Below are 144,179 nucleotides of genomic sequence, written 5' to 3'. Positions count from 1 at the left end.
ACATACTGGCCCTATATCATCACATACTGCCCCTATACCATCACATACTGACCTATACCATCACATACTGCCCCATACCATCACATACTGCCCCTATATCATCACATACTGGCACTACACCATCACATACTGCCCTATACCATCACATACTGTCCCTATATCATCACATACTGCCCCTATATCATCACATACTGGCCCTATATCATCACATACTGGCCCTAAAGCATCACATACTGGCCAGAAACCATCACATACTGCCCCATACCATCACATACTGTCCCTATATCATCCAATACTGGCCGTATACCATCACATACGGCCCTATACCATCACATACTGCCCCTATACCATCACATACTGCCCCTATATCACCACATACTGCCCCATACCATCACATACTGCCCCTATACCATCACTTACTGCCCCTATATCATCACATACTGCCCCATACCATCACATACTGCCCCGATACCATCACATACTGCCCCATACCATCACATACTGCCCCATACCATCACATACTGCCACTATATCATCACATACTGTCCCTATATCATCACATACTGCCCCATACCATCACATACTGCCCCTATACCATCACATACTGCCCCTATACCATCACATACTGCCCCTATACCATCACATACTGCCCTATACCATCACAAACTGCCCTATATCATCACATACTGCCCCTATACCATCACATACTGCCCCTATACCATCACAAACTGCCCTATACCATCACATACTGCCCCTATATCATTATATACTGCCCCTATACCAGCACATACTGCCCCTATACCATCACATACTGCCCCTATACCATCACATACTGCCCCTATACCATCACATACTACCCCTATACCATGACATACTGACCTATACCATCACATACTGCCCCAATACCATCACATACTGCCCGTATACCATCACATACTGCCCCTATACCATCACATACTGCCCCTATACCATCACATACTACCCCTATACCATGACATACTGACCTATACCATCACATACTGCCCCAATACCATCACATACTGCCCCAATACCATCACATACTGCCCCTATACCATCACATACTGCCCGTATACCATCACATACTGCCCCATACCATCACATACTGACCCTATACCATCACATACTGACCTATACCATCACATACTGCCCCTATACCATCACATACTGCCCTATACCATCACATACTGCCCCGATATCATCACATACTGCCCTATATCATCACATACTGCCCCATACCATCACATACTGCCCTATACCATCACACACTGCCCCTATACCATCACATACTGACCTATACCATCACATACTGCCCCGATATCATCACATACTGCCCTATATCATCACATACTGCCCCTATATCATCACATACTGCCCCATACTATCACATACTGCCCTATACCATCACATACTGCCCCTATACCATCACATACTGACCTATACCATCACATACTGCCCCAATATCATCACATACTGCCCGATATCATCACATACTGCCCCGATACCATCACATACTGCCCCTATATCATCACATACTGCCCCGATACCATCACATACTGTCCCTATACCATCACATACTGCCCCATACCATCACATACTGCCCCATACCATCACATACTGCCACTATACCATCACATACTTCCCCATACCATCACATACTGCCCTATACCATCACATACTGCCCCTATACCATCACATACTGCCCCTATATCATCACATACTGCCACTATACCATCACATACTGCCACTATACCATCACATACTGCCCTATACCATCACATACTGCCCCTATACCATCACATACTGCCCCATACCATCACATACTGCCCCATACCATCACATACTGCCCTATACCATCACATACTGCCCCTATACCATCACATACTGCCCCTATATCATCACATACTGCCCCATACTATCACTTACTGCCCTATACCATCACATACTGCCCCTATATCATCACATACTGCCCCCATACCATCACATACTGCCCCTATACCATCACATACTGCCCCTATATCATCACATACTGCCCCATACCATCACTTACTGCCCTATACCATCACATACTGCCCCTATACCATCACACCCTGACCTATACCATCACATACTGCCCCTATACCATCACATACTGCCCTATATCATCACATACTGCCACTATATCATCACATACTGCCCCATACCATCACATACTGCCCCTATACCATCACATACTGCCCCATACCATCACATACTGCCCCTATACCATCACATACTGCCCCTATATCATCACATACTGCCCCTATACCATCACATACTGCCCCGATACCATCACATACTGCCCCTATATCATCACATACTGCCCCGATACCATCACATACTGTCCCTATACCATCACATACTGCCCCATACCATCACATACTGCCACTATACCATCACATACTTCCCCATACCATCACATACTGCCCTATACCATCACATACTGCCCCTATACCATCACATACCGCCACTATACCATCACATCCTGCCCGTATACCATCACATACTGCCCCATACCATCACATACTGACCCTATACCATCACATACTGACCTATACCATCACATACTGCCCCTATACCATCACATACTGCCCTATACCATCACATACTGCCCCGATATCATCACATACTGCCCTATATCATCACATACTGCCCCATACCATCACATACTGCCCTATACCATCACACACTGCCCCTATACCATCACATACTGACCTATACCATCACATACTGCCCCGATATCATCACATACTGCCCTATATCATCACATACTGCCCCTATATCATCACATACTGCCCCATACTATCACATACTGCCCTATACCATCACATACTGCCCCTATACCATCACATACTGACCTATACCATCACATACTGCCCCAATATCATCACATACTGCCCGATATCATCACATACTGCCCCGATACCATCAAATACTGCCCCTATATCATCACATACTGCCCCGATACCATCACATACTGTCCCTATACCATCACATACTGCCCCATACCATCACATACTGCCCCATACCATCACATACTGCCACTATACCATCACATACTTCCCCATACCATCACATACTGCCCTATACCATCACATACTGCCCCTATACCATCACATACTGCCCCTATATCATCACATACTGCCACAATACCATCACATACTGCCACTATACCATCACATACTGCCCTATACCATCACATACTGCCCCTATACCATCACATACTGCCCCATACCATCACATACTGCCCCATACCATCACATACTGCCCTATACCATCACATACTGCCCCTATACCATCACATACTGCCCCGATATCATCACATACTGCCCTATATCATCACATACTGCCCCTATATCATCACATACTGCCCCATACTATCACATACTGCCCTATACCATCACATACTGCCCCTATACCATCACATACTGACCTATACCATCACATACTGCCCCAATATCATCACATACTGCCCGATATCATCACATACTGCCCCGATACCATCACATACTGCCCCTATATCATCACATACTGCCCCGATACCATCACATACTGTCCCTATACCATCACATACTGCCCCATACCATCACATACTGCCCCATACCATCACATACTGCCACTATACCATCACATACTTCCCCATACCATCACATACTGCCCTATACCATCACATACTGCCCCTATACCATCACATACTGCCCCTATATCATCACATACTGCCACTATACCATCACATACTGCCACTATACCATCACATACTGCCCTATACCATCACATACTGCCCCTATACCATCACATACTGCCCCATACCATCACATACTGCCCCATACCATCACATACTGCCCTATACCATCACATACTGCCCCTATACCATCACATACTGCCCCTATATCATCACATACTGCCCCATACTATCACTTACTGCCCTATACCATCACATACTGCCCCTATATCATCACATACTGCCCCCATACCATCACATACTGCCCCTATACCATCACATACTGCCCCAATATCATCACATACTGCCCGATATCATCACATACTGCCCCGATACCATCACATACTGCCCCTATATCATCACATACTGCCCCGATACCATCACATACTGTCCCTATACCATCACATACTGCCCCATACCATCACATACTGCCCCATACCATCACATACTGCCACTATACCATCACATACTTCCCCATACCATCACATACTGCCCTATACCATCACATACTGCCCCTATACCATCACATACTGCCCCTATATCATCACATACTGCCACTATACCATCACATACTGCCCCATACCATCACATACTGCCCCATACCATCACATACTGCCCTATACCATCACATACTGCCCCTATACCATCACATACTGCCCCTATACCATCACATACTGCCCCTATATCATCACATACTGCCCCATACTATCACTTACTGCCCTATACCATCACATACTGCCCCTATATCATCACATACTGCCCCATACCATCACATACTGCCCCTATACCATCACATACTGCCCCTATATCATCACATACTGCCCCATACCATCACTTACTGCCCTATACCATCACATACTGCCCCTATACCATCACACCCTGACCTATACCATCACATACTGCCCCTATACCATCACATACTGCCCTATATCATCACATACTGCCACTATATCATCACATACTGCCCCATACCATCACATACTGCCCCTATACCATCACATACTGCCCCATACCATCACATACTGCCCCTATACCATCACATACTGCCCCTATATCATCACATACTGCCCCTATACCATCACATACTGCCCCGATACCATCACATGCTGCCCCTATATCATCACATACTGCCCCGATACCATCACATACTGTCCCTATACCATCACATACTGCCCCATACCATCACATACTGCCACTATACCATCACATACTTCCCCATACCATCACATACTGCCCTATACCATCACATACTGCCCCTATACCATCACATACCGCCACTATACCATCACATCCTGCCCGTATACCATCACATACTGCCCGTATACCATCACATGCTCCCATATACCATCACATATTGCCCCGATACCATCACATACTGCCCCGATACCATCACATACTGCCCCTATGCCATCACTTACTGCCCTATACCATCACATACTGCCCGTATACCATCACATACTCCCATATACCATCACATATTGCCCCGATACCATCACATGCTGCCCCTATACCATCACATACTGCCCTATACCATCACATACTGCCCCTATACCATCACATGCTGACCTATACCATCACATACTGCCCTATACCATCACATACTGCCCCTATACCATCACATACTGCCCTATACCTTCACATACTGCCCCTATACCATCACATACTGCCCTATACCATCACATACTGCCCCTATACCATCACATACTGCCCCTATACCATCACATACTGCCCGATATCATCACATACTGCCACATACCATCACATACTGCCCCTATACCATCACATACTGCCCCTATACCATCACATACTGCCTCTATACCATCACATACTGCCCCTATACCATCACATACTGCCCCTATATCATCACATACTGCCCCTATACCATCACATACTGACCTATACCATCACATACTGCCCCTATACCATCACATACTGCCCTATACGATCACATACTGCCGCTATACCATCACATACTGCCCCTATATCATCATACACTGCCCCTATACCATCACTTACTGCCCTACACCATCACATACTGCCCCATACCATTACATACTGACCTATACCATCACACCCTGACCTATACCATCACATACTGCCCCTATACCATCACATACTGCCCTATATCATCACATACTGCCACTATATCATCACATACTGCCCCATACCATCACATACTGCCCCTATACCATCACATACTGCCCCACACCATCACATACTGCCCCTATACCATCACATACTGCCCTATACCATCACAAACTGCCCTATATCATCACATACTGCCCCTATACCATCACATACTGCCCCTATACCATCACAAACTGCCCTATACCATCACATACTCCCCCTATATCATTATATACTGCCCCTATACCATTACATACTGACCTATACCATCACATACTACCCCTATACCATCACATACTGCCCTATACCATCACATACTGCCCCTATACCATCACATACTGCCCAATACCATCACATACTGCCCCTATACCATCACATACTGCCCCTATATCATCACATACTGCCCCTATATCATCACATACTGCCCTATACCATCACATACTGCCCCTATACCATCACATACTGACCTATACCATCACATACTGCCCCTATATCATCACATACTGCCCCTATACCATCACATACTGCCCCGATACCATCACATACTGCCCCTATATCATCACATACTGCCCCGATACCATCACATACTGTCCCTATACCATCACATACTGCCCCATACCATCACATACTGCCACTATACCATCACATACTTCCCCATACCATCACATACTGCCCTATACCATCACATACTGCCCCTATACCATCACATACCGCCACTATACCATCACATACTGACCTATACCATCACATACTGCCCTATACCATCACATACTGCCCCTATATCATCACATACCGCCACTATACCATCACATACTGACCTATACCATCACATACTTCCCCATACCATCACATACTGCCCTATACCATCACATACTGCCCCTATATCATCACATACCGCCACTATACCATCACATACTGACCTATACCATCACATACTGCCCCTATACCATCACATACTGCCCGATACGAACACATACTGCCCCTATACCATCACATACAGCCCCATACCATCACATACTGCCCCTATACCATCACATACTGCCCTATACCATCACATACTGCGCTATACCATCACATACTGCCCCTATACCATCACATACTGCCCCTATACCATCACATACTGCCCTATACGATCACATACTGCCCCTATACCATCACATACAGCCCCATACCATCACATACTGCCCCTATACCATCACATACTGCCCTATACCATCACATACTGCCCTATACCATCACATACTGCCCTATACCATCACATACTGACCTATACCATCACATACTGACCTATACCATCACATACTGCCCTATACCATCACATACTGCCCCTATGCCATCGCATACTGCCCCTATACCATCACATACTGCCCCTATACCATCACATACTGCCCCTATACCATCGCATACTGCCCCTATTCCATCACATACTGCCCTATACCATTGCATCCTGCCCCTATTCCATCACATACTGCCCCTATACCATCGCATACTGCCCCTATACCATCGCATAATGCCCCTATACCATCACATACTGCCCCTATTCCATCACATACTGCCCTATACCAACACATACTGCCCTATACCATCACATACTGCCCCTATACCATCGCATACTGCCCCTATACCATCACATACTGCCCCTATACCATCGCATACTGCCCCTATACCATCACATACTGCCCTATACCATCACATACTGCCCCTATACCATCACATACTGCCCCTATTCCATCACATACTGCCCTATTCCATCGCATACTGCCCTATACCATCACATACTGCCCCTATACCATCACATACTGCCCTATACCATCACATACTGCCCCTATACCATCACATACTGCCCCTATTCCATCACATACTGCCCTATTCCATCACATACTGCCCTATACCATCACATACTGCCCCTATACCATCGCATACTGCCCCTATTCCATCACATACTGGCCTATACCATCACATACTGCCCCTATAGCATCGCATACTGCCCTATACCATCACATACTGCCCTATACCATCACATACTGCCCTATACCATCACATACTGCCCTATACCATCACATACTGCCCTATATCATCACATACTGCCCTATACCATCACATACTGTCCCTATACCATCGCATACTGCCCCATACCATCGCATACTGCCCCATACCATCGCATACTGCCCCCATACCATCACATACTGCCCCATACCATCACATACTGCCCTATACCATCACATACTACCCCTATACCATCACTTCCTGCCCCTATACCATCACATACTTCCCCTGTACCATCACATACTGCCCCTATACCATCACATACTGCCCCTATACCATCACATACTGCCCCTATACCATCACATACTGCCCCTATATCATCACATACTGCCCCTATATCATCACATACTGCCCCTATATCATCACATACTGCCCCTATATCATCACATACTGAACTATACCATCACATACTGCCCCTATACCATCACATACTGCCCTATACCATCACATACTGCCCCTATACCATCACATACTGCCCCTATACCATCACATACTGTCCCTATACCATCTCATACTGTCCCTATACCATCACATACTGCCCCATACTATCACATACTGCCCCATACCATCCCATACTGCCCTATACCATCACATACTGCCCTATACCATCACATACTGCCCCTATACCATCACATACTGCCCCTATACCATCACATACTGCCACTATACCATCACATACTGCCACTATACCATCACATACTGTCCCTATACCATCACATACTGCTCCATACCATCACATACTGCCCCATACCATCACATACTGCCCCATACCATCACATACTGCCCCTATACCATCACATACTGAACTATACCATCACATACTGCCCCTATACCATCACATACTGCCCTATACCATCACATACTGCCCCTATACCATCACATACTGCCCCTATACCATCACATACTGACCCTATACCATCACATACTGCCCCATACCATCACATACTGCCCTATACCATCACATACTGACCCTATACCATCACATACTGACCCTATACCATCACATATTGCCCCTTTACCATCACATATTGCCCCATACCATCACATACTGCCCCTATACCATCACATACTGCCCCTATACCATCACATACTGCCCCTATACCATCACATACAGCCCCATACCATCACATATTGCCCCATACCATCACATACTGCCCCTATACCATCACATACTGCCCCTATACCATCACATACTGCCCCTATACCATCACATACTGCCCCTATACCATCACATACAGCCCCATACCATCACATACTGCCCCTATACCATCACATACTGCCCTATACCATCACATATTGCCCCTGTACCATCACATATTGCCCCTATACCATCACATATTGCCCCTATACCATCACATACTGCCCCATACCATCACATACTGCCCCTATACCATCACATACTTCCCTATACCATCACATACTGCCCCATATCATCGCATACTGCCCCTATACCATCCCATACTGCCCTATACCATCCCATACTGCCCTATACCATCACATACTGCCCCTATAACATCACATACTGGCCCTATACCATCACATACTGCCCCATACCATCACATACTGCCCCTATACCATCACATACTGCCCTATACCATCCCATACTGCCCTATACCATCACATACTGCCCCTATAACATCACATACTGCCCCTATATCATCACATACTGCCCCATACCATCACATACTGCCCCTATACCATCACATACTGCCCTATACCATCACATACTGCCCCTATACCATCACATACTGCCCCTATACCATCACATACTGCCCCTATACCATCACATACTGTCCCTATATCATCACATACTGCCCCTATACCATCACATACTGCCCCTATATCATCGCATACTGCCCCTATACCATCCCATACTGCCCTATACCATCACATACTGCCCCTATATCATCACATACTGCCCCTATACCATCACATACTGCCCCATTCCATCACATACTGCCCCATACCATCACATACTGCCCTATACCATCACATACTGCCCCATACCATCACATACTGCCCCTATACCATCACTTACTGCCCCATACCATCACATACTGCCCCTATACCATCACATACTGCCCCTATACCATCACTTCCTGCCCCTATACCATCACATACTGCCCCTATACCATCACATACTGCCCCATACCATCACATACTGCCCCTATACCATCACACACTGCCCCTATATCATCACATACTGCCCCGATACCATCACATACTGCCCCTATACCATCACATACTGCCCCTATATCATTATATACTGCCCCTATACCAGCACATACTGCCCCTATATCATCACATACTGCCCCTATACCATCACATACTGCCCTATACCATCACATACTGCCCCTATACCATCACATACTGCCCCTATACCATCACATACTGCCCCTATACCATCACATACTACCCCTATACCATGACATACTGACCTATACCATCACATACTGCCCCAATACCATCACATACTGCCCGTATACCATCACATACTGCCCCTATACCATCACATACTACCCCTATACCATGACATACTGACCTATACCATCACATACTGCCCCAATACCATCACATACTGCCCGTATACCATCACATACTGCCCGTATACCATCACATACTGCCCCATACCATCACATACTGACCCTATACCATCACATACTGACCTATACCATCACATACTGCCCCTATACCATCACATACTGCCCTATACCATCACATACTGCCCTATACCATCACATACTGCCCCTATACCATCACATACTGCCCTATACCATCACGTACTGCCCCTATATCATCACATACTGCCCCATACCATCACATACTGCCCTATACCATCACATACTGCCCCGATATCATCACATACTGCCCTATATCATCACATACTGCCCCTATATCATCACATACTGCCCCATACTATCACATACTGCCCTATACCATCACATACTCCCCCTATACCATCACATACTGACCTATACCATCACATACTGCCCCGATATCATCACATACTGCCCGATATCATCACATACTGCCCCGATACCATCACATACTGCCCCTATATCATCACATACTGCCCCGATACCATCACATACTGTCCCTATACCATCACATACTGCCCCATACCATCACATACTGCCCCTATACCATCACATACTTCCCCATACCATCACATACTGCCCTATACCATCACATACTGCCCCTATATCATCACAACCTGACCTATACCATCACATACTGCCCCAATACCATCACATACTGCCCTATACCATCACATAATGCCCCTATACCATCACATACTGCCCCTATACCATCACATACTGCCCCTATACCATCACATACTGACCTATACCATCACATACTGCCCCATACCATCACAACCTGACCTATACCATCACATAATGCCCCAATACCATCACATACTGCCCTATACCATCACATTCTGCCCCTATACCATCACATACTGCCCTATACCATCACATACTGCCCCTATACCATCACATACTGACCTATACCATCACATACTGCCCCATACCATCACAACCTGACCTATACCATCACATACTGCCCCTATGCCATCACATACTGCCCTATATCATCACATACTGCCACTATATCATCACATACTGCCCCATACCATCACATACTGCCCCTATACCATCACATACTGCCCCATACCATCACATACTGCCCCTATACCATCACATACTGCCCCATACCATCACATACTGCCCCTATACCATCACATACTGCCCCATACCATCACATACTGCCCCTATACCATCACATACTGCCCCTATACCATCACATACTGACCTATACCATCACATCCTGCCCGTATACCATCACATACTGCCCGTATACCATCACATGCTCCCATATACCATCACATACTGCCCCTATACCATCACATACTGCCCCTATACCATCACATACTGACCTATACCATCACATCCTGCCCGTATACCATCACATACTGCCCGTATACCATCACATGCTCCCATATACCATCACATACTGCCCCGATACCATCACATACTGCCCCTATGCCATCACTTACTGCCCTATACCATCACATACTGCCCGTATACCATCACATATTGCCCCGATACCATCACATACTGCCCCTATGCCATCACTTACTGCCCTATACCATCACATACTCCCATATACCATCACATATTGCCCCGATACCATCACATGCTGCCCCTATACCATCACATACTGCCCTATACCATCACATACTGCCCCTATACCATCACATACTGCCCTATACCTTCACATACTGCCCCTATACCATCACATACTGCCCTATACCATCACATACTGCCCCTATACCATCACATACTGCCCCTATACCATCACATACTGCCCTATATCATCACATACTGCCACATACCATCACATACTGCCCCTATACCATCACATACTGCCCCTATACCATCACATACTGCCCCATACCATCACATACTGCCCCTATACCATCACATACTGACCTATACCATCACATACTGCCCCTATACCATCACATACTGCCCTATACGATCACATACTGCCGCTATACCATCACATACTGCCCCTATATCATCACACACTGCCCCTATACCATCACATACTGACCTATACCATCACATACTGCCCCTATACCATCACACACTGCCCCTATACCATCACATACTGACCTATACCATCACATACTGCCCCTATACCATCACATACTGCCCTATACCATCACTTACTGCCCTATACCATCACATACTGACCTATACCATCACACCCTGACCTATACCATCACATACTGCCCCTATACCATCACATACTGTCCCTATATCATCACATACTGGCCCTATATCATCACATACTGCCCCTATACCATCACATACTGCCCTATACCATCACATACTGCCCCTATACCATCACATACTGTCTCTATATCATCACATACTGGCCCTATACCATCACATACTGTCCCTATATCATCACATACTGCCCCTATACCATCACATACTGCCCCAATATCATCACATACTGGCCCTATACCATCACATACTCGCCCCATACCATCACATACTGCCCCTATACCATCACATGCTGACCTATACCATCACATACTGCCCTATACCATCACATACTGCCCCAATACCATCACATACTGCCCCTATACCATCACATACTGCCCCATACCATCACATACTGTCGCTATTTCACCACATACTGCCCCGATACCATCACATACTGCCCCATACCATCACATACTGCCCCATGCCATCACATACTGCCCCATACCATCACATACTGTCCCGATATCATCACATACTGCCCCTATACCATCACATACTGCCCCTATATCATCACATACTGTCCGTATATCATCACATACTGCCCCATACCATCACATACTGGCCCTATATCATCACATACTGCCCCTATATCATCACATACTGCCCCTATACCATCACATACTGCCCCTATACCATCACATACTGCCCTATACCATCACAAACTGCCCTATATCATCACATACTGCCACTATATCATCACATACTGCCCCATACCATCACATACTGCCCCTATACCATCACATACTGCCCCACACCATCACATACTGCCCCTATACCATCACATACTGCCCCGATACCATCACATACTGCCCCATACCATCACATACTGTCCCTATATCATCACATACTTGCCCTATACCATCACATACTGCCCCTATACCATCACATACTGCCACTATACCATCACATACTGCCACTATACCATCACATACTGCCCCATACCATCACATACTGCCCCATACCATCACATACTGCCCCTATACCATCACATACTGTCCCTATATCATCACATACTGCCCTATACCATCACATACTGCCCCAATATCATCACATACTGGCCCTATACCATCACATACTGTCCCTATATCATCACATACTGACCTATACCATCACATACTGCCCATATACCATCACATACTGCCCCATACCATCACATACTGTCGCTATTTCACCACATACTGCCCCATACCATCACATACCGCCCCATACCATCACATACTGCCCCGATACCATCACATACTGCCCCATACCATCACATACTGCCCCGATATCATCACATACTGTCCCTATATCATCACATATTGCCCCATACCATCACATACTGCCCCTATATCATCACATACTGCCCCTATATCATCACATACTGCCCCTATACCATCACATACTGCCCCTATACCATCACATACTGCCCTATACCATCACATACTGCCCCTATACCATCACATACTGCCCCTATATCATCACATACTGTCCCTATATCATCACATATTGCCCCATACCATCACATACTGCCCCTATATCATCACATACTGCCCCTATATCATCACATACTGCCCCTATACCATCACATACTGCCCCTATACCATCACATACTGCCCTATACCATCACAAACTGCCCTATACCATCACAAACTGCCCCTATACCATCACATACTGCCCCTATGCCATCACATACTGCCCTATACCATCACATACTCCCCCTATATCATTATATACTGCCCCTATACCATTACATACTGACCTATACCATCACATACTACCCCTATACCATCACATACTGCCCTATACCATCACATACTGCCCCTATACCATCACATACTGCCCAATACCATCACATACTGCCCCTATACCATCACATACTGCCCCTATATCATCACATACTGCCCCTATATCATCACATACTGCCCTATACCATCACATACTGCCCCTATACCATCACATACTGACCTATACCATCACATACTTCCCCTATATCATCACATACTGCCCCTATACCATCACATACTGCCCCGATACCATCACATACTGCCCCTATATCATCACATACTGCCCCGATACCATCACATACTGTCCCTATACCATCACATACTGCCCCATACCATCACATACTGCCACTATACCATCACATACTTCCCCATACCATCACATACTGCCCTATACCATCACATACTGCCCCTATACCATCACATACCGCCACTATACCATCACATACTGACCTATACCATCACATACTGCCCTATACCATCACATACTGCCCCTATATCATCACATACCGCCACTATACCATCACATACTGACCTATACCATCACATACTGCCACTATACCATCACATACTTCCCCATACCATCACATACTGCCCTATACCATCACATACTGCCCCTATATCATCACATACCGCCACTATACCATCACATACTGACCTATACCATCACATACTGCCCCTATATCATCACATACCGCCACTATACCATCACATACTGACCTATACCATCACATACTGCCCCTATACCATCACATACTGCCCTATACCATCACATACTGCCCCTATACCATCACATACTGCCCCTATTCCATCACATACTGCCCTATTCCATCACATACTGCCCTATACCATCACATACTGCCCCTATACCATCGCATACTGCCCCTATTCCATCACATACTGCCCTATACCATCACATACTGCCCCTATAGCATCGCATACTGCCCTATATCATCACATACTGCCCTATACCATCACATACTGCCCTATACCATCACATACTGCCCTATACCATCACATACTGCCCTATATCATCACATACTGCCCTATACCATCACATACTGTCCCTATACCATCGCATACTGCCCCATACCATCGCATACTGCCCCATACCATCGCATACTGCCCCCATACCATCACATACTGCCCCTATACCATCATATACTACCCCTATACCATCACTTCCTGCCCCTATACCATCACATACTTCCCCTGTACCATCACATGCTGCCCGTATGCCATCACATACTGCCCCTATACCATCAAATACTGCCCCTATATCATCACATACTGCCCCTATACCATCACATACTGCCCCTATATCATCACATACTGCCCCTATATCATCACATACTGCCCCTATATCATCACATACTGCCCCTATATCATCACATACTGAACTATACCATCACATACTGCCCCTATACCATCACATACTGCCCTATACCATCACATACTGCCCCTATACCATCACATACTGCCCCTATACCATCACATACTGTCCCTATACCATCTCATACTGTCCCTATACCATCACATACTGCCCCATACTATCACATACTGCCCCATACCATCCCATACTGCCCTATACCATCACATACTGCCCCTATACCATCACATACTGCCCTATACCATCACATACTGCCCCTATACCATCACATACTGCCCCTATACCATCACATACTGCCCCTATACCATCACATACTGCCACTATACCATCACATACTGTCCCTATACCATCACATACTGCTCCATACCATCACATACTGCCCCATACCATCACATACTGCCCCTATACCATCACATACTGAACTATACCATCACATACTGCCCCTATACCATCACATACTGCCCTATACCATCACATACTGCCCCTATACCATCACATACTGCCCCTATACCATCACATACTGACCCTATACCATCACATACTGCCCCATACCATCACATACTGCCCTATACCATCACATACTGCCCCTATACCATCACATACTGACCCTATACCATCACATATTGCCCCTTTACCATCACATATTGCCCCATACCATCACATACTGCCCCTATACCATCACATACTGCCCCTATACCATCACATACTGCCCCTATACCATCACATACAGCCCCATACCATCACATACTGCCCCTATACCATCACATACTGCCCCTATACCATCACATACTGCCCCTATACCATCACATACTGCCCCTATACCATCACATACAGCCCCATACCATCACATACTGCCCCTATACCATCACATACTGCCCTATACCATCACATATTGCCCCTGTACCATCACATATTGCCCCTATACCATCACATATTGCCCCTATACCATCACATACTGCCCCATACCATCACATACTGCCCCTATACCATCACATACTTCCCTATACCATCACATACTGCCCCATATCATCGCATACTGCCCCTATACCATCCCATACTGCCCTATACCATCCCATACTGCCCTATACCATCACATACTGCCCCTATAACATCACATACTGCCCCTATACCATCACATACTGCCCCTATACCATCACATACTGCCCCTATACCATCACATACTGTCCCTATATCATCACATACTGCCCCTATACCATCACATACTGCCCCTATATCATCGCATACTGCCCCTATACCATCCCATACTGCCCTATACCATCACATACTGCCCCTATATCATCACATACTGCCCCTATACCATCACATACTGCCCCATTCCATCACATACTGCCCCATACCATCACATACTGCCCTATACCATCACATACTGCCCCATACCATCACATACTGCCCCTATACCATCACTTACTGCCCCATACCATCACATACTGCCCCTATACCATCACATACTGCCCCTATACCATCACTTCCTGCCCCTATACCATCACATACTGCCCCTATACCATCACATACTGCCCCATACCATCACATACTGCCCCTATACCATCACACACTGCCCCTATATCATCACATACTGCCCCGATACCATCACATACTGCCCCTATACCATCACATACTGCCCCTATATCATTATATACTGCCCCTATACCAGCACATACTGCCCCTATATCATCACATACTGCCCCTATACCATCACATACTGCCCTATACCATCACATACTGCCCCTATACCATCACATACTGCCCCTATACCATCACATACTACCCCTATACCATGACATACTGACCTATACCATCACATACTGCCCCAATACCATCACATACTGCCCGTATACCATCACATACTGCCCCATACCATCACATACTGCCCCGATATCATCACATACTGCCCCTATACCATCACATACTGCCCCTATATCATCACATACTGCCCCTATACCATCACATACTGCCCCTATACCATCACATACTGCCCTATACCATCACAAACTGCCCTATACCATCACAAACTGCCCCTATACCATCACATACTGCCCCTATGCCATCACATACTGCCCTATACCATCACATACTCCCCCTATATCATTATATACTGCCCCTATACCATTACATACTGACCTATACCATCACATACTACCCCTATACCATCACATACTGCCCTATACCATCACATACTGCCCCTATACCATCACATACTGCCCAATACCATCACATACTGCCCCTATACCATCACATACTGCCCCTATATCATCACATACTGCCCCTATATCATCACATACTGCCCTATACCATCACATACTGCCCCTATACCATCACATACTGACCTATACCATCACATACTTCCCCTATATCATCACATACTGCCCCTATACCATCACATACTGCCCCGATACCATCACATACTGCCCCTATATCATCACATACTGCCCCGATACCATCACATACTGTCCCTATACCATCACATACTGCCCCATACCATCACATACTGCCACTATACCATCACATACTTCCCCATACCATCACATACTGCCCTATACCATCACATACTGCCCCTATACCATCACATACCGCCACTATACCATCACATACTGACCTATACCATCACATACTGCCCTATACCATCACATACTGCCCCTATATCATCACATACCGCCACTATACCATCACATACTGACCTATACCATCACATACTGCCACTATACCATCACATACTTCCCCATACCATCACATACTGCCCTATACCATCACATACTGCCCCTATATCATCACATACCGCCACTATACCATCACATACTGACCTATACCATCACATACTGCCCCTATATCATCACATACCGCCACTATACCATCACATACTGACCTATACCATCACATACTGCCCCTATACCATCACATACTGCCCTATACCATCACATACTGCCCCTATACCATCACATACTGCCCCTATTCCATCACATACTGCCCTATTCCATCACATACTGCCCTATACCATCACATACTGCCCCTATACCATCGCATACTGCCCCTATTCCATCACATACTGCCCTATACCATCACATACTGCCCCTATAGCATCGCATACTGCCCTATATCATCACATACTGCCCTATACCATCACATACTGCCCTATACCATCACATACTGCCCTATACCATCACATACTGCCCTATATCATCACATACTGCCCTATACCATCACATACTGTCCCTATACCATCGCATACTGCCCCATACCATCGCATACTGCCCCATACCATCGCATACTGCCCCCATACCATCACATACTGCCCCTATACCATCATATACTACCCCTATACCATCACTTCCTGCCCCTATACCATCACATACTTCCCCTGTACCATCACATGCTGCCCGTATGCCATCACATACTGCCCCTATACCATCAAATACTGCCCCTATATCATCACATACTGCCCCTATACCATCACATACTGCCCCTATATCATCACATACTGCCCCTATATCATCACATACTGCCCCTATATCATCACATACTGCCCCTATATCATCACATACTGAACTATACCATCACATACTGCCCCTATACCATCACATACTGCCCTATACCATCACATACTGCCCCTATACCATCACATACTGCCCCTATACCATCACATACTGTCCCTATACCATCTCATACTGTCCCTATACCATCACATACTGCCCCATACTATCACATACTGCCCCATACCATCCCATACTGCCCTATACCATCACATACTGCCCCTATACCATCACATACTGCCCTATACCATCACATACTGCCCCTATACCATCACATACTGCCCCTATACCATCACATACTGCCCCTATACCATCACATACTGCCACTATACCATCACATACTGTCCCTATACCATCACATACTGCTCCATACCATCACATACTGCCCCATACCATCACATACTGCCCCTATACCATCACATACTGAACTATACCATCACATACTGCCCCTATACCATCACATACTGCCCTATACCATCACATACTGCCCCTATACCATCACATACTGCCCCTATACCATCACATACTGACCCTATACCATCACATACTGCCCCATACCATCACATACTGCCCTATACCATCACATACTGCCCCTATACCATCACATACTGACCCTATACCATCACATATTGCCCCTTTACCATCACATATTGCCCCATACCATCACATACTGCCCCTATATCATCACATACTGCCCCTATACCATCACATACTGCCCCATTCCATCACATACTGCCCCATACCATCACATACTGCCCTATACCATCACATACTGCCCCATACCATCACATACTGCCCCTATACCATCACTTACTGCCCCATACCATCACATACTGCCCCTATACCATCACATACTGCCCCTATACCATCACTTCCTGCCCCTATACCATCACATACTGCCCCTATACCATCACATACTGCCCCATACCATCACATACTGCCCCTATACCATCACACACTGCCCCTATATCATCACATACTGCCCCGATACCATCACATACTGCCCCTATACCATCACATACTGCCCCTATATCATTATATACTGCCCCTATACCAGCACATACTGCCCCTATATCATCACATACTGCCCCTATACCATCACATACTGCCCTATACCATCACATACTGCCCCTATACCATCACATACTGCCCCTATACCATCACATACTGCCCCTATACCATCACATACTACCCCTATACCATGACATACTGACCTATACCATCACATACTGCCCCAATACCATCACATACTGCCCGTATACCATCACATACTGCCCCATACCATCACATACTGCCCCGATATCATCACATACTGCCCCTATACCATCACATACTGCCCCTATATCATCACATACTGCCCCTATACCATCACATACTGCCCCTATACCATCACATACTGCCCTATACCATCACAAACTGCCCTATACCATCACAAACTGCCCCTATACCATCACATACTGCCCCTATGCCATCACATACTGCCCTATACCATCACATACTCCCCCTATATCATTATATACTGCCCCTATACCATTACATACTGACCTATACCATCACATACTACCCCTATACCATCACATACTGCCCTATACCATCACATACTGCCCCTATACCATCACATACTGCCCAATACCATCACATACTGCCCCTATACCATCACATACTGCCCCTATATCATCACATACTGCCCCTATATCATCACATACTGCCCTATACCATCACATACTGCCCCTATACCATCACATACTGACCTATACCATCACATACTTCCCCTATATCATCACATACTGCCCCTATACCATCACATACTGCCCCGATACCATCACATACTGCCCCTATATCATCACATACTGCCCCGATACCATCACATACTGTCCCTATACCATCACATACTGCCCCATACCATCACATACTGCCACTATACCATCACATACTTCCCCATACCATCACATACTGCCCTATACCATCACATACTGCCCCTATACCATCACATACCGCCACTATACCATCACATACTGACCTATACCATCACATACTGCCCTATACCATCACATACTGCCCCTATATCATCACATACCGCCACTATACCATCACATACTGACCTATACCATCACATACTGCCACTATACCATCACATACTTCCCCATACCATCACATACTGCCCTATACCATCACATACTGCCCCTATATCATCACATACCGCCACTATACCATCACATACTGACCTATACCATCACATACTGCCCCTATATCATCACATACCGCCACTATACCATCACATACTGACCTATACCATCACATACTGCCCCTATACCATCACATACTGCCCTATACCATCACATACTGCCCCTATACCATCACATACTGCCCCTATTCCATCACATACTGCCCCTATTCCATCACATACTGCCCTATTCCATCACATACTGCCCTATACCATCACATACTGCCCCTATACCATCGCATACTGCCCCTATTCCATCACATACTGCCCTATACCATCACATACTGCCCCTATAGCATCGCATACTGCCCTATATCATCACATACTGCCCTATACCATCACATACTGCCCTATACCATCACATACTGCCCTATACCATCACATACTGCCCTATATCATCACATACTGCCCTATACCATCACATACTGTCCCTATACCATCGCATACTGCCCCATACCATCGCATACTGCCCCATACCATCGCATACTGCCCCCATACCATCACATACTGCCCCTATACCATCATATACTACCCCTATACCATCACTTCCTGCCCCTATACCATCACATACTTCCCCTGTACCATCACATGCTGCCCGTATGCCATCACATACTGCCCCTATACCATCAAATACTGCCCCTATATCATCACATACTGCCCCTATACCATCACATACTGCCCCTATATCATCACATACTGCCCCTATATCATCACATACTGCCCCTATATCATCACATACTGAACTATACCATCACATACTGCCCCTATACCATCACATACTGCCCTATACCATCACATACTGCCCCTATACCATCACATACTGCCCCTATACCATCACATACTGTCCCTATACCATCTCATACTGTCCCTATACCATCACATACTGCCCCATACTATCACATACTGCCCCATACCATCCCATACTGCCCTATACCATCACATACTGCCCCTATACCATCACATACTGCCCTATACCATCACATACTGCCCCTATACCATCACATACTGCCCCTATACCATCACATACTGCCCCTATACCATCACATACTGCCACTATACCATCACATACTGTCCCTATACCATCACATACTGCTCCATACCATCACATACTGCCCCATACCATCACATACTGCCCCTATACCATCACATACTGAACTATACCATCACATACTGCCCCTATACCATCACATACTGCCCTATACCATCACATACTGCCCCTATACCATCACATACTGCCCCTATACCATCACATACTGACCCTATACCATCACATACTGCCCCATACCATCACATACTGCCCTATACCATCACATACTGCCCCTATACCATCACATACTGACCCTATACCATCACATATTGCCCCTTTACCATCACATATTGCCCCATACCATCACATACTGCCCCTATACCATCACATACTGCCCCTATACCATCACATACTGCCCCTATACCATCACATACAGCCCCATACCATCACATATTGCCCCATACCATCACATACTGCCCCTATACCATCACATACTGCCCCTATACCATCACATACTGCCCCTATACCATCACATACTGCCCCTATACCATCACATACAGCCCCATACCATCACATACTGCCCCTATACCATCACATACTGCCCTATACCATCACATATTGCCCCTGTACCATCACATATTGCCCCTATACCATCACATATTGCCCCTATACCATCACATACTGCCCCATATCATCGCATACTGCCCCTATACCATCCCATACTGCCCTATACCATCCCATACTGCCCTATACCATCACATACTGCCCCTATAACATCACATACTGCCCCTATACCATCACATACTGCCCCTATACCATCACATACTGCCCCTATACCATCACATACTGCCCCTATACCATCACATACTGTCCCTATATCATCACATACTGCCCCTATACCATCACATACTGCCCCTATATCATCGCATACTGCCCCTATACCATCCCATACTGCCCTATACCATCACATACTGCCCCTATATCATCACATACTGCCCCTATACCATCACATACTGCCCCATTCCATCACATACTGCCCCATACCATCACATACTGCCCTATACCATCACATACTGCCCCATACCATCACATACTGCCCCTATACCATCACTTACTGCCCCATACCATCACATACTGCCCCTATACCATCACATACTGCCCCTATACCATCACTTCCTGCCCCTATACCATCACATACTGCCCCTATACCATCACATACTGCCCCATACCATCACATACTGCCCCTATACCATCACACACTGCCCCTATATCATCACATACTGCCCCGATACCATCACATACTGCCCCTATACCATCACATACTGCCCCTATATCATTATATACTGCCCCTATACCAGCACATACTGCCCCTATATCATCACATACTGCCCCTATACCATCACATACTGCCCTATACCATCACATACTGCCCCTATACCATCACATACTGCCCCTATACCATCACATACTGCCCCTATACCATCACATACTACCCCTATACCATGACATACTGACCTATACCATCACATACTGCCCCAATACCATCACATACTGCCCGTATACCATCACATACTGCCCCTATACCATCACATACTACCCCTATACCATGACATACTGACCTATACCATCACATACTGCCCCAATACCATCACATACTGCCCGTATACCATCACATACTGCCCGTATACCATCACATACTGCCCCATACCATCACATACTGACCCAATACCATCACATACTGACCTATACCATCACATACTGCCCCTATACCATCACATACTGCCCTATACCATCACATACTGCCCCTATACCATCACATACTGCCCTATACCATCACGTACTGGACCTATATCATCACATACTGCCCCATACCATCACATACTGCCCTATACCATCACATACTGCCCCGATATCATCACATACTGCCCTATATCATCACATACTGCCCCTATATCATCACATACTGCCCCATACTATCACATACTGCCCTATACCATCACATACTCCCCCTATACCATCACATACTGACCTATACCATCACATACTGCCCCGATATCATCACATACTGCCCGATATCATCACATACTGCCCCGATACCATCACATACTGCCCCTATATCATCACATACTGCCCCGATACCATCACATACTGTCCCTATACCATCACATACTGCCCCATACCATCACATACTGCCCCTATACCATCACATACTTCCCCATACCATCACATACTGCCCTATACCATCACATACTGCCCCTATATCATCACAACCTGACCTATACCATCACATACTGCCCCAATACCATCACATACTGCCCTATACCATCACATACTGCCCCTATACCATCACATACTGCCCCTATACCATCACATACTGCCCCTATATCATCACATACTGACCTATACCATCACATACTGCCCCATACCATCACAACCTGACCTATACCATCACATAATGCCCCAATACCATCACATACTGCCCTATACCATCACATTCTGCCCCTATACCATCACATACTGCCCTATACCATCACATACTGCCCCTATACCATCACATACTGACCTATACCATCACATACTGCCCCATACCATCACAACCTGACCTATACCATCACATACTGCCCCTATACCATCACATACTGCCCTATATCATCACATACTGCCACTATATCATCACATACTGCCCCATACCATCACATACTGCCCCTATACCATCACATACTGCCCCATACCATCACATACTGCCCCTATACCATCACATACTGCCCCATACCATCACATACTGCCCCTATACCATCACATACTGCCCCATACCATCACATACTGCCCCTATACCATCACATACTGCCCCTATACCATCACATACTGACCTATACCATCACATCCTGCCCGTATACCATCACATACTGCCCGTATACCATCACATGCTCCCATATACCATCACATACTGCCCCTATACCATCACATACTGCCCCTATACCATCACATACTGACCTATACCATCACATCCTGCCCGTATACCATCACATACTGCCCGTATACCATCACATGCTCCCATATACCATCACATACTGCCCCGATACCATCACATACTGCCCCTATGCCATCACTTACTGCCCTATACCATCACATACTGCCCGTATACCATCACATATTGCCCCGATACCATCACATACTGCCCCTATGCCATCACTTACTGCCCTATACCATCACATACTCCCATATACCATCACATATTGCCCCGATACCATCACATGCTGCCCCTATACCATCACATACTGCCCTATACCATCACATACTGCCCCTATACCATCACATACTGCCCTATACCTTCACATACTGCCCCTATACCATCACATACTGCCCTATACCATCACATACTGCCCCTATACCATCACATACTGCCCCTATACCATCACATACTGCCCTATATCATCACATACTGCCACATACCATCACATACTGCCCCTATACCATCACATACTGCCCCTATACCATCACATACTGCCCCATACCATCACATACTGCCCCTATACCATCACATACTGACCTATACCATCACATACTGCCCCTATACCATCACATACTGCCCTATACGATCACATACTGCCGCTATACCATCACATACTGCCCCTATATCATCACACACTGCCCCTATACCATCACATACTGACCTATACCATCACATACTGCCCCTATACCATCACACACTGCCCCTATACCATCACATACTGACCTATACCATCACATACTGCCCCTATACCATCACATACTGCCCTATACCATCACTTACTGCCCTATACCATCACATACTGACCTATACCATCACACCCTGACCTATACCATCACATACTGCCCCTATACCATCACATACTGTCCCTATATCATCACATACTGGCCCTATATCATCACATACTGCCCCTATACCATCACATACTGCCCTATACCATCACATACTGCCCCTATACCATCACATACTGTCTCTATATCATCACATACTGGCCCTATACCATCACATACTGTCCCTATATCATCACATACTGCCCCTATACCATCACATACTGCCCCAATATCATCACATACTGGCCCTATACCATCACATACTCGCCCCATACCATCACATACTGCCCCTATACCATCACATGCTGACCTATACCATCACATACTGCCCTATACCATCACATACTGCCCCAATACCATCACATACTGCCCCTATACCATCACATACTGCCCCATACCATCACATACTGTCGCTATTTCACCACATACTGCCCCGATACCATCACATACTGCCCCATACCATCACATACTGCCCCATACCATCACATACTGCCCCATACCATCACATACTGTCCCGATATCATCACATACTGCCCCTATACCATCACATACTGCCCCTATATCATCACATACTGTCCGTATATCATCACATACTGCCCCATACCATCACATACTGGCCCTATATCATCACATACTGCCCCTATATCATCACATACTGCCCCTATACCATCACATACTGCCCCTATACCATCACATACTGCCCTATACCATCACAAACTGCCCTATATCATCACATACTGCCACTATATCATCACATACTGCCCCATACCATCACATACTGCCCCTATACCATCACATACTGCCCCACACCATCACATACTGCCCCTATACCATCACATACTGCCCCGATACCATCACATACTGCCCCATACCATCACATACTGTCCCTATATCATCACATACTTGCCCTATATCATCACATACTGCCCCTATACCATCACATACTGCCACTATACCATCACATACTGCCACTATACCATCACATACTGCCCCATACCATCACATACTGCCCCATACCATCACATACTGCCCCTATACCATCACATACTGTCCCTATATCATCACATACTGCCCTATACCATCACATACTGCCCCAATATCATCACATACTGGCCCTATACCATCACATACTGTCCCTATATCATCACATACTGACCTATACCATCACATACTGCCCATATACCATCACATACTGCCCCATACCATCACATACTGTCGCTATTTCACCACATACTGCCCCATACCATCACATACCGCCCCATACCATCACATACTGCCCCGATACCATCACATACTGCCCCATACCATCACATACTGCCCCGATATCATCACATACTGCCCCTATACCATCACATACTGCCCCTATATCATCACATACTGTCCCTATATCATCACATATTGCCCCATACCATCACATACTGCCCCTATATCATCACATACTGCCCCTATATCATCACATACTGCCCCTATACCATCACATACTGCCCCTATACCATCACATACTGCCCCTATACCATCACATACTGCCCTATACCATCACAAACTGCCCCTATACCATCACATACTGCCCCTATACCATCACAAACTGCCCTATACCATCACATACTCCCCCTATATCATTATATACTGCCCCTATACCATTACATACTGACCTATACCATCACATACTACCCCTATACCATCACATACTGCCCTATACCATCACATACTGCCCCTATACCATCACATACTGCCCAATACCATCACATACTGCCCCTATACCATCACATACTGCCCCTATATCATCACATACTGCCCCTATATCATCACATACTGCCCTATACCATCACATACTGCCCCTATACCATCACATACTGACCTATACCATCACATACTTCCCCTATATCATCACATACTGCCCCTATACCATCACATACTGCCCCGATACCATCACATACTGCCCCTATATCATCACATACTGCCCCGATACCATCACATACTGTCCCTATACCATCACATACTTCCCCATACCATCACATACTGCCCTATACCATCACATACTGCCCCTATACCATCACATACCGCCACTATACCATCACATACTGACCTATACCATCACATACTGCCCTATACCATCACATACTGCCCCTATATCATCACATACCGCCACTATACCATCACATACTGACCTATACCATCACATACTGCCACTATACCATCACATACTTCCCCATACCATCACATACTGCCCTATACCATCACATACTGCCCCTATATCATCACATACCGCCACTATACCATCACATACTGACCTATACCATCACATACTGCCCCTATATCATCACATACCGCCACTATACCATCACATACTGACCTATACCATCACATACTGCCCCTATACCATCACATACTGCCCTATACCATCACATACTGCCCCTATACCATCACATACTGTCCCTATACCATCACATACTGCCCCATACCATCACATACTGCCCCATATCATCGCATACTTCCCTATACCATCGCATACTGCCCCATACCATCACATACTGCCCCATACCATCGCATACTGCCCCATACCATCGCATACTGCCCCATACCATTGCATACTGCCCCATACCATCACATACTGCCCCCATACCATCACATACTGCCACATACCATCACATACTGCCCCTATACCATCACATACTGCCCCTATACCATCACTTCCTGCCCCTATACCATCACATACTGCCCCTATAGCATCACATACTGCCGCTATACCATCACATACTGCCCTATACCATCACATACTGCCCCTATACCATCACATACTGCCCCTATACCATCACATACTGCCCCTATATCATCACATACTGCCCCATACCATCACATACTGCCCCTATACCATCACACCCTGACCTATACCATCACATACTGCCCCTATACCATCACATACTGCCCTATATCATCACATACTGCCACTATATCATCACATACTGCCCCATACCATCACATACTGCCCCTATGCCATTACATACTGCCCCATACCATCACATACTGCCCCTATACCATCACATACTGCCCCATACCATCACATACTGCCCCATACCATCACATACTGCCCCATACCATCACATACTGCCCCTATACCATCACATACTGCCCTATATCATCACATACTGCCCCTATATCATCACATACTGCCACTATATCATCACATACTGCCCCTATGCCATTACATACTGCCCCATACCATCACATACTGCCCCTATACCATCACATACTGCCCCTATACCATCACATACTGCCCCATACCATCACATACTGCCCCATACCATCACATACTGCCCCATACCATCACATACTGCCCCTATACCATCACATACTGCCCCTATACCATCACATACTGCCCCTATGCCATCACATACTGCCCTATACCATCACATACTGCCCGATACCTTCACATACTGCCCCATACCATCACATACTGCCCCATACCATCACATACTGCCCCTATACCATCACATACTGCCCCTATACCATCACATACTGCCCCTATACCATCACATACTGCCCCATACCATCACATACTGCCCCATACCATCACATGCTGCCCCTATACCATCACATACTGCCCCTATACCATCACATACTGCCCCTATACCATCACATACTGCCCCTATACCATCACATACTGCCCGATACCTTCACATACTGCCCCTATACCATCACATACTGCCCTATACCATCACATACTGCCCCTATACCATCACATACTGCCCTATATCATCACATACGGCCCAATACCATCACATACTGCCCCTATACCATCACATACTGCCCCTATATCATCACATACTGCCTTATACGATCACATACTGCCGCTATACCATCACATACTGCCCCTATACCATCACATACTGCCCCTATACCATCACATACTGCCCTATACCATCACATACTGCCCCTATACCATCACATACTGACCTATACCATCACATACTGACCTATACCATCACATACTGCCCCTATACCATCACATACTGCCCCTATACCATCACATACTGCCCCTATACCATCACATACTGCCCCTATACCATCACATACTGCCCCTATATCATCACATACTGCCCTATACGATCACATACTGCCGCTATACCATCACATACTGCCCCTATACCATCACATACTGCCCCTATACCATCACATACTGCCCTATACCATCACATACTGCCCCTATACCATCACATACTGACCTATACCATCACATACTGACCTATACCATCACATACTGCCCCTATACCATCACATACTGCCCTATACCATCACATACTGCCCCTATACCATCACATACTGCCCCTATACCATCACATACTGCCCCTATACCATCACATACTGCCCTATACCATCACATACTGCCCCTATACCATCACATACTGCCCTATACCATCACATACTGCCCCTATACCATCACATACTGCCGCTATACCATCACATACTGCCCCTATATCATCACATACTGCCCTATACCATCACATACTGCCCCTATACCATCACATACTGCCCCTATACCATCACATACTGCCCCTATACCATCACATACTGCCCCTATACCATCGCATACTGCCCCTATACCATCACATACTGCCCTATACCATCACATACTGCCCCTATACCATCACATACTGCCCCTATACCATCGCATACTGCCCCTATACCATCACATACTGCCCTAAACCATCGCATACTGCCCCTATACCATCCAATACTGCCCCTATACCATCACATACTGCCCCTATACCATCACATACTGCCCCTATACCATCGCATACTGCCCTAAACCATCGCATACTGCCCCTATACCATCACATACTGCCCCTATACCATCACATACTGGCCCTATGCCATCACATACTGCCCCTATACCATCACATACTGCCCCTATTCCATCACATACTGCCCCTATACCATCACATACTGCCCCTATACCATCGCATACTGCCCCTATACCATCACATACTGCCCTAAACCATCGCATACTGCCCCTATTCCATCACATACAGCCCCTATACCATCACGTACTGCCCCTATACCATCACATACTGCCCCTATACCATCACATACTGCCCTAAACCATCGCATACTGCCCCTATTCCATCACATACTGCCCCTATACCATCACATACTGCCCCTATACCATCGCATACTGCCCCTATACCATCACATACTGCCCTAAACCATCGCATACTGCCCCTATTCCATCACATACAGCCCCTATACCATCGCATACTGCCCCTATACCATCACATACTGCCCTAAACCATCGCATACTGCCCCTATTCCATCACATACTGCCCCTATACCATCACATACTGCCCCTATACCATCGCATACTGCCCCTATACCATCACATACTGCCCTAAACCATCGCATACTGCCCCTATTCCATCACATACTGCCCCTATTCCATCACATACTGCCCTAAACCATCGCATACTGCCCCTATACCATCGCATACTGCCCCTATTCCATCACATACTGCCCTATACCATCACATACTGCCCCTATAGCATCGCATACTGCCCCTATACCATCACATACTCCCCCTATACCATCACATACTGCCCTATACCATCACATACTGCCCTATACCATCACATACTGCCCTATACCATCACATACTGCCCTATACCATCACATACTGTCCCTATACCATCACATACTGCCCCTATACCATCACATACTGCCCCATACCATCGCATACTGCCCCATACCATCGCATACTGCCCCATACCATCGCATACTGCCCCCATACCATCACATACTGTCCCTATACCATCACATACTGTCCCTATACCATCACATACTGCCCCATACCATCGCATACTGCCCCATACCATCGCATACTGCCCCATACCATCGCATACTGCCCCCATACCATCACATACTGCCCCTATACCATCACATACTACCCCTATATCATCACATACTGCCCCATACCATCACATACTGCCCCTATATCATCACATACTGCCCCATACCATCACATACTGCCCCATACCATCCCATACTGCCCTATACCATCACATACTGCCCCTATACCATCACATACTGCCCTATACCATCACATACTGCCCCTATACCATCACATACTGCCCCTATACCATCACATACTGCCCCTATACCATCACATACTGCCACTATACCATCACATACTGTCCCTATACCATCACATACTGCCCCATACCATCACATACTGCCCCATACCATCACATACTGCCCCATACCATCACATACTGCCCCATACCATCACATACTGCCCCTATACCATCACATACTGAACTATACCATCACATACTGCCCCTATACCATCACATACTGCCCTATACCATCACATACTGCCCCCATACCATCACATACTGCCCCTATACCATCACATACTGCCCCTATACCATCACATACTGACCCTATACCATCACATATTGCCCCTATACCATCACATATTGCCCCTATACCATCACATATTGCCCCTATACCATCACATACTGCCCCATACCATCACATACTGCCCCTATACCATCACATACTGCCCCTATACCATCACATACTGCCCCTATACCATCACCTACAGCCCCATACCATCACATACTGCCCCTATACCATCACATACTGCCCCATACCATCACATACTGCCCCTATACCATCACATACTTCCCTATACCATCACATACTGCCCCATATCATCGCATACTGCCCCTATACCATCCCATACTGCCCTATACCATCCCATACTGCCCTATACCATCACATACTGCCCCTATAACATCACATACTGCCCCTATACCATCACATACTGCCCCTATACCATCACATACTGCCCCTATACCATCACATACTGTCCCTATATCATCACATACTGCCCCTATACCATCACATACTGCCCCTATACCATCACATACTGCCCCTATACCATCACATACTGCCCCTATACCATCACATACTGCCCTATACCATCACATACTGCCCCTATACCATCACATACTGCCCTATACCATCACATACTGCCCCTATACCATCACATACTGCCGCTATACCATCACATACTGCCCCTATATCATCACATACTGCCCTATACCATCACATACTGCCCCTATACCATCACATACTGCCCCTATACCATCACATACTGCCCCTATACCATCACATACTGCCCCTATACCATCGCATACTGCCCCTATACCATCACATACTGCCCTATACCATCACATACTGCCCCTATACCATCACATACTGCCCCTATACCATCGCATACTGCCCCTATACCATCACATACTGCCCTAAACCATCGCATACTGCCCCTATACCATCACATACTGCCCCTATACCATCACATACTGCCCCTATACCATCACATACTGCCCCTATACCATCGCATACTGCCCTAAACCATCGCATACTGCCCCTATACCATCACATACTGCCCCTATACCATCACATACTGGCCCTATGCCATCACATACTGCCCCTATACCATCACATACTGCCCCTATTCCATCACATACTGCCCCTATACCATCACATACTGCCCCTATACCATCGCATACTGCCCCTATACCATCACATACTGCCCTAAACCATCGCATACTGCCCCTATTCCATCACATACAGCCCCTATACCATCACGTACTGCCCCTATACCATCACATACTGCCCCTATACCATCACATACTGCCCTAAACCATCGCATACTGCCCCTATTCCATCACATACTGCCCCTATACCATCACATACTGCCCCTATACCATCGCATACTGCCCCTATACCATCACATACTGCCCTAAACCATCGCATACTGCCCCTATTCCATCACATACAGCCCCTATACCATCGCATACTGCCCCTATACCATCACATACTGCCCTAAACCATCGCACACTGCCCCTATTCCATCACATACTGCCCCTATACCATCACATACTGCCCCTATACCATCGCATACTGCCCCTATACCATCACATACTGCCCTAAACCATCGCATACTGCCCCTATTCCATCACATACTGCCCCTATTCCATCACATACTGCCCTAAACCATCGCATACTGCCCCTATACCATCGCATACTGCCCCTATTCCATCACATACTGCCCTATACCATCACATACTGCCCCTATAGCATCGCATACTGCCCCTATACCATCACATACTCCCCCTATACCATCACATACTGCCCTATACCATCACATACTGCCCTATACCATCACATACTGCCCTATACCATCACATACTGTCCCTATACCATCACATACTGCCCCTATACCATCACATACTGCCCCATACCATCGCATACTGCCCCATACCATCGCATACTGCCCCATACCATCGCATACTGCCCCCATACCATCACATACTGTCCCTATACCATCACATACTGTCCCTATACCATCACATACTGCCCCATACCATCGCATACTGCCCCATACCATCGCATACTGCCCCATACCATCGCATACTGCCCCCATACCATCACATACTGCCCCTATACCATCACATACTACCCCTATATCATCACATACTGCCCCATACCATCACATACTGCCCCTATATCATCACATACTGCCCCATACCATCACATACTGCCCCATACCATCCCATACTGCCCTATACCATCACATACTGCCCCTATACCATCACATACTGCCCTATACCATCACATACTGCCCCTATACCATCACATACTGCCCCTATACCATCACATACTGCCCCTATACCATCACATACTGCCACTATACCATCACATACTGTCCCTATACCATCACATACTGCCCCATACCATCACATACTGCCCCATACCATCACATACTGCCCCATACCATCACATACTGCCCCATACCATCCCATACTGCCCTATACCATCACATACTGCCCCTATACCATCACATACTGAACTATACCATCACATACTGCCCCTATACCATCACATACTGCCCTATACCATCACATACTGCCCCCATACCATCACATACTGCCCCTATACCATCACATACTGCCCCTATACCATCACATACTGACCCTATACCATCACATATTGCCCCTATACCATCACATATTGCCCCTATACCATCACATATTGCCCCTATACCATCACATACTGCCCCATACCATCACATACTGCCCCTATACCATCACATACTGCCCCTATACCATCACATACTGCCCCTATACCATCACCTACAGCCCCATACCATCACATACTGCCCCTATACCATCACATACTGCCCCATACCATCACATACTGCCCCTATACCATCACATACTTCCCTATACCATCACATACTGCCCCATATCATCGCATACTGCCCCTATACCATCCCATACTGCCCTATACCATCCCATACTGCCCTATACCATCACATACTGCCCCTATAACATCACATACTGCCCCTATACCATCACATACTGCCCCTATACCATCACATACTGCCCCTATACCATCACATACTGTCCCTATATCATCACATACTGCCCCTATACCATCACATACTGCCCCTATATCATCGCATACTGCCCCTATACCATCCCATACTGCCCTATACCATCACATACTGCCCCTATACCATCACATACTGCCCCATACCATCACATACTGCCCCATACCATCACATACTGCCCCTATACCATCACATACTGCCCCTATACCATCACATACTGCCCCTATGCCATCACATACTGCCCTATACCATCACATACTGCCCGATACCTTCACATACTGCCCCATACCATCACATACTGCCCCATACCATCACATACTGCCCCTATACCATCACATACTGCCCCTATACCATCACATACTGCCCCTATACCATCACATACTGCCCCATACCATCACATACTGCCCCATACCATCACATGCTGCCCCTATACCATCACATACTGCCCCTATACCATCACATACTGCCCCTATACCATCACATACTGCCCCTATACCATCACATACTGCCCGATACCTTCACATACTGCCCCTATACCATCACATACTGCCCTATACCATCACATACTGCCCCTATACCATCACATACTGCCCTATATCATCACATACTGCCCAATACCATCACATACTGCCCCTATACCATCACATACTGCCCCTATATCATCACATACTGCCCTATACGATCACATACTGCCGCTATACCATCACATACTGCCCCTATACCATCACATACTGCCCCTATACCATCACATACTGCCCTATACCATCACATACTGCCCCTATACCATCACATACTGACCTATACCATCACATACTGACCTATACCATCACATACTGCCCCTATACCATCACATACTGCCCCTATACCATCACATACTGCCCCTATACCATCACATACTGCCCCTATTCCATCACATACTGCCCCTATTCCATCACATACTGCCCCTATTCCATCACATACTGCCCCTATTCCATCACATACTGCCCCTATTCCATCACATACTGCCCTAAACCATCGCATACTGCCCCTATACCATCACATACTGCCCTAAACCATCGCATACTGCCCCTATACCATCGCATACTGCCCCTATTCCATCACATACTGCCCTATACCATCGCATACTGCCCCTATACCATCACATACTCCCCCTATACCATCACATACTGCCCTATACCATCACATACTGCCCTAAACCATCGCATACTGCCCCTATACCATCGCATACTGCCCCTATACCATCACATACTGCCCTATACCATCACATACTGCCCTATACCATCACATACTGTCCCTATACCATCACATACTGCCCCTATACCATCACATACTGCCCCATACCATCGCATACTGCCCCATACCATCGCATACTGCCCCATACCATCACATACTGCCCCTATACCATCGCATACTGCCCCCATACCATCACATACTGTCCCTATACCATCACATACTGTCCCTATACCATCACATACTGCCCCATACCATCGCATACTGCCCCATACCATCGCATACTGCCCCATACCATCGCATACTGCCCCCATACCATCACATACTGCCCCTATACCATCACATACTACCCCTATACCATCACTTCCTGCCCCTATACCATCACATACTGCCCCTATACCATCACATACTGCCCCTATATCATCACATACTGCCCCATACCATCACATACTGCCCCATACCATCCCATACTGCCCTATACCATCACATACTGCCCCTATACCATCACATACTGCCCTATACCATCACATACTGCCCCTATACCATCACATACTGCCCCTATACCATCACATACTGCCCCTATACCATCACATACTGCCACTATACCATCACATACTGTCCCTATACCATCACATACTGCCCCATACCATCACATACTGCCCCATACCATCACATACTGCCCCATACCATCACATACTGCCCCATACCATCCCATACTGCCCTATACCATCACATACTGCCCCTATACCATCACATACTGAACTATACCATCACATACTGCCCCTATACCATCACATACTGCCCTATACCATCACATACTGCCCCCATACCATCACATACTGCCCCTATACCATCACATACTGCCCCTATACCATCACATACTGACCCTATACCATCACATATTGCCCCTATACCATCACATATTGCCCCTATACCATCACATATTGCCCCATACCATCACATACTGCCCCATACCATCACATACTGCCCCTATACCATCACATACTGCCCCTATACCATCACATACTGCCCCTATACCATCACCTACAGCCCCATACCATCACATACTGCCCTATACCATCACATATTGCCCCTATACCATCACATATTGCCCCTATACCATCACATATTGCCCCTATACCATCACATACTGCCCCATACCATCACATACTGCCCCTATACCATCACATACTTCCCTATACCATCACATACTGCCCCATATCATCACATACTGCCCCTATACCATCCCATACTGCCCTATACCATCCCATACTGCCCTATACCATCACATACTGCCCCTATAACATCACATACTGCCCCTATACCATCACATACTGCCCTATACCATCACATACTGCCCCTATACCATCACATACTGCCCCTATACCATCACATACTGCCCCTATATCATCGCATACTGCCCCTATACCATCCCATACTGCCCTATACCATCACATACTGCCCCTATACCATCACATACTGCCCCATACCATCACATACTGCCCCTATACCATCACATACTGCCCCATACCATCACATACTGCCCCTATACCATCACATACTGCCCCATACCATCACATACTGCCCATATACCATCACATACTGCCCCATACCATCACATACTGCCCCCATACCATCACATACTGCCCCTATACCATCACTTCCTGCCCCTATACCATCACATACTGCCCCTATACCATCACATACTGCCCCATACCATCACATACTGCCCCTATACCATCACACACTGCCCCTATATCATCACATACTGCCCCTATACCATCACATACTGCCCCTATACCATCACACACTGCCCCTATATCATCACACACTGCCCCTATACCATCACATACTGCCCCTATACCATCACATACTGCCCCTATACCATCACATACTGCCCCTATACCATCACATACTGCCCCATACCATCACATACTGCCCCTATACCATCACATACTGCCCCATACCATCACATACTGCCCCTATACCATCACATACTGCCCCTATACCATCACATACTGCCCCATACCATCACATACTGCCCCTATACCATCACATACTGCCCCATACCATCACATACTGCCCCCATACCATCACATACTGCCCCTATACCATCACTTCCTGCCCCTATACCATCACTTCCTGCCCCTATACCATCACATACTGCTCCTATACCATCACATACTGCCCCTATACCATCACATACTGCCCCTATACCATCACATACTGCCCCTATACCATCACACACTGCCCCTATATCATCACATACTGCCCCATACCATCACATACTGCCCCATACCATCACATACTGCCCTATATCATCACATACTGCCCATATACCAGCACATACTGCCCCATATCAGCACATACTGCCTGAAAGCAGCACACACTGCCCCTCCCCTTGACATTCAACGGCATTACCATCGCCAAATCCCCCACCATCAACATCCTGGGGTTACCATTGCCTGGAAACCTAACTGGACTAGGCACATAAATACTGTGGCTGCAAGAGCAGGTCAGAGGCTGGGTATTCTGCGGCAAGTGACTCACCTCCTGACTCCCCAAAGCCTTTCCACCATCTGCAAGGCACAAGTCAGGAGTGTGATGGAATACTCTCCACTTGCTTGGATGAGTGCAGCTCCAACAACACTCAAGAGGCTCGACACCATCCAGGACAAAGCAGGGCACTTGATTGGCACCTCATCCACCACCCTAAACATTCACTCCCTTCACCACCGGCGCACTGTGGCTGCAGTGTGTACCATCCACAGGATGCACTGCAGCAACTCGCCAAGACTTCTTCGACAGCACCTCCCAAATCCACAACCTCTACCACCTAGAAGGACAAGAGCAGCAGGCGCATGGGAACAACACCACCTGCACGTTCCCCTCCAAGTCACACACCATCCCGACTTGGAAATATATCGCCGTTCCTTCATCGTCGCTGGGTCAAAATCCTGGAACTCCCTTCCTAACAGCACTGTGGGAGAACCTTCACCACACGGACTGCAGCGGTTCAAGAAAGGCGGCTCACCACCACCTTCTCAAGGGCAATCAGGGATGGGCAATAAATGCCGGCCTCGCCAGCAACGCCCACATCCCATGAATGAATTTAAAAAATGCCAGCACACACTGACCCATACCAACACAAACAGCAACCGTACTGCCCCCAAAACAAGACACACTGCTCCGTCCCAGCGCATAATGTCCCAATAGTGTATTTGGGGTGAGGTGAATGTGGGGTCGGGAGTGTGGGGGTGAGGAGAGTGTAGGGTGAGGTGTGTGTGTGGGTGGGGAGTGTGGGGGTGGGGAGTGTGGGGGTCACTCCCCAGGGCCGTCGTCTAGAGAACAGACCCCGGGCAGAACGGACTCACATTGACAGCCCGTGCCCCCCCGCCCTGTCACTAAGCCCCCTGTCACTGACCCCCCCTCTGTCACTGACCCCCCCCTGTCACTGACCCCCCTCCCCCTGTCACTGACCCCCCCCCCGTCACTGACCCCCCCCTGTCACTGACCCCCCCCTGTCACTGACCCCCCCCTGTCACTGACCCCCCTCCCCCTGTCACTGACCCCCCCCCGTCACTGAGCCCCCCCCTGTCATTAATGCATCGAATGGGCGCACTATCTCGAAGGCTGAGTGTGAGCAGCCTGTGATCTTTGATGTGGTGACTGTGTCCAGTGATGGCCGGAGGGAGCGTCGAAACAATCAGAGAAATGAAATCGGAAAGCCAAGGCGAGCAGTGAGACTCCTGCTCCCTCTCGTGACCACACTGTGGTTTGCAGTTCGGAGCCAATCAGTTATTGCAGAGCCCAGTCATCGAGGTCAAGGTGACCCTACTCCCTTCCATAATCTCACCGTAATGTGACAGTGTCGTGTGTGGATATCGGGACAGCACAGGGGTGGGTTTGCCTGTGAGACTGGTTCACCCCCAGGGTCCTCACTGCCCAGGCCCACACATGGCGAGTGGGTGAGGTGCTCGAGGGCAGACAAGACTTATTAACCTGTGACCCAACAAGAGTCGGCCCCTCCAGGAGAGGAGGGGAGGGAGTCGGACCCTCCAGGAGAGGAGGGGAGGGAGTCAGACCCTCCAGGAGAGGAGGGGAGAGGAGGGGAGGGGGTCGGACCCACCAGGAGAGGAGGGGAGGGGAGGGGAGGGGGTCGGACCCTCCAGGAGAGGAGGGGAGGGAGTCGGCCCCTCCAGGAGAGGAGGGGAGGGAGTCGGACCCTCCAGGAGAGGAGGGGAGGGAGTCGGACCCTCCAGGAGAGGAGGGGAGGGAGTCGGACCCTCCAGGAGAGGAGGGGAGGGAGTCGGACCCTCCAGGAGAGGAGGGGAGGGAGTCGGACCCTCCAGGAGAGGAGGGGAGGGAGTCGGACCCTCCAGGAGAGGAGGGGAGGGAGTCGGACCCTCCAGGAGAGGAGGGGAGGGAGTCAGACCCTCCAGGAGAGGAGGGGAGAGGAGGGGAGGGGGTCGGACCCACCAGGAGAGGAGGGGAGGGAGTCGGACCCTCCAGGAGAGGAGGGGAGGGAGTCAGACCCTCCAGAAGAGGAGGGGAGAGGAGGGGAGGGGGTCGGCCCCTCCAGGAGAGGAGGGGAGGGGGTCGGCCCCTCCAGGAGAGGAGGGGAGGGAGTCGGACCCTCCAGGAGAGGAGGGGAGGGAGTCAGACCCTCCAGGAGAGGAGGGGAGAGGAGGGGAGGGAGTCAGACCCTCCAGGAGAGGAGGGGAGAGGAGGGGAGGGGGTCGGCCCCTCCAGGAGAGGAGGGGAGGGGGTCGGCCCCTCCAGGAGAGGAGGGGAGGGGGTCGGCCCCTCCAGGAGAGGAGGGGAGGGGGTCGGCCCCTCCAGGAGAGGAGGGGAGGGGAGGGAGTCGGACCCTCCAGGAGAGGAGAGGAGGGGAGGGGGTCAGCTCCTTAAATCAGTGGAATGAAAGGTTGGTGGATTCTATAATGGGTGGAATTCTATAATGAGGGGAGGATCTATAATGGGGGATCTATAATGATTGGGTTCTATAACGGGGGGACCTATAACGGGGGGACCTATAACGGGGGGGATCTATGCACTCTCACCTCTGAGTCAGAGGTTGTGGGTTCAAGTCCCACTCCAGAGACTTGAGCGCAGAATCCAGGCTGACACTTCAGTGCAGTACTGAGGGAGTGCTACACTGTTGGAGGTGCCGTCTTTCAGATGAGATATTAAACCGAGGCTCCTGACTCCCAACATCATCAAAACAGATTATCTGGCCATTACCTCATTGCTGATTGTGGGATCTTGCTGTGTGTAAATTGGCTGCCGTGTTACAACAACAACCACACTTTGAGATTTCCTGAGGTTGTGAAAGGTGCTGTTGAAATGTAAGTTTTCTGTGTGTCTGATTGGTTTGTTTCTTTGGAAACTTCGGCTCCGTCAGTTGTCACCTTTAGTCATGATGTGGAGATGCCGGTGATGGACTGGGGTTGACAATTGTAAACAATTTTACAACACCAAGTTATAGTCCAGCAATTTTATTTTAAATTCACAAGCTTTCGGAGGCTTCCTCCTTCCTCAGGTGAACGATTCCGCATTGTTCACCTGAGGAAGGAGGTAGCCTCCGAAAGCTTGTGAATTTAAAATAAAATTGCTGGACTATAACTTGGTGTTGTAAAATTGTTTACCTTTAGTGATGTTAGTGATGACCATCACTGCCTCAATTCCTCCCACCCCTCTCTCCTTCTCTTCAATAACCATTTCTTTAATTACAGGGGTAGATTTTCAACCAGCCACCCGGGCATTAAGCTGGCGAAGGCCCTTCTCACCCAATCTCTTTCACACAATATTGGTACAATCTGTCTGTATCTCACTAAAAGTCCCATGCCTGCATACACTTCCTGCCTGCATCACCTGGTGACACATTTTGTTGCACTTTTTGAGTTAACTTTCTCCTGGATTAATTGCTTTGATCATTTTTATAATGGTTTGTGTCTGTCTAAACTTGTCACCTTGTGTTATGCATAATCTGTGTCTCCCTCCAGAGGTATCACCTGTGGTTCAGTGGGTAGCACACTCTCACCTCTGAGTCATGAAGATCATGGGTTCAAGTCTCTACTCCAGGTACCTGAGCCCATAATCTGGGCTGATACTCCCATGGAGTGCTGCACTGTCAGAGGCACAATCTTCTCTCTCAGGTGGATATAAAAGATCCAATGGCATTATTTTGAAGAAGAGCAGGGGAGTTCTCCCTGGTGTCCTGGCCAATATTTATCCCTCAACCAACATCACTAAAAAACAGGTTATCTGGTCATTTATAACATTGCTGTTTGTGGGATCTTGCTGTGAGTAAATTGCATACTATATTACACCAGTGATTATGCTTCAAGAGTATTTCATTGGCTGTTAAATGGCTTTGAGAGATCCCCAGGTTGCTCCATTCTGCAGTCCAACTAACACTGTCCCAATTCTATTTACACGGTACATAACCCAGGGATGCAGCAATGGCACCCCCTTGTGCTCTGGGCTGGAGTCTGGACATATGGATTGTGATGGGAGGAACATCCACCAGACCCACTGGGCCTCTCTTTAACATCCCATAAACAGCACGGTAACCTCTGACGATGCAGCACTGGGCTCCAGTGTGTGTTCAGGTCCTGGGACTCTCAGCCTGCTGACTGAGAGGTCAGGGTGTTGGCAACTGGTCATTTGTGGGCATCGCTGGCAAGGCCGGCAGTTATTGCCCAGTACTAGTTGCCCTGAGAAAGTGGTGTTGGGCCTTCTCCTTGACCCACTGGTAGTGGATTGATACAATTGAGTGCCTTGCTAGGCCACGTCAGAGTACTAAAGCGCTTTGGGATGACCTGGGGAGGTAAATGCAAGTCCTTTCTTTCTTTTAAATTCAGGTTCCAAAGTTTCTCAAACTGTACATCGGATGCAGCATCTGCGGTAGGTGGTGGATGTGTCACAGTAAAATGTCCTCTCTCCCCAGCCTGTAATGGGGTTCGATGTGGAGTGGGGTCTCCAGCCCTCCCGGATTGTCCTGGAGTCTCCAGGAATTAAAGACTAATCGTCAGGACACTGCTGTGGGCAAAACTGGGGTGAAAAAAATCACAGAGGCATTAAAACCAATAGTTTTCATTTTGTTTGAACACTTCTGTTTATTGGTTATAAAAATATTGGAGGGGGGGGAATGGCGTTTTGACTGGGTGGGGTGGGCGGTCATGTGATGAAACCTCCGGGAATATGTCCAATCAGAGCTGGCAAACCCAGTGCAGCCTGCGAACCAATTAAATCGCTCAAAGCAGCGTCCAATAACAGATTGCAGGCAACTGGAATAACGTCACAAACCAAGCTGATTGGCCACCCGTTTTACACCCTGTCTGATCTTCACCTCCAGAGTTCAATGTGAAGGGAAACCGGGCGGGGATTAAACCTGGGCGGGGATTAAACCCGGGCGGGGATTAAACCCGGGCGAGGTACAAACCCGGGCGGGGAACAAACCCGGGCGGGGAACAAACCCGGGCGGGGATTAAACCCGGGCGGGGATTAAACCCGGGCGGGGATTAAACCCGGGCGAGGTACAAACCCGGGCGGGGAACAAACCCGGGCGGGGAACAAACCCGGGCGGGGAACAAACCCGGGCGAGGAACAAACCCGGGCGAGGAACAAACCCGGGCGGGGATTAAACCCGGGCGGGGATTAAACCCGGGCGAGGAACAAACCCGGGCGGGGATTAAACCCGGGCGGGGATTAAACCCGGGCGGGGATTAAACCCGGGCGGCACTCAGTATCTGTGAAGAGTGAAGTTTGGTTAACATGAACCAGTCTTTTCTAAACAGACATCAACTGACCTGTTGTGTCTTCCCAGCATTTGCTGTGTTTTTTCCCCAACTCTGTTAGTTTTGTTCTCACCAGTACCTCCCCTCCCCCCATCCTCAGACTGTCCCTCCTCCCACTTGTCCATTCCTCCCTTTTCCTCCTCTCTATCCCCTTTCTCCCCTTCCTCCCTCCTCCCCTGCTCCTCCCTCCCCCTTCTCCCCTCCTCCTCTACCCTCCCCTGCTCCCCTCCCTCCCTCACCCCTCTCCTCCTCCTCCCTCCCCGCTACCCTCCCCCCGCCTCTCCTCCCTCTCCTCCTCCCTCCCTCCCTCCCTCCTCCTCTACCCTCCCCTGCTCCCCTCCCTCCCTCCCTCACCCCTCTCCTCCTCCTCCCTCCCTCCCTCCCCGCTACCCTCCCCCCGCCTCTCCTCCCTCTCCCGCTGCTCCCCTCCCTTCTCCTCCTCCCTCCCCCCTGCTCCCTTCTCTCCCTCCCTCACCCCTCTCCTCCTCCTCTCCCTCCTTCCCTCCCCCCTGCTCCCTTCTCTCCCTTCCCTCCCCTCATTACCCACCACCCCCCCCCGGACCGATTTCCCCCTCCCCCCCCCCCCCCCCGGGCTCCAAGGCCTCTGACACACTTCCTTGCAGCCCCATTACTGCCTCATGCGAGCGGCTCTCCTTCAAGTGAGGCCCTCCACGGTTATTTGACCATGGAGGGCCTCACCGCCTGCCCCCAGCGTGGGCCCAGCTTCGAGTGTCCGCTTTCACTGCTTCTCCGGGGTTTCCTCCTGGGAGAATCCATGCGGGAATTTCAAACATGTGTCTTCATTGCGGACGGGTATTGCTGCCTTGAGAAGGTACTGAAGGAGCAACCGGGATAATTCCGAGTATCAGGAAACACAGTCGGGAGGTAAGATTTCGTAAAGTTGGGCCTGATGTCTTTGGAAAAGGGGAAACTTTGGGGAAAGCTGAATAAAGTTTTCAAGATTGTGACTGGAATTTACAGAACAGAGAAGGTCATGAAGGGATTTAATGGAGGGGTTCAAAGTTATATCGGGTTTTGATCGAGTGAATAAGGAGAAACTGTCCCCACGGGCAGGAGGGTCGGTGACCAGAGGACACAGATTGAAGGTAATTGCCAAAATATCTCGAGGGGAGATGAGAATTTTTTTTACGCAGCGAGTTGTGATGATCTGGAATGCACTGCCTGAAAGGGCGGTGGGAGCAGATTCTATAATAACTTTCGAAATGTAATTGGATAAATAATGGAGAAAGAGCAGGGGAACGGGACTAGACGGACAGCTCTTTCAAAGAGCTGGCACAGGCACGATGGGCCGAATGGCCGCCTCCTGTGCTGTGTGATTCTATGAACTGACCCCAGCAAATTTCATCGCCGTGATGAAGGGTTTAAAGGGGCAGAGAATCCAGAACAAGAGGGCACAATCTTAAAATTAGAGCTAGGCCATTCAGGAGTGAAATCAGGAAGTACTTTTTCACACAAAAAGATTAGTGGGAATCTGGAACTCTCTCCCCTCGGGGGCCAATTGAAAATTTCAAGACTGAGAGCGATAGATTTTTATCCTCCTCTTCCTGTGTTCCCACAATGCTCGATCCTTGAGGAATGGTCCGTGTGGGAACCCCGGCTCTAACTGTGAGCCCCGGGCTCAGGGGTTCAGGAACTGATGGGTTTACTGCCCCCACCTGCTCATTGCCCATTGGGGCAAGTAAATCCACTGACAGGAATCGGAGTCCGTATCCCTCCGCCCCCTCTCGCTGAGTCCGTATCCCTCCGCCCCCTCTCGCTGAGTCCGTATCCCTCCGCCCCCTCTCGCTGAGTCCGTATCCCTCCGCCCCCTCTCGCTGAGTCCGTATCCCTCCGCCCCCTCTCGCTGAGTCCGTATCCCTCCCTCTCGCTGAGTCCGTATCCCTCCGCCCCCTCTCGCTGAGTCCGTATCCCTCCGCCCCCTCTCGCTGAGTCCGTATCCCTCCGCCCCCTCTCGCTGAGTCCGTATCCCTCCGCCCCCTCTCGCTGAGTCCGTATCCCTCCGCCCCCTCTCGCTGAGTCCGTATCCCTCCGCCCCCTCTCGCTGAGTCCGTATCCCTCCGCCCCCTCTCGCTGAGTCCGTATCCCTCCGCCCCCTCTCGCTGAGTCCGTATCCCTCCGCCCCCTCTCGCTGAGTCCGTATCCCTCCGCCCCCTCTCGCTGAGTCCGTATCCCTCCGCCCCCTCTCGCTGAGTCCGTATCCCTCCGCCCCCTCTCTCTGAGTCCGTATCCCTCCGCCCCCTCTCTCTGAGTCCGTATCCCTCCGCCCCCTCTCTTCAATGGTTGTCTGAACCCATTGACATAACCCACTTGCATATCCTCCCCATCTAAATCATTTCAAAACTATTTCCCTCTTTAAAAAAGTTCTCTTCGACTGTCCTTCTAACCTCATTTTACATAGGAACAGGGGGAGGCCATTCAGCCCCTCAAGCCTGCTCCGCCATTCAATTAGATCATGGCTGATCTGTATCTTAACTCCTTTTACCCGCCTTTGATACTTAACGAAAAGGATGTCAATTCCACCCCTGGAAACCAGTCATCACAGATCATCGCTGCTCATTGGCTGCCTCACTGTGCAGAAGCAACTTCCACATTGTATCACATGGGCTGGAAACAGGAAATTAGTGAGTGAACTAGCATGGGAGATCTCAGTAGCTCATAGTCTTTGATCACATGGGTTGTAATCGTAGGCTGGAGTAGATAGGGGGGTTAATCTATGAATAAGGGGTAGGTTTGTTGGGCTGAATGGCCTTTTCCTTTTCCCCAAAGTTCTTTCATTCTTATTGTTACCTCGGGCAGGTCACAGAGAATCCTTCCTCCGCTGGGTCCTAATATCCGCCAGGTACCCATGACAATAATTGCTGGTGTGGGCCCCACAGGCCTGGCCCGTGAGCTGCTTGTCGGCCTGTTATGTTGATACCCCGTGTGTGTCCTTGACCCCTAGTGTTGCCATTCGGAATTATTTGGCCGTGGGAGGCGGCATTCCTGACCACTGGTGCCCTGTGGGCACATGGCAAGGGGCAAAGGTCAACAAGTACTGGCATAGCACCATCTCCACATTCACCAGTACCCAATGAGAGTCTTCATCTTGGAGGTGAGAGGTCATTTCTACTGGGGTAAAGGTTAACACGAATACTACGGCACTTTGTACAATTAGATATGTCGGCCGTGACTCAGTGGGTATCACTCTTGCTTCAGAGTCAGAGGTCATGGGTTGAAGGCCCACTCCGGAGACTTGAGCACATAATCCAGGCTGACAGTCCTAGTGCAGTACTGAGGGAGTGCTGCACTGTCGGAGGCGTCGTCTTTCAGATGAGACTTTAAACCGAGGCCCCGTCTGCCCTCTCAGGTGGATGTGAAAGATTTCCCTGGTGTATCCTGTCTACAAAAAGTAGATCAGTTCTAACCCTGCCAATTACCATCTTATCAGGGTCCTCCCAATATTGAATGAAGTGATGGACGAGTGGTTCTACCCAGTGACACTTATACCATTGCTCAGTTCAGGTTCTGTCTGAACCACTAAGCTACGGCCCTTATTTACAGCCTTGATCCAAGTAGGAATGCAAGAGCAAGACAACATGCAATGAGGTGCCCCAGAAAAACTGAGGGAGACAAAGGAAAAATCCTCCAGTGGTTGGAGTCACACCGGACACAAAGGGTGATGGTGGTGGTGGCTGTCGGAGGCCAATCATTGCAGCCGTGCGGCATTGCTGCGGAAGTTACTCAGAGAAGCGTCATCGGCCCAATCATGTTAGCTGTTCCATCAGTGACCTTCCCTCCATCATAAGATCTGAAGTGAAGCTGTTCACTGACGATTCCACAGTGTTCATCTCCCATTCACAACTCCTCCAAAAATGAAACAACCCATGCCAGCCTACATCAGGACTGGGACAACATCCAGGCTTGGGCTAACACGTGGCAGATAACTGAGTGCCAGACAATGCTCAACTGTTAATTGTATCGATGTGATTTATATCAATTAGTGTTAATTGTATTCAGGTGGTGAGTGTCAATTGGGAACTCTCTTGTATCTATTTATATGAGAGCTGATCGAGGGTGTGGGTTGTGTGGATCTCTGTGAATAAAGGCTTGGAAGTAACTGAAGACCAGGCTCTAGGATTCTATCCTTCACCACAGGGCTGTCCAGCTTATAACACCAACCACCTCCCCCAACCTTCAACAGCATCACCATCATACCCACCATTACCATCTTGGGGGAGGCATCATTGACCAGAGGTTGAACTCGACCATCTATATCAAAACTGTCTACAAGAGGAGGACAGAGGTTGGATACGTTGCTGTTGATAGGGTGAGATGAAGTAAGATGGGAGGAGACTAGTGTGGAGCATAAACACCGGCATAGGCCTGTTTCTGTGCTGTAATACCACTATGTGAAAGATCCCATGTCACTATTCGAAGAAGATCTGGGGAGTTCTCCCCGGTGTCCTGACCCCTCAACCAACATCAGATGATCTGGTCATTAACTCATTGCTAGCTGCCCCTCGTCGACATCATCCGTCCCTGCCTCTGTCCGTCTGCTGCTGAAACCCTCATCCATGCCTTTGTTACCTCCAGACTCAAGCTTTTCCGATGATCTCCTGGCCGGCCTCCCATCTTCCACCCTCCATAAACTTGAGCGCATCCAAAACTCTGCTGCCCCGTATACTAACTCGCACCAAGTTCAGTTTACCCATCACCCCTGTGCTCACTGACCTACATTGGCTCCCGGTCCACCAACACCTCGAATTTAAAATCCTCATCCTTGTGTTCAAATCCCTCCCTGCCCTCGCCCCTCCCTATCCGAATGTCACGTTCCACATGTACACTGACGACACCCAGCTCTACCTCACCACCACCTCCCTCGGCCCCTCCACTGCCTCTGATTTCACACTGCTTGTCCGACATCCAGTCCTGGATGAGCTGCAATTTCCTCCAACTAAATATTGGGAAGACCAAAGCCATTATCTTTGGTCCCTGCGACAAACTCCATTCTCTAGCCACCGACTTCATCCCTCTCCCTGACCACTGTCTGAGGCTGAACCAGATCGTTCGGAAACTTGGCATCTTATTTGACCCTGAGCTTCTGAACTCATATCCTCTTCATCACCAAGACCGCCTACTTCCATCTCCATTATATCGTCCGTCTCCCCCCTGCCTCAGCTCATCTGCTGCTGAAATCCTCATCCATGCCTTTGTTACCTCCAGACTCGACTATCCCAATGCTCTCCTGGCCAGCCTCCCATCTTCCCCCCCTCCATAAACTTGAGCTCTTCCAAAACTCTGCTGCCCTGTATCCTAACTCGCACCAAGTCCCGTTCACCCGTCACCCCCTGTGCTCGCTGACCTACATTGGCTCCCGTTCCGGGATCACCTCGATTTTAAAATCCTCGTCCTTGTGTTCAAATCCATCCACAGCCTCGCCCCTCCCCATCTCTGCAATTTCCTCCAGCCCTACAGCACTCAGATCTCTGCGTTCCTCCAATTCTGGCTTCTTGTCCATCCCCCACTCCCTTCGCCCCATCATTGGCGGCCGTGCCTTCAGCTATCTCAGCCCTAAGCTCTGGAATTCCCTCCCTAACCCTCTCACTCAGGTGGATGTAAAAGATCCCATGGCAGTTTTTGAAGATGAGTTCTCCCAGCTATTCTGCTTCTCATAATATTTATCCCTTAACCAGCGTCCCTACAATAGACGATCTGGTGTTACTCGGCCCTACCGTCTCAGGACTGCCTTTGTTCTACAAACAGTAGAATCATAGAAGTTACAACATGGAAACAGGCCCTTCGGCCCAACATGTCCATGTCGCCCAGTTTATACCACTAAGCTAGTCCCAATTGCCTGCACTTGGCCCATATCCCTCTATACCCATCTTACCCATGTCACTGTCCAAATGCTTTTTAAAAGACAAAATTGTACCCGCCTCTACTACTGCCTCTGGCAGCTCGTTCCAGACACTCACCACCCTTTGAGTGAAAAAATTGCCCCTCTGGACCCTTTTGTATCTCTCCCCTCTCACCTTAAATCTATGCCCCCTCGTTATAGACTCCCCTACCTTTGGGAAAAGATTTTGACTATCTACCTTATCTATGTCCCTCATTATTTTATAGACTTCTATAAGATCACCCCGAAACCTCCTACTCTCCAGGGAAAAAAGTCCCAGTCTATCTAACCTCTCCCTATAAGTCAAACCATCAAGTCCCGGTAGCATCCTAGTAAATCTTTTCTGCACTCTTTCTAGTTTAATAATATCCTTTCTATAATAGGGTGACCAGAACTGTACACAGTACTCCAAGTGTAGCCTCACCAATGCCCTGTACAACTTCAACAAGACATCCCAACTCCTGCATTCAATGTTCTGACCAATGAAACCAAGCATGCCGAATGCCTTCTTCACCACCCTATCCACCTGTGACTCCACTTTCAAGGAGCTATGAACCTGTACTCCTAGATCTCTTTGTTCTATAACTCTCCCCAACGCCCTACCATTAACGGAGTAGGTCCTGGCCCGATTCGATCTACCAAAATGCATCACCTCACATTTATCTAAATTAAACTCCATCTGCCATTCATCGGCCCACTGGCCCAATTTATCAAGATCCCGTTGCAATCCTAGATAACCTTCTTCACTGTCCACAATGCCACCAATCTTGGTGTCATCTGCAAACTTACTAACCATGCCTCCTAAATTCTCATCCAAATCATTAATATAAATAACAAATAACAGCGGACCCAGCACCGATCCCTGAGGCACACCGCTGGACACAGGCATCCAGTTTGAAAAACAACCCTCTACAACCACCCTCTGTCTTCTGTCGTCAAGCCAATTTTGTATCCAATTGGCTACCTCACCTTGGATCCCATGAGATTTAACCTTATGTAACAACCTACCATGCGGTACCTTGTCAAAGGCTTTGCTGAAGTCCATGTAGACCACGTCTACTGCACAGCCCTCATCTATCTTCTTTGTTACCCCTTCAAAAAACTCAATCAAATTCGTGAGACATGATTTTCCTCTCACAAAACCATGCTGACTGTTCCTAATTAGTCCCTGCCTCTCCAAATGCCTGTAGATCCTGTCCCTCAGAATACCCTCTAACAACTTACCCACTACAGATGTCAGGCTCACCGGTCTGTAGTTCCCAGGCTTTTCCCTGCCGCCCTTCTTAAACAAAGGCACAACATTTGCTACCCTCCAATCTTCAGGCACCTCACCTGTAGCGGTGGATGATTCAAATATCTCTGCTAGGGGACCCGCAATTTCCTCCCTAACCTCCCATAACGTCCTGGGATACATTTCATCAGGTCCCGGAGATTTATCTACCTTGATGCGCGTTAAGACTTCCAGCACTTCCCTCTCTGTAATATGTACACTCCTCAAGACATCACTATTTATTTCCCCAAGTTCCCTAACATCCATGCCTTTCTCAACTGTAAATACCGATGTGAAATATTCATTCAGGATCTCACCCATCTCTTGTGGTTCCGCACATAGATGACCTTGTTGATCCTTAAGAGGCCCTACTCTCTCCCTAGTTACTCTTTTGCCCTTTATGTATTTGTAGAAGCTCTTTGGATTCTCCTTTGCCTTATCTGCCAAAGCAATCTCATGTCCCCTTTTTGCCCTCCTGATTTCTCTCTTAACTCTACTCCAGCAATCTCTATACTCTTCAAGGGATCCACTTGATCCCAGCTGCCTATGCATGTCATATGCCTCCTTCTTTTTGACTAGGGCCTCAATCTCCCGAGTCATCCAAGGTTCCCTACTTCTACCAGCCTTGCCCTTCACTTTATAAGGAATGTGCTTACCCTGAACCCTGGTTAACACACTTTTGAAAGCCTCCCACTTACCAGACATCCCTTTGCCTGCCAACAGACTCTCCCAATCAACTTCTGAAAGTTCCTGTCTAATACCATCAAAATTGGCCTTTCCCCAATTTAGAATTTTAACTTTTGGGCCAGACCTATCCTTCTCCATAGCTATCTTAAAACTAATGGAATTATGATCACTGGTCCCAAAGTGATCCCTCACTAACACTTCTGTCACCTGCCCTTCCTTATTTCCCAAGAGGAGGTCAAGTTTTGCCCCCTCTCTGGTCAGGCCATCCACATACTGAATGAGAAATTCCTCCTGAATACACTCAACAAATTTCTCTCCATCCAAGCCCCTAATGCTATGGCTGTCCCAGTCAATGTTGGGAAAGTTAAAGTCCCCTACTATTACCACCCTATTTTTCTTGCAGCTGTCTATAATCTCCTTACATATTTGCTCCTCAATTTCCCATTGACTATTTGGGGGTCTGTAGTACAATCCTATCAAAGTGATCTCTCCCTTCTTATTTTTCAGTTCTACCCATATAGACTCAGTGGGCGAACCCTCGGATATATCCCCTCTCACTACTGCCATGATGTTCTCCCTAATCAAGAACGCAATTCCCCCTCCTCTCTTACCTCCTGCTCTATCTTTCCTATAGCATCTGTACCCTGGAACATTGAGCTGCCAGTCCTGCCCCTCCCTTAGCCATGTTTCAGTAATAGCTATAACATCCCAGTCCCATGTACCCATCCATGCCCTGAGTTCATCTGCCTTGCCCATCAGACTTCTTGCATTGAAATAAATGCAGTTTAATCTAGACTTCCCTTGGTCTTTGCCCTGCTTTCTCAGACCATCTGTCCGGTCATGTTCTGTACACTCTCCCTTACTGCCTTTTGTTTCTGTCACCACTTTATTTCCCACTGACTTCCTGCATCGGTTCCCATCCCCCTGCCACATTAGTTTAAACCCTCCCCAACAGCACTGGCAAACACTCCCCCTAGGACATTGGTTCCAGTCCTGCCCAGATGCAGACCGTCCAATTTGTACTGGTCCCACCTCCCCCAGAACCGGTTCCAATGGCCCAGGAATTTGAATCCCTCCCTCTTGCACCATCTCTCAAGCCACGTATTCATCCTAGACCTCAAACAATCTGTATTTCAAACAATTTTTATAATTTACAGAACACAAAACAACACCACACAGTACATTCAACTCAGAAATACCAAGAAAACTCTCCAACTCCCAGCCTCTTTCAGCTGTCTCACTTACTCACCCTTTTATGCTCACCTGGCTGGCGAACGTCTCCATCCACTCCAGTAGCAATTGCTTCTTAAAGGCGAAGTGCTTAAAGGGGCCACACCCTTCCTCTTAAAGGCAAGTTTCTTAAAGGGCCACACCTTTATTCTGGTATCAGGGCCCTCATCAGCCAACGGCTGACATATTGTCCCTCAATCACCCTGCTGCACTGGTTATTCATCATGTTGCTGTTTGCGGGATCTTGCTGTGCTCAAATTGGCTGCTGCTTTACTTACATAACAACAGTGGCCATGTCAAAAAGTACTTCATTGGCTGTAATCGCTTTGGGATGTCCTGAGGTCATGAAAGGCACTGTGTAGATACAAGTCTTTCTTTTTTATCATAAGGCTTTCAAATGACAGCACCCTTGCTCCTTTCAGGCTTGTCCCTGTCTGTGGGAAGTATTACTAATTATGGGGGGATAAGATATAGTGGCTACAATGGAGGCACTGCTTAGGTTTGGTTACAACTGGGAACTTAATAGTCCTAGAATATTTTCAGGAGAGATAGAAACTGGACAAAAAGGGGGTGGGGCATCAGTATTATTAGTGAGTTGTGTCACAGCGTCGAATGTGATGATGTTCTAAGTTGTGGCATGGATAGAGTTAATGAATAGTGAGGGAAGTGGTACATGTCTCTCATTACAGGTCACCAAACAGTGGAGGTGAGATGGGGGAGATCTGTTGGCAGTTCAGAGAGGGAGGTGTAAGAGTCGGCCTTACTCTAATTCTGTGCAAACTAATGGAATCAATCATCAGGTATAAATGTGAAGATTGTCTGAACAACATAGATTCAGAAGGGGAAGTCCCTGCCTGACCAACCTCCTTCACTCCTTTCAGGAAGTAACAACCCAGGTGGCCAGGTGGTCAGCCCTACGACCATCATAGAGCTAGACTTCCGCATGAACAACTACTGGTTGAGCTCAAAGCTGTGGGATGGCCACTCAGCAAAACTTTACAACCGCATCAGTTCTGCGAGCAACACCAATGGCCCCGATATTAATGCGGGGACGGGATCTGTACCGGGGGAGGGGCGACAGCGGGCGACAAACGTGGAAGATCGTGGGAATGTCCGATTTCAACGGGGATGCCTCGTAATAATTTTAGTTTCGGGTTTCGTGTCTCCGCTGCGTGTGTGCGGGCGTGACGTGGACCTGCATGACGTGATTTCACCGTGACCATTTATAGAGCCACTGCACAGATGCAATTCGGAGGAGTTGGATGCATTGAATGAAGTCAAGTAGAAGTTTCAATGGAATCAGGGAGGGCAAAGGTTGTGCCTCGATTGAATGAGGCGTTCGTTGATGTGCTGGAGAGTGCAGTAGGGGTGAGGGAGGAGGTGCTGTTACCTAGTAACGGAAAAAGAAACCTGCTGCCACGACTAAGGCAGTGTGACTGGTGGGGGACCCAAGAGGTGGGCAGGAGGAGTGTGACCACGAGGACCTGGATCGAGTGCAGGAGGTGTTTTAATGACCAGGTCAGGAAAGGTGAGCAAAGTTGCAGAATTACCCACATCCTGTAGTGTACCCCCTCACTATCCTGTCCAGTGTACTCCATTCACATAATATCATCAGGCAGTTAACATGGTTTTATGAAAGGGAAATCGTGTTTGATAAATCTATTAGAGTTTTGTGAGGATGTAAGTAGCAGGGTAGATAAAGGGGAACCAGTGAGTTTAGTATGATACAATTTTCTAAGTGCCCTGTTTACCACTTCCTTAATAATGGATTCCAGCATTTTCCCTACTACTGATATCAGGCTAACTGGCCTGTCGTTCCCTGTTTTCTCTCTCCCTCCTTTCTTGAATAGCGGGGTTACATTTGCTACCTTCCAAACCACAGAGACCGTTCTAGAATCTAGGGAATTGTGGAAGATCACAACCAATGCATCCACTATCTCTGCAGCCACCTCTTTTAGAACCCTAGGATGGAGGCCATCAGGTCCAGGGGATTTGTCGGCTTTTAGTCCCATTAATTTCTCCAGTATTTTCCCTTTACTGATATTAATTACTTTAAGTTCCTCACTCTCATTAGAGCCTTGGTTCCCCACTATTTCCGGTATATTTTTTGTGTCTTCTCCTGTGAAGGCAGATACAAAATACATTCCCATGATTAAATCATATCCGTCTCTTCTCTCCTCTAGCACCATCACACGAGGAACAACAGCTCCTGCCCTTTGCAGAGGACGGTTCCTCAGAGGAGCTCATTCCTGCTGAGGGTTCACCTTCTCAGGACACAGTGCAGGATACAAGCACATCGGTACGTCCTCAGACAGTCAGGTGGGATGTCACCTGGTCAACTGCACGTCACAAGTGAGCACGAGCAGAGAGGTGGTAGGAACGGCTGTGAAGAGTCCTCGTCAGAGGGCGCTATCCTCTTCAAGCTCTGCTCAGCTGGACGGAGATGCTGAACCCGGGAGGCCATCAATGAAAAGGAGAATGCCAGAGACTCAGCAGCACATTGGATGTCGCAGGCCCTTGCTAGAATGTTTTTCATTGAGAGAATGGCCCCCTCTGAGGGACTTGAATCATGGCACACTCTAGTCAGTCCCTGCAGTCCATGCAGACTAAGGATGATATTTCTACTGCCTTAAACAGGATGACAAGTAGATTAGACATGGCCTTACAAGGCGTCACTGATCTGCTCCATGGTGCTTTCTCCCAGAGAGGCAGGAATGATGTGCTGCTAGCCCAGGAGAGGGACAATGGCGAAAGGGGAGATGAATGTGGGAAATCCTCTCAAAGCGCCTGCACGTCTCACCCTTTGCCCCCCACCCCGCTCCCCTCAACCAATACCAGACATGCTGCCTCCTCTCCCGCTGGCCCAGTCCGCCCCTGCACAAGTGCAGGTGGAGCAGTCATTGGCGGGGCCCTCACGGGCTCCAACACCCAGAGGTCATCGGTCGTGAACACCTCAAAAGTCAGAGCAGTGAACAGAGGAGCCTGTCTCTAACTATACTGAAGCGACAGGGATTGCACCACGTAGAAGTGCCAGACAGAGAAAAAGGAAAGCTTCATAATTCACCAAGGGTGAGCACATGGGGGTTTTGAAAATGTTTTGTCAGTATCTTCACTTTATTAAGTCACATAAAATATATTAATTTGCACCACTTTCCTGTGTTCACCATTCCTGCCCGGTGAGAGCGACCTCAGGTTTTCAGTTATTTGTTGATGAATGCGGAGAGATGAATTGACTGAGGCCAATTGGTGCATGTACAATGGGTGATTGGTTGGTTACAGGACTGTTTGTGTAAGTGTGGGAGGGGAGGGGCCCGGGGAGGTGATAGACACTTTGCTCCAGTTTGAGCAACTAACTGAACCTTCGAGCTATTAGGGCTTCCTTGGCATCCTGCACAGCAACGTAGTCGCCTGGCCTGGCGTTGGGGACTCATCTTCCTCCTCCTCCTCGCCATTGGAATCCACGTCAGATGAGCAGTGATGAGCGGCTTGTTCCTCCTCCATCTCCAGTCTTCGCTACTGCGCTATGTTGTGCAGAACACAGCACCCCACGATTATCCTGGAGACCCTCACTGGTGAGTACTGAAGGGAGCCTCCAGACCTGTCCAGGTACCTGAAGTGCAGCTTGAGCATGCCCAGGGCTTGCTCGATGACACATCTGGTTGTCATATGGCTGGAGTTGTAATGCACTTGGTATTCATCAGAGGGGTTCCTCAGCCAGGTTTGAAGGGGATATCCTTTGTCACCTAGCAGCCACCCCTAAAGGCTGGTTCCAGGTATGAACATGTCGGGGATGTTGGACTGCCGCAGTATGAAAGCACCATGGCAGCTCCCAGGGAATCTGGCGCAGACCTGCATCAACCTTTGCTTCACCAGCTGCACATTGATGGAATGAAATCCCTTGCGGTTGATGAATGCTCCTGGTTGGTCAGAGGGTGCTCGGATTGCCAGGTGAGTGCAGTCGATGGCACCTGTGGGAAGCCAGTCAGAGACGCGAATCCCAGTGCACACTCATTCTGGCTATTGTCATCACAGGGGAAGTTTATATACCTCCCAACCCTGGCAAACAATCCATCCATCACCTGCCTTATGCATTTATATGCGGCCGACTATGTGACCCTTGATATGTCTCCGTTGGTGCCCTGGAAAGAGCCAGAGGCAAAGAAATGACTTTCACAGTCACTGGTAATGTGTGGCCACCAGGTCCACCAGGTCCACCAGGTACAGCAGGTCCACCATGTCCACCATGTCCACCAGGTCCACCAGGTCCACCAGGTCTACCATGTCCACCAGGTCCATCAGGTCCATCAGGTCCACCATGTCCACCATGTCCACCAGGTCTACCATGTCCACCAGGTCCATCAGGTCCATCAGGTCCATCAGGTCCACCATGTCCACCAGGTCCACCAGGTCCACCAGGTCCACCATGTCCACCAGGTCCACCAGGTCCATCAGGTCCACCAGGTCCACCAGGTACAGCAGGTCCACCATGTCCACCATGTCCACCAGGTCCACCAGGTCTACCATGTCCACCATGTCCACCAGGTCCACCAGGTCCACCAGGTCTACCATGTCCACCAGGTCCATCAGGTCCATCAGGTCCACCATGTCCACCATGTCCACCAGGTCTACCATGTCCACCAGGTCCATCAGGTCCATCAGGTCCACCATGTCCACCAGGTCCACCAGGTCCACCAAGTCCATCAGGTCCACCAGGTACAGCAGGTCCATCAGGTACAGCAGGCCTTCTTGTACAAGGCTACAGAAAGTCTGCGACTACCTGATGTGACAATCCCAGCCTTCGGAAGCACTGCTCCTCCAACAGGTCAAGGAGGCGAGACCCTGTTAGGTGGGTAGGGGGTTCTGTGAGCTCGTCCCCTCTGTTGCTTCCTTCTCTGCTGTCCACCTGGAGCTCCCTCCACAGCATACCCTTGATGCTGATTGTCTTCCTCGTCCGAAGTCCAATCGAGAGCAGCAATGGCACCACTCATCGTGAGCTTCTCTGTGTGAACACCTGCAAACTCTCCAAATAACTTTCACACCAAGTACTCTCACCAAACCATGTCCCAGAGTGAACTGAGAAAGGACCCGTGAGTACTGAACGTTTATTGACATCGGGCCTCCCGACCTTTAACCACCCCGATAAAGTGCTGAGCAATCTCACCTCCATTTCCGCCAACTTTACCGAACCCCAGAAACCTAAAGGTGGTAATTTCAAATCAATGACAAAATCTCATGAAAGGAACCTCATTTAAATATTATAACGATGGACCTGCCTCTCCAGAGCGGGTTAATCGGATGCCCCGATATCCGTCGCTGTAAAAACGGAAATGGCCGCATCAGCGGTGAGCTAGGATTGTGTTTCACAAATCTGATGGTTTAACCCACCCCCCACCTCCCCTGCAAACCTCTCCCACCCATCGTGGGGTGGGGGGGGGTGGTGGAGAGGGTTACTATCCGCCGGGAATTTCCTCGGGATGTTCTTCCGATTCCGAACAGCCATCAGCAGAAACCGTCGATAGGTGAGTTTCATGGGGGCCTCTGCCAAAGTTACAGCGAGCGGGGAAATCCCCCCTGTTCAACTTCTCACTAGCACAAGCCCGACGGCCCTTCACCTAAATGTATTACTGAAAAGGAGGGGCTAGAGATGGAGAGGAAGGGGGGAAAAGAGGAAGAAGAAGAGGATGATGGAAAGAACAGACTCTCAATGCTATGTTTGATCTGCACTGAAGTTGTGGATAGAATCATAGAAAGGTTACAGTACAGAAGGAGGCAATTCGGCCCATCAAGTTCGTGCCGGCTCTATGCAAGAGCAATCCAGCTACTCCCACTCCCCCGCCCTATCCCAGTAGCCCTGCAAATTTTTTCCTTTCAAGCACTTATCCAGTTCCCTTTTGAAGGCCATGACTGAACCTCGGGCAGTGCATTCCAGATCCTAACCATCGCTGTGTGAAAAAGTTTTTCCTCATGTCACCTTAGGTTCTTTTGCCAATCACCTTAAATCTATGTCCTCTGGTCTTTGACCCTTCCGCCAATGGGAACATTTTCTCTCTATCTACTCTGTTCAGACCCTTCATGATTTTGAATATCTCTATCAAATCTCCTCGCAACCGTCTCTGTTCCAAGGAGAACAACCCCAGCTTCTCCAGTTTATCCATGTAACTAAAGTCCCTCATCCCTGGAATCATTCTAGTAAATCTCTTCTGCACCCTCTCTAAGGTCTTCACATCTTTCCTAAAGTGCAGTGCCCAGGATTGGAGACAATACTCCATTTGTGGCCGAACCAGTGTTTTATAAAGGTTCAATATAACTTCCTTACTTTTGTACTCTATGCATTTTTCTATAAAGCCCAGGATCCCATATGCTTTTTTAACCGCTTTCTCAACCTGCCCTGCCACCTTCACGATTTGTGTACATATACCCCAAGATCTCTCTGTTCCTTTTAGAATTGCGCCCTTTAGTTTATATTGCTTGAATTTCTTGCAGTCTCACCAAAAATTCCAAACCTCCGCTTCAGGTCCCATCCCCCCTCTTGGATACTCGCACAAGCTCAACCCAATGGTGAACAAGCTCAGTATCCAGCTCGACCCCGAGCTGAGCTTCCAACCCACATCCAGTCCACCCCCACAGCTGCCTATTTTCACCTCCGAACCATCGCCCGCCTCCACTCCGAAACTGAGGCTTGTCTGTGGATGTAAAAGATCCCATGGCACTATTCAAAGAGCAGGGGAGTTCTCCCTGGTGTCCTGGCCAACATTTATCCCTCAACCAACATCACTAAAACAGATTATCTGGTAATTATCTCATTGCTGTTTGTGGGATCTTGCTGTGCGCAAATTGGCTGCCACATTTCCAACATTATTACAGTGATTGCACTTCAAAAGTATTTCATTGGCTGTGAAGTGCTTTGGGATGTCCTGAGGTCATGAAAGGCGCTATATAAATGCAAGTCTTTCTTTTTCCTATCTCATCCCCACCACTGTGGAACCCTCTCCAGACTCCAGACACCCTGCCAAGATCCACCCTAAATAAACTCCAACTCCTCCACAATTCCACTGCCCACCTCCTCTCAGGCCAAAGGCCCACTCTCCTGTCTTATGTCAACTTCCATTGGCTCCCCATTCCCCATTTCTCAACTCATTTGTTTCAAAATCCCCATCCACGTATTCAGACCTCGTCACAGCCTCACCCCCTACCCTCTCCATATTTCCAACCTCCTCTAGCTGTACATCCCTCTCACATCCTCGGCACCTTCCCACCTCTCCCGCCACCCCCCCCCCTCTACCATCAGGGCAAAACCTTCAGCTACCTTGCCCCACATCCTGGAACTCTCTCCCCACCCCACTTTGTCTTCCTACATCTCCCCCCACCCCACCTTCAAAGCCTCCTTAAAAACTTCAGCCTTCAACCACCCCCAACTCCTGCTCTGGTCTGAGCCCCAACTGAGAAATGCCTTGGGATGTTTTGCTCCAGGTGTTGCATGTAAGCTGATGTTGAAGAATACAGTCTGTCCCCCTGTCATGTTCTGCCCCAAGGGCAGGTCCTAACTCAAGTCTCACACATGAGATTCTTCAGCCACTTACTCAGGAAGAGCAGCTGAGCTGGTTTCCCATTGCCTTCCCCACTTCTTTGGAGGGGAACACTTCAGCAGTCAGGGACATTCAGCCACCGACCTTCGGGTAAGCGTACTCCAAGGCGGCCTTCGAGACACACGACAACGCAAAATCGTCGAGCAGAAATTGATAGCCAAGTTCCGCACCCATGAGGACGGACGGCCTCAACCGGGATCTTGGGTTCATGTCACGCTACATGTGACCCCACCAGCGAACAAAAGCTATCTGTTTTTAATATAACGGGTCATTTGCTGGCTTTCTCTGCCTTCCGGATGTTTCTGCCTCTCTCTCTCTGTTATTTTTCTGTTTGTTTTTTTTTTGTTGACTGTATATTCGGGGGCTCTGTAGGTAACACCTATCTGTCTGAACACGGTGATTGCCTTGGCAACGGGCAGTTGCAAAGACTATCTGTAATCACCATGTATTGTTCTGTGATTTATAAATGCGTAGGCTTCGAGGAGTTCCTGACATTTACCTGAGGAAGGAGGAAGCCTCCGAAAGCTTATAAATTTCAAATAAAATTGCTGGACTATAACTTGGTGTTGTAAAATTGTTTACAATTGTCAACCCCAGTCCATCACCGGCATCTCCACATCATCACTTCTTTGGAGGACCTTGTCCTAGGTTCCCTGCAACCAAGGCTAAGGAGCTCTGCCTACCCTTTACAATTGGAGGGGGGGGGGAACAACCATCGGGACACAAGTGCCCCCGCTGGACGTCTACCCAGCATTCAGTGCCAGTGCTCCGGTCTCCACTCACGGGGGGCGGAGTGGGGCTCCAACCCAACCTTTCTGACTCAGAGGTGGGGACACTAATCCTGAACCAGTGGTCACTCCATCTGGACATCAGCCCCCTGCTGGATGCCTGCCCAGTATTTAGAGACCACAATCTAGTCTCCACTCGCTGTCTGGATGGGGGATCGAACTCTTCACCTTTTGTTACCACTAGTCCAAGGGCTCGAAGAATGCGGGTATGGGTTGTACTTTTTACGCCGTTGCTGCCTGTGCACATTGTTGTGATTGAGGTAGTCAGGGCTCCACATCACCAATTCACTGTGAATGAGGTGATAATGGCTCCTGAGGCATGTTTCACTTCAAAAGGGACAGTTTTACAAATGCACTGTCCCACTGTGGGAGGCCTCACCCACTGGCAGTCCATATTGGGGAATCGAGGACACGGCCCCCACTATTCTCCATAGGTGGGGGTGATTCATAAAATCGGCCCTTAAAAGTTGACTATTTTTGATGGGTCTTCACACCAACTGGTTTTATACAACAGCCAATGCCCATCCTACCCAGTGTCCCTGGTGATTTCTGAGAGATTATTGACTGAAATCGCTCCTTCCTGTAGCTACAGGAAGATGTGACTCAGTCACTCAAATGATACTTGAACAAAATCAGTAAGATTGGGCGGGTAATTTTGAATTCATTCTCAGGATGTGGGCATCGCTGGCGAGACCGGCATTTATTGCCCACCCCAATTGCCCTCGAGAAGGTGGTGGTGAGCCGCCTTCTTGAACCGCTGCAGTCCGTGTGGTGAAGGTTCTCCCACAGTGCTGTTAGGAAGGGAGTTCCAGGATTTTGACCCAGTGACGATGAAGGAACGGCAATATATTTCCAAGTCGGGATGGTGTGTGACTTGGAGGGGAACGTGCAGCTGGTGTTGTTCCCATGCGCCTGCTGCCCTTGTCCTTCTAGGTGGTAGAGATCGCGGGTTTGGGAGGGGCTGTCGAAGATAAGTAGGGATGGGTAATAAAACTAGGAATGTTTGATCCCCAGTTCTCCCGATATCTGGCCAGAGTAAACATTCTGTAAAGGAGCCCCCAGGGATGTAACACACGGGGGCCCTGATGCTGGCAGTGGGCGGGGCCCTGATGCTGGCAGTGGGCGGGGCCCTGATGCTGGCAGTGGGCGGGGCTTGTCACTGATGCTGGGCGGGGCATACGGTGATTGACGGGTGTTGGCCATCGCCGTCCCCTGCGGTGCGCGATCGCAGATTTAAAGCGAGTGACACCCAGTTGGGAGAGAGCCGGACAGGGAGAGCGGCCACTGGGTCAGAGTGTGTGTGTACATATCCCGGGTCAGTCCAGGTGTGTGTGTACATATCCCGGGTCAGTCCAGGTGTGTGTGTATATATCCCGGGTCAGTCCAGGTGTGTGTGTACATATCCCGGGTCAGTCCAGGTGTGTGTGTATATATCCCGGGTCAGTCCAGGTGTGTGTGTATATCCCGGGTCAGTCCAGGTGTGTGTGTATATCCTGGGTCAGTCCAGGTGTGTGTAAACATATCCCGGGTCAGTCCAGGTGTGTGTGTATATATCCCGGGTCAGTCCAGGTGTGTGTGTATATCCCGGGTCAGTCCAGGTGTGTGTGTATATCCCGGGTCAGTCCAGGTGTGTGTGTATATATCCCGGGTCAGTCCAGGTGTGTGTGTATATCCCGGGTCAGTCCAGGTGTGTGTGTATATCCCGGGTCAGTCCAGGTGTGTGTGTATATATCCCGGATCAGTCCAGGTGTGTGTGTACATATCCCGGGTCAGTCCAGGTGTGTGTGTATATATCCCGGGTCAGTCCAGGTGTGTGTGTATATCCCGGGTCAGTCCAGGTGTGTGTGTATATCCCGGGTCAGTCCAGGTGTGTGTAAACATATCCCGGGTCAGTCCAGGTGTGTGTGTATATATCCCGGGTCAGTCCAGGTGTGTGTGTATATCCCGGGTCAGTCCAGGTGTGTGTGTATATCCCGGGTCAGTCCAGGTGTGTGTGTATATATCCCGGATCAGTCCAGGTGTGTGTAAACATATCCCGGGTCAGTCCAGGTGTATGTGTATATATCCCGGGTCAGTCCAGGTGTGTGTGTATATCCCGGGTCAGTCCAGGTGTGTGTGTATATCCCGGGTCAGTCCAGGTGTGTGTGTATATATCCCGGATCAGTCCAGGTGTGTGTAAACATATCCCGGGTCAGTCCAGGTGTGTGTGTATATATCCCGGGTCAGTCCAGGTGTGTGTGTATATCCCGGGTCAGTCCAGGTGTGTGTGTATATCCCGGGTCAGTCCAGGTGTGTGTGTATATATCCCGGGTCAGTCCAGGTGTGTGTAAACATATCCCGGATCAGTCCAGGTGTGTGTGTACATATCCCGAGTCAGTCCAGGTGTGTGTGTACATATCCTGGGTCAGTCCAGGTGTGTGTGTACATATCCCGGGTCAGTCCAGGTGTGTGTGTATATATCCCGGGTCAGTCCAGGTGTGTGTGTATATCCCGGGTCAGTCCAGGTGTGTGTAAACATATCCCGGATCAGTCCAGGTGTGTGTGTACATATCCCGAGTCAGTCCAGGTGTGTGTGTACATATCCCGGGTCAGTCCAGGTGTGTGTGTACATATCCCGGGTCAGTCCAGGTGTGTGTGTACATATCCGGGTCAGTCCAGGTGTGTGTGTATATATCCCGGATCAGTCCAGGTGTGTGTGTATATATCCCGGATCAGTCCAGGTGCGTGTGTACATATCCCGGGTCAGTCCAGGTGTGTGTGTACATATCCGGGTCAGTCCAGGTGTGTGTGTATATATCCCGGATCAGTCCAGGTGTGTGTGTATATATCCCCGATCAGTCCAGGTGTGTGTGTATATATCCCCGATCAGTCCAGGTGTGTGTGTACATATCCCGAGTCAGTCCAGGTGTGTGTAAACATATCCGGGTCAGTCCAGGTGTGTGTGTATATATCCCGGATCAGTCCAGGTGTGTGTGTACATATCCCGAGTCAGTCCAGGTGTGTGTAAACATATCCGGGTCAGTCCAGGTGTGTGTAAACATATCCCGGGTCAGTCCAGGTGTGTGTAAACATATCCCGGGTCAGTCCAGGTGTGTGTAAACATATCCGGGTCAGTCCAGGTGTGTGTAAACATATCCCGGGTCAGTCCAGGTGTGTGTAAACATATCCCGGGTCAGTCCAGGTGTGTGTAAACATATCCCGGGTCAGTCCAGGTGTGTGTATATCCGGGTCAGTCCAGGTGTGTATATATCCCGGGTCAATCAGGGTTTGTCCTGGGTTAAGTGCTGCCATGGCCCTCCAGCTGTACCTCGATCTCAACTCCCAGCCCTGTCGCTCTGTTTATATTTTCGTCAAAAAAAACAACATCCAGTTCGAGTTTAAACAGATACAGCTGTCAATCGGTAAGGAACAGATACACCAGAGAGTGAGAGTGAGAGAGACCAGAGAGTGAGTGTGAGTGTGAGAGAGATCGGAGAGTGAGAGTGAGAGAGATCAGAGAGTGAGAGAGATCTGGGAGTGTGAGAGAGTGAGAGTGAATGTGAGAGTGTGAGAGAGATCGGAGAGTGAGAGAGATCTGGGAGTGTGAGAGAGTGAGAGTGAATGTGAGAGTGTGAGAGAGATCGGAGAGTGAGAGTGAGAGAGATCAGAGAGTGAGAGAGATCTGGGAGTGTGAGAGAGTGAGAGTGAGTGTGAGTGAGAGAAATCGGAGAGTGAGAGTGAGAGAGATCAGAGAGTGAGAGAAACCTGTGAGTGTGAGTGAGATCAGAGAGTAAGAGATCGGAGAGTGAGAGTGAGAGAGATCAGAGAGTGAGAGAGAAACCTGGGAGTGTGAGAGTGAGAGTGAGTGTGAGAGTGTGAGAGATCAGAGAGAGTGAGAGAAACCTGGGAGTGTGAGTGAGATCAGAGAGTAAGAGATCGGAGAGTGAGTGTGAGAGTGAGTGTGAGAGTGAGAGAGGTCAGAGAGTGAGAGAGATCTGGGAGTGTGAGAGAGTGAGAGTGAGTGTGAGTGAGAGAAATCGGAGAGTGAGAGTGAGAGAGATCAGAGAGTGAGAGAGATCTGGGAGTGTGAGAGAGTGAGAGTGAGTGTGAGTGAGAGAAATCGGAGAGTGAGAGTGAGAGAGATCAGAGAGTGAGAGAGATCTGGGAGTGTGAGAGAGTGAGAGTGAGTGTGAGAGTGTGAGAGAGATCGGAGAGTGAGAGTGAGAGAGATCAGAGAGTGAGAGAGATCTGGGAGTGTGAGAGAGTGAGAGTGAGTGTGAGAGTGTGAGAGAGATCGGAGAGTGAGAGTGAGAGAGATCAGAGAGTGAGAGAGAAACCTGGGAGTGTGAGAGAGTGAGAGTGAGTGTGAGAGAGAGAGATCGGAGAGTGAGAGAAACCTGTGAGTGTGAGTGAGATCAGAGAGTAAGAGATCGGAGAGTGAGTGTGAGAGTGAGTGTGAGAGTGAGAGAGGTCAGAGAGTGAGAGTTTTGCACAGGTGCTTGAGATGATGTCCATCTCCTGATCACTTTGACTCTCGGTGCAGGACAGCAGCACAGTGAGGAATTTCGGCGAATTAACCCACTGAGGAAAGTGCCGGCGATAAAGGACGGGGACTTCTCGCTGGCGGAGAGGTAAGCCGCACTGGCGGACTGGTGCCTGGGCATCAGTAAGATCTGAAGCTTCAGTGCCAAGCTGGCACTATGTGACCTTCGTGCTGTTTAAGATTGATTGGAAACACTCTGCTTTCGAATGGGTGCAGTGCGAGCAGCGCTGGGCTCTTTAACAAGCATTGCCTTAACAGACCAGGAGCTGTATTTGCCGGTGAGAGTCCCGTGCAATGAAAGACAGACTTGCATTTATATAGCGCCTTTCACAGCCTCAGGACTCCCCAAAGCGCTTCATAGCCAATGAAGTACTTTTGAAGGAAGTCACTGTTGTAATGTAGGAAACACGGCAGCCAATTTGTGCACAGCAAGATCCCACAAACAGCAATAAGATAATGACCAGATAAAATGCTTTTTCAGCGATATTTGTTGGTTCAGGGATAAATATTGACCAGGACACTGGGGAGAACTCCAATCTCGTCTTCGACTAATGCTATGGGATCTTTTATGTCCACCTGAGGGGGCAGACGGGGCCTCGGTTTCACTTTTCATTTACAAGACGGCACCTCCGACAGTGCAGCACTCCCTCAGTTCTGCACTTCGAGTGTCAGCCTGGATTCTGTGCTCAAGTCCCTGGAGTGGGACGAGAACCCATGACCTTGACTCAGAGGCGAGAGATACACCCACTGAGCCAAACTAAACTGGTGCTTTAGGGCCCTCTGTTTTGCTGGGCAATGATACTAAACACCACCAACTTAATCTAGTGTCAAATCCTCACAAGTATGATGGTGAGAAGGCATGAAGATAGTAGACAAAGTGACCAGGGATCAGCTATTGCCAGCGTGCAGGAGTCCTTTCGCTGCACCCGCTCGAGGCCCCGTTTGATTGCAGGGCCCCTGCCCAGGAGCCAGGTGCAATCCCAGCTACACGCTGAGTTCGCTGATTGGGGAAGAGGGGATATCAGCCAGGGTTTCCCACTTCTGATTGCTGGTCAGTGTGTCCAGAAGGAAAATGTCCAGCCTGAAGGTTGGGGCGAGTCGGTGATCAGGCTGGGCTGTGATGCCCCTCACAGTCGAATATCATTAATTGTCCTGAAGAATGGCCATTTGGGCAAGGTACTGAAGGGCAGCCCAGCAGGAATGTGATATCAGGAGAAGAGGGAAGAAAACTGGGTGGGGGGGTGGTGGAGGAGGAGAGAGTACGTTAATGTGAAACTACGTGGTGAAGCCGTTTCATTGCATCCCGTGGAGATTAAAGGGTTAAAAACACCCAACTCCCATCATCCCAGAGTGGGACCAGTGCATACTGGGACGTTTCTGCATGACACATGACCCTTGCCATCTGACCTCCTGTTTTGGTAGCTGATCAGCAGCGTGAGCCCTCGCCCACCTACCTCCCCAGGGCACTGCCTCTGGCAGCTCCTCGCACCTAAATCTACAGTTGCTGAGAGCTGTTACAGCCACTGAAAGAGCAGCAGGGCCGAGAAGGGGGCGGGACTTCTGCCTGTTGCTGTGATCCCGCCATAACCCCGCCCCAGCTTCCTGGGTCATTTGGTACCCGCGGCGGGTGAGGGAAGGGGTGGATTCCCTCGGTGGCCGGGAGCCCATCGAGATCTGTGGACATGCCCAGCGACAGGAGCTGGGCTGGAGTAGACTCCCACGTGGTCTGCAGCCCCTGAAGATCCAGCCCCTTCCCAGTGGTCAGAATGAGCCATCCACAGCAGCAGATGTGGGGTAGAAGCAATTGCAGGACCAGCGAAGGGAAGCAGTGCAGTAAAGTAAGAGGCCATCCCCATCCCCATCTCCATCCCCATCCCCATCTCCATCCCCATCCCCATCCCCATCTCCATCCCCATCCCCATTTCCATCCCCATCCCCATCCCCATCCCCATCCCCATTTCCATCCCCATCCCCATCTCCATCCCCATCCCCATCCCCATCCCCATCGCCATCGCCATCCCCATCCCCATCCCCATCTCCATCCCCATTTCCATCTCCATCCCCATCCCCATCCCCATCCCCATCTCCATCTCCATCCCGATCCCCATCCCCATCCCCATCTCCATCCCCATCCCCATTTCCATCCCCATCCCCATCCCCATCCCCATCTCCATCCCCATCCCCATCTCCATCCCCATCCCCATCCCCATTTCCATCCCCATCCCCATCTCCATCTCCATCCCCCCCATCCCCATCCCCATCTCCATCTCCATCCCCATCCCCATCCCCATCCCCATCTCCATCCCCATCCCCATCCCCATCCCCATCCCCATCCCCATCCCCATCTCCATCTCCATCCCCATCCCCATCCCCATCCCCATCTCCATCCCCATCCCCATTTCCATCCCCATCCCCATCTCCATCCCCATCCCCATCTCCATCCCCATCCCCATCCCCATTTCCATCCCCATCCCCATCTCCATCTCCATCCCCCCCATCCCCATCCCCATCCCCATCCCCATCCCCATCCCCATTTCCATCCCCATCCCCATCTCCATCTCCATCCCCCCCATCCCCATCCCCATCTCCATCTCCATCCCCATCCCCATCCCCATCTCCATCCCCATCCCCATCCCCATCTCCATCTCCATTTCCATCTCCATCCCCATTTCCATCCCCATCCCCATCTCCATCTCCATCTCCATCCCCATCCCCATCCCCATCTCCATCTCCATCCCCCCCATCCCCATCCCCATCTCCATCTCCATCCCCATCCCCATCCCCATCCCCATCCCCATCTCCATCCCCATCCCCATCTCCATCCCCATCCCCATCCCCAGCCCCATCTCCATCCCCATCCCCATCCCCATCTCCATCCCCATCCCCATTTCCATCCCCATCCCCATCCCCATCCCCATCTCCATCCCCATCCCCATCTCCATCTCCATCTCCATCCCCATCCCCATCCCCATCCCCATCTCCATCCCCATCCCCATCTCCATCCCCATCCCCATCCCCATCCCCATCCCCATCCCCATCCCCATCCCCATCTCCATCCCCATCCCCATTTCCATCCCCATCCCCATCCCCATCCCCATCTCCATCCCCATCTCCATCCCCATCCCCATCCCCATCTCCATCCCCATCCCCATCTCCATCCCCATCTCCATCCCCATCCCCATCCCCATCCCCATCCCCATCTCCATCTCCATCCCCATCCCCATCCCCATCCCCATCTCCATCCCCATCCCCATCTCCATCCCCATCTCCATCTCCATCCCCATCTCCATCCCCCCCACTGAGGCCCACCAACCAGCCACTGAGAGAGGTTACTCAGGAGTTACCGGGTTCATACTGTACTCGAGAACTTGGGGGTACGGGCGGGGGTGGAATCATTGGTGTAAACCCCCCACTCCGAAATCACAGGTACCCAGCACAAAGTAAGGGTTTCTTTCTGATGCTGCAGAACAGTATATAGAAGACCAGCAAACTATGGGTTTTTAATATTCATTCTCGGGATGTGGCGTCACCGACAAGGCCAGCGTCCGTTGCCCTGAGACAGTGGTGGTCGGCCGCCTTCTTGAACTGCTGATGGCGGTTTGATACAACTGAGTGGCTCGCTGGGCCCCTTCAGAGGGGAGTTTCGAGTCCCCTTTAGGGAAGGAAGCCTGCCGTTCTTACATAAGAACATAAGAACATAAGAAATTGGAGCAGGAGTAGGCCAATCGGCCCCTCGAGCCTGCTCCGCCATTCAATAAGATCATGGCTGATCTGATCCCAACCACAAATCTAAAGAACACAAGAAGTCGGAGCAGGACCCGGCCACATAGCCCCTGGGCCCTCTCCGCCACCCACAGGGCATTGACCGATCCGAACTCAGCTTCATGTCCAATTTCCTGCCCGCTCCCCATAACCCCTAATTCCCTTTACTTCTAGGAAACTGTCTATTTCTGTTTTAAATTTATCTAATGATGTAGCTTCCACAGCTTCCTGGGGCAGCAAATTCCACAGACCTACCACCCTCTGAGTGAAGAAGTTTCTCCTCATCTCAGTTTTGAAAGAGCAGCCCCTTATTCTAAGATTATGCCCCCTAGTTCTAGTTTCACCCATCTTTGGGAACATCCTTACTGCATCCACCCGATCAAGACCCTTCACAATCTTATATGTTTCAATAAGATCGCCTCTCATTCTTCTGAACTCCAATGAGTAGAGTCCCAATCTACTCAACCTCTCCTCATATGTCCGCCCCCTCATCCCCGGGATTAACCGAGTGAACCTTCTTTGTACTGCCTCGAGAGCAAGTATGTCTTTTCTTAAGTATGGAGACCAAAACTGTATGCAGTATTCCAGGTGCGGTCTCACCAATACCTTATATAACTGCAGCAATACCTCCTTGTTTTTATATTCTATCCCCCTAGCAATAAAAGCCAACATTCCGTTGGCTTTCTTGATCACCTGCTGCACCTGCATACCAACTTTTTGATTTTCTTGCACTAGGACCCCCAGATCCCTTTGTACTGCAGTACTTTCCAGTCTCTCGCCATTAAGAAAATAACTTGCTCTCTGATTTTTCCTGCCAAAGTGCATAACCTCACATTTTCCAATATTGTATTGCATCTGCCAAATCTCCGCCCACTCACCCAGCCTGTCTATATCCCCTTGCAGGTTTTTTATGTCCTCCTCACTCTCTACTTTCCCTCCCATCTTTGTATCATCTGCAAATTTTGATATGTTGCACTCGGTCCCCTCCTCCAAATCGTTAATATAGATTGTAAAGAGTTGGGGACCCAGCACCGACCCCTGTGGAACACCACTGGTTACTGGTTGCCAGTCCGAAAATGAACCATTTATCCCAACTCTCTGCTTCCTGTTCGATAACCAATCCTCCACCCATGCCAGAATATTACCCCCAATCCCGTGATTTTTTTATCTTAAGTAATAATCTTTTATGTGGCACCTTGTCGAATGCCTTCTGGAAGTCTAAATACACTACGTCCACTGGTTCCCCTTTATCCACCCTGTACGTTATATCCTCGAAGAACTCAAGCAAATTTGTCAGACATGACTTCCCCTTCATAAAGCCATGCTGACTTTGTCCTATTAAATTATGCTTATCTAAATGTTCCGTTACTGTCTCCTTAATAATAGACTCTAAAATTTTACCCACCACAGATGTTAAGCTAACTGGCCTATAATTTCCAGCCTTCTGCCTACTACCCTTTTTAAATAACGGTGTTACATTAGCAGTTTTCCAATCTGCCGGGACCTCTCCTGAGTCCAGGGAATTTTGGAAAACTATCACCAAAGCATCCACAATCCCTACTGCCATTTCCCTCAAGACCCTAGGATGGAAGCCATCAGGTCCAGGGGATTTATCCGCCTTGAGTCCCATTATTTTACTGAGTACCATCTCTTGAGTGATTTTAATCGTATTTAGCTCCTCCCCCCCGAGAGTCCCCTGTTTGTCCAGTGTTGGGATATTCTTAGTGTCCTCTACTGTAAAGACTGAAACAAAATATTTGTTCAGCATTTTTGCCATCTCCATGTTTCCCACCATTAATTTCCCGGTCTCATCCTCTAAGGGACCTATGTTTGCCTTAGCCACCCTTTTTCTTTTTATATAACTATAGAAACTCTTGCTATCTGTTTTTATATTTTTTGCTAATTTCTTTTCATAATCTAACTTCCCTTTCTTAATCAATCCTTTAGTTACTTTTTGCTGTCTTTTGAAGAATTCCCAATCTTCTATCCTCCCACTAAGTTTGGCTACCTTATATGTCCTTGTTTTTAGTCGGATACTATCCTTGATTTCTTTACTTAGCCACGGGTGGCTGTCATTTCTTTTACACCCTTTTTTCCTCAGTGGAATATATTTATTTTGAAAGTTGTAAAATAACTCCCTAAATGAACACCACTGCTCATGTACCGTCTTACCCTTTAATCTATTTTCCCAGTCCACTTTAATCAATTCCGCTCTCATACCATCATAGTCTCCTTTATTGAAGCTCAGTATGCTTGTTTGAGAATCAACCTTCTCACCCTCTAATTGGATATGGAATTCAACCATGTTGTGGTCGCTCGTTCCAAGGGGATCCTTAACTAGGACATTATTAATTAATCCTGACTCATTACACAGGACCAGGTCCAAGGTTGCCTGCCCCCTTGTAGGATCAGTTACATACTGCTCAAGAAATCCATCCCTGATGCACTCAATGAACTCTTCCTCAAGGCTGCTCTGCCCAATTTGATTTGTCCAGTTAATATGATAATTAAAATCCCCCATAATTATGGCTGTTCCCTTATTACATGCCCCGACTATCTCCTGATTAATACTTCTTCCAGCAGAGTTGCAACTATTAGGAGGCCTATATACTACGCCCACTAATGTTTTTTTTCCCTTATTATTCCTTATCTCCACCCAAACTGTTTCATTATCTTGATGCTTTGTCCCAATATCATTTCTCTGTATTACAGTGATTCCTTCCTTTATTAACATAGCCACCCCACCTCCCCTTCCTTCCTGCCTGTCCTTCCTGATTGTTAAATACCCTGGCATATTTAATTCCCAGTCGTTGTCACCCTGCAGCCATGTTTCTGTAATGGCCACAAGATCATACCCATACGTAGTTATTTGTGCCGTTAACTCGTCCATTTTATTACGAATGCTACGTGCATTCAGATAAAGAACTTTCAAATCTGTTTTGTGACGCTTAGTTCCTGCTTTTTCCTTTTTTAACACTTTACCTATTACTCCATACCTTCTGTCCCTTCCTGTTACGCTTTCCTCTCTCTCCCTGCTCAGGTTCCCAACCCCCTGCCACTTTAGTTTAAACCCTCCCCAACAGCACTAGCAAACACTCCTCCTAGGACAGCGGTCCCGGCCCTGCCCAGGTGCAGACCGTCCGGTTTGTACTGGTCCCACCTCCCCCAGAACCATTTCCAGTGTCCCAGGAATTTGAATCCCTCCCCCTTGCACCATTCCTCTAGCCACGTATTCATTTGAAATATCCTCCTATTTCTACTCTGACTAGCACGTGGCACTGGCAGCAATCCTGAGATTACTACCTTTGAGGTCCTATTTTTTAATTTACCTCCTAACTCCCTATATTCTGCTTTTAGGACCTCATCCCCTTTTTTACCTATATCGTTGGTGCCTATGTGCACCACGACAGCTGGCTGTTCGCCCTCCCCCTCCAAAATGTTCTGTAGCCGCTCCGAGACATCCTTGATCCTTGCACCAGGGAGGCAACACACCATCCTGGAGTCTCGGTTGCGGCCGCAGAAACGCCTGTCTATTCCCCTTACAATTGAGTCCCCTATATAGTCCTCGGGAAGGATGGAAGGTTTCCACCCTGAAAGGAGCCCGTTGGGTTTTTACGACAATCCGACTTCATGGTCACTTTTATTGGCACCGGCTTTTTATTTCCAGATTTTATTTTAAAATTAATTCAGATTCTCAAACTGCCACGGTGGGATTTGAGCTCGTGTTCGACTGGCTTATTAGTGTAGATCTCTGGATTACTAGTCCAATAATATAACCACTACACGATCGAACCCCTAACCAGGAATGGGTGGCCCTGGAGGTAGTGCAGAGGGCGATGACGGTGATGGTCTTTTGGGCCATTTGCCTGCGGACATGCTGCCTCTTTAAAGGACAGCAGTGGGCTCACTGGTGAGTGAGGCTTGTCTCCAAGCGGGACACCATCACACAGATATTTCTGAGCAACATCCTCTTGCTCAGTGCCTGTGCTCGGCTCTAGCCTCAGCTATGGGGTGGTCTCCTTCCCCTCACCCCCCCCCCACCATGATCCTCCTCCTCCTCCCCCCCCCCCCCCCCACAATGGTTGGACTTCTTTGCGTTGCGGAGTTATGCAGTGAAGGACCGCAGTGGAGCTGTACTGTGAGACAGCCTGCTCTGTGGGAATAAATTTGGTTTTAGAAACGATATTTCATGGCCCCATGGAGTGTGGACGTGTGCCAGAGGACTGGAGAGAGAGGCCAGTGCCGTCCGTTGGTATGAGGAAATACAAAAATGCAGAAAGACTTGCAAAACTGGATCTTTATTCATCAGAACAACACAGATTATAAGGCGATATGATCGAATTCTGAAAGGGTGAGACAGGGTGTAGATAGAAACAGACTGTTTCCAGTAGTTGAGGGATCAATAATGAGGGGCCCTAGACACAAGATTAAATGTAAGAGATTTAAAACAGAGGGCAGGGGAAACTTCTTTACACAGAGAGTTGTGGGGCTGTGGAATTCACTTCAGGGTTAGAGGTTGAGGCAGAAACTGTCACCATTTGATTAGATTGGAGAGGTGGATGAAGGGATATGGGAAGAGGGGGTAAACGTGCTTAGAACTATATGTTTGTGTAGAGGGTAAACGCCCACACGGACTGGTGGGGCCGAGTGGCCTGTTCCGTCTTGTAACCTCTAAAGTGTACTCTACGCTGGTGTGGGCCTCATTGTATCTGCACTCTGCCCCTTACCTTGATTGGTCCTTAGCCAGGACTGAAGAGGAGAGTCTGGGTCTTCAAGGAGCCGCCCTTGCTTTGACCTTCAGAATCGGCCTGGCACAAATTATTGTCTTAAAACGAAAGCACTGCTGCCTGGGAGGTGGGCATTGACCTGTGTGGCACTATGACCTTGGTTGGTGACCAGTGGTGCATTGGTGCAATGTAACTCCTTTCTGTTCATGTTGGCGTTGTGCCTAGGGGTCAGGATGCTACCAATGACCCACTGTGGTTTTGGCAAGTCCTGTAATCTGGTGAAACTGGGTACTCGTGTCGTGCTGCTGCCGGTGCTCAGTGGAAAGGAGCTGAATGGTGTTTGCCCCTGCATCAATCACCTGTTTGATACATCGGTGCACAGCAAATTGACGGTTACTGCAAATATCCCTCCGCCAGTGCGGAAGGAGGGGAATGAAGGAAAAGAGGGTAAAGGGATATAGGAACAGGGTGGCGGCTGGGAATGTTGTTCCCATACTGGAGTCTGGCTTCAGATCTGACTGCAGTAGATGGCACAGCTCTGTAGCTGCCTCCCTGTTAACCCAGAGGCTGTGGAGGCGGTTGCCCTCTGTCATGGCCAGGTAGATGAGTGTGCTTGAGTTAGGTTGATGGTTTAATGACTTGTATAGACAGTGTGTGCCACAGGTGGCACCAACCTCCTGCACACTTCCTGTCGGTCTTTGTGGCCGTGTATGGAATCATACAATAGGGGCACTTACTGAGGGTGCCGCCTTCCAGGCCTTAACACCCTGTGTAAATGGAGGATGCTGGGCAGGGGGGCAACATCACACAAAACAGGCGATCGAGGGCTCCCCAGAACGCCCTCACTCCCCTCTCCAGGAGCACATCCGCGTGTGAACAAACAAATCGTCCAAAAACCAGGCCTCGGGTCAGGGGTCGGCCCAGGGCCTCAAGTCGCTCGTTCCACGTTGACCCTCACAGCGGAGTGGCGCTGACCGGGAGTGGCGCTGACCGGGAGTGGCGCTGACCGTGAGTGATGCTCCAATTCTCTCTCTTGCAGCGTGGCCATTCTGAAATACTTGGCACTTAAATACCAGACCCCAGACCACTGGTACCCAGCAGACCTCCAGAAACGGGCTCGTGTGGATGAATATCTCGCCTGGCAACACACTGCTCTGAGACCTCACGCTGGAAAGATCTTCATGCTCAAGGTTAGAACTTTTCAACATCTTTTCGAGGGATACCTTCACATCCGGGCGCTTACAGTAAACCCTCTCGCAGGCCAATGGGCTGTGGTAATAAATGAAGTGGTGAACTGTTGTTTTTCAGACTGAAGGGAAGTATACAGTGGTGTCCCCCAGGAGTCAGTATTAGGACCACTGCTCTTTTGATATATATTAATGACCTGGACATGGGTATACAGGGAATAATTTCAAAGTTTGCAGATGACACGGAACTCGGAAGTGCATTGAACAGTGAGGAGAATAGTAACAGACTTCAGGAGGACATAGACAGACTGGTGAAATGGGCGGACACATGGCAGATGAAATTTAATGTGGATAAGTGTGAAGTGATGCGTTTGTAGGGAGAATGAGGAGAGGCAAAATAAACTAAATGGTACAATTTTAAAGGGGGAGCAGGAACAGAGAGACCTGGGGGTGTATGTACACAAATCTTTGAAGGTGGCAGGACAAGTTGAGAAGGCTGTTAAAAAAGCAAATGGGATCCTGGGCTTTATTAATGGAGGTATAGAGTACAAAAGCAAGGAAGTTGTTCTAAACCTTTATAAATCACTGGTTAGGCCTCAGCTGGAGTATTGTGTTTAATTCTGGGCACCGCACGTTAGGAAGGATGTCAAGGCTTTGGAGAGGGTGCAGAGGAGATTTACTAGAATGGTTCCAGGGATGAGGGACTTCAATTATGTGGAGAGACTGGAGAAGGTTAAGAGGAGATTTTATAGATGTTCAAAATCATGAGGGGTTTTGATAGAGTAAATAAGGAGAAACTTTTCCAGTGGCAGAAGGATCGGTAACCAGAGGACACAGATTTAAGGTGATCGGCAAAAGAGCCAGAGGCGACATGAGGAAACATTTTTTTACGCTGCGATTTATTTATTTTTTTGTGATCTGGAATTTCTGCCTGAAAGGGCGGTGGAAGCAGATTCAATAATAACTTTCAAAAGGGAAGGGAAAATTTGAAGGGCAATGGGGAAAGAGCAGGGGAGTGGGACTAATTGGATAGTTCTTTGAAAGGCACAATGGGCCAAATGGCCTCCTTCTGTGCTGTATGATTCCAAGAGACAGTTGTCATGTTTCAATATAAAACTCTTGTCTTCGTCTCTCGGGTTAAAGAGCCTCCATGGATTTGTGTGAGAGTGCAGTCCTGGGGGTTTCATCTCTTTTGGTCACTCCTGTGCGCGTGATCTGCTGTGAACCTCGAAGCTTCCTTGCCCTCTGAAACCATCAAGGTTTGGTGAGTTTTGAGGACCTGGACGAACAGCGGCCCTGAGACTTGTCTGCAGTGGAAGCTGCTCCATTATTTGGCTAAATTGGCTTCGTTTTAAAACCAGGGCCCATATCGCAGATCACTAGGACCACTCGTGATGTCAGGGTCACGGAGGTCAGCACTGTAGTTATCGAGAGGGAGCTCGGGCCTCCCTCTCCACCTGACCCAGCGCCACCCCATCTCCCTCGCCCAGCAATGGCACCCGGTGAAATGCCCACCTCGGGAGGGTTTGGGGTCTCCTCAAAACCTACCTCTTTGAGCAAACTTTTGGTCACATTTCCCAATATCTCCTCGTGTGGCTCAGTGTCAAATTCTGTCTGATAATGTGAAGCACCTTGGGACATTTTACTACTGCCCACCTGAGAGGGCAGACGGTTTAATGTCTCTTTTGCAAGACGGCACCTCTGGCAGTGCAGCACTCCCTCAGTACTGCACTGAGAGTGTCCACCTGGATTCTGTGCCCAAGTCTCTGGAGTGGGACTTGAACCCACAACCTTCTGACTCAGAGGGGAGAGTGTTACCCACTGAATCATGGCCGAAGCGTTTGGAACAAAGGTGGGAAATTGAAAAGGCTGATGGGAGCCTGCCAGTGGTCAGTGAGCAATCGCAACATCTCGGTTTGGCTTCTGTGAGAAGTAAATTACTTGGGGGTGGGAGAAAAATTTCTGAAAAGACTCATGAAAAGGTGGGAGGCTGCAGTTACTTTTATTGACCAAACCTCCCCCTCCCTGCAAGAATTAAACTGAAATTTGGGAAGGGAAACCAAACTGAAACTGGGTGTCAGACGACAACAACTACTTGCATTTATATAGCACCTTTAACATTGTAAAACATCCCAAGGTGCTTCACAGGAGCGATTATCAAACCAAATTTGACACCGAGCCACATAAGGAGATATTAGGTCAGGTGACCAAAAGCTTGGTCAAAGAGGTAGGTTTTAAGGAGCGTCTTAAAGGAGGAGAGAGAGGCGGAGAGGTTTAGGGAGGGAATTCAAGAGCTTAGGCTCTGGGCAGCTGAAGGCACGGCCGCCAATGGTGGAGCGATCAAAATCAGGGATGCGCAAGAGGCCAGAATTGGAGGAGCGCAGAGATCTCGGAGGGTTGTAGGGCTGGAGGAATTAAACTGAGGTGAATCTGCCAGGCCTGCAGGCGAGGCTGAGTGGGGGTCACTGGCGGGTTATTGGGGGTCGTGGGCCAGCTGCCCAAGCCGGCTGTTGGCAATGTGCCAGCCTTCCACCAACAGTGTGAGCTCGGGAAACGGTCCCCGAGATGGGAAGGGGAGGCGTGGATCGGGGCTGGTTGTGTGGCCGCAGTTATCGATTCCTCGCGGGGTCTTTGCCTGACGACCCCAGACCCACTGCTCAACCGTTCGGTTCCTCAAGGTCGCGTCACGACTTGTCTCTCTCTGTAACTCCAGTTCATGAACAGACCATCTGGATATTTTGCCCACATTCCTCCTCACCCTCCCTCCCCCAATGGAATCCAGAACATCTGAGTCCCATCCAGAGTCTGGGTTAACTTACGCAGGTGGAAATCATGGCCTCCGAATAAATCGCCTTATTTGTTTTAGTGTCTTGTGGAGGAGAAATGAGGAATCATATGGCTCTGAATCCTCCCTGTAACTTGTTCCCTTTAACCGGTTTTCAGTTACAGGATTGGCGCTGTAATATGTTAATAGCCATTAAACCCATTGGCAGACAGATTTCAGCCTCTTTTTTGTAGCTTGTTATTGCTGAGTGAGGGCTCGGGGTCAGAAGGTTGTGGGTTCAGGGCCCGCTCCAGAACTCGAGCACAGTGGGCCCTGGATTCGGAGCCGTACGATTCCTCATTTCTCCTGGGCTACAGAACACAACACGCAACAAATGAGGCGATTTGTTCTGAGGCCATTATTTTCACTTGCTGCCGGCCTGTCTCCCGGGGCCCGCGGTGCTGCCGGCCTGTGGCCCGGGTCTCGCGGAGCTGCCGGCCTGTGGCCCGGGTCTCGCGGTGCTGCCGGCCTGTCTCTCGGGTCTCGCGGTGCTGCCGGCCTGTCTCCCGGGTCTCGCGGTGCTGCCGGCCTGTGGCCCGGGTCTCGCGGAGCTGCCGGCCTGTCTCCCGGGTCTCGCGGTGCTGCCGGCCTGTCTCCCGGGTCTCGTGGAGCTGCCGGCCTGTCTCCCGGGTCTCGCGGAGCTGCCGGCCTGTCTCCCGGGGCCCGCGGTGCTGCCGGCCTGTGGCCCGGGTCCCGCGGAGCTGCCGGCCTGTGGCCCGGGTCTCGCGGAGCTGCCGGCCTGTGGCCCGGGTCTCGCGGAGCTGCCGGCCTGTGGCCCGGGTCTCGCGGTGCTGCCGGCCTGTGGCCCGGGTCTCGCGGTGCTGCCGGCCTGTGGCCCGGGTCTCGCGGAGCTGCCGGCCTGTCTCCCGGGTCTCACGGTGCTGCCGGCCTGTGGCCCGGGTCTCGCGGAGCTGCCGGCCTGTCTCCCGGGTCTCGCGGAGCTGCCGGCCTGTCTCCCGGGTCTCGCGGTGCTGCCGGCCTGTGGCCCGGGTCCCGCAGAGCTGCCGGCCTGTGGCCCGGGTCTCACGGTGCTGCCGGCCTGTCTCCCGGGTCTCGTGGAGCTGCCGGCCTGTGGCCCGGGTCTCGCGGAGCTGCCGGCCTGTGGCCCGGGTCTCACGGAGCTGCCGGCCTGTGGCCCGGGGCCTACTTGGCTCGAGTTCTGGACCGGGCCCTGAACCCACAGTGTTCTGACCCCGAGCCCTCACTCAGCAATAACAAGCTACTAAAAGGGGCTGAAATCTATCTGCCAATGACACGGCCTTCTGGCCGAAGGACCAATAATTTTAACGCTGGTTCTGGTTGCTGCCAACAGGGAGATCTGCCTCCAGGACACCTTCCATCCAATAACTTGTCACTGAGCTTATGACCTGAATACCTGTCTCCGGTCCTGGGGCCTTGCTACTGACCAGTGTTGGCTTCCTGTGTCTGCAGGGTATGCTCCCCATCCTCACTGGAGAACCAGTCTCTGAAGATAGAGTGAAAGAGGCTCGGGATGACCTGACCCAAAGCCTCAAGAGCTTTGAGGAGAAATTCCTTCAGGATAAGCCCTACATCGCTGGAGACGAGATCTCCCTGGCTGACCTAGTTGCGGTTGTTGAGCTGATGCAGGTAAGTGCCGGTGATGAGCCGGCTCATAGACCTCACCGCACGGAAGGAGGCCGTTCGGCCCATCATGCCTGCGCACGAGCTCTTCAGCTGGAGCTGTCTGCTGTAATCCCATTTCTCTGCCCTTTCCCCTTATCCTTTTATATTCTTCACTTATCCAATTCCCTTTTAAATGGTTATAGTCCCTGCCTCAATAGCCCCTTTTTGGAGAAGCATTCCATGTCCCAATAACACTCTCGGTGGAAGCATTCCTTCAATCTTTCAGTGATAATTCTTTCCCTCTCCCCTTGTGACCAATTCACCAATCGATGGAAACAATCTTGTACTTTTTAACCTCTCAGAGCCTTTCTTAATTTTGAAAACTTCTCCTAGTTCCTCCCCTTAACATTCTCTGTTGCAGTTTAAGAAAAAAGCCCGAATTTTTCAAAACTCTCTGTATTAATACTTTTCATTCCTGGTATTATTCTACCGTGGCTACAAGAGCAGGTCAGAGGCTGGGTATTCTGCGGCGAGTGACTCACCTCCTGACTCCCCAAAGCCTTTCCACCATCTACAAGGCACAAGTCAGGAGTGTGATGGAATATTCTCCACTTGTCTGGATGAGTGCAGCTCCAACAACACTCAAGAAGCTCGACACCATCCAGGACAAAGCAGTCTGTTTGGTTGGTGCTCCCTGTCACTGGACTCGATATCCATCCCGTCCATCACAGCGTACTGTGGCTGCAGTGTGTCCTATCTACAGGACACACTGCAGCAACTCACTAAGGGCTTCAAATGAGGTGATTTGAAGCAAAAAATGCAGAGATTCTGTATAAAACAAAATTTTCACCATTTGACAAAAATGGTGCCGTGGTTATTTAATAAAAAGATAATTATTTTTATAGTTACAACACTACTCCCAGCCCTGTGATCTCTACCACCAAGAAGGATGAGAAGCAACATCATGGGAACACCATCATCTACAAGTTCCCCTCCAAGTCGCACACCATCCTGATTTGGACGTATATCGCCGTTCGGTCACCATCCTGGAATTCCCACCATAATGGGAGCTCCATCATCACAAGGACTGCAGAGGTTCAAGAAAAGAAAGAAATACTTGTGTTTCTATAGCGTCTTTCACAACCTCTGGACGTCCCAAAGCGTTTTACAGTCAATGAAGTACTTTTGACGTGTAGTCACTGTTGGTCCAACAGCACCTTCTCAGGGCAACAAGGGTTGGGCAATAAATGTGGCCATGCCAGCGTTGCCCACATCCAAAGTACCTTCCCAACGCTCCAACATCCCTCCGAGAAACAGGTCTCCAGAACTGCATGCACTAATCCAACTGTGACCCAACCAATTCTTGTACAAATTCACAACATTACTGTTACATTCAATGTCCCTCTGTAAAATACCCAGAATCCCATTGCCTTTCTAAGGCCCTTTCTGTCTGCACTCCTGACTTTAAGGAACTATCTTTAACTCTCTGTGCCTCTATTCTTAAGAAGCTTAATGTTTAGGGCCAAAATGTAATAATTCACATTTCTCTACCTTGAGCTGCCAGCCAGAGAGAAGAAAGAAAGACTTGCATTTATAAGTTTAAAAACAGTGGATGTCCAAAGGGACTTAGGGGTTCAGGTACATCGATCATTGAAGTGTCATGAACAGGTGCAGAAAATAATCAACAAGGCTAATGGAATGCTGGCCTTTATATCGAGAGGACTGGAGTACAAGGGGGCAGAAGACCTGTTTAGACCGCACCTGGAGCACTGTGAGCAGTTCTGGGCACCGCACCTTCGGAAGGACATATTGGCCTTGGAGGGAGTGCAGCGTAGGTTTACTAGAATGATACCCGGACTTCAAGGGTTAAGTTACGAGGAGAGATTACACAAATTGGGGTTGTATTCTCTGGAGTTTAGAAGGTTAAGGGGTGATCTGATCGAAGTTTATAAGATATTAAGGGGAACAGATAGGGTGGATAGAGAGAAACTATTTCCACTGGTTGGGGATTCTAGGAGTAGGGGGCACAGTCTAAAAATTAGAGCCAGACCTTTCAGGAGCGAGATTAGAAAACATTTCTACACACAAAGGGTGGTAGAAGTTTGGAACTCTCTTCCGCAAACGGCAATTGATACTAGCTCAATTGCTAAATTTAAATCTGAGATAGATAGCTTTTTGGCAACCAAAGGTATTAAGGGATATGGGCCAAAGGCATGTATATGGAGTTAGATCACAGATCAGCCATGATCTTATCAAATGGCAGAGCAGGCTCGAGGGGCTGAATGGCCTACTCCTGTTCCTATGTTCCTGTACAGCGCCTCAGGACGTCCCAAAGCACTTCACAGCCAATGAAGTACTTTTGAAGTGTAGTCACTGTATGAAATTTGGCAGCCAACTTGTAAACTGCAAGCTCCCACAGTGTGATAATGACCAGATAATCTGTATTTAGTGATGTAGGGATAAATATTGGCCCAGGACAGCAGGGAGAACTCCCCTGCTCTTCTTCAAATAGTGCCATGGGATCTTTTAGCTGAGAGGGTAGGTGAGGACTCAGTTTAACAGCTCCTCCAACAGTGCAGCACTCCCTCAGTACTACACTGGAGTTTCAGCCTAGATTATGTGCTCAAGTCTCTGGAGTTGGATTTGAACCCACAATCTTCTGAGTCAGAGGTAAGAGTGCTACCACTGAGCCACGGCTGACACCTGCAGTAGGTTAGTAGTTGATACAAGATCAGAGCTTTGCTGGGAGCTTGCACCAATTACCCAAGCAACCTGACCCTGCAGAATTGTGCAAGGTGAAGTAGGTGTGAGAGAACAAAGGGCACATCGATATCACGCAGCCCCTCGCACCCCCAGTGTAGGCACCAAGTGTACTGACCATAAGAGTCATCTTTCAGATGAGACATTAAACCGAGGCCCTATTTGCCTGTTCAAATGGTTGGAAAATATCTCTTGGCACATTTGGAAGAAGAGCAGGAAGTTCTCCCAGAGTCCAGGCCAGCGTTTATCCCTCAACCAACACCTCTAGAAACAGATGAGCTGGTCACTCATCTCATTCTGTGGGACCTTGTAGAGTTTCCCTATAGTACAGCAGTCAGCACACTTCAAAGCCATTTGATTGTAAAGCACTTTGGCAGATCCTGACAATGGGATATGATGCTATATAAAAGCAAGCTCACTCCTTCACTTGTGCTCACTTTCTACCTCTCTTCCTGCACTCTTTATCCGCACTCATTCTCCCCTTTCTCTCACTCTCTCTTTCTCCCCGCTCTCTTTCGCTCTCTCTTTCTCCCCGCTCTCATGGCAGATGAAATCTAACGCAGAAAAATGCGAAGTGATTACTTTTTGGTAAGAAGAACGAGGAGAGGCAATATAAACTAGAGGGCACAATTCTAAAAGGGGTACAGGAACAGAGCGATCTGGGGGTATATGTACACAAATCGTTGAAGGTGGCAGGACAGGTTGAGAAAGAGGTTTAAAAAAAGTATATGGGATCCTGGGCTTTATAAATAGATTGTAAACAATTTTACAACACCAAGTTATAGTCCAACAATTTTATTTTTAATCCCACAAGCTTTCGGGGGCTTTCCCCTTCCTCAGGCGGTGTGGAAATGACAAATAGAGGCAGAGAGTACAAAAGTATGGAAGTCATGATGAACCTTTATAAAACTCTCTGGGGTTCAGCCACAGCTGGCGTATTGTGTCCAGTTCTGAGCACCGCACTTTAGAAAAGATGTGAAGGCCTTAGAGAGGGTGCAGAAAAGATTTACTAGAATGGTTCCAGGGATGAGGGACTTCAGTTACATGGATAGACTGGAGAAGCTGGGGTTGTTCTCCTTGGAACAGAGACGGTTATGAGGAGATTTGATAGAGGTGTTCAAAATCATGAAGGGTCTAGACAGAGTAGATAGAGAAACTGTTCCCATTGGCGAAAGGGTCAAGGACCAGAGGACATAGATTTAAGGTGATTGGCAAAAGAACCAAAGGTGACATGAGGAAAAACTATTTCACACAGCGAGTGGATAGGATCTGGAATGCACGGCCCGAGGGGGTGGTGGAGGCAGATTCAATCATGGCCTTCAAAAGGGAACTGGATAAGTACTTGAAAGGAAAAAAACGAGGATAGGGCGAGGGAGTGGGACTAGCTGGATTGCTCTTGTACATAGCCAGTGTGGACTCGATGGGCCGAATGGCCTCCTTCCGTGCTGTAGCCTTTCTATGATTCTTTCTCACACTGTCTCTCCCCTTTCTCTTTCTCGTGCTCTCTTTAAAGTAGCTGTAATTGGAATGGACTGTGGCAGAAAGTTGTTATGAGGGTGTTGTTCACATCCTGCCTCTGTTGCAATGAGACTTGCTTCCAGCTCTGATTGTAACAATAACCAGGACCTATTTCAACGTTGCACACTACCCGGTGACTGCACCTAGTTTAAACAGGACAGGAACAGAACTCCGTCAAACCAGCAACATCGAGCTCCTCGTTAAGAAACCCAGGAAACAACAAGAGGGATTTAAAAATCTGCGGAGGACTGAGGGAAATGAGGAGTACCACATTTTGTCCTCCAACATAGCTGTATGGTGTACGTTCTATCCAGTTAAACCAGTAGATCGGGGAGGTTGGGGGTCATTGCGGGGGTCGTAGATCGTGTGGGGGAGTGTCATAGATTCATCCATTCACCTGCTTTTGGGGTGTGAGGGACGAGTTGACCAGGATCTCCCTCAGTACTGCTGCGAGATCTTGCACCTTCACATCAGCAGACAGACAGGGCCTCAGTTTAACGTCTCACCCGAAAGACGGGCACCTCCGACAGTGCAGCCCTCCCTCAGAACTGCACTGGAGTGTCAGGATAGACGATGTGCTCAAGTTCTGGAGTGGGACTTGAACCCAGGCCCTTTGGCTCAGTGCTACCAACTATAGCAACAGTGAGGTCATGTTCAAGGCAATGACCCGATGAAGATTCCCCCAGGCGAATAGTTGGGATTGAAAGTGATGACCGAGTCCTCCACCTTCTATCCAGTGGAGCCAGGGACTGTCTGGGGCTCCAATCTCCAGTTGCCGGGACATTTTGGAGCAGGGCTCGTACCCGCCATCTCCTGACTCAGGCAGGCATGCTACGCTGACAGACTGACTGGTCGTACGAATGAGGAAGCCCCTCGCCCCTGCCCCGCCCCGGTTCACTTTATTGGGGTGAGTGAGCTGGAGCAGTGGTAGGGGGTCTACATCTGGCCTTGCTGCCCCTAGGCTGGAGATTGGGGAGAGGGGGGAGAAATCAGCCATCATTCCCTCCCCTATCACTAGCTGGCGATCCATGCCGGGCAGTGCATCTGCTGTTGGTGCAGGCGGTCCTCAAGGCGTGCCCTGGATTTGGAAAGTGTCGTTCGGAGTGGATATCAGACAAGGATAAGATCGGGCTCAAGTGTGCGGCTCCCATGGCCGAATAGCTCACCAGCACTCTCTGCCGCTGCTCACACCAGGGTGGCAGTGGGAAAGGGAAGGCGTGTTTAACGTGATGTTTCTTGTAGAACTGGCAAATTGCACGCAGGCAATAGCAGTTAAACATGGTGCTTGGGACCTGAGACAGACGCAGGACCCCAATTGAACAATATTCACTGGACGGCCAGCAGGTGTAGGTGGGCACAGTGGGTGCCTAACAGGAACCCTGCCTTAACATGGCAGCGGGCGCAGTTCCGGCGGTGATAGGGCGGGCGAGGCTGCGGCCTGGTTTGTGGGGTTCTAATGCCCGTTTGTTCATCAGGAAACAGGTTGAAAATTGCCCCGTTCGTTTGTGACTGTCGTTTAATGGCGGGGGGGGGGTCTCTTGTCTCCTTCTCTCCGAAGCCCCCCTGTGTTAACTGACTGTTTTCCCCCTCACTCTAGCCCCTCGCTGTTGGCTTTGACCCATTGGAAGGTTCGGCCACACTCACTGCTTGGCGCAGCAGAGTCAAGACGGCAATCGGCACAGAGTTATTCGATGAGACCCATCAGCCAATCCTCAACGCCGTGGAGACGTTGAAATCGATGTCCCAGACTGGCGCATTGCAAACTTTCAAAACCAACTTCCTGAAAAACTACAAGTAAAACGACAGAGTGCAATAAAATTATAATTTACACTCACGGGTTGTAGCGATTGAGGTGAAGCTACTAATTCCACACACACCTGCTTAGAATATAGTTCCACACACACCTGCTTAGAATATAGTTCCACACACACCTGCTTAGAATATAGTTCCACACACACCTGCTTAGAATATAGTTCCACACACAACTGCTTAGAATATAGTTCCACACACACCTGCTTAGAATATAGTTCCACACACACCTGCTTAGAATATAGTTCCACACACACCTGCTTAGAATATAGTTCCACACACACCTGCTTAGAATATAGTTCCACACACACCTGCTTAGAATATAGTTCCACACACACCTGCTTATCACGTAGTTCCACACACACCTGCTTAGAATATAGTTCCACACACACCTGCTTAGAATATAGTTCCACACACACCTGCTTAGAATATAGTTCCACACACACCTGCTTAGAATATAGTTCCACACACACCTGCTTAGAATATAGTTCCACACACACCTGCTTAGAATATAGTTCCACACACACCTGCTTATCACGTAGTTCCACGCACACCTGCTTAGAATATAGTTCCACGCACACCTGCTTAGAATATAGTTCCACACACACCTGCTTAGAATATAGTTCCACGCACACCTGCTTAGAATATAGTTCCACACACACCTGCTTATCACGTAGTTCCACACACACCTGCTTAGAATATAGTTCCACGCACACCTGCTTAGAATATAGTTCCACACACACCTGCTTAGAATATAGTTCCACACACACCTGCTTAGAATATAGTTCCACGCACACCTGCTTAGAATATAGTTCCACACACACCTGCTTAGAATATAGTTCCACACACACCTGCTTATCACGTAGTTCCACACACACCTGCTTAGAATATAGTTCCACACACACCTGCTTAGAATATAGTTCCACACACACCTGCTTAGAATATAGTTCCACACACACCTGCTTAGAATATAGTTCCACACACACCTGCTTAGAATATAGTTCCACACACACCTGCTTAGAATATAGTTCCACGCACACCTGCTTAGAATATAGTTCCACACACACCTGCTTATCACGTAGTTCCACGCACACCTGCTTAGAATATAGTTCCACGCACACCTGCTTAGAATATAGTTCCACACACACCTGCTTAGAATATAGTTCCACACACACCTGCTTAGAATATAGTTCCACGCACACCTGCTTAGAATATAGTTCCACACACACCTGCTTAGAATATAGTTCCACACACACCTGCTTAGAATATAGTTCCACACACACCTGCTTATCACGTAGTTCCACGCACACCTGCTTAGAATATAGTTCCACGCACACCTGCTTAGAATATAGTTCCACACACACCTGCTTAGAATATAGTTCCACGCACACCTGCTTAGAATATAGTTCCACACACACCTGCTTATCACGTAGTTCCACACACACCTGCTTAGAATATAGTTCCACGCACACCTGCTTAGAATATAGTTCCACACACACCTGCTTAGAATATAGTTCCACACACACCTGCTTAGAATATAGTTCCACACACACCTGCTTAGAATATAGTTCCACGCACACCTGCTTAGAATATAGTTCCACACACACCTGCTTATCACGTAGTTCCACACACACCTGCTTAGAATATAGTTCCACACACACCTGCTTAGAATATAGTTCCACACACACCTGCTTAGAATATAGTTCCACACACACCTGCTTAGAATATAGTTCCACACACACCTGCTTATCACGTAGTTCCACGCACACCTGCTTAGAATATAGTTCCACGCACACCTGCTTAGAATAAAGTTCCACGCACACCTGCTTAGAATATAGTTCCACACACACCTGCTTAGAATATAGTTCCACACACACCTGCTTAGAATATAGTTCCACACACACCTGCTTATCACGTAGTTCCACACACACCTGCTTATCACGTAGTTCCACACACACCTGCTTAGAATATAGTTCCACACACACCTGCTTAGAATATAGTTCCACACACACCTGCTTAGAATATAGTTCCACGCACACCTGCTTAGAATATAGTTCCACACACACCTGCTTATCACGTAGTTCCACACACACCTGCTTAGAATATAGTTCCACGCACACCTGCTTAGAATATAGTTCCACACACACCTGCTTAGAATATAGTTCCACGCACACCTGCTTAGAATATAGTTCCACACACACCTGCTTATCACGTAGTTCCACGCACACCTGCTTAGAATATAGTTCCACACACACCTGCTTAGAATATAGTTCCACACACACCTGCTTATCACGTAGTTCCACACACACCTGCTTAGAATATAGTTCCACACACACCTGCTTAGAATATAGTTCCACACACACCTGCTTATCACGTAGTTCCACGCACACCTGCTTAGAATATAGTTCCACGCACACCTGCTTAGAATATAGTTCCACGCACACCTGCTTAGAATATAGTTCCACGCACACCTGCTTAGAATATAGTTCCACGCACACCTGCTTAGAATATAGTTCCACACACACCTGCTTATCACGTAGTTCCACGCACACCTGCTTAGAATATAGTTCCACACACACCTGCTTAGAATATAGTTCCACACACACCTGCTTAGAATATAGTTCCACACACACCTGCTTATCACGTAGTTCCACGCACACCTGCTTAGAATATAGTTCCACGCACACCTGCTTAGAATAAAGTTCCACGCACACCTGCTTAGAATATAGTTCCACGCACACCTGCTTAGAATATAGTTCCACACACACCTGCTTAGAATATAGTTCCACACACACCTGCTTAGAATATAGTTCCACACACACCTGCTTAGAATATAGTTCCACGCACACCTGCTTAGAATATAGTTCCACGCACACCTGCTTAGAATATAGTTCCACACACACCTGCTTAGAATATAGTTCCACGCACACCTGCTTAGAATATAGTTCCACGCACACCTGCTTAGAATATAGTTCCACACACACCTGCTTAGAATATAGTTCCACACACACCTGCTTAGAATATAGTTCCACACACACCTGCTTATCACGTAGTTCCACGCACACCTGCTTAGAATATAGTTCCACACACACCTGCTTAGAATATAGTTCCACACACACCTGCTTATCACGTAGTTCCACACACACCTGCTTAGAATATAGTTCCACACACACCTGCTTAGAATATAGTTCCACACACACCTGCTTATCACGTAGTTCCACGCACACCTGCTTAGAATATAGTTCCACGCACACCTGCTTAGAATATAGTTCCACGCACACCTGCTTAGAATATAGTTCCACGCACACCTGCTTAGAATATAGTTCCACGCACACCTGCTTAGAATATAGTTCCACACACACCTGCTTATCACGTAGTTCCACGCACACCTGCTTAGAATATAGTTCCACACACACCTGCTTAGAATATAGTTCCACACACACCTGCTTAGAATATAGTTCCACACACACCTGCTTATCACGTAGTTCCACGCACACCTGCTTAGAATATAGTTCCACGCACACCTGCTTAGAATATAGTTCCACGCACACCTGCTTAGAATATAGTTCCACGCACACCTGCTTAGAATATAGTTCCACACACACCTGCTTAGAATATAGTTCCACACACACCTGCTTAGAATATAGTTCCACACACACCTGCTTAGAATATAGTTCCACGCACACCTGCTTAGAATATAGTTCCACGCACACCTGCTTAGAATATAGTTCCACACACACCTGCTTAGAATATAGTTCCACGCACACCTGCTTAGAATATAGTTCCACGCACACCTGCTTAGAATATAGTTCCACACACACCTGCTTAGAATATAGTTCCACGCACACCTGCTTAGAATATAGTTCCACGCACACCTGCTTAGAATATAGTTCCACGCACACCTGCTTAGAATATAGTTCCACACACACCTGCTTAGAATATAGTTCCACACACACCTGCTTATCACCGCCCTGTTTTTAGACAGTGGTTTTTCTTCATCCAAATGATGTATCCTCTTAAAAATTCACAATAAACATAAATTTAAAGCTGTCCTGTTTGCTTGCCCCTGTGCCCTGTATATCCAAGTTTGCTGATGGCATTAAGTTAGGTGGTATAGTAAGTAGTGTAGATGGGATCGGAAAGTTGTAAAGAGACATTGATTGATCAAGTGAGTGGGCAAAACTGTGGCAGATGAAGTTCAGTATGGGGAAGTGTGAGGTTTGGACCCAAGAAAGACAGATCGGAATATTTTCTAAATGGCAAGAAGCTAGGAACTGTGGATGAGCAGAGAGATTTAGCGGTCCAAGTACAGAAATCACTAAAAGCTAGTGAACAGGTACAAAAAATAATTAAAAGGCTAATGGATTATTAGCTTTTATCTCAAGGTGGATGGAATACAAGGAGGTGAAAGTTATGTTCCAGTTATATAAAGCTCTGGTCATCCCACCTTGAATACTGCATTCTGTTCTGGGCACCGGACCTCAGGAAGGATATATTGGCCTTGGAGGGGGTGCAGCCCAGATTCACCAGAATGACACTGGGGTTAAAAGAGTTAAATTATGGGGACAGGTTGCATAGACCAGGATCTAGGATTAAGGGGTGATTTAATTGAGGTGTTTGAGATGAATATTGGAGTTAATAGAATGGTGAGAGATAAACTATTTCCTCTGTGGGGTAGTCCAGATAAAGGGGGAATTAGAGCTAGGCCATTCAGGGGTGATGTCAGGAAACACTTCTTCACACAAAGAGTAGTGGAAATCTGGAACTCTCTCCCCCTAAAGCTGTTGAGGCTGGGGGTCAATTAAAAATTTCAAAACTGAGATTGATAGATTTTTGTTAGGTAAGGGAATTAAGGGTTACGGAACCAAGGCAGGTAAATGGAGTTAAGATACAGATCAGCCATGATCTAATTGAATGGCGGAACAGGCTCGAGGGGCTGAATGGCCTACTCCTGTTCCCATGTTCCCTTATCAGTGATATTGGCATCTCCATTGCACATTATCTCATCTACTTTTAAGGCCCCAGAGATTTTGTTTCTCACGGGCTGGTTCTCCTGTAGGCTCTCAACCAGGCACTGCATGGTGTTGGGTTTCTATAGGATATTGTCATTTATCCTGTGCCCTTATGTGGATAGATTTCTATAATACCTCCACATCATGTCCACCTTATGTGGAGGTATTATAGAATAGTTTCATAGCATGATACAGCAGAGAAGGAGGCCTTTTGGCCCGTCATGCCTGTGCTGGCTCTTTGAAAGAGCTACCCAATTAGTCCCACTCCCCGCTCTTTCCTCATAGCCCTTCAAATTTTTTCCCCTTCAAGTATTTATCCAATTCCCTTTTGAAAGTTACTATTGAATCTGCTTCCACCGCCCTTTCAGGCAGTGGGTTCTAGATCACAACAACTCATTGCATAAAAAAAAAGTTTCCTCATGTCACCTTTGGTTCTGTTGCCAATCACCTTAAATCTATGTCCTCTGGTTCTTGACCCTTCCGCCAATGGGAACAGTTTCTCTCTATCTACTCTGTCTAGACCCTTCATGATTTTGAATACCTCGATCAAATCTCCTCGCAACCGTCTCTGTTCCAAGGAGAACAATCCCAGCTTCTCCAGTCTTTCCACATAACTGAAGTCCCTCATCCCTGGAACCATTCTAGTAAATCTCCTCTGCACCCTCTCTAAGGCCTTGACATCCTTCCTAAAGTGTGAAGCCCAGAATTGAACACAATACTCCAGCTGAGGCCTAACCAGTGATTTATAAAGATTTAGCATAATTCATGCCTTTAATAAAGCCCATGATATGCTTTTTTAGCAATCTTCTCAACTTGTCCTGCAATGTTCAAAGAATTGTGTACATACACCCCCAGATCTCTCTGTTCCTGCACCCCTTTTAAAATTGTACCATTTAGTTTATATTGTCTCTCCTCATTCTCCCTACCAAAATGTATCACTTCACACTTCTCTGTGTTAAATTTCATCTGCCATGCATCTGCCCATTTCACCAGTCTGTCTATGTCCTCCTGAAGTCTGTTACTATCCTCCACATTGTTTACTACATTTCTGAGTTTCGTGTCATCTGCAAACTTTGAAATTATACCCTGTATACCCAAGTCCAGGTCATTAATATATATTAAAAAGAGCAGTGGTCCTAATACTGACCCCTGGGGAACACCACTGTATACTTCCCTTCAGTCTGAAAAACTACCGTTCACCACTACTCTCTGCTTTCTGTCTCTTAGCCAATTTTGTATCCATGCTGCCACTGTCCCTTTAATCCCACGGGCTTTAATTTTGCTAACAATTTGAAGTACAATTTCAAAATTTGCGGATGACGCCAAATTGGGGGATACAGTTAATACTGACAGGAAGACATTAATAAACTTGCAGAATGAGCATGTAATTGGCAAATGAATTTCAATATAGATAAGTGTGAGGTGGTCCATTTTGGTAGGAAGAATAAGGGGGCCACATACTGCTCGGATAATAAGAGTCTAAATGGGCTAGAGGAGCAGAGGGATCTCAGGGTACAGATACACAAATCACTAAAAGTAGCGACGCAGGCTACTAAGACCATAACAAAAAGCAAACAAAGCACTGGGGTTCATTTCTAGAGGGATAGAATTGAAAAGCAGAGAAGCTATGTTAAACTTGTATAGAACCTTGGTTAGACCACACTTGGAGCACTGCACAGTTCTGGTCTCCATATTATAAAAAGGATATAGAGGCACTGGAGAAGGTGCAAAAAAGATTTACAAGGATGATACCAGAACTGAGAGGTTATCCTTATCAGGAAAGGCTGAACAGGGTGGGGCTCTTTTGTCTAGAAAAGAGAAGACTGAGGGGTGACCTGATAGAGGTCTTCAAGATTATGAAAGGGTTTGATAGGGTAGACCTGGAGATGTTTCCACTTGCAGGGGAGACCAGAACTAAAGGTCATAAATAGAAGATAGTCACTAATAAATCCAATAGGGAATTCAGGAGAAACTTCTTTATCCAGAGAGTGGTTAGAATGTGGAACTCTCTACCACAAGGAGTAGTTGAGGCGACCAGCATAGATGCATTTAAGGGGAAGCCAGATAAACACGAGGGAGAAAGGAATAGAAGGATATGTTGATAGGGTGAGATAAATAAAGGTAGGAGGTATGGTAGCATAGTGGTTATGTTACTGGACTAGTAATCCAGAGGCTTAGACTAAAAATTCAGGGTCATGAGTTCAAATCCCACCAGGGCAGCTGGTGAATTTAAATTCAATTAAATAAAAATCTGGAATTAAAATAGTAGCCATGAAAGTACTGGATTGTTGTTGAAAACCCATCTGGTTCACTAATGTCCTTTAAGGAAGGAAACCTGCTGTCCTTACCTGGTCTGGCCTAAATGTGATTCCAGACCCACAGCAATGTGGTTGATTCTTAATTGCCATCTGAAATGGCCCAGCAAGCCACTCAGTTGTAAAATTTCGCTATGAAAAGTCATAATAAGAATAAAACTGGACGGACCACTAGGCACCGGACACGACAACGGTCAAACCAAGCCCAGTCGACCCTGCAAAGTCCTCCTCGCTAACATCTGGGGACTTGTGCCAAAATTGGGAGAGCTGTCCCACAGACTAGTCAAGCAACAGCCTGACATAGCCATACTCACAGAATCATATCTTTCAGCCAACGTCCCAGACTCTTCCATCACCATCCCTGGGTATGTCCTGTCCCACCAGAGGTGGCGGTACAGTGATATACAGTCAGGAGGGAGTGGCCCTGGGAGTCAAAAACATTGACTCTGGCCACATGGCATCAGGTCAAACATGGGCAAGGAAACCTCCTGCTGATGAATCAGTCCTCCTCCATGTTGAGAAGCACTGAGGGTATTAAGGGCACAGATGTACTCTGGGTGGGGGACTTCAATGTCCATCAAGAGTGGTTCGGTAGCACCACTACTGACTCGAGCCCTGAAGGACATAGCTGCCAGACTGGGCCTGCGACAGGTGGTGAGCGAACCAACACGAGGGAAAAACTTACTTGACCTCGTCCTCACCAATCTACCTGTCGCAAATGCATCTGTCCATGAACAGTATTAGTAGGAGTGACCACCGCACAGTCCTCATGGAGACAAAGTCCTGTCTTCGCACTGAGGACACCATCCAACGTGTTGTGTGGCACTACCACCGTGCTAAATGGGATAGATTCAGAACAGATCTAGCAGCTCAAAACTAGGCATCCATGAGGCGCTGTGGGTCATCAGCAGCAGCAGAATTGTATTCCACCACAATCTGTAACCTCATGGCCCGGCATATTCCTCACTCCACCATTACCAACAAGCTAGGGCATCAACGAGGAGTGTGGAGGAGCATGCCAGGAGCAGCACCAGGCGTACCTATAGACAGAGCTAAGCGATTCCACAACCAATGGATCAGATCAAAGCTCTGCAGTCCTGCCACATCCAGTCGTGAATGGTGGTGGACAATTAAACAACGAACCGGAGGAGGAGGCTCTGCAAACATCCCCATCCTTAATGATGGCGGAGTCCAGCACGTGAGTGCAAAAGACAAGGCTGAAGCGTTTGCAACCATCTTCAGCCAGAAGTGCCGAGTGGATGATCCATCTCAGCCTCCTCCCGAAATCCCCACCATCACAGAAGGAGTCTTCAGCCAATTCGATTCACTCCACGTGATATCAAGAAACGGCTGAGTGCACTGGAAACAGCAAAGGCTATGGGCCCCAGACAACATCACAGCTGTAAGTGCTGAAGACTTGTGCTCCAGAACTAGCTGCGCCTCAAGCAAAGCTGTTCCAGTACAGCTACAACACTGGCATCTACCCGACAATGTGGGAAATTGCCCAGGTATGTCCTGTCCACAAAAAGCAGGACAAATCCAATCCGGCCAATTACCGCCCCATCAGTCTACTCTCAATCATCAGCAAAGTGATGGAAGGTGTCGTCGACAGTGCTAATCAAGCGGCACTTACTCACCAATAACCTGCTCACCGATGCTCAGTTTGGGTTCCGCCAGGACCACTCGGCTCCAGACCTCATTACAGCCTTGGTCCAAACATGGACAAAAGAGCTGAATTCCAGAGGTGAGGTGAGAGTGATTGCCCTTGACATCAAGGCAGCATTTGACCGAGTGTGGCACCAAGGAGCCCTAGTAAAATTGACGTCAATGGGAATCAGGGGGAAAACTCTCCAGTGGCTGGAGTCAAACCTAGCACAAAGGAAGATGGTCGTGGTTGTTGGAGGCCAATCATCTCAGCCCCTGGGCATTGCTGCAGGAGTTCCTCAGGGCAGTGTCCTAGGCCCAACCATCTTCAGCTGCTTCATCAATGACCTTCCCTCCATCATAAGGTCAGAAATGGGGATGTTCGCTGATGATTGCACAGTGTTCAGTTCCATTCGCAACCCCTCAGATAATGAAGCAGTCCGAGCCCGCATGTAGCAAGACCTGGACAACATCCAGGCTTGGGCTCATAAGTGGCAAGTAACATTCGCGCCAGACAAGTGCCAGGCAATGACCATCTCCAACAAGAGAGAGCCTAACCACCTCCCCTTGACATTCAACGGCATTACCATCACCGAATCCCCCACCATCAACATCCTGGGGGTCACCATTGACCAGAAACTTAACTGGACCAGCCACATAAATACTGTGGCTACGAGAGCAGGTCAGAGGCTGGGTATTCTGCGGCGAGTGACTCACCTCCTGACTCCCCAAAGCCTTTCCACCATCTACAAGGCACAAGTCAGGAGTGTGATGGAATACTCTCCACTTGCCTGGATGAGTGCAGCTCCAACAACACTCAAGAAGCTCGACACCATCCAAGATAAAGCAGCCCGCTTGATTGGCACCCTAAACATTCACTCCCTTCACCACCGGCGCACTGTGGCTGCAGTGTGTACCATCCACAGGATGCACTGCAGCAACTCGCCAAGGCTTCTTCGACAGCACCTCCCAAACCCGCGACCTCTACCACCTAGAAGGACAAGGGCAGCAGGCGCATGGGATCAACACCAGCTGCACGTTCCCCTCCAAGTCACACACCATCCCGACTTGGAAATATATCGCCGTTCCTTCATCGTCGCTGGGTCAAAATCCTGGAACTCCCTTCCTAACAGCACTGTGGGAGAACCGTCACCACACGGACTGCAGCGGTTCAAGAAGGCGGCTCACCACCACCTTCTCAAGGGCAATTAGGGATGGGCAATAAATGCCAGCCTCGCCAGCGACACCCACATCCAATGAATGAATAAAAATAAAGGTGGCTTGCGTGGAGCATTAACTCTGCATAGACCAGTTGGGCCGAATGGCCTGTTTCTGTGCTGCACATTCTATGTAATCCTATGTAAGTCTATTATGTGGTACTTTTTCAAATGTCTTTTGATAGTCTATACACATAACATCAGCCACACTACCCTCATCACCCCTCTCCGTTACTTCATCAAAGAACTCAATCAAGTTAGTCAAACACGATTTTCCTTTAACAAATCCCTGCTGACTTTCATTTATTAGCCCAGACTTTTCCAAGTGCCAATTAATTTTGACCCGGATTATTTCTCCACCAGGACGTTAGGCTGACTGGCCTGAGTTTATCCCTTTCCCCTTTTTTGAACATGGGTTTAACATTTGCAATCCTCTAGTCCCCTAGTCCCCATATTTAAGGAGGATTAGAAGATTGTGGCCAGAGCCTCTGCAATTTACACCCTTACTTCCCTCAGTAACCTAGGATGCATCCCATCTGGACCAGGTGACTCTTCTACTTTGAGTACTGCCAATCTTTTAAGTACTGCCTCTTTATCTATTTTTATCCTATCCAATATCGGTACTACCTCCTCCTTTACTGCTACATTGGCAGCATCCTCTTCTCTAGTGAAGACCGATGTGAAGTATTCATTTAGTACCTCAGCCACGCCCTCTGCCTCCACAAGAAGATCTCCTTTTTTGTCCTTAATCGGCCCCACTCTTCCTTCGACTAATAATTTACTATTTATATGTTTATTAAAGACTTTTGGGTTCCCTTTTATGTTAGCCGCTAATCTATTCTTATACTCTCTCTTTGCCCCTCTTATTTCCTTTTTTAGATCTCCTCTGTACTTCCTGTATTCAGCTTGGATCTCCACTGTATTATGAACTTTAAATTTATCATAAGCCTCCTTTTTCTATTTCATTTTAATCTCTATATCTTTAGTCATCCAGGGAGCTCTAGATATGGATGCCCTTCCTTTCCCCCTCGTGGGACTGTGTCTGCTCTGTACCCGAACCATCTCCTCCCCGAAGGCCTCCCATTGTTCAATTACTGTTTTGCCACCAATTTTTGATTCCAATCCACCAGGGCAAGATCTCTTTTTTAACTCACTGGAATTAGCCTCCTCCAGTTAAGTATTTTTACATTTGATTGTTCCTTGTCCTTTTCCATAACTATTCTATTGTCATATACCCTGTGCCCTTATGTGGAGGTATTATAAGATATTGTCATTTATCCTATGCCCCTAATACAAATTCAAGGATGAAGAAATATCAAGACATTTGGTTAATAGTCTTTATCAAATCAATGATGTAACACCCCCCCTCACATGCAGTACCCATGAGACTGGTACCGATAGTAACTCACACGCAGAGGACTCATCAGAAAGTCGAAAGCATGTCATCACGCTGGCCTCAGACTAGGTCGAAGTCCTTAAGGAGCTCTGCGAGGGGTTAATTACGTCACCTAATGTGATGCTATTACATCACCACAACCTATCTACATCTGATTAAACACGTGAGTACACTAGTCTATAATGTCACCCTGTAAAGTGATGCTCATTAGGTAATCTCTTTCAATATGTCTGTGCAATGCCACCTGATTCTTGTTCATTGTTGTCTCTATCTGAGAAACCGTGGGTATCAGTTCTGGCCTTCCCTGCCTATCTCCTCCCACTACATCCATAACTTAGCTCTATTCATAGCACTGACTCACCTTTGATCTCCTGACTATCTGGATCTACATCTGTTACATTCATTATCCCTTCCCACAAACTGTTAGTGAGGTAATATCTGCTATACTCCAGACCTGACCATATACTTTTTGTGGTGACTGCAGAATTAGTCTTTAATATGAATGTGTATATATTTTATATTAAGAAAAGCTTACTATTATTATACCTGGTACACCTATACTTACACATGTTAGGCTCTGGTCAGCAATGTTGGGTACTCCTTAAAGATCGTTGGAGTAAGCAGCTGTATTTTGATTCAGCAATTTCTCTGCCTCGCTACAACTTTATTTCTCTGGTGAATATGGAGGCTGTGCACACCTTCCTAAACCTTCTTCAGAATTAGAGGATATTGCAGATGGGTTGCATTTAAAAAGGAAAAGAAGGGGAAGAGGGACTAACTGCCATCAAAATGGGTGTGAGCTAAGTAGTTGACGTCAACATTCAACTTGTTTTTTGAAAATTGAACTCACATTAGCATGAGGAAAGATACTGTGGCCAGGGTTTTCTGCTTCTGCACCTACCAGCACACAATTTTCTGCTCATTAAAGAGAATGGGTAGAAAATCATAGGCTGATAGAGCAGAATCTGAAATCCCCAGCCTCTCTCTCCCATAGGAACATAGGAACAGGAGTAGGCCATTCAGCCCCTCGTGCCTGCTCCGCCATTTGCTAAGATCATGGCTGATCTGTGATCTAACTCCATATACCTGCCTTTGGCCCATATCCCTTAATACCTTTGGTTGCCAAAAAGCTATCTATCTCAGATTTAAATTTAGCAATTGAGCTAGTATCAATTGCCGTTTGCGGAAGAGAGTTCCAAACTTCTACAACCCTTTGCGTGTAGAAATGTTTTCTAATCTCACTCCTGAAAGGTCTGGCTCTAATTTTTAGACTGTGCCCCCTACTCCTAAAATCCCCAACCAGCGGAAATAGTTTCTCTCCATCCACCCTATCCATTCCCCTTAATATCTTATAAACCCTTCAGTCTCTCAGCTTAATGAACTTTCTAAAGCTTATCGAACTCAAAAGAAAGTCTACAACAGGTGTGTAAGCAGTACGATGTCTTTTACTCTCTTTCACAAGCACACACTTTCACATCCTTTCCATTTAAAAAAAAACACTCAGTAAACTTTACCCGAGTAAAGCTTTTAAAGTAGTTTGATTGATGAACAGGAGACAAAGAGTTAGGGTAAATGGACGTTGCTCTGATTGGAGAACAATTGTAAGTGACCCCAGGGATCAGTGCAGGGTCTAGTGTTTTTCTCAGTATTTAAAGATGATGTCAACATTTGCTTCAAAGGGAAAGTACGGGGATTGACACAAAAGTAGAGGTTTTTTTTTGGCAGTGAGGATAACTATCAGGAAGACAGGTGAGAGGAATGGGCAGATAGGTGGCAGGTACAATTTAATGTGGAGAAGTGTGAGGTAATACACTGGAGTGGGGCTTGAACCCTTCACCTTCTGACTCAGAGGCAGGAATGCTACCAAGATGGTAATACCAGGAGAAAAAACAGCTCAGCTCCATTAAGTCTGGGGGTATCCAGGTGCAGCCTTTGGCCAGATGTGGTCCCTGGTAATCTGGCTGGTGAAACCCAGACAGTTCAGTCCTACTTGTGATGATTTTTCTTATTCACTCCTTGGTCCTGATTGAACTCTGAGTTTGTAAAGGGTAATACAGAGAAATACAGAGATAAAGAGGGGGAATAACAAAGAAACAGAATAGTAACAGAGCTGTAGACAGTGAGTGACACAGAGATGTACTTCCATTAACCTCAAAACTCAAGACTGAGTTAATATCTGCTCCAGATATTAACAAGTCTATGAGGGGTAAGTGAGCCTTGTCTCAATGGAGTTGAGAAGTGACCCAGAAGATCAAAATCAATAAATAGAATAGGGAAATGCACTGGGAGAATTGCAGCATTTTACATCTATGTATTTGAATTTCCTCACAGGCTGCATCTGCCAGACTCCCTAGCATATCAACCCACTTCACCACTCGACCCTACACGACAGGGAGTGGGAGCGGCTATAGAGCAGCACCTGCAGGGGACCATCAAACCTCTTGACTGATCACAGCAACCAATCTCTATCAATTAGTCTACAGACCTGGACATGAGGTGAGAAAAACTCCCAGTGGTGGAGCTTTGGGAACCATAGGTACAAAGTCACCTGGTCCTCTCACATACCATGTCTCAAATTTCTCATACTGTATCCCAGAATATTATTTACTGAAAGAAATCTATCTAACTTACATTTGAATGAATCGATACTATCTGCTCTCACCGCCTCCCTAGGGGGTCTGTTCCATAGATTGACTTTGTATAGTCTGGCCCATATATAAACGATAGGCCTGTGGGCGAGGTGTTAAAGGTGCTCGGGTACATTACCCCAAGAGTTGGCACCTTCAGAGAAGGGACAAATAATGAGGACAAAAATATGAAGGGAAAACAAATCAACAAAACACATGAGCTGAAGTTTGCTTTGTTTCTAGCAGTTTATTTAATTGCAGGAGATATTTGAGGACAAACTGCAGAGAGCATGTACCACGGGAGCTTGGACTTGCTGACTCATCCCTTTACTTGTATGTTCTCTGCAGTTTTTTTGCAAGTTGCTGCATTGCAGGAGAGTTGCAGTCTAAAGCACTCAACAATTCCACATTCTTCATCATCTTCTCATGGGCCTCATCAAATAATTCCTTGCCAATGGCGCTCTTTACTCGCTCGCGCCATTCGATGAGTTTGGGTCGACCTTCCAACGGATCGAGTCCAGCACCGACAGGCTGCAGCGGGAAAGAAAACAAGTGAAGGAAAGAGTGAGACCGGGCCAGAGAGAGAGAGAGAGAGAGAGAGCGCGCGGCGGGGCCTGACAAATGAGAGAGAGTCTGGGACTGAAAGAAAATAGGAGCAAGAGTAGGCCATTCGGCCCTGCTCTGCCATTCCATAAGATCATAAGCGATAGGAGCAGGAGTAGGCCATTCGGCCCCTCGAGCCTGCTCTGCCATTTAATGAGATCATGGCTGATCTGATTTTTTACCTCCACTCCACTTTCCCGCCCTTTCCCCATATCCTTTGACTCTCTTGCTGATCAAAAATTTGTCTAACTCAGCCTTGAATGTATTCAATGACTCAGCCTCCACAGCTTTTTGGGGTAAAGAATTCCAAAGATTACAACCCTCTGAGAGAAGAAATTCCTCCTCATTTCCGTCTTAAACAGGCAACCCCTTATTCTAAGGCTATGCCCCCTAGTTTTAGATTCCCCATGAGGGGTAACATCCTCTCAGCATCTACCATATCGAGACCCCTCAGAATCCTGTATGTTTCAATAAGGTCTCCTCTCATTCTTCTAAACTCCAACGAGTATAGACCCAACCTGTTCAATCTTTCCTCATAAGACAACCCTTCCATACCCGGAATCAACCTAGTGAACCTTCTCTGAACTGCCTCCAATGCAAGTATGTCCTTCCTTAAATAAGGGCACCAGAACTGTACGCAGTACTCCAGGTGTGGTCTCACCAGCACCCTGTACAGTTGTAGCATGACTTCCCTGCTTTTATACTCCATTCCCCTAGAAATAAAGGCCAATATTCCGTTTGCCTTCCAGATTACCTGCTGCACCTGTATGTTGACTTTTTGTGTTTCATGTACGAGGACACCCAGATCCCTCTGTACCGCAGCATTTTGTAGTATTTCTCCATTCAAATAATATTTTGCTTTTTTATTTTTCCTCCCAAAGTGGATGACTTCACATTTCCCACATTGGGCAATAATTTGGCAGATGGAATACATTCACTTAACCTGTCAATATCCCTTTGCAGACACTTTGTGTCCTCATCGCAACTTGCTTTTCCACCTATCTTTGTATCAGCAGCAAATTTGGCCACAAGACACTCTGTTCCTTCATCCAAGTCATTGATATATATTGTAAATAGTTGAGGCCCCAGCACTGAGCCCTGCGGCACCCCACTAGTTACAGATTGCCGTTTTGAAAATGACCCTTTTATCCCGACTCTTTGTTTTCTGTTAGTTATCCAATCCTCTATCCATGCCAGTATATTACCCCCAACACCATGAGCTCTTATCTTGTGCAGTAATCCTTTATGTGGCACCTTATCGAATGCCTTTTGGAAATCCAAATATACTGCATCCAATGGTTCCCCTTTATCCACTTCCTCAAAAGAACTCTAATAAATTTGTCAGACATGATTTCCCTTTCATAAAACCATGTTGACCCTCCTGGATTGTATTATGAGTCTCCAAATGTCCTGCTACTACTTCCTTAATAATGGATTCTAGCATTTTCCCAATGACAGATGTTAGGCTAACTGGTCTATAGTTACCTGCTTTCTGTCTCACTCCCTTCTTGAATAGGGGTGTTACGTTTGCGGCTTTCCAATCCGCTGGGACCTTTCCAGAATCCAGTGAATTCTGGAAGATTACAACCAATGCATCCACTATCTCTGTAGCCACTTCCTTTAAGACCCTCGGATGCAAGTCATCAGGTCCAGTGGACTTGTCAGCCTTTAGACCCATTAGTTTACCGAGTATTTTTTCTCTAGTGATAGTGATTATTTTTAGTTCCTCCCTCCCCTTTGCCCCTTGATTATCTACTATTATTGGTATATTATTAGTGTCATCTACTGTGAAGACAGATACAAAATATCTGTTCAATTCCTCTGCCATTTCCTTGTTTTCCATTATTATTTCCCCAGTCTCATCCTCTAAGGGACCAATGTTTACTTTAGCTACCCTCTTCCTTTTTATATACTTGTAGAAGCTTTTACAGTCAGTTTTTATGTTTCCTGCTAGTTTACTCTCATACTGCATTTTTCCCCTCTTAATAATTCTCTTTGTCCTTTGCTGAATTCTGAACTGCTCCCAATCCTCAGGCTTGCCGCTTTTTCTGCCAATTTTATATGTCTCCTCTTTGGATCTAATACTATCCCTAATTTCTTTTGTAAGCCACGGTTGAGCCACCTTTCCTGTTTCATTTTTGCGCCAGACAGGAATGAATAATTGTTGTAATTCCTGCACACGTTCTTTAAATATTAGCCATTGCCTATCCACCGTCATCCCTTTTAGTAAAGTTCCCCAATCTATCATAGCCAATTCGCACCTCATACTTACGTAATTTCCTTTATTTAGATTCAGGACCCTAGTTTCGGATTCAACTACTTCACTCTCCATCTTAATGAGGAATTCTATCATGTTATGGTCGCTCTTCCCTAAGGGACTCCTCACAACAAGATTGTTAATTAATCCTTTCTCATTGCACAATACCCAGTCTAGGATCGCCTGTTCTCTAGTTGGTTCCTCAATGTATTGGTCTAGAAATCCATCACGTGCACACTCCAGGAATTCCTCCCCCACAGTATTATTGCTAATTTGGTTTGACCAATCTATATGTAGATTAAAGTCACCCATGATTATAGTTGTACCCTTCTTGCATACGTCTCTAATTTCCTGTTTAATGCCCTCCCCTACTATTTGGGGGCCTATAGACAACCCCCACCAACGTTTTCTGTCCCTTGGTGTTTCTTAGCTCCACCCATACAGATTCCACATTGTGATTTTCCGAGCCAATATCCTTCCTCACTATTGCATTGATTTCCTCCTTTACTAACAACACTACCCCACCTCCTTTCCCTTTTTGCCTGTCCTTCCTAAATATTGAATACCCCTGGATGTTCAGTTCCCATCCTTGGTCACCCTGCAGCCATGTCTCCGTAATCGCAACTATATCATAACCATTAATATCTATCTGCGCTGTTAATTCATCTAGCTTATTGTGAATGCTCCGCGCATTAAGACACAATGCCTTTAGACTTGTCTTTTTAAGATTGCTAGTCATCTTAGTTTTATTTTGCACTATGGCCCTATTTGTTTTTCGCCCTTGTTTTCTCTGCCATCCACTATTGCTTCTTCCCTTTCTGTCTTTTGTTTCTATCCTTGTTTCCCCCTCCTCTGTCTCCCTGCTCAGGTTCCCATCCCCCTGCCATTCTAGTTTAAACCTTCCCCAACAGCACTAGCAAACACCCCCGCAAGAACATCAGTCCCGGTCCTGCTCGGGTGTAACCCGTCCCGCTTGTACAGGTCCCACCTTCCCCAGAAACGGTCCCAATGTCCCAGGAATCTAAACCCCTCCATCCTACACCATCCCTGCAGCCACGCATTCATCTGGTCTATTCTCCTGTTCCTATACTCACTAGCACATGGCACTGGTAGTAATCCTGAGATCACTACCTTTGAGGTCCTGCTTTTTAATATATCTCCTAACTCCTTAAATTCACCTTGCAGGATCTCATCCCTTTTTTTTAACCTATATCATTGGTACCGATATGGACCACAACTACTGGCTGTTCACCCTCCCCCTCTAGAATGCCCTGACTGAGATTGGAGAGAGAGTGAGTCTGGGACTGAGAATGGAGAGAGAGTGAGTCTGGGACTGAGATTGGAGAGAGAGTGAGTCTGGGACTGAGAATGGAGAGAGAGTGAGTCTGGGACTGAGATTGGAGAGAGAGTGAGTCTGGGACTGAGAATGGAGAGAGTGAGTCTGGGACTGAGAATGGAGAGAGTGAGTCTGGGACTGAGAAATGAGAGAGAGTGAGTCTGGGACTGAGAATGGAGAGAGTGAGTCTGGGACTGAGAATGGAGAGAGTGAGTCTGGGACTGAGAAATGAGAGAGAGTGAGTCTGGGACTGAGAAATGAGAGAGAGTGAGTCTGGGACTGAGAAATTAGAGAGAGTGAGACTGGGACTGAGAAATGAGAGAGAGTGAGACTGGGACTGAGAAATGAGAGACAGTGAGTCAGACTGAGAAATGAGAGAGAGTGAGTCTGGGACTGAGAAATTAGAGAGAGTGAGATTGGGACTGAGAAATGAGAGAGAGTGAGTCAGACTGAGAAATGAGAAGAGTGAGTCAGACTGAGAAATGAGAGAGAGTGGGGGTAATTTTAACCCCCAAGAACAGGTGGGCTGGGGGCGGGTGGGTAGTAAAAATCACTGATTTCTTTAGTGGGACCGCATCCCGGCACCAATACTCCCATTTCCGGGTTTAACCCAGGTGTGTTAGGATCTGCGCACACAACAGAAACCCGGAGGTCCCATCCCTACTTAATGCCGGCGGCCGGCTTGTTAAAGAGGCAATGTAGATAATTTAAACAGTTGAGCTACTTAATTTTTTGTGGATTCTTCAACAGAAATGTATTTAACTTCTCCTACACGGGTTTCCCGTGGCTTCTGAAACACACCATTGAAACAGAGGCGAGTTGCAGCCGAAGCTTATTTGGCCCTTTAAACCTGTGATTGACACATCCCAATAAAAGGAGAGGTATCGCAGCTGGACACTCAGTTCTCTCAGGCAAACGTTTGGCTGGGAGTTCTCGGTGTTTAGACTGAGATTTCTTTGTTGAAACAGAGAATTCTTGTGTTCAGACAAATTTACCAACATTTTGGAGCCCCTCAAACTGATCAGATCAGGATGGGGGGGTGCAATGGGTGTATTCCACAGTACATCTGAGGAGGAGGCACATCCACAGCAGGCACAGGGTGCAGTTCTGGGATCAGGAGGTGCACAAGACAGAGGTGTTCAACAAGGACCAGGAGAACAGCAGAGGGGAGACCAACGGAGGGGCTGAGGTCACAGGAGGCACTACCCCATGTAAGAGGGTCGACAGGCAGAGGCTGAGCTTCCTAGACTCTCTGAATAAATTTAATGTGCTAATACAATAAAATATATAAATGAACAACATGACATTTCGTCAAACACCATGTGCAAATCCTTAGTGAGCTACAATTGCTTAATCTGATGCTTTTTTTTATTCGTTCATGGGATGTGGGCGTCGCTGGTGAGGCCGGCATTTATTGCCCATCCCTAATTGCCCTTGAGAAGGGGGTGGTGAGCCGCCTTCTTGAACCGCTGCAGTCCGTGTGGTGAAGGTTCTCCCACAGTGCTGTTAGGAAGGGAGTTCCAGGATTTTGACCCAGCCACGATGAAGGAATGGCGATATATTTCCAAGTCGGGATGGTGTGTGACTTGGAGGGGAACGTGCAGGTGGTGTTGTTCCCATGTATCTGCTGCCCTTGTCCTTCTAGATGGTAGAGGTCGCGGGCTTGGGAGGTGCTGTCGAAGAAGCCTTGGCGAGTTGCTGCAGTGCATCCTGTGGATGGTACACACTGCAGCCACAGTGCGCTGGTGTTGAAGGGAGTGAATGTTTAGGGTGGTGGATGGGGTGCCAATCAAGAGGGCTGCTTTGTCCTGGATGGTGTCGAGCTTCTTGAGTGTTGTTGGAGCTGCACTCATCCAGGCAAGTGGAGAGTATTCCATCACACTCCTGACTTGTGCCTTGTAGATGGTGGAAAGGCTTTGTGGAGTCAGGAGGTGAGTCACTCGCCGCAGAATACCCAGCCTCTGGCCTGCTTTTGTAGCCACAGTATTTATGTGGCTGGTCCAGTTAAGTTTCTGGTCAATGATGACCCCCAGGAAGTTGATGGTGGGGGATTTGGCGATGGTAATGGCGTTGAACGTCAAGGGGAGGTGTTTAGACTCTCTCTTGTTGGAGATGGTCATTGCCTGGCAGTTGTCTAGCGCAAATGTTACTTGCCACTTATCAGCCCGAGCCTGGATGTTGTCCAGGTCTTGCTGCATGCGGGCACGGACTGCTTCATTATCTGAGGGGTTGTGAATGGAACTGAACACTGCTTCTACATGGTGCATCCCCTGTGGCTTCAACCGAGGAAGAGGCAGGCTGCTCAGATCCCTGCCCTGACTGCTGAGATGCACTGGGTTTTGGAGCTTGTGAGGGCCCCACCAATGACTGTTCCACCTGTACCAATGCAGGGGCAGACTGGGCCATCAGGAGAGGAGGCAGCATGTTGGGGGTGAGGGGGGAGGCAACGGGTGAGAGGTGGGAACGCTTTTAGTGGAGTTCGCACTTCTATGTCCCCTATCACCATCATCCCTCTCCCAGGCCAGCGCAACATCACTCCTACCATCCTGCTGGACAGCTGTTGGTGAAGAGATGTGCTGCCTTGTAAGGCCACAGATCAGGTATCTGTCATCCTGTTTACGGGGGCAGACATGTTGGCATCCAAAGTCTGCATGGCCGTGGTCATGGCTTGTATAGACTCATTTGCGAGCTGTGCTTGAATCTCCACAGAGGCGGCCAACTCTCTCCCTGGCAGACTTTCTCACAATTAGCCGGGACAACAATCCTCTAGCGATGGAGTTGGACTCCTCCATCCTCTCTGTTACTGTGGAGAGGGTGCGTAGCACATTTTCCAGTACCTCGAAAGTTGCAGCTGTACCTCAATCATTCTCGTTCTCAACAACGGCCCCCGGGGTTCAGCTTCTGTTTCCAGCTGAGCAGAGCTTGGAGATATGTACACCCTCCGACCTGGACTCGCCACAGCTGCCCCTGCCACCAGTATCTGCTCGTGCTCACTTGTGAGTTGTGACTCACCAGGTGAAAACTCAACTATCTGTGTAAGAGGACCCACCGAAGTGCCAGGATCTGTGCTGGTGCTGGTGTACGTCCTGTGACGGTGCACCCTCAAAGAATGAGGTCCTCTGAGGAGTCAGTGTCTTCCACCTCGCCTAATTCTTCTTGAACTCGTGAAGACCCTGGAAGACAACAGAAAGCGATATTAATTATTCATCGGAAAAGTGACAATCTTTCCCGTGACCATACTGAGGCCTGTCACAGGTCACTCATTGATAAAATCAATTCATCCTGTGTGTAAAAGATGTTAAAATTCTGTCACCAGCCATCTGCGGGTTCCCAGTCTCTCCATCTCCGATGGTTAGGAATCCAACTGTCCCACTTATTTCCACGGCCTCCTCCTCTGCATCTGTGAGCTCCGCTGTCTGTGGTGATCCACCTCCAGTTCTCATCCTCTCCCTTGCGTTTTGCGGTCTCATCTCCTACAAGGGGAGAACAGACCTGGCTGATGGTGATGTATTCACCCGATGAATGCATTGCTTTGGGTGAGGCCGACTATGAAACGGATTCATCAGAGGGTGACTATCAGACAGATGCATCACATTGCATCAGGATTGGGGTGAGTGTCAGTGATGGGTGCATCAATGCGGGGGGTGAAGAAGTGCATAGAAAGTGAAGGATGGCTGATGGTGAAATTTAACTCTGTGCGAGGAATGATGTGATGGAGTAGACGTGCCAACACAGAGTGAGAGGGGGTGTTGCACATCACAGGACGTGGGTGAAACATCAAATGTACTCACTTTTCCTGACCTGGTTAGGTCATTAAAGCGCTTCCTGCACTGCAGTCAAGACTGGGGCACTGTGCTCCTGCTGCTCACCCCTCCTGCCACCTCCAGCTGCGCCTTCTTGGTGGCAGAATCAGGTTTCTTCCTCCTATCACCCGGGAATCACACCTCCCTCCTGCTTCTCACAGCAGCCAGCTGTATCTCAAGGGAGGTGTCTGTGAACCTGGGTGCTGACTTTCCTCTGTGTCCTTCCATGTCTGTTTTTCCTCCTTTCTCCTTCAAAATCCATTTTTGCATTGGCCCTTTAAATAGTAGACTTTAAACTGGGTGATGCGCAGTGCGCAGTGTGCCCGCTGAGTGGCTTGGAGACACGAAACACAGAGTAAAATTAATTGCCTTCAATTGAGTGGCGATCGGACAATCCGACTCACTCAAATTACCTCCGGGTTTCACACATGATTATTTACCCACTCACTGAGTTCCCGCCTCCATGCTAAAATCATGCCCAGTGAGTGTGGGAGTGAGAAATGAGAGAGAGTGAGTGTGGGGCTGAGAAATGAGAGAGAGTGAATGTGGGACTGAGAAATGAGAGAGAGTGAGTGTAGGGCTAAGAAATGAGAGAGAGAGAGTGTAGGGCTAAGAAATGAGAGAGTGAGTATGGGGCTGAGAAATGAAACATTGAGTCTGGGAGTGAGAAATGAGAGAGAGTGAGTCTGGGACTGAAAAATGAGAGAGAGTGAGTCTGGGACTGAAAAATGAGAGAGAGTGAGTCTGGGAGTGAGAAATGAGAGAGAGTGAGTCTGGGAGTGAGAAATGAGAGAGAGTGAGTCTGGGAGTGAGAAATGAGAGAGTGCAACTGGGACTAAGAGAGTGAGACTGAAATGAGAGTGAATGTGAGACTGAGAACTGAGAGAGAGTGAGTGTGAGACTGAGAACTGGGAGTGCATCTGGTACTGAGAGAGAGTGAGTCTGGGACAGAAATGAGAGTGAGTATGGGATTGAGAAATGAGAGAGAGTGAGACTGGGCTGAGAGATGAGAGAGAGTGAGAAGGGGACTGAGAGATACAGTGAGAGCAGGGCTGATAAAGGAGAGAGTGAGAATGGAACTGAGAAAGCAGATAGTGAATCTGGGGCTGAGAAATGAGAGAATGAGTCTGGGAGTGAGAAATGAGAGAGAGTGAGACTGGGACTGAGAAATGAGAGAGAGTGAGTCTGGGAGTGAGAAATGAGAGAGAGTGAGACTGGGAGTGAGAAATGAGAGAGAGTGAATGTGGGACTGAGAAATGAGAGAGAGTGAATGTAGGGCTAAGAAATGAGAGAGTGAGTATGGGGCTGAGAAATGAAACAGTGAGTCTGGGAGTGAGAAATGAGAGGGAGTGAGACTGGGAGTGAGAAATGAGAGAGAGTGAGACTGGGAGTGAGAAATGAGAGAGAGTGAATGTGGGAGTGAGAGGCATCAGTGTATGTCTAGGACTCAGAGAGTAGATCGGGTGAGTCTGAAAAGTAACTGCCCTTAGCACCCCTGGGTGGGGAAGGGGAGAATAAGATCCGTCAGGGGGCCGACTTCAGATCAATATCCAACCCCCCGGGCTGGGAAGAGTGGATGTGAGGTGTGGAGAAGGCAGTGTCCACTGTGATGGCTGTTATAGTCAAATAGCCTGCGGACACTCACTGAATGGCCTCACGTGTGGGTCACTTGAACAATGTACTGGAGGGCTGCCCAAGCCAATGGAGAGGAGGCGAACAATTTGAGGGAAAAACGTTTAATCCAATTTCTGAAAAATGTCTGGATCCATCAGGCCTGATTGGTCTCTGTGGGACAGCGACAGCGCGCTATTGGCTGGAAATGTCACAGACCTGGTTCCACTTCTCTCACCTGCATCAGTTCAACGAGTGCAACCAGGTCTGCCAGGGAGACCTGCTCTCCCACGATGTACCGTCCGTCCTGAAGGAACTTATTTTCGAAGCTCTGGACCACTGACTGCATATCCTCCTGGGCCTCGTCCACTCTGTCCTTGGATATTGGCTGCCCAGTTAAAGCTGGTAACAGGCTCTAGGGGCAAACACATGCAGAGAGGTCAGCAGCCCAAGGTGCAATCACAGGAGGTAACACACAGCCCTGAGCAACCGTACAACAACTGAAGGCTGAACTCAGTCACAAACCTTTAGAGATTAACTGCTGAACACGTGCCTCTGTTCTCACCTGTGTGAGTGTTACTCTCTCCGACCTGCTCCTCCTCTCCCACTGGCTGTGGTCTCCTCACACCCAGCAAACATCCCCTCCCACTCTATCGCCACTCTCTGTGTCCCAGATGTCCAGTAAGTGTCCCCTCCCACTCTATCGCCACTCTCTGTGTCCCAGATGTCCAGTAAGTGTCCCCTCCCACTCTCTATCCCTTCAAAGCCCAATAAATAACCCCTCTTACTCTCTGTATCTGTGAGGTCCAATGAATCTCCCCCCCTCTAATGAATCTCCCCCCCTCTAATGAATCTCCCCCCCTCTAATGAATCTCCCTTCCTTCCAATGAATCTCCCCCCCTCCAATGAATCTCCCCCCCTCCAATGAATCTCCCCCCCCCTCCAATGAATCTCCCCCCCTCCAATGAATCTCCCCCCCCCTCCAATGAATCTCCCCCCCCCTCCAATGAATCTCCCCCCCCTCCAATGAATCTCCCCTCCTTCCAATGAATCTCCCCCCCTCCAATGAATCTCCCCCCCCCTCCAATGAATCTCCCCCCCCTCCAATGAATCTCCCCTCCTTCCAATGAATCTCCCCCCCTCCAATGAATCTCCCCCCCCCTCCAATGAATCTCCCCCCCCCTCCAATGAATCTCCCCCCCCTCCAATGAATCTCCCCTCCTTCCAATGAATCTCCCCCCCTCTAATGAATCTCCCCCCCCCTCCAATGAATCTCCCCCCCTCTAATGAATCTCCCCCCCCCTCCAATGAATCTCCCCCCCCCTCCAATGAATCTCCCCCCCCCTCCAATGAATCTCCCCCCCTCCAATGAATCTCCCCTCCTTCCAATGAATCTCCCCCCCTCCAATGAATCTCCCCCCCCTCTAATGAATCTCCCCCCCCTCTAATGAATCTCTCCCCCCCTCTAATGAATCTCCCCCCCCTCTAATGAATCTCTCCCCCCCTCTAATGAATCTCCCTTCCTTCCAATGAATCTCCCCCCCCTCTAATGAATCTCCCCCCCCTCTAATGAATCTCCCCCCCCTCTAATGAATCTCCCCCCCCTCTAATGAATCTCTCCCCCCCTCTAATGAATCTCCCTTCCTTCCAATGAATCTCCCCCCCTCTAATGAATCTCCCCCCCCCTCCAATGAATCTCCCCCCCTCCAATGAATCTCCCCCCCTCCAATGAATCTCCCCTCCTTCCAATGAATCTCCCCCCCCACAAATGAATTCCCCCCCCTACTAACTGCATCAAACAGTTCAAACTTTCTCCCAATACTTTTATTCAACATTCACAGTTTTCCAAAGCAAACTGAACCTCCTATGAACCTCCTATGCGTGCCATGTCTGAGATAGCACATCCAGAATCACAATTACCCCCTTTTTTTGTAATATTCTCTGAAGGTAGTAAATACCAAACCATCAGGCCCATGGACATAGGCTAAAAGTAATGGATTTATTTATAAGTAAGATGATTACACAGAAGCAGTAAGACACAGCAAGAAACTTAGGGGCCAATTTTCCAAATGCTGGCTCCCAGTGTGAAGCCTCAATCCCTGGGAACACAACTCAGGAAATTGAGAAAATAACTATCTTGCTCTCAAACATGTTCTTTGCCCCACTTGGGGTTGACCTCACCAACGGTTGCCCACTTAGCCATGTCCACAGCCTGTTAGGTCAGCAAAGTTACATTTTTCATGCATTGACCGATGGGGTGGCTCACTTCAGAATGGAAATTGAGTCTAGCGGTAACAAAGACATGGATGAAGGTTTCAGCAGCAGATGAGCTGATGTAGGGGTGGAGGCGGGCGATATTACAGAAGTGAATGTAGGCAGTCTTTGTGATGGAGTGGATTTGGGGTTGGAAGCTCAGCTCAGGGTCAAGTAGGATGCCGAGGTTGCAAACATTCTGGTTCATCCTGAGATAGTTACTGGGGAGGGGGATGAAATCGGTGGCGAGGGAATGGAGTTTGCGGTGGGGCCTGAAGGTGATGGCTTCAGTCTTCCCAATGTCTAATTGGAGGAAATTGTAGCCCATCTAGGGCTGGATATTGGACAAGCAGCCTGACAACACAGAGGCAGTGGAGAGGTCGAGGGGGATGGTGATGAGGTAGAGCTGGGTGTCGTCAACGTACATGTGCAAACTGACTGCATGTCTTCGGATGATGTCGTCGAGGGGCAGCATCATGAGGAAGAAGGGGGGCCGAGATAGATCTTTGTGGGATTCCAGAGATAACAGTGCAAGGATGGGAAGAGAAGTCATTGCTAGAGATGCTCTGGCTACGATTGGACAGGTAAGAGTGGAACCAAGTGAGGGCAGTCCCATTCAACGGGACACCGGAGGAGAGGCATTGGAGGAGGATGGTGTGGTCAACTGTGTCAAAGGTTGCAGACTCTTTCCAGTAGTTGAGGGGTCTAGAACGAGGGGCCCTAGATACAAGATTAAGTGTAAGAGATTTAGAACAGAGGGCAGGGGAAACTTCTTTACACAGAGAGTTGTGAGGCTGCGGAATTCACTTCCAGGGTTAGAGGTTAAGGCAGAAACTGTCACCATTGAAGATTAGATTGGATAGGTGGATGAAGATAGAGTTGTTGAAGGGATATGGGAACAGTGAGAGCAGATGTGATTAGAGGTATTTGCTCACATGGAGGGTAAATACTGACACAACAACCCGCATTTATATAGTGCCTTTAATATAATAAAACATCCCAAGGTGCTTCACAGGAGCGTTATCAGGCAAAAATTGACACTGAGCCACTTAAGGAGATATTAGGACAGGTGACCAAAATCTTCGTCAAAGAGATAAGTTTTAGGGAGTGTTTCAAAGGAGGAGAGCTTTAGGGAGGGAATTCCAGAGCTAAGCGCCGAGGCAGCTGAAGGCACGGCCGCCAATGGTGGAGCGAAGGAAATTGGGGATGCGCAAGAGGCAAGAATTGGAGGAAGTTAGAGGATAGGGAGTGATTACCGGGAATAATGGAGGAGAGAGAGTGAGTACAGAGAGAATAATGAAGGAGAGAGAGTGATTACAGAGAATAATGGAGGAGAGAGTGATTACAGGGAATAATGAAGGAGAGAGAGTGATTACAGGGAATAATGGAGGAGAGAGAGTCATTACAGAGAGAATAATGAAGGAGAGAGAGTGATTACTGGGAATAATGGAGGAGAGAGAGTCATTACAGAGAGAATAATGGAGGAGAGAGAGTGATTCATCCCCATCCTCAATGATGGCGGAGTCCAGCATGTGAGTGCAAAAGACAAGGCTGAAGCATTTGCAACCATCTTCAGCCAGAAGTGCGGAGTGGATGATCCATCTCGGCCTCCTCCCGATATCCCCACCATCACGGAAGCCAGTCTTCGGCCAATTCGATTCACTCCACGTGATATCAAGAAACGGCTGAGTGCACTGGATACAGCAAAGGCTATGGGCCCCGACAACATCCCAGCTGTAGTGCTGAAGTCTTGTGCTCCAGAACTAGCTGCGCCTCTAGCCAAGCTGTTCCAGTACAGCTACAACACTGGCATCTACCCAACAATGTGGAAAATTGCCCAGGTATGTCCTGTCCACAAAAAGCAGGACAAATCCAATCCGGCCAATTACCGCCCCATCAGTCTACTCTCAATCATCAGCAAAGTGATGGAAGGTGTCGTCGACAGTGCTATCAAGCGGCACTTACTCACCAATAATCTGCTCATCGATGCTCAGTTTGGGTTCCGCCAGGACCACTCGGCTCCAGACCTCATTACAGCCCTGGTCCAAACATGGACAAAAGAGCTGAATTCCAGAAGTGAGGTGAGAGTGACTGCCCTTGACATCAAGGCAGCATTTGACCGAGTGTGGCACCAAGGAGCCCTAGTAAAATTGAAGTCAATGGGAATCAGGGGCTGGAGTCATAGCTAGCACAAAGGAAGATGGTAGTGGTTGTTGGAGGCCAATCATCTCAGCCCCAGGACATTGCTGCAGGAGTTCCTCAGGGCAGTGTCCTAGGCCCAACCATCTTCAGCTGCTTCATCAATGACCTTCCCTCCATCATAAGGTCAGAAATGGGGATGTTCGCTGATGACTGCACAGTGTTCAGTTCCATTCGCAACCCCTCAAATAATGAAGCAGTCCGAGCCCGCATGCAGCAAGACCTGGACAACATCCAGGCTTGGGCTCATAAGTGACAAGTAACATTCGCGCCAGACAAGTGCCAGGCAATGACCATCTCCAACAAGAGAGAGTCTAACCACCTCCCCTTGACATTCAACGGCATTACCATCGCCGAATCCCCCACCATCAGCATCCTGGGGGTCACCATTGACCAGAAACTTAACTGGACCAGCCATATAAATACTGTGGCTACGAGAGCAGGTCAGAGGCTGGGTATTCTGCGGCGAGTGACTCACCTCCTGACTCCCCAAAGCCTTTCCACCATCTGCAAGGCACAAGTCAGGAGTGTGATGGAATACTCTCCACTTGCCTGGATGAGTGCAGCTCCAACAACACTCAAGAAGCTCGACACCATCCAAGATAAAGCAGCCCGCTTGATTGGCACCCCATCCACCACCCTAAACATTCACTCCCTTCACCATCGGCGCACTGTGGCTGCAGTGTGTACCATCTACAGAATGCACTGCAGCAACTCGCCAAGGCTTCTTCGACAGCACCTCCCAAACCCGCGACCTCTACCACCTAGAAGGACAAGAGCAGCAGGTACATGGGAACAACACCACCTGCACGTTCCCCTCCAAGTCACACACCATCCCGACTTGGAAATATATCGCCGCTCCTTCATTGTCGCTGGGTCAAAATCCTGGAACTCCCTTCCTAACAGCACTGTGGGAGAACCTTCACCACACGGACTGCAGCGGTTCAAGAAGGCGGCTCACCACCACCTTCTCAAGGGCAATTAGGGATGGGCAATAAATGCCGGCCTCGCCAGCGACGCCCACATCCCGTGAACGAATAAAAAAAATTTTTAAAAAAGATTACAGTGGGTTGTAGGGCTGGAGGAGGTTACAGAGATAGGGAGGTTCGAGGCCATGAAGGGATTTGAGCATGAGGATGAGAATTTTAATTTGAGATGCTGGGGGACTGGGAGCCAATGTAGGTCAGCGAGCACAGGGGTGATGGGTGAACGGGACTTGGTGCGAGTTAGGAAACGGGCAGCAGAGTTTTGGACGACACAGATTGGTTGGGAGAATTGGGCTGTTTCCGTGTCGTAACTTCTATGCATTTCTATGTATTTGAATGCGTAACATTGAACAAAACAATTTTAGTCAGTACTTGCCGAGCAAAATAATGATCACAAGCTCCTGTACACTGTTGGCTCTTTATATGTATAAGTCCCCTGGCCTTGCTTGAGAGATGGCCATAAATAAAGGTCTTGTTTGTCAGGAAAATTCCATTATTTGATTATTAAATGGCAACCAGAAGCAGTCAGGCCTCAGCCCACACGGGTACGGAACTTTGAGCTCATACTTAAATCAGCAAATCACACCAGTCACTGTGGCTCCCAGGAGGGCAGGACATTTGAAAATGAAGGGAAGCAAAGTCCTGTTTCCACAAAGTTTGGCTCAATTCAGTGTGGCCAGGGAGTGAGTACAGAGAGAATAATGGAGGACAGAGAGAGTGATTACAGGGAATAATGGAGGAGAGAGAGTGATTACATTGAATAATGGAGGAGAGAGAGTGATTACAGGGAATAATGGAGGAGAGAGTGATTACATTGAATAATGGAGGAGAGAGAGTGATTACAGGGAATAATGGAGGAGAGAGTGATTACATTGAATAATGGAGGAGAGAGAGTGATTACAGGGAATAATGGAGGAGAGAGAGTGATTACAGGGAATAATGGAGGAGAGAGAGTGATTACATTGAATAATGGAGGAGAGAGTGTGATTACGGGGAATAATGGAGGAGAGAGTGATTACAGGGAATAATGGAGGAGAGAGAGTGATACAGAGAGAACAATGGAGGAGAGTGATTACATTGAATAATGGAGGAGAGAGTGATTACAGGGAATAACAGAGGAGAGAGAGTGATTACAGGGAATAATGGAGGAGAGAGAGTGATTACAGAGAGAATAATAGACGAGAGAGAGTAATTACAGGGAATAATGGAGGAGAGAGTGATTACAGGGAATAATGGAGGAGAGAGAGTGATTACAGAGAGAATAATGGAGGAGAGAGGGTGATTACAGAGAGAATAATAGACGAGAGAGAGTGATTACAGAGAGAATAATGGAGGAGAGAGAGTAATTACAGGGAATAATGGAGGAGAGAGAGTGATTACAGGGAATAATGGAGAAGAGAGAGTCATTACAGGGAATAATGGAGGATAGGGAGTGATTACCCGGAATAATGGAGGAGAGAGAGTGATTACAGGGAATAATGGAGGAGAGAGAGTGATTACAGAGAGAATAATGGAGGAGAGAGAGTGATTACAGGGACTAATGGAGGAGAGAGAGTGATTACAGGGAATAATGGAGAAGAGAGAGTCATTACAGGGAATAATGGAGGATAGGGAGTGATTACCCAGAATAATGGAGGAGAGAGAGTGATTACAGAGAGAATAATGAAGGAGAGAGAGTGATTACAGAGAATAATGGAGGAGTGAGAGTGATTACCGAGAGAATAATGTGAGGCGAGAGGAAGTGATTACAGGGAATAATGGAGGAGAAAGAGTGATTACAGGGAATAATGGAGGAGAGAGAGTGATTACAGAGAGAATAATGTGAGGAGAGAGAGAGTGATTACCAAGAGAATAATGTGAGGAGAGAGAGAGTGATTACAGGGAATAATGGAGGAGAGAGAGTGATTACAGGGAATAATGGAGGAGAGGGAGTGATTGCTGGGAATAATGGAGGAGAGAGAGTGATTACAGAGAGAATAATGTGAGGAGAGAGAGTGATTACCAAGGGAATAATGTGAGGAGAGAGAGTGATTACAGGGAATAATGGAGGAGAGAGAGTGATTACAGAGAGAATAATGGAGGAGAGAGTGTGATTACAGAGAATAATGGAGGAGTGAGCAATTAAAGGGAATAATGGAGGTGAGAGAGTGATTACAGAGAGAATAGTGGAGGAGAGAGAGTGATTACAGGAATAATGGAGGAGAGAGAGTGATTACAGGCAATAATGGAGGATAGGGAGTGATTGCTGGGAATAATGGAGGAGAGAGAGTGATTACAGAGAGAATAATGGAGGAGAGGGAGTGATTACAGGGAATAATGGAGGAGAGAGAGTAATTACAGGGAATAATGCAGGAGAGAGAGTGATTACAGAGAATAATGGAGGATAGGGAGTGATTGCTGGGAATAATGGAGGAGAGAGAGTGATAACAGGGAGAATAATGGAGGAGAGAGAGTGATTACAGAAAGAATAATGGAGGAGAGAGATCACAGGGAATAATTGAATCAGGCCGACTTTCTCTGTGCATGAGGATTGAATTGGTACTTTCCCAGAAATCTTGCAGGAGAATTGACGACTTTACCTTGAACATGAAAATCCTTGTTCCCTGATACCTGATGGTCATGTGTTGCCAGGCCAGGTATTCGTCCACACGAGCCCGTTTCTGGAGGTCAGCTGGGTACCAATGGTCTGGGGTCTGGTATTTACGTGCCAGATATTTCAGAATGGCCAAGCTGCAAGAGAGAGAATTAGAGCATCACTCCCAGTCAGTGTCAATCCGGGTCAGTGTCACTCCCGGTCAGTGTCACTCCCGGCCAGGGTTAGTCCTGGTCAGTGTCACTCCCGGTCAGTGTTTCTCCCGGCCAGGGTTAGTCCCAGTCAGTGTCACTCCTGGTCAGAGTTAGCCCCGATCAGTGTCACTCACTGTCATGTCACTCCTGGTCAGGGTTAGTCCTGGTCAGTGTCACTCCCGGTCAGTGTCACTCCCGGCCACATTAGTCCCAGTCAGTGTCACTCCCATTCAGGGTAGGTCCCGGTCAGTATCACTCCCTGTCATGTCACTCCCGGTCAGGGTTAGTCCTGGTCAGTGCCACTCCCGGTCAGTGTCACTCCTAGTCAGGGTTAGTCCCAGTCAGTGTCACTTCCGGTCACTGTCACTCCCGGCCAGGGTTAGTCCCAGTCAGTGTCACTCCTGGTCAGTGTCACTCCCTGCTAGGGTTAGTCCCAGTCAGTGTCACTCCCAGTCAGGGTTAGTCCCTGTCAGTGTCATTCCTGGTCAGGGTTAGCCCTGGTCAGTGTCACTCCCAGTCAGTGTCACTCCTGGCCAGGATTAGTCCCAGTCAGTGTCACTCCTGGTCAGTGTCACTCCCGGTCAGGGTTAGTCCTGGTCAGTGTCACTCCCGGTCAGTGTCACTCCCAGTCAAGGTTAGTCCCAGTCAGTGTCACTCCCGGTCATTGTCAGTCATGGTCAGCATCACTCCCGGTCAGTGTCAGTCCCAGTCAGTGTCACACCGAATCAGTGTCAGTCCCTGTCAGGTCCAGTCCCGGTCAGGGTCACTTCTGGTCAGTATCAATCTCAGTCAGTGTCAGTTCCGGTCAGTGTCAGCAACTGTCCCTGTCAATGTTACTCCTGGTCAATGTCACTCCCGCTTAGTGTCACTCCTGGTCAGTGTCAGTCTCGGTCAGTTTCACCCTCGGTCACTGTTATTCCCGGTCAGTGTCACTCCCAGTCAGCAACAGACCCAGTCTCTGTTACTCCTGGTCAGTATCACTCCTGATCAAAGTCATACCCCATCAGTGTCACTCCCAGTCAGTGTCACTCCTGGTCAGTGTCACTCCCGATCAGTGTCAGTCTCGGTCAGTGTCACTCCGGGTCAATTTCAGTCCCAGTCAGGGCCAGTCCCATTCAGTGTCACTCCTGGTCAGTATCATTCTCGGACCGTGTCATTCCGGTCAGTGTCACTCCCGGTCAGTTTCAGTCCCGGTCAGGGCTAGTCCCATTCAGTGTCACTCCTGGTCAGTGTTGCTGCTGGTCAGTGTCACTCCTGGTCACTGTGACTCCCAGTCAGGGTCATTCCTCGTCATTGTCACTTCCGGTCTGGATCAGTCCCGGTCAGTGTCTCTCCTGTTCAGTGTAACTGCTGGTACTATCAGTACCGGTCAGGAACTGTCCCAGTCACCGTTCCTCCTGGTCAGTGTCCATCCCGGTCAGTGTCACTCCCAGACAGTGTCACTCCCGGCCAATGTCACGCCTGGTCAGTGTCACTCCCAATCAGTTTCATTCGCAGTCAGTGTCACTCTTGATCTGTGTCAGTCCCGGTCAGGGTCACTCCAGATCTGTGTCAGTCCCGGTCTGTGTTGGTCCCGGTCAGTGTCAGTCCCAGTCAGTGTCACACTGAATCAGTGTCAGTCCTGGTCAGCATCACTGCTGGTCAGTGTCAGTCCCGGTCAGGACCAGTACTGGTCAGTGTCACTCCTGGTCAGTGTCGTTTCCAGTCAGTTTCACTCATGGTCAGTGTCAGTCCGGGTCATTGTCAGTCCCAGTCAACGTCACTCCCAGTCAGCGCCAGTCCCAGTCATGTTACTCCCAGTCAGTGTCATTCCTCGTCATTGACGGTCCCAGTCAGTATTAGTCCCGGTCAGTGTCACTCCCGTTCAGTTTCAGTCCTGGTCAGTGTCATTCCAGTCAGTGTCACTCCTGGTCAGAATCAGTACCGGTCATTGTCACTTCAGGTCAGTATCAGTCCCAGTCAGTGTCGGTACCGGTCATTGTCACTTCAGGTCAGTGTCAGTCCCGGTCAGTATCATTCGTCAGTGTCATTGTCACTCCCGGTCAGTGTCAGTCACAGTCACTGTCACTCCTGGTCAGTGTCACTCACGGTCAGTGTCAGTCCCAGTCAGTGTCACCCCCGGTCAGTGTCACTCCCGGTCAGGGTTAGTCCCGTCAGTGTCACTCCCGGTCAGTGTCACACCCAGTCAGTGTTACTCACGGTCAGTGTCAGTCCCAGTCGGTGTCACTCCCGGTCATTGTCAGTCATGGTCAGCATCACTCCCGGTCCAGTCCTGGTCAGAGTCACTCCTGGTCAGTGTCGCTGCTGGTCAGTGTCACTCCCGGTCACTGTGACTCCCGGTCAGTGTCATTCCTCGTCATTGTCACTTCCGGTCAGGATCAGTCTCGGTCAGTGTCTCTCCTGGTCAGTGTAACTGCTGGTACTATCAGTACCGGTCAGCAACCATCCCAGTCACTGTTACTCCTGGTCAGTGTCACGCCCGATCAGTTTCCGTCCTGGTCAGTGTCACTCCCGGACAGTGTCAGTCCCAGTCGGTGTCACTTACAGTCAGTGTCATTCGCAGTCAGTAACATTCATGGTCAATGTCAGTCCTGGTCAATGTCACTCCTGGTCAGTGTCAGGCCCTGTCAGTGTCACTCCCAGTCAGAGCCACTTCTGGATAGTGTCAGTCCTGGTCAGTGTCAGTCCCAGTCAGTATTAATCATGCTCAGTGTCACTCCCGGTCAGTGTCACTTCCAATCAGTGACATTCATGGTCAGTGTCAGTTCCGGTCAGTGTCATTCATGGTCAGTGTCACTCCTGGTCAATTTCAGTTCCGGTCAGTGTCATTCATGGTCAGGTTTAGTCCCGGTCACGGTCACTTCCAATGATTGTTACTCCCGGTCAGGGTCAGTCCCGGTCAGTGTCAGTCCGGGTCAATGTCAGTAATGGTCAGCGTCACTCCGGGTGGGTGTTAATCATGGTCAGTGTCAGTCCCAATCAGTTTCACTCACGGTCAGTGTCAGTCCCCGTCAGTATCATTCATGGTCAGTGTCATTCCCGGTCAATGTCAGTGCCGGTCAGTGTCATTCATGGTCAGGTTTAGTCCCGGTCACGGTCACTCCCAATGATTGTTACTCCCGGTCAGTGTCACTCCCGGCCAGTGTCAGTCCGGATCAATGTCAGCCCCGGTCAGTGTCAATTCCGGCCAGTGTTAATTCCGGCCAGTGTCACTCCCGGTCAGTGTCAGTCCCAGTCAGTCTTTTTCCCAGTCAGTGTCAGTCCCGATCAGTGTCAATCCCGTTCAGTGTCACTCCCGGTCAGTGTCACTGTTGGTCCGTGTCACTCCTGGTCAGTGTCATTCCGGGTCAGTGTCAGTAGTGGTCAGTGTCATTCCTGGTCAGTGTTGCTGCCGGCCAGTGTCAATTCCGGCCAGTGTCACTCCCAGTCAGTGACACTCCAGGTCAGTCTCTGTCCCAGTCAGTTTCAGTCCCGGTCAGTGTCAATTGCGTTCAGTGTCACTGTCAGTCCGTGTCACTCTCGGTCAGTGTCAGTCCGGGTCAGTGTCTGCCCCATTCATTGTCAGTCATGGTCAGCGTCACTCCCGGTCAGTGTCACTCACAGTCAGTGTCAGTCCCGGTCAGTATCATTCATGGTCAGTGTCAGTCCCGGTCAGTTTCTGTCCCAGTCAGTGTCAGTCCCGGTCAATGTCAGGCCCGGTCAGTGTCATTCCTGGTTAGTATCACTCCCGGTCAGAGTCGCTTCTGGACAGTGTCACTCCCAGTCATTGTCATCCCGGTCAGTGTCATTCATGGTCAGTGTCAGTCCCGGTCAGTGACATTCATGGTCAGTGTCACTCCTGATCAGTGACATTCATGGTCAGTGTCAGTCCCAGTCAATGTTAGTCCCGGTCAGTGTCAGCCCGGTCAGTGTCAGTCCCGTTCAGTGTCACTCCTGGTCAGAGTCGCTCCCAGACAGTGTCATTCCTGGTCAGTGTTGCTGCTGGCCAGTGTCAATTACGGCCAGTGTCACTCCCGGTCAGTGTCACTCCTGGTCAGAGTCAGTCCCGGTCAGAGTCAGTCCCGGTCAGAGTCAGTCCCGGTCAGTGTCAGTCCCGGTCAGTGTCAATCCTATTCAGTGTCACTCCCGGTCTATATCACTCCCGGTCTGTGTCACTCTCGGTCAATGTCAGTCCGGGTCAGTGTCTGTCCCGGTCATTGTCAGTCATGGTCAGCGTCACTCCGAATCAGTGTCACTCATGGTCAGTGTCAGTTCCGATCAGTATCATTAATGGTCAGTGTCAGTCCCAGTCCGTGTCACTCTCGGTCAGTGTCACTCCCTGTCAGTGTCAGGCCCAGACAGGGTCAGATCTGGACAGTGTCACTCCCGGTCAGTATCACTCCCAGTCAGTATCACTTCTGGTCAGAGTTGCTTCTGGACAGTGTCAGTCCCGGTCAGAGTCACTCCCGATCAGTGTCATTCATGTTCAGTATCAGTCCCGGTCAGGTCCAGTCCCGGTCATAGTCACTCCCAGTGAGTGTCAGTCCCGGCCAGTGTCACTCCCGGTCAGTGTCAGTCCCAATCAGTATCAATCATGGTCAGTATCAATCATGGTCAGTATCAATCTTGGTCAGTGTCAGTCCCGGTCAGTGTCACTCCCGAACAGTGTCATTCATGGTCAGTGTCACTGCTTGTCAAAGTCACACCCGATCAGTGTCAATCCCGGTCAGTTTTAGTCCCGGTCAGGTCCAGTCCCGCTCACTGTCACTCCCGGTCAGTGTCACTCCCGGTCAGTGTCACTCCCGGTCAGTGTCATTCTGGTCAGTGTCAATCCTAGTCAGTGTCATTCCAGTCAGTTTCAGTCCTGGTCAGGTCCAGTCTCGCTCACTATCACTCCCGGTCAGTGTCACTCCCAGGCAGCATCACTGCCAGTCAAAGTCACGCCCAATCAGTGTCAGTCCCGGTCATTGTCATTTCCGGTCAGTGTCACTCCCGGTCAGTATTACTCCCGGTCAGTATCACATCGGGTCAGAGTCGCTCCCAGTCAACATCATTCATCAGTGTCATTGTCACGCCCAGTCAGTGTCAGTCCCAGTCAGTCTTTTTCCCAGTCAGTATCATTCCCAGTCAGTGTCAATCCCGTTCAGTGTCACTCCCGGTCAGTGTTGCTGCCGGCCAGTGTCAATTCCGGCCAGTGTCACTCCAAGTCAGTCTCTGTCCCGGTCAGTATCAGTCCTGGTCAGTGTCAATCCCGTTGAGTGTCACTGTCGGTCCGTGTCACTCTCGGTCAGTCTCAGTCCGGGTCAGTGTCTGCCCCGGTCATTGTCAGTCATGGTCAGCGTCACTCCTGGTCAGTGTCACTCATGGTCAGTGTCAGTCCCGGTCAGAGTCACTCCCGGTCAGTGTCATTCATGTTCAGTGTCAGTCCCGGTCAGAGTCACTCCCGGTCAGTGTCATTCATGTTCAGTGTCAGTCCCGGTCAGAGTCACTCCCGGTCAGTGTCATTCATGTTCAGTGTCAGTCCCAGTCAGTGTCAGTCCCGGTCAGTGTCTGTCGCGATCAGTGTCAGGCCCGGTAGTGTCATTCCCGGACAGTATCACTCCCGGTCAGAGTCGCTTCTGGACAGTGTCACTCCTGGTCAGTGTCACTCCCAGTCAGTATCAATCATGGTCAGTGTCACTCCTGGTCAGCGTCAGCCCCAGTCAGTATCTATCATGGTCAGTGTCACTCCCAATCAGTGACATTCATAGTCAGTGTCAGTCCCGGTCAGTGTCAGTCCCGGTCAGTGTCACTCCCAGTCAGAGTCGCTCCCGGACAGTGTCAGTCCCATCAGTGTTGCTGCTAGCCAGTGTCAGTTATGGCCAGTGTCACCCCCGGTCAGTGTCACTCCAGGTCAGTGTCAGTCCTGGTCAGTCTTTGTCCCAGTCAGTATCAGTCCCGGTCAGTGTCAATCCCGTTCAGTGTCACTCCCGGTCTGTGTCACTCCTGGCCTGTGTCACTCTCGGTCACTGTCAGTCCGGGTCAGTGTCTGTCCCGGTCATTGTCAGTCATGGTCAGCGTCACTCCCAGTCAGTGTCATTCACAGTAAGTGTCAGTTCCGGTCAGTATCATTCATGGTCAGTGTCAGTCATGGACAGCGTCACTCCCGGTCAGTGTCAGTCCAGGTCAGTGTCAATCCCACTCAGTGTCACTCCTGGTCAGTGTCAGTCCCGGTCAGTGTCAGTCCCGGTCAGTATCACTCCCGGTCAAAGTCGCTTCTGGACAGTGTCACTCCCGGTCTGTGTCACGCCCGGTCAGTGTCAGGCCCGGTCAGTGTCAGGCCTGGTCAGTGTCAGTCCCACTCAGTGTCACTCCTGGTCAGTGTCAGTCCCGGTCAGTGTCAGTCCTGGTCAGTATCACTCCCGGTCAGAGTCGCTTCTGGACAGTGTCACTCCCGGTCTGTGTCACTCCTGGTCAGTGTCACTCCTGATCACTGCCACACCCGGCCAGTGTCAGTCCCAGTCAGTATCAACCATGGTCAATGTCACTCCCGATCAGTGTCACTCCCAATCAGTAACATTCATGGTCAGTGTCAGTGCCGGTCAGTGTCAGGCCCGGTCAGTGTCAGTCCCAGTCAGTGTCACTCATGGTCAGTGTCAGTCCCAGTCAGTATCAATCATGGTCAGTGTCACTCCCGATCAGTGACATTCATGGTCAGTGTCAGTCCCGGTCAGTGTCACTCCTGGTCAGAGTCGCTCCCGGACAGTGTCATTCCCGTCAGTGTTGCTGCTGGCCAGTGTCAGTTACGGCCAGTGTCACTCCTGATCATTGTGACTCCCGGTCAGTGACACACCCGATCAGTGTCACTCCCAATCAGTGTCAGTCCTGGTCAGTCTCTGTCCTGTTTAGCGTCATTCTCAGTCAGTGTCACTCGCGTAAGTGTCAGTTCCGGTCAGTGTCAATCCCGGTCAGTGTTGCTGCCGGTCAGTGTCACTCCCAGTCAGTAACTGTCCTTGTCAGCAACCGTCCCAATCACTGTTACTCTGGTCATTGTGACTCCCGGTCAACGACACACCCGATTAGTGTCACTCCCAATCAGGATCAGTCTCGGTCAGTATCAGTCCCGATCAGTGTCAGTCCCGGTCGGTGTCAGTCCTGGTCAGTGTCAGTCCTATTCAGTATTACTGCCGGTCAGTGTCACTCCTGGTCAGTTTCAGTCCCGGTTAGTGTTGATCCCGGTCAGTGTCATTCCTCATCATTGTCAGTCCCAGTCAGTTTCAGTCCCAGTCAGTTTCAGTCCCAGTCAGTTTCAGTCCCAGTCAGTTTCAGTTCTGGTCAGTGTCGATCTCGGTCAATGCCATTTCTCGTCATTGTCAGTCCCAGTCAGGGTCTTCCCCAGTCAGTGTCATTCCTGGTTTTTGGTAGTTCCGGTCAGCGTCAGTGCCGGTCACTGTGTCTCTTGGTCATTGTCACACCTGGTCAATGTCACGCCCAATCAATGTCAGTCCTGGTCAGTGTCTGTCTCAGTCAGAGTCACTCCAGGTCAGTGTCAGTCCGGGATACTGTCAGTCCTGGTCAGTGTCAGTCCTGGTCAGTGTCAGTCCTGGTCAGTGTCTGTCTCAGTCAGAGTCACTCCAGGTCAGTGTCAGTCCTGGTCAGTGTCTGTCTCAGTCAGTGTCAGTCCGGGATACTGTCAGTCCTGGTCAGTGTCAGTCCTGGTCAGTGTCAGTCCTGGTCAGTGTCAGTCCTGGTCAGTGTCTATCTCAGTCAGAGTCACTCCAGGTCAGTGTCAGTCCGGGATACTGTCAGTCCTGGTCAGTGTCAGTCCTGGTCAGTGTCTGTCTCAGTCAGTGTCAGTCCGGGATACTGTCAGTCCTGGTCAGTGTCAGTCCTGGTCAGTGTCAGTCCTGGTCAGTGTCAGTCCTGGTCAGTGTCTATCTCAGTCAGAGTCACTCCAGGTCAGTGTCAGTCCGGGATACTGTCAGTCCTGGTCAGTGTCAGTCCTGGACAGTGTCAGTCCTGGTCAGTGTCAGCCTCCCCCCACCCCACCCCAAGACTGCCCCTGGTCTTTCTTCAGCCCGCAGTGTATTGTTTACCCACAGACTCCTGATTTCACTGCAACCAATGGTTATCTCCGCCCACTCTTTTAAGTTCAGTAATAGTGCGTGGGGGTTACAATGGGCTTTGTTGTAATGCTCCAGTTTGCCCATATGTTGATAGTGGCCACACGTCCAACCAAATTCAGCATTGTCCGTAGAAATTTTGGGCCAATCTAAGTAGAATGATACAGCACAGAAAGAGGCCATTTGGCCCATCGTGCCTGTGCTGGCTGTTTGAAAGAGCCATGATGTGGAGATGCCGGTGATGGACTGGGGTGGACAAATGTAAGGAATCTTACAACACCAGGTTATAGTCCAACAGTTTTATTTCCCATAGCCCTGCACATTTTTCCTTCTCAAGTATATATCCAACTCCCTTTTGAAAGTTCCCTCTCAGGTGGACGTTAAAGATCCCATGGCACTATTTGAAGAAGAGCAAGGGCGTTCTCCCGGTGTCCTGGCCAATATTTATCCCTCAACTAACATCGCTGAAAAAGCAGAGGGCCTCTTTCTGGACATCATCCCTTTGATGTTTGTGGGATCTTGCTGTGCGCAAATTGGCTGCATTACAACAGTGACTTTGCTTCAAAAGTACTTCATTGTCTGTAAAGCACTTTGGGACGACCTGCAGTCGTGAAAGGCACCATAGAAATGCAAATCTTTTTTTCTGACACACACTCTCTACATCAGAGGCTGCTTCAGTCCATCAGTAAAAATAACCTGAAAAAATCGACGCCCCTCACCTGGTAAGCAGAGAATTTGTTGAAACAGTTTTGGATTAGAATCATGTACTGACCTCTCTGCCAGTGTGAAGTCCCCATCCTTTATCGCTGGCACTTGTCTCAAGGCATTAACTTTCCCAAATTCCTTGCTGAACTGCTGGCCTGCAGCCAAGAAAACAATACATTACAATAAAGAACAGGCCATTGATCAGACCATCAAACCAAGGTCATAGAATGTCACCATGTGTGTCTATTTATGGGTTTGAGGGATGGCAGGTAATGTGGACTTGGTCCATCTTCAACTGCTGTGAAACTGGGTGATAGAAATAGGTTTTCAGGACATGGACAGTAACCTGTGAATATAGTCAAGAGTGTAACCAGCACCGGTGTGTTACTCTGTGTAAATAGTTCACACCGTGTGATACTCTGCGTAAATAGTTCACACCGTGTGATACTCTGTGTAAATAGTTCACACCGTGTGATACTCTGTGTAAATAGTTCACACCGTGTGATACTCTGTGTAAATAGTTCACACCGTGTGATACTCTGTGTAAATAGTTCACACCGTGTGATACTCTGTGTAAATAGTTCACACCGTGTGATACTCTGTGTAAATGGTTCACACAGTCTGATACTCTGTGTAAATGGTTCACACTGTGTGATACTCTGTGTAAATGGTTCACACTGTGTGATACTCTGTGTAAATGGTTCACACTGTGTGATACTCTGTGTAAATGGTTCACACTGTCTGATACTCTGTGTAAATGGTTCACACTGTGTGATACTCTGTGCAAATGGTTCACACTGTCTGATACTCTGTGCAAATGGTTCACACTGTCTGATACTCTGTGTAAATGGTTCATATCGGTGTGAAAATCTGTGTAAATGGTGCACACTATGTGATACTCTGTATAAATGGTTCACACCGTGTGATACTCTGTATAAATGGTTCACACCAGTGTGATACTCTGTGTAAATGGTTCACACCGTGTGATACTCTGAATAAATGGTTCACACCATGTGATACTCTGTATAAATGGTTCACATTTGCGTGATACTCTGTATAAATGGTTCACACTGTGTGACACTCTGTGTAAATGGTTCACACTGTGTGATAATCTGTATTAATGGTTCACACTGTGTGATACTCTGTGTTAATGGTTCACTCTGTGTGATACTCTGTATAAATGGTTCACATTGTGTGATACTCTGTGTTAATGGTTCACTCTGTGTGATACTCTGTATAAATGGCTCACACTGTGTGATACTCTGTGTAAATGGTTCACACTGTGTGATACACTGTAAAAATGGTTCACACTGTGTGATACTCTGTATAAATGGTTCACATTGTGTGATATTCTGTGTTAATGGTTCACTCTGTGTGATACTCTGTATAAATGGCTCACATTGTGTGATATTCTGTGTAAATGGTTCACACTGTGTGATACACTGTATAAATGGTTCACATCGTGTGATACTCTGTATAAATGGTTCACACTGTGTGATACTCTGTGTAAATGGTTCACTCTGTGTGATACTCTGTAAAAATGGTTCACACCGTGTGATACACTGTATAAATGGTTCACATCGTGTGATAATCTGTATAAATGGTTCACACTGTGTGATACTCTGTGTAAATGGTTCACACTGTGTGATACTCTGTAAAAATGGTTCACACCGTGTGATACTCTGTATAAATGGTTCACACTGTGTGATAATCTATGTATATGGTTCACACTGGTGTGATACTCTGTGTAAATGGTTCAAACTGTCTGATATTCTGTGTAAATGATTCAGACCGGTGTGATACTCTGTATAAATGGTTCACAATGGTGTGATTCCCTGCATTAATGGTTCACACCAGAGTGATACTCTGTGTAAATGGTTCACACCGTGTGAAACTCTGTATAAATGGTTCACACTGTGTAATACTCTGTGTTAATGGTTCACACCGTGTGATAATCTGTGTTTATGGTTCACACTGTGTGATACTCTGTATAAATGGTTCACACCATGTGATACCTTGTATAAATGGTACACACCAGTGTGATACTCTGTGTAAAAGGTTCACAATGGTGTGATTCCCTGTATTACTGGTTCACACCGGTGTGATACTCTGTGTAAATGGTTCACACCGTGTGATACTCTGTATAAATGGTTCACACCGTGTGATACTCTGTGTAAATGGTTCACACCAGATTGATACTCTGAGTAAATGGTTCACACCAGTGTGATACTCTGTATAAATGGTTCACATTCGCGTGATACTCTGTATAAATGGTTCACACTGTGTAATACTCTGGGTAAATGGTTCACACCGGTGTGACACTCTGTATAAATGGTTCACACTGTGTGATACTCTGTGTAAATAGTTCACACTGGTGTGATACTATGTGTAAATGGTGCACACCATGTGATACTCTGTATAAATATTTCACACTGGTGTGATACTCTGTATAAATGGTTCACACTGTGTGATACTCTGTGTAAATGGTTCACACCGGTGTGATACTCTGTGTAAATGGTTCACACTGGTGTGATACTATGTGTAAATGGTGCACACCGTGTGATACTCTGTATAAATATTTCACACTGGTGTCATACTCTGTATAAATGGTTCACACTGTGTGATACTCTGTGTAAATGGTTCACACCGTGTGAAACTCTGTATAAATGGTTCACACTGTGTAATACTCTGTGTTAATGGTTCACACCATGTGATAATCTGTGTTTATGGTTCACACTGTGTGATACTCTGTATAAATGATTCACACCATGTGATACTTTCTATAAATGGTACACACCAGTGTGATACTCTGTGTAAAAGGTTCACAATGGTGTGATTCCCTGTATTACTGGTTCACACCGGTGTGATACTCTGTGTAAATGGTTCACACCGTGTGATACTCTGTATAAATGGTTCACACCGTGTGATACTCTGTGTAAATGGTTCACACCAGTGTGATACTCTGTATAAATGGTTCACATTCGCGTGATACTCTGTATAAATGGTTCACACTGTGTAATACTCTGGGTAAATGGTTCACACCGGTGTGACACTCTGTATAAATGGTTCACACTGTGTGATACTCTGTGTAAATGGTTCACACTGGTGTGATACTATGTGTAAATGGTGCACACCGTGTGATACTCTGTATAAATATTTCACACTGGTGTGATACTCTGTATAAATGGTTCACACTGTGTGATACTCTGTGTAAATGGTTCACACCGGTGTGATACTCTGTGTAAATGGTTCACACTGGTGTGATACTATGTGTAAATGGTGCACACCGTGTGATACTCTGTATAAATATTTCACACTGGTGTGATACTCTGTATAAATGGTTCACACTGGTGTGATACTATGTGTAAATGGTGCACACCGTGTGATACTCTGTATAAATATTTCACACTGGTGTCATACTCTGTATAAATGGTTCACACTGTGTGATACTCTGTGTAAATGGTTCACACTGTGTGATACTCTATGTAAATGGTGCACATTGTTTGATACTCTGTGTAAATAGTTCACACCGTGTGATTCTCTGTATAATTGGTTCACAATGGTGTGACACTCTGTATAAACAGTTCACACCGGTGTGATACTCTGCGTAAAAGGTTCACAATGGTGTGATTCTCTGTATTAATGGTTCACACCGGTGTGATAATCTGTGTAAATGGTACACAGCGGTGTGATACTCTGTGTAAATGGTTCACACCGTTGATACTCTGTATAAAAGATTCACATTCGCGTGATACTCTGTATAAATGGTTCACACTGTGTGTTACTCTGTACAAATGATTCACACTGTGTGATACTCTGTGTAAATGGTTCACACCAGTGTGATACTCTGTATAAATGGTTCACACCAGTGTGATACTCTGTATAAATGGTTCACACCGTGTGATACTCTGTATAAATGGTTCACACTGTGTGGTACTTTGTGTAAATGGTTCACACCGTGTGATACTCTGTATAAATGGTTCACACTGTGTGATAATCTGTGTATATGGTTCACACTGTTGTGATACTCTGTGTAAATGGTTCACACCGGTGTGATACTCTGTGTATATGGTTCACACAGGTGTGATACTCTGTGTAAATGGTTCACACCGTGTGATACTCTGTGTAAAAGGTTCACAATGGTGTGATACTCTGTATAATTGGTTCACACCAGTGTGATAATCTGTATAAATGGTTCACACTGTGTGATACTCTGTGTAAATGGTTCACTCTGTGTGATACTCTGTATAAATGATTCACACTGTGTGATACTCTGTGTAAATGGTTCACACCGTGTGATAGTCTGTGTAAATGGTTCACTCTGTGTGATACTCTGTATAAATGGTTCACACCGTGTGATACTCTGTATAAATGGTTCACACCGTGTGATAGTCTGTGGAAATGGTTCACACCGTGTGATACTCTGTGTATATGGTTCACACTAGTGTGATACTCTGTCTAAATGGTTCACACCGTGTGACACTCTGTGTATATGGTTCACACTAGTGTGATACTCTGTGTAAATGGTTCACACCGTGTGACACTCTGTGTAAATGGTTCACACTGGTGTGACACTCTGTATAAACGGTTCACACCGGTGTGATAATCTGTGTAAATGGTTCACACTGGTGTGATACTCTGTATAAATGGTTCACACTGTGTGATACACTGTATAAATGGTTCACACTGTGTGATACTCTGTATAAATCGCTCACACCGTGTGATACTCTGTATAAATGATTCACACTGTGTGATAGTCTGTGTAAATGGTTCACACTGTGTGATACTCTGTGTAAATGGTTCACAATGTGTGATACTCTGTGTAAATGGTTCACACTGTGTGATACTCTGTGTAAATGGTTCACAATGTGTGATACTCTGTGTAAATGGTTCACACTGTGTGATACTCTGTGTAAATGGTTCACACTGTGTGATAATCTGTGTAAATGGTTCACACTGTGTGATACTCTGTGTAAATTGTTCACAATGTGTGATACTCTGTGTAAATGGTTCACACTGTGTGATACTCTGTGTAAATGGTTCACTCTGTGTGATACTCTGTGTAAATGGTTCACACTGTGTGATACTCTGTGTAAATGGTTCACTCTGTGTGATACTCTGTGTAAATGGTTCACACTGTGTGATACTCTGTGTAAATGGTTCACAATGTGTGATACTCTGTGTAAATGGTTCACACTGTGTGATACTCTGTGTAAATGGTTCACACTGTGTGATACTCTGTGTAAATTGTTCACACCGTGTGATACTCTGTGTAAATGGTTCACTCTGTGTGATACTCTGTGTAAATGGTTCACACTGTGTGATACTCTGTGTAAATCGTTCACACCGTGTGATACTCTGTGTAAATGGTTCACACTGTGTGATACTCTGTGTAAATGGTTCACACTGTGTGATACTCTGTGTAAATGGTTCACACTGTGTGATACTCTGTGTAAATCGTTCACACCGTGTGATACTCTGTGTAAATGGTTCACACTGTGTGATAATCTGTGTAAATGGTGCACACCGGTGTGATACTCTGTATAAATGGTTCACACCGGTGTGATACTCTGTGTATATGGTTCACACTAGTGTGATACACTGTGTAAATGGTTCACACCGTGTGACACTCTGTGTAAATGGTTCACACTGGTGTGACACTCTGTATAAACGGTTCACACCGGTGTGATACTCTGTGTCAAAGGTTCACATTCGCGTGATACTCTGTATAAATGGTTCACACTGTGTGTTACTCTGTATAAATGATTCACACTGTGTGATACTCTGTGTAAATGGTTCACACTGTGTGATACTCTGTATAAATGGTTCACACCGTGTGATACTCTGTATAAATGGTTCACACCATGTGATTCTATGTGTAAATGGTTCACAATGGTGTCATTCTCTGTATTAATGGTTCACACCGGTTTGATACTCTGTGTAAATGGTTCACACCGGTGTGATACTCTGTGTAAATGGTTCATACCATGTGATACTCTGTGTAAATGGTTCACACTGGTGTGATACTCCGTGTAAATGGTTCACAATGGTGTGATTCTCTGTATTAATCGTTCACACCGGTGTGATGCTCTGTATAAATGGTTCACACCGTGTGATACTCTGTATAAATGGTTCACACTGTGTGATACTTTGTGTAAATGGTTCACACCGTGTGATACTCTGTATAAATGGTTCACACTGTGTGATAATCTGTGTATATGGTTCACACTGTTGTGATACTCTGTGTAAATGGTTCACACCGGTGTGATACTCTGTGTATATGGTTCACACAGGTGTGATACTCTGTGTAAATGGTTCACACCGTGTGATACTCTGTGTAAAAGGTTCACAATGGTGTGATACTCTGTATAATTGGTTCACACCAGTGTGATAATCTGTATAAATGGTTCACACTGTGTGATACTCTGTGTAAATGGTTCACTCTGTGTGATACTCTGTATAAATGATTCACACTGTGTGATACTCTGTGTAAATGGTTCACACCGGTGTGATACTCTGTGTAAATGGTTCACACCGTGTGATAGTCTGTGTAAATGGTTCACTCTGTGTGATACTCTGTATAAATGGTTCACACCGTGTGATACTCTGTATAAATGGTTCACACCGTGTGATAGTCTGTGGAAATGGTTCACACCGTGTGATACTCTGTGTATATGGTTCACACTAGTGTGATACTCTGTGTAAATGGTTCACACCGTGTGACACTCTGTGTATATGGTTCACACTAGTGTGATACTCTGTGTAAATGGTTCACACCGTGTGACACTCTGTGTAAATGGTTCACACTGGTGTGACACTCTGTATAAACGGTTCACACCGGTGTGATAATCTGTGTAAATGGTTCACACTGGTGTGATACTCTGTATAAATGGTTCACACTGTGTGATACACTGTATAAATGGTTCACACTGTGTGATACTCTGTATAAATCGCTCACACCGTGTGATACTCTGTATAAATGATTCACACTGTGTGATAGTCTGTGTAAATGGTTCACACTGTGTGATACTCTGTGTAAATGGTTCACAATGTGTGATACTCTGTGTAAATGGTTCACACTGTGTGATACTCTGTGTAAATGGTTCACTCTGTGTGATACTCTGTGTAAATGGTTCACACTGTGTGATACTCTGTGTAAATGGTTCACTCTGTGTGATACTCTGTGTAAATGGTTCACACTGTGTGATACTCTGTGTAAATGGTTCACAATGTGTGATACTCTGTGTAAATGGTTCACACTGTGTGATACTCTGTGTAAATGGTTCACACAGTGTGATACTCTGTGTAAATGGTTCACACTGTGTGATACTCTGTGTAAATTGTTCACACCGTGTGATACTCTGTGTAAATGGTTCACTCTGTGTGATACTCTGTGTAAATGGTTCACACTGTGTGATACTCTGTGTAAATCGTTCACACCGTGTGATACTCTGTGTAAATGGTTCACACTGTGTGATACTCTGTGTAAATGGTTCACACTGTGTGATACTCTGTGTAAATGGTTCACACTGTGTGATACTCTGTGTAAATCGTTCACACCGTGTGATACTCTGTGTAAATGGTTCACACTGTGTGATAATCTGTGTAAATGGTGCACACCGGTGTGATACTCTGTATAAATGGTTCACACTGGTGTGATACTCTGTGTAAATGGTTCACACCGTGTGACACTCTGTGTAAATGGTTCACACTGGTGTGACACTCTGTATAAACGGTTCACACCGGTGTGATACTCTGTGTCAAAGGTTCACATTCGCGTGATACTCTGTATAAATGGTTCACACTGTGTGTTACTCTGTATAAATGATTCACACTGTGTGATACTCTGTGTAAATGGTTCACACTGTGTGATACTCTGTATAAATGGTTCACACCATGTGATTCTATGTGTAAATGGTTCACAATGGTGTCATTCTCTGTATTAATGGTTCACACCGGTTTGATACTCTGTGTAAATGGTTCACACCGGTGTGATACTCTGTGTAAATGGTTCATACCATGTGATACTCTGTGTAAATGGTTCACACTGGTGTGATACTCCGTGTAAATGGTTCACAATGGTGTGATTCTCTGTATTAATCGTTCACACCGGTGTGATGCTCTGTGTAAATGGTTCACACCATGTGATACTCTGTGTAAATGGTTCACACCGTGTGATACTCTGCGTAAATGGTTCACACCGTGTGATACTCTGTATAAATGGTTCACACCGTGTGATACTCTGTGTAAATAGTTCACACTTTGTGATACTCTGTGTAAATGGTTCACACTGTGTGATACTCTGTGTTAATGGTTCACAATGTGTGATACTCTGTGTAAATGGTTCACACTGTGTGATACTCTGTGTAAATGGTTCACTCTGTGTGATACTCTGTGTAAATGGTTCACACTGTGTGATACTCTGTGTAAATGGTTCACTCTGTGTGATACTCTGTGTAAATGGTTCACACTGTGTGATACTCTGTGTAAATGGTTCACAATGTGTGATACTCTGTGTAAATGGTTCACACTGTGTGATACTCTGTGTAAATGGTTCACACTGTGTGATACTCTGTGTAAATGGTTCACACTGTGTGATACTCTGTGTAAATTGTTCACACCATGTGATACTCTGTGTAAATGGTTCACTCTGTGTGATACTCTGTGTAAATGGTTCACACTGTGTGATACTCTGTGTAAATGGTTCACACTGTGTGATAATCTGTGTAAATGGTGCACACCGGTGTGATACTCTGTATAAATGGTTCACACCGGTGTGATACTCTGTGTATATGGTTCACACTAGTGTGATACTCTGTGTAAATGGTTCACACCGTGTGACACTCTGTGTAAATGGTTCACACTGGTGTGACACTCTGTATAAACGGTTCACACCGGTGTGATACTCTGTGTCAAAGGTTCACATTCGCGTGATACTCTGTATAAATGGTTCACACTGTGTGTTACTCTGTATAAATGATTCACACTGTGTGATACTCTGTGTAAATGGTTCACACTGTGTGATACTCTGTATAAATGGTTCACACCGTGTGATACTCTGTATAAATGGTTCACACCATGTGATTCTATGTGTAAATGGTTCACAATGGTGTCATTCTCTGTATTAATGGTTCACACCGGTTTGATACTCTGTGTAAATGGTTCACACTGGTGTGATACTCTGTGTAAATGGTTCATACCATGTGATACTCTGTGTAAATGGTTCACAATGTGTGATACTCTGTGTAAATGGTTCACACTGTGTGATACTCTGTGTAAATGGTTCACACAGTGTGATACTCTGTGTAAATGGTTCACACTGTGTGATACTCTGTGTAAATTGTTCACACCGTGTGATACTCTGTGTAAATGGTTCACTCTGTGTGATACTCTGTGTAAATGGTTCACACTGTGTGATACTCTGTGTAAATCGTTCACACCGTGTGATACTCTGTGTAAATGGTTCACACTGTGTGATACTCTGTGTAAATGGTTCACACTGTGTGATACTCTGTGTAAATGGTTCACACTGTGTGATACTCTGTGTAAATCGTTCACACCGTGTGATACTCTGTGTAAATGGTTCACACTGTGTGATAATCTGTGTAAATGGTGCACACCGGTGTGATACTCTGTATAAATGGTTCACACTGGTGTGATACTCTGTGTAAATGGTTCACACCGTGTGACACTCTGTGTAAATGGTTCACACTGGTGTGACACTCTGTATAAACGGTTCACACCGGTGTGATACTCTGTGTCAAAGGTTCACATTCGCGTGATACTCTGTATAAATGGTTCACACTGTGTGTTACTCTGTATAAATGATTCACACTGTGTGATACTCTGTGTAAATGGTTCACACTGTGTGATACTCTGTATAAATGGTTCACACCATGTGATTCTATGTGTAAATGGTTCACAATGGTGTCATTCTCTGTATTAATGGTTCACACCGGTTTGATACTCTGTGTAAATGGTTCACACCGGTGTGATACTCTGTGTAAATGGTTCATACCATGTGATACTCTGTGTAAATGGTTCACACTGGTGTGATACTCCGTGTAAATGGTTCACAATGGTGTGATTCTCTGTATTAATCGTTCACACCGGTGTGATGCTCTGTGTAAATGGTTCACACCATGTGATACTCTGTGTAAATGGTTCACACCGTGTGATACTCTGCGTAAATGGTTCACACCGTGTGATACTCTGTATAAATGGTTCACACCGTGTGATACTCTGTGTAAATAGTTCACACTTTGTGATACTCTGTGTAAATGGTTCACACTGTGTGATACTCTGTGTTAATGGTTCACAATGTGTGATACTCTGTGTAAATGGTTCACACTGTGTGATACTCTGTGTAAATGGTTCACTCTGTGTGATACTCTGTGTAAATGGTTCACACTGTGTGATACTCTGTGTAAATGGTTCACTCTGTGTGATACTCTGTGTAAATGGTTCACACTGTGTGATACTCTGTGTAAATGGTTCACAATGTGTGATACTCTGTGTAAATGGTTCACACTGTGTGATACTCTGTGTAAATGGTTCACACTGTGTGATACTCTGTGTAAATGGTTCACACTGTGTGATACTCTGTGTAAATTGTTCACACCATGTGATACTCTGTGTAAATGGTTCACTCTGTGTGATACTCTGTGTAAATGGTTCACACTGTGTGATACTCTGTGTAAATGGTTCACACTGTGTGATAATCTGTGTAAATGGTGCACACCGGTGTGATACTCTGTATAAATGGTTCACACCGGTGTGATACTCTGTGTATATGGTTCACACTAGTGTGATACTCTGTGTAAATGGTTCACACCGTGTGACACTCTGTGTAAATGGTTCACACTGGTGTGACACTCTGTATAAACGGTTCACACCGGTGTGATACTCTGTGTCAAAGGTTCACATTCGCGTGATACTCTGTATAAATGGTTCACACTGTGTGTTACTCTGTATAAATGATTCACACTGTGTGATACTCTGTGTAAATGGTTCACACTGTGTGATACTCTGTATAAATGGTTCACACCGTGTGATACTCTGTATAAATGGTTCACACCATGTGATTCTATGTGTAAATGGTTCACAATGGTGTCATTCTCTGTATTAATGGTTCACACCGGTTTGATACTCTGTGTAAATGGTTCACACTGGTGTGATACTCTGTGTAAATGGTTCATACCATGTGATACTCTGTGTAAATGGTTCACACTGGTGTGATACTCCGTGTAAATGGTTCACAATGGTGTGATTCTCTGTATTAATCGTTCACACCGGTGTGATGCTCTGTGTAAATGGTTCACACCATGTGATACTCTGTGTAAATGGTTCACACCGTCTGATACTCTGCGTAAATGGTTCACACTGTGTGATACTCTGTATAAATGGTTCACACCGTGTGATACTCTGTGTAAATAGTTCACACTTTGTGATACTCTGTGTAAATGGTTCACACTGTGTGATACTCTGTGTTAATGGTTCACACCGTGTGATACTCTGTATTAATGGTTCACACTGTGTGATACTCTGTATAAATAGTTCACACTTTGTGATACTCTGCATAAATGGTTCACACTGTGTGATACTCTATGTAAATGGTTCACACTGGTGTGATATTCTGTATAAATGGTTCACACTGTGTGATACTCTGTACAAATGGTTCACACTGTGTGATAATCTGTGTATATGATTCACACTGGTGTGATACTCTGTGTAAATGGTTCACACCGGTGTGATACTCTGTGTATATGGTTCACACTGGTGTGATACTCTGTGTAAATGGTTCACACAGGTGTGATACTCTGTGTATATGGTTCTCACCGGTTTGATACTCTGTGTAAATGGTTCACACTGTGTGATACTCTGTGTAAATGGTTCACACTGGTGTGATACTCTGTATAAACGGTTCACACCGGTGTGATACTCTGTGTAAATGGTTCACAATGGTGTGATTCTCTGTATTAATGGTTCACACCGGTGTGATAATCTGTGTAAATGGTTCACTCTGGTGTGATACTCTGTATAAATGGTGCACACTGTATGATACTCTGTATAAATGGTTCACACGGTGTGATACTCTGTGTAAATGGTTCACACCATGTGATACTCTGTGTAAATGTTTCATACCGTGTGATACTCTGTATAAATGGTTCACACTGTGTGATACTCTGTGTAAATGGTTCACACCGTGTGATACTCTGTATAAATGGTTCACACCGTGTGATACTCTGTGTAAATGGTTCACACCGTGTGATACTCTGTGTAAATGGTTCACACCGTGTGATACTCTGTATAAATGGAGCATGGTGGGACTGAGGCCTACAACACTGCAGCCCTGATCCCCCCCACACCCTTTAAGTGGTCCTCCTAGCTGGGAGTGTGGGTTTGATGAGTTCACCCTTGGGGCTCGTGCTTGGACACACCAGTAAGGGCGGAATGGTGAGCCACTCGGAGCACAGGCTCAGTTCAATTCCCCGGCTGTGCTGAGTTATAGATCCCAGATATGGGTGGGGTTCCCCTCTTGATAAATATCCAGTGACAACCCCTGCCCCTTACCCCCACCTCCACTGCTGGAAATTGTGCATCAAGTGAGGAGGGGGGCGCTGTGATGCCCCACATGGTCAAATTACCTGCTTGAGACGCTGAGCTGGGTTACAGCAATGCCGGCCTGAGGGTCTAATCACGTCCTGCACCATGAGATTTAGCAACGAGACCTCATTTTTGAAATGACGGAATGTAACAAAAGAGGAGAGGAGAGAAGAGGAGGGGAGAGGAAAGGAGGGAAGGGGAGATGAGGGGAGTAGAGTGGAGGGAAGGGGAGAGAAGTGAAGTGGAGAGGAGAGAGGAGGGAAGGGGAGAGAAGGGAAGTGGAGAGGAGATAGCAGGGAAGGGAGAGAGGAGGGAAGGGGAGAGAAGGGAAGGAGAGAGGAGGGGAGTGGTGGAGAGAGGAGGGGAGAGGGGTGAAGAGGAGGGGAGGGGAGAGGAGGCAAGGAGTGGAGACGAGAGGAGGAGACAAGGGAGGGGAGGAGAAAGGAGGAGTAGTGGGAAGAGAAGAGGAGAGGAGGGAAGGGGAGGGAAGATGAGGGGACAGGAGGAGAGTAGAGGAGAGAAGAGGAGGGGAGTGGAAAAGAGAAGAGGAGGGGAAGGGAGAGAAGTGGAGAGGAGAGGAGTGGGGAATAGAGGAGAGGAGTGGGGAGGGGAAGAGAGGAGGGAAGGGAAGAGGAGGAGAAGGGAGGAGGGGAGAGGAGTGATGAGGAGAGGCAAGGAGAGGAGGAGTGGAGGGGAAGGGGAGAAAATGAACAAGAGCAAAAATTCAGATAACCAAATGGGCTTTAGCAATCAGTAATATCGCTCCAGCCCTCTCGTTGTTCCGTTCCTTACCTGCTGACAGATCGACAGACTTAAACTCAAATGCAATGTTGTTCTTCTTGGCGAATATGTAGACTGCTCGGCAGGGCTGTGAGTGCAGGTCCAGGTACAGCTCCAGGCCCATTTTGTTCTTTAGACTGAGGAGAGTAACTAGAATCCAGAGCTCAAGATATCAGCAGCAGCCCCTTGCCTGACAGACTGCCAATCCCTCCCCTCCACCCCCAGGGAGAAACAGGATGTGACTGGCAGACAGAGATCGAGTGGAGTTAAGCAAAAGAGCAGAGGGAGTTGGAGCAAATTCCTGCTCCACCCTGACAAACAAAACCTCTGTGTGATTTGCCAAGTCCAAAGATCTCAGGGCATACAAATGCTGATTACGAAATGTGGTTTAAAAACTGACCGCTTAATCATTTATTCTTTCCCTAAATATTCGAATATCTTTACACTGTACGAATTTCCCAGTGCAGCAGTGTGATTGTAGGCAGGACTCTGTCCTAAACCAGCCCTAACGGCTCAGTGCAGATCCTGGGCTTAAGGATCTCCATAAAAATTAATGATTAACAAATGACCTGTGTGAATGGCGCTCGGGATTATCGAGCGCTAAGCGCTGATGTCTGCCTGCTCCTTTATAGAGGCTGGCTGCTCATTAAAGTTCAGCACGGGATATCTTGGGCAGAAACTTAATGATCACAGAGAACGGGGAGGTGGAAGGTGTCGGAGTTCACCCTCTGCCTTCGCCAGCCCGCCTGCCGCTATACTGGAGGGAAGCTCGAAGTCTCGCTGCCAGCGAGGGTGCCTCGAGGAGGTTGATTTTGAGCACCCCTCGCCTGACGTTAATGGGGTCGGTAGCCACATGACGTAACTAGAACACCAATCGCCATTTTAGGTCAGAACTGGTGGTAGTCTGCTCCGTGCGCGGGCGATGGAAGGGAGGAGGCCCTCGAGAGGGTGTGGTGGGTTATTCCTGTGGGCCCCGGAGGAGCAGGAGTGAACCGTCATGGGGCCCACAGGAATAATCTGAGCAGCAGCTGTCCCGGGAACACTGGTCACCTCCCCACAGCTCGCCTGACGAATTTATGCCTGTGCTAGTGTGAATCACCTCTGCGCCAGTATAAACCACATCTGCACCAGTATAAATCACATCTGTGCTAGTGTGAAGCACATCTGTGCTGGTTTAAAACACATCTGCACTAGTATAAACCACATCTGTGCTAGTGAACCATGTCTGTGCTAGCATGAATCACCTCTGTGCTCGTATAAACCACATCTGTTCTAGTATAAATCACATCTGTGCTAGTGTGGACTACATCTGCGCGAGTATAAACCACATCTGCACTGATGTGAACCACATCTGAACTCGTATAAACCATACCTGCACTGGTATAAATCACATCTGATACTAGTGTGAATCACATCTGCGCTAGCGTGAACCGCGTCGATGCAAGTGTGAATTGCATATGTACTAGTGTGAACCACATCTGCTAGTGTGAATCATATCTGCACTATTATAAATCACATCTGTGCTAGTGTGAATCACATCTGTGCTAGTGTGAATCACATCTGCACTAGTGTGAATCACATCTGCACTATTATAATCTACGTCTGTGCTAGTGTGAACCATGTCTGTGCTAGTGTGAATCACCTCTGCGCCAGTATAAACCGCATCTGCGCTCATATAAATCACAACGGTGCTAGTGTGAACCACATCAGTGCTAGTAAAAGCCACATCTGCACTAGTATAAATCACCTCTGAGCTGGTGTGAATCCCATTGTGCTTATATAAATCACATCTTTTTTTTCCCAAAAATATACTTTATTCATAAAATTTGCAGCCCACTGCGCGCTGTCCCCGAGGAGGCTGCGTCATCCATCTCCTTCTGGAATGCGCCTTTGCAAAGAAGGTCTGGAGAGAGATGCAATGGTATCTGTCCAGGTTCGTCCCGAGCAGTTCCGTAACACAGGATTCTGTGCTCTACGGGCTGTTCCCGGGGACGCACACCGAGACAGACATCAACTGCTGCTGGAAGACCATTAACTTGGTGAAAGACGCCCTTCGGTCTGCCCGAAACCTGCTGGTCTTCCAGTGCAAGGAGCTGTCCTCGACAGAGTGTTGCAGACTGGCACATTCCAAGGTCCAGGACTACGTGCTCAGGGACGCACTGAGGATGGGTGCGGCCGCCGCAAAGGCTCTGTGGGGAAAGGCACCCGTTTAGAGCCTTCCCGCCATTGTATACCGAGGGGCTGCAATCAGGGAAAAACCCCCTCGGGACGAATGTAAAATTCAAATTGCTGTAATGTACCTGTAATGAATCTGTAATCAATAATCTGTATTGAGTGTGATGCAATGAGGCACCCTAGAGTGTGATGAACTGTAATTATGTACAATGTGTTCACTGAACTGTACTTGATGTAACCTGCAAATTGTATAATCTGTATTGTGTACGTTTGGAATGTGATATGACAACTGTATTATATAAATCACATCTTTTTTTTTCAAAAAATATACATTATTCATAAAATTTGCAGCAATACATACAATACAGTTGTCACATCACATTCCAAACGTACACAATACAGATCATACAATTTGCAGGTTCCATCAAGTACAGTTCAATGAACACATTGGACATAATTACAGTTCATGACACTCTAGGGTGCCTCATTGCAATACACTCAATACACATTTATGATAACAGGTACGTTACAGATCGTTTCCAGGTTCATTACAGATTCATTACAGTGACATTACATCAATTTGTATTTTA

At 47.9% G+C, this 144,179-nt stretch overlaps 2 protein-coding genes across 2 annotated transcripts; one reads left to right on the top strand and one right to left on the bottom strand.

Annotated features, from left to right (window-relative positions):
* The first annotated feature begins 65,653 nt into the window (after window positions 1-65,653).
* On the top strand, window positions 65,654-87,447 carry LOC137341946 (glutathione S-transferase theta-1-like). The gene is made up of 5 exons (XM_068005467.1): window positions 65,654-65,904; window positions 67,026-67,113; window positions 76,554-76,704; window positions 80,957-81,133; window positions 86,985-87,447. The coding sequence occupies exons 1-5, from the start codon at window positions 65,793-65,795 to the stop codon at window positions 87,183-87,185; spliced, it is 729 nt and encodes a 242-aa protein (XP_067861568.1). The 5' UTR covers window positions 65,654-65,792; the 3' UTR covers window positions 87,186-87,447.
* A 14,182-nt stretch (window positions 87,448-101,629) lies between these two features.
* On the bottom strand, window positions 101,630-141,753 carry LOC137341943 (glutathione S-transferase theta-1-like). Its single transcript, XM_068005464.1, has 5 exons — window positions 141,427-141,753; window positions 128,096-128,183; window positions 119,035-119,185; window positions 111,256-111,432; window positions 101,630-101,938 (listed from the first exon to the last, which is right to left on the bottom strand). The coding sequence occupies exons 1-5, from the start codon at window positions 141,536-141,538 to the stop codon at window positions 101,735-101,737; spliced, it is 732 nt and encodes a 243-aa protein (XP_067861565.1). The 5' UTR covers window positions 141,539-141,753; the 3' UTR covers window positions 101,630-101,734.
* Window positions 141,754-144,179: the final 2,426 nt, after the last annotated feature.

Source organism: Heptranchias perlo, chromosome 25, assembly GCF_035084215.1.
Source record: "Heptranchias perlo isolate sHepPer1 chromosome 25, sHepPer1.hap1, whole genome shotgun sequence".
Taxonomy (NCBI): Eukaryota; Metazoa; Chordata; class Chondrichthyes; order Hexanchiformes; family Hexanchidae; genus Heptranchias; species Heptranchias perlo.
This window is presented reverse-complemented; position numbering and strand designations above follow the sequence as displayed.

Bases quoted from the DNA above. Each gene is read 5' to 3' on its own strand.
- LOC137341943 (XM_068005464.1), bottom strand. From the start codon at position 141,538: ATGGGCCTGGAGCTGTACCTGGACCTGCACTCACAGCCCTGCCGAGCA. The intron at 111,433-119,034 runs GTAAAGTCGTCA...GTTTGCCCCTAG, and splicing joins CAAGGATTTTCATGTTCAAG to AGCCTGTTACCAGCTTTAAC. The intron at 101,939-111,255 runs GTGAGAGAAGTG...TTCCCGCTGCAG, and splicing joins CACTCGTTGAACTGATGCAG to CCTGTCGGTGCTGGACTCGA.
- LOC137341946 (XM_068005467.1), top strand. From the start codon at position 65,793: ATGGCCCTCCAGCTGTACCTCGATCTCAACTCCCAGCCCTGTCGCTCT. The intron at 67,114-76,553 runs GTAAGCCGCACT...TCTCTCTTGCAG, and splicing joins GACTTCTCGCTGGCGGAGAG to CGTGGCCATTCTGAAATACT. The intron at 76,705-80,956 runs GTTAGAACTTTT...CTGTGTCTGCAG, and splicing joins GAAAGATCTTCATGCTCAAG to GGTATGCTCCCCATCCTCAC.